A 144,179-nucleotide genomic window follows, 5' to 3' on the forward strand; every position below is an offset into this window, starting at 1 on the left:
TCAGTGTTAGTGTTGGGAGTGGTGAGGAGGTCATTGCTGGGGCTGCAGGGATGAGTCAGTGTTAATGTTGGGGGTGGTGAGGAGGGTCAGGGCTGGGGTTGCAGGGATGGATTATTATTATTTTTATGCACGATTTATATAGCGCCAACAGTTTGCTCAGCACTTTACAATATAAAGGGAGACAATACAGCAACAATACCGTTCAAAGAGGGTTAGGGGGCCCTGCTCCAAGTAGGTTACAATCTATGATGGATCAGTGTTAGCGTTAGGAGTGGTAAGAAGGGTCAGTGCTGGGACTGCAGGATTTGGTCAGTGTTAGTGTTGGGGGCTGGTATGGGGAGTCTGTGCTAGTGTTGGGGTGGTAGTAATAGGTCAGTGTTATTATTGGGGATGCAGGAATGGGTCAGTGTTAATGTTGGGGGTGGTAAGGAGGGTCAGTACTGAAGCTATAGGAATGGATCAGTGCTAGTGTTGGGGGTGGTGAGGAGGGTCAAGGCTGGGATTACAGGAATGGGTTAGTGTTAGCATTGGGGGTGGTAAGGAGGGTCAGTTCTGAAGCTCCAGGAATGGATCAGTGCTAGTGTTGGGGGTGGTGAGGAGGGTCAAGGCTGGGGCTGCAGGAATGGGTTAGTGTTAGCATTGGGGGTGGTAAGGAGGGTCAGTTCTGAAGCTACAGGAATGGATCAATGCTAGTGTTGGGGGTGGTGAGGAGGGTCAAGGCTGGGGCTACAGGAATGAGTTAGTGTTAGCGTTGGGAGTGGTAAGGATGTTCAATGCTGAGGCTGCAGGAATGGGACAGTGTTAGTGTTGGGAGTGGTAAGGAGGGTCAGTGTTGGGGTTGCAGGATTGGGTCAGTGTTAGTGTTAGGGGTGGTAAGGAGGGTCAGTGTTAGTGTTAGGGGTGGCGAGGAGGGTCAGTGCTAGTGTTGGTTATTGCTACCACTCTGACCCTGTCTGCCTCTCTTCCATTTTTTTCACCCTGTTATCACATTGAAATCTATATCTATCTATCTATCTATCTTTATTTTGTAACAAGTTTCATATGATTGAATATTCTGAGTTATGTTAAAATTTGTGTTGCAAGGAAAGTGTGTGAGCCATAGGGGAATTGATATCATTCATGCAATCAGACAGCAGTGTATTTATCTCTGTTCAATGATTTTGTTTTTCATAAAATGATGATTTTGATACATTCTATGTAGTGGTGTCCTTGTGCACTTGTGTACGACATGTTCTGCAATAATCAAGGTCCTTCAGAAGGAGTACATCAAGGTAATATTCTTTACTTAAACAGAACATCTCTCTCTTTTAATGTCTTGTAATTTATCGTATTCTCTTTTCAATGTCATTTTTAATTTGTGTGGACTAATGTCATAGTCATCACTAAAATTATGAGCAATAGTGTTTTCTTACATGTAAAAGACAATTATATTTTCAATGTCATAATAATTTTCTTTGTTGTAATGTAACCATAGATTTCTACAGCTCCGAAGGATTGGATGGAAACTGCAAATCAATTCAATGAAAAGTGGAACTTCCCAAATTGTGGTGGAGCCAGTGATGGGAAACATATTAGGATTGTACCTCCAGCACACTATGGATCCTTCTATTTCAATTATAAAGGACTCTTTAGCTTTATCCTTCTTGCAGTTGTCAACGCTAATTACGAATTCCTGTTTGTGGATATTGGTAAAAATGGTTGGAATTCAGATGGAGGGGTTATAGAAGAAACAGAGTTCTACCGACATCTTCAGAATGGATCACTGAACTTGCCCACATCTCAGGAAACAGTTGAAGGACTGAACTTTGTTTTCATCGCTGATGATGCCTTTGCTATGGGAGAGCATCTCTTGAAGCCTTTTCCTTTTAGATATATTACAAAGGAACAAAAAATTTACAATTATTGACTATCAAGGGCTTGTCGAGTCATTGAAAATGCCTTTGGAATTATGGCTAACAGATTCCGCATCTTCCTTACCACAAACAATTTGTCTGTACATAAAATTGATCAAGTAGTTCTTTGTTGTTGCATCCTCCACAATTTTCTTCATCGCAATGCATCAAAATATTTATTTTCAGGAGCACATGATAAAGATACAGAAAGAGTTGAATCTCTTCCCAGTTCTTCTACCCAGACTGATTGGCATAATACTGAAGATATCCTGACAATAGTCAGAAATGCCCACCCAAGATTAGCATCCCAAACAGCAAGGCAAAACAGGATTAATTACATTAATTACTTTCTTGGTAGTGGTGCAGTAGAATGGCAGGATGACATTTAGCTGTTGAACAATATGTGTTCTTTAAGTTATTAATCTGTAAAAGAATGGTTTCCATCAGCTAATTAGCTATTTTGCTTTAATTTGCTATGATACACATTTCATAATCAATAAAAATTGCTCATTGTACATTGGTAGACTCTTGTTATCTAATTATAATTGAAACTGTACATAAATTGGTTATCGCTACCACTCTGACCCTGTCTGCCTCTCTTCTTTCATTTTTTTACTGTTATCACATTCAAATCTATATCTACTGTATACATATATATATTGTAATAAGTTTCATATGACTGAATATTCTGAGTTATGTTAAAATTTGGGTTACAAGGAAAGTTTGTGAGCCATAGGGGAATTGGTATCAATTATGCAATCAGACAGCAGTGTATTTATCTATGTTCATTGATTTTATGTTTTTCATAAAATGATGATATTGATACATTATATGTAGTGGTGTCCTTTTGCACCATACAAAGTCCTTTTGCCATAACAATATATATTTGCTTAGGGATACAGAATACAGTATCATGGACATCTATACTAAGAGAGGATAGCAGAAGGGTCGGATGCCAAATCGTCCCTAGACTGACAGACCCCCCCTCCATCTCTAGATTGACAGACGTCACCCCAACCCAGACTGACAGACCCCCATGCCCAGACCTCAGGCCATTGAAGGGTTAACTGTGAGCCTCCCGCTCGGCTCCCTTTCCAGAAGCTGTGGGGTTAATTTTGCATCTGGTCTTTGGGCTCCCACTTCTCTCTCTTGGTAGGGATATCCATGATATTCTGGACCCCCGCTCGGCTGTAATGGTGACCTTGAAGTGCACTGCTCAGCTTCTTACGTAAAGCGTGCAGGTCACCTAGCAACCGAACATAAACATGCATCCTAGGTCATACCTGCAGGTTCCTTGGCTCCGCCTCCTTACTGCTCGGCTAATATCCAACTGCGTGACACGACGCTCTGCTCAGAGTAGAGAGACACTTCGGAGAGGATGGACATGGGTAAGAAATAGGGAGTCTGCGCCATGTTATGTCATCGAGGAGGTGAAGAATTTCCATCAAATATTCCCGGAAGTATTCTGTGCCATTAATATGAAGTGTGATCAATGTACAGGAGGACTTATAATGAAAAAAAAATTAACATTCAAAGTACTGTACAGCCAGATCGGGGAAGGGGCGGGAGGCTGTGTTCTACCCAGGTCTCTGAGAATGCAGCCAATGGGCTTTGAGCCAGAATAATGGGGACCCCTGATTAAGGGGGCATTCTGATGGGACACATAATATAGGGGAGCACTCTGATGGGGACACATACTATAAGGGGGCACTCTGATGGGGACACATAATATAGGGGGGCACTCTGATGGGGGACACAATATAAGGGGGCACTCTGATGGGGGACACATAATATAGGGGGCACTCTGATGGGGACACACAATATAAGGGGACACTCTGATGGGGACACATAATATAGGGGGCACTCTGATGGGGACACACAATATAAGGGGGCACTCTGATGGGGACATAAAATATAATAGGGCACTCTGATGGGGACACAATATAAGGGGGCACTCTGATGGAGACATACAATATAAGGGGGCACTCTGATGTGGACACACAATATAAGGGGGAACTCTGCTGGGGACACAATATAAGGGGGAACACTGATGTGGACACACAATATAAGGGGGAACTCTGATGGGGGACACACAATATAAGGGGGCACTCTGATGAGGGACACACAATATAAGGGGGCACTCTGATGTGGACACACAATATAAGGGGGAACTCTGATGGGGACACACAATATAAGGGGGAACACTGATGGGGACACACAATATAAGGGGGAACTCTGATGGGGACACATAATATAAGAGGGCACTCTGATGGGGAAACACAATAAAAGGAGGAACTCTGATGGGGACACATAATATAAGAGGGCACTCTGATGGGGACCCACAATATAAGGGGGGCACTCTGATGGGACACACAATATAAAGGGGCACTCTGATGTGGAAACATAATATAAGGGGGCACTTTGATGGGAACACATAAGGGGCACTCTGATGGGTGATAGAAAACACCTGGTTTAAACTGGTAGTAAACTCGTTTTTTATACTTTTACCTGCAGGTATACTTATAATAAAGCTTACCTTTAGATACAATGAATATCTCCTAAGCATGTACCATTTAGGACCACAGTCCAAGAACAGCCTGAGCAGCACTCTCCCCCCCCGGACCGCCAGACTAGAATGCTCTGAAGGGCGGTCATCCTGGCAACCGATGACAGCATGCATGCGCCCCGCCCCTTGCAGCTCACTGTCTCTCCTGGCTCCTGCTCCCTATCCTGTCCACAAGCATGCACCCCATACCCTTCAGCAAAGATCCCAGCAAGCTCCTGCCTCCCGCTCCTGTCTGTCCTCAAGGTAGGGTGGGTTCTTTCTGGGGGACTTTGATGGGCACATTTATTATTAGAGAGTAATGCTGATGGGCACATTTAATGTTAAAGGGCACTCTGATGGGCACAACATAGAATGTGCCCATCAGAGTGCCCCTTAGCATAAAATGTGCCCATCAGAGTGTCCCTTAACATAAAATATGCCCATCAGAGTGCCCCTTAATATAAATGTGCTCATCAGAGTTCCCCTTAACATAAAATGTGCCCATCAGCATGCCGCTTATTTTATGTTAAGGGGCACACTGATGGGCACATTTTATGTTAAGGGGCACTCTGATGGCCATCTTTTATGTTAAAGGAACACTCTGATGGGCACATTTATGTTAATGGACACTCTGATGGGCATCTTTTATGTTAAAGGAGCATTCTGATGGTCATATGTTATGTTAAGGGGGCACATATGGGCACATACTGTTGAAAGGGGCACTCTGATGGGCAAATGTGATGTAAAGGGGCACTCTGATGGGGAATATGATGTAAAGGGGCACTCTGATGGGGAAATATAATGGAAAGGGGTAATTTGAGTGTAAGGGGGCACTCTAACGGAAATACCTGATGTAAGGTGGCAATGTGATGGGGACAACTGATGTAAAGGAGTACTCTGATGACGTTACCTGATGTAAGGGGGCACTCTGATGGAAATGTCTGATGTATGGCGGCACTCTGATGGGAACACATTACTTAAGGGGGAACTCTGATGGGAACGCCTGATATAGGGGGATAATCTGATGGTGGCAACTGATTTATGGGGGAATTCTGATGGTGGCCTATAATGTAATATATTACTCTGGAGGGGAAAACTGATGTAAGAGGGAACACTAATGAGGACATTTATTTTCAGACCTCGGCTAGAAGAATATTTTAGTGACTCGACCTACTTGAATTATAATTCAATACCCATGATTTAGGAGATATTCTAGTGAGCTGCAGCTGGTTACATCACTGGTGCAAGCGCTCCGAAGGAACAGCATACCTGTGCCATTCCTTCAGAGCTGTGTGCCATGCATGCATGGAAGTGAGGTTATCACGGCTTTGGCCATTCAAGTAGCCAGAACCTGGAAGGAAGATCGGGTGAAGATGGAAGCCTTTGCAGCAGTGACAGTGTGCTGCTGGAGGGCTTCGTTCTAAGGTAAGCCTTTCATAATGTGCTAGTGTGAGATGTATACTAGCACATTATGACAATACCTTGCAGGAGAAAATCCTTTTTGTTTTCTAGTTTTGTTTTACTACCGTTTTAAGGGGGCACTCTGATGGGGACACCTGATTTAAGGGGGCACTCTGATGTGCACATTCATCTAAGGGGGCACTGTGATAGGAACACTGGATTTAAGAGGGCACTCTGATGGGAACACCTGATTTAATGTGGTAGTAAACTCCCAATCCACACTTTTCCCCATAATAATCAATGTGCTATTCCTTACTTGTCACTGCCCTTTATCCTGTCCTTACTTGTGGCGTTTTGTTGATCTAGTCACAATTTTGTTGATCATTTGTCTGTGATCTACGGCATGCTCTGTGTGCCGTCATTGAAGACATCCTCCTGCCATAGCTCTGTCATCGGCATTCATGGCACAGCATTGCAAATCTCAAGAATGTTGACCCTCGGTTATTTTTTTAAAATGCCCCATGTGACTTGCCATGTTCTGTTTACCATTCTACAAAATATATACTGTAGTGCAGGGCATATATATACAAACGTGTATGAAAATCATAGCGGTATTAAAACACAGTAAGCCAGTAAAACTCTCAATAAGTAGATGAAACAGTCACTCCAAAAATAGATAAAGTTCCAGAGGGTGATTAATCCAGGAGTAGGTAATTAGCCAGGAAAGACATGTCTCCACACTGTGTAAACTTACCTGTCCATAGGTTTGGGTGAAGACAGGAAAGGACACTGCCTTTTAATAGGTAGGTCAGTAAGGGACAAATGTATGTGCATCCATCTGTATATATATTCTTACCTACTGATCCTCTAATGCAGTTAGATCCATATATATTTGGACACAGGCACAATTTTAGTTGTTCAGGTATTTACCACAACATATTCAAGCTATAGTTATATAATGAATATGGGCTGAAAGTGCACACTCTCAGGTTTAATTTGAGGGTATGTACATCCAAATTGGAGGAAGGGTTTAGGAATTACAGCTCTTAAGAGTAGCCATCCCCCTTTTTTAAGGGACCAAAAGTAATTGGACAGTTGAATCAAAAGGTGTTTCATGGCCAGGTGTGGGCTACTCCTTTGTTATTTCTTCATCCATTATGCAGGTAAAAGGTCTGGAGTTGATTCTAAGTGTGATATTTGCATTTGGAATCTATTGCTGTGAACCTACATCATGCATTTAAAGGAGCTGTCCATGCAAGTGAAACAGGCCATTGTAAGGCTTCAAAAACAAAACAAATCCATCAGAGAGATAGTAGCAACATTAGGATTGGCCAAATCAACAGTATGGTACATTCTGAGGAAAGAAGCACTCATTGGTGAGCTCAGCAACATAAAAAGGCATGGACGTCCACGGAAGACAACAGTGGTGGATGATCGCAGGATCCTCTCTATGGTAAACAAAAACCCATTCACAACATCCAGACATGTGAAGGACACTCTCCAGGAGGTGATAGTATCATTGTCAAAGTCTACAATCAAGAGAAGACTTCATGAGAGCAAATACAGAGGGTTCACCACAAGGTGTAAACCATTCAAAAGCCTGAAGAATAGAAAAGCCAGATTAGACTTTAGCAAAAAAAAAAAAATCTAAAAAAGCCAGACCTTTCTGGAAAAGCATTCTTTGGATGGATGAAACTAAGATTAATCTGTACCAGAATGACGGGAAGAAAAAAGTGTGGCGAAGGCTTGGAAGAGCTCATGATTCAAAGCACAACGTCATCTGTAAAACATGGTGGAGGCAGTGTGATGGCATGGGCATGCATGGCTTTCAGTGGCACTAGGTCCTTGGTGCTTATTGATGATGTGACAGAAGACAGAAGCAGTTGGATGAATTCTGCAGTGTTTAGAGATATACTGTCAGCCCAGATTCAGACAAATGCAGCAAAGTTGATTGGACGGCGCTTCACAGTACACATAGACAATGATCCAAAACACACTGCAAAAGCAACCCAGGAGCTTTTGAAGGAAAAGAAGTGGAATATTCTGCAATGGCCGAGTCTATCACCTGATCTCAACCCCATTGAGCATGCATTTCACTTGCTGAAGCCAAAAGTAAAGGCAGAAAGACCCACAAAAAACAACTGAAGACAGCTGCAGTTAGAGCCTGGCAAATCTTCAGAAAGGAGGAAACCCAGTCCTTGGTAATGTCCATGGCTTCCAGACTTCAGGCAGTCATTGCTAGTAAAGGATTCTCAAAAAAATATTGAAAATGAACATTTTACTTATAAATATATTCAATTATCCAATTAATTTTGATCCCTTGAAAAAGGGGGGATGGCTACTCTTAAGAGCTGTAATTCCTAAACCCTTTCTCCAATTTGGATGTACATACCCTCAAATTAAACCTGAGAGTGTGCACTTTCAGTCCATATCCATTATATAACTATAGCTTGACTATATTTGGTAAATACCTGAAAAAATCTAAAATTGTTCCCGTGTCCAGATATATATGGACCTAATTGTATGTAAGACAGGTGGTAATACCCCTAGTGTTGCTACAGATCTAATCAGGTAATAAGACACATCTTGGGGAGTCTCCCATCTTGTGCATTCCCGTGTTATTCCAGGCTAATGTAGATGGCTTTATGTGGAAGAGTGTTCAGCACTGATCATAGTGGGGTGGTGGAAATGTGTAGGGAAATGACAGGTGATCGGTGCTGACCACCCATCACCCACCATGGTGTAAGAGCATCAGCCATTTTAATCCTTTAAAAATCGTTTAAAAAAAGCGTTGCTCTGATAGAGATCTTGGTAAACAAATCTGGAAAGGAAGAAGGCAGGTTATAGGATAAGACCTATTACAAACAGACAGCCAACACTAAAGAAACGGCTAGGGTAATGTAATGTTTAGTGTAGATCCTGTCCTAAAAGAGTCTACCTTGTCGTGGTGGGCAGGCTTGTCATCTTTTGGTTAAAAATGTCAGAACTCTGGTTAGAGTGTGAGCTTTTGTATAGCTGGATAATTGTTTATAGGCTTTGTCCTATTCTTTTCCATTGCTGGTTGGGAAGATGTCTTCGATCTCTACATAAACTTATCTTTGAAGATCAATCAGAAAATAGACACATATTGGGGACTCTCCCATTTTGTACACTTCACCTGCGTTACTTCAGGCTATTGTGGATGGATTTATATGGAAGAGTGCTCAACAATGATCAAAGAAGGGGAAAATGTGTAGGGAAATTACAGATGATCATTGCTGACCACTACATCGCCTGCCATATTGTAACAGTACCAGCCATTTGAAACCTGTTCTCCATTTTGTATATAAAAAGTAGATGTAGATCTTGGTAAATAAGTCTGGAAAGGAAGAAGGCAGGTTATAGTATAGGACCTATTACAAACAGATATCCAACACTAAAGAAACGGTGACTAGCAGCGATTAGGGTAACATACTGTAGTTTGCTAAGGGACCAATGTATGTGCACCCATCTGCATTGAAGGATCAGTTAATTGTAATGAGCGACTTTGCCTAGTGGATGTAAGAGCCGCTGAGGATACTATTTGGTCGCAGTATTTTTTCAGGCCTGTCCTGGTGGCTGTGTCTCCCTCCCCTCATGAGCATTGCATTAGAATATCCTATCAAGTGAAAAGTAATATGGTTGCTCTGCTTCCTGTGATGCATGATATAGAAAACTGGATTTTTGTACTTGCCTGTAAAATACATTTCTTGGAGTACATCACAGGACACAGAAATCCCTCCCTTGTATGTTTGTTACGTATTGCTTCCCAAGTCATCTTCCAGGACAGCTTAACAAGAGACGGGCTCTTCCAAACTAGATCGAAAACCCATGAGCCACATTAGTATAAAAAAGACTAGTCATCCCACAGACCCTCAGTTTATGTGTTTCCATTGGCCAGACAAGACTGCAGTGGGTGTTTATTTTTGTTTCTGTAGGTAGTTGTGCTAGGTGGCAGGGGCCTGGTACCATATAGGACTATCCTCGTGGACCAAGTAGTACTCACATTAGATCTGGCTTTTCTGTCTAAGGTAGTGTCAGACTTTCAAAGATCACAAGATATCATAATACCCTCCTTTTGTGGGATCGCCAAGAGCCAGAATTCAACAAAATAGATGTATGGAGATGTCTTATTACATATTTAGAGCAGACTGAGGAATGGAGGAAGTCGTCCAATTTGTTTATACTTTTTAAGGGTCCCAAATAGGGGGATAAAAGCCAAAAAGAATACGATAGCTAGGTGGATGAAAGCAGTCATCGTGGGGGCTTACAAAAGCCACAAGTTAATCCCTCCTACAGGAATTAAGGCACACTCTACATGGGCTTTGTCCTCATCTTGGGCCGAAAGGGCTGGTACTTCACCAAGTCAGATCTGCAGGGTGGCCATGTGGTCCAGCTTCAAGATATTTGCTAGACACTACCGCTTGGACCTACTTTCTATTGCAGACCAGACCTTTGGGAGGAAGGTCCGGCAAGCAGTAGTCCCACCCTAACAGGTATTTCTAGCTTTACCTTTTGGGAAGCTCTCCTGGAAGATGGATTGGGAAAACAGTTATTTACCTTGAATTCCAGGAATCGTCCAGGACAGCACTAGTTCCCAAATCTGTGCTCTTAAAGTGGAAGGGAAGTAAAGTCCACTTTGTAAGTTGTACCTACAGGTAAGCCTATAATAAGACATACCTGTAGGTACAGTGAATATCTCCTAAACATGCACCGTTTAGGAGATACTCACACAGCATGCAGCTGGTGATGTCACTGGTGCATGTGCTCTGAAGGGACATCTCTGAGGGAGTAATATCATTGTGGCTCCGGCCATTGATAGCTGGTGGAGGTTGCTTTCCCCTAAAGCCTCTGTCGCATTTAAAATTAGTATGGCTCTGCAGGATCTGCCCACATAGCTGCGTCATTCATTGACAAGAGATCTGAAAATTAGTAATCTATAGTCCATCTGCCACTGTAGTTTCCAATAGATTATGAGCATACTAATTAGTGCACCCGCCGTAGTATGTTGACTCTTCCTCCAGCTTTTTTAGTTCAGTATCACCATAGTAACACTGCTACTTTTTTTTACACTTTGATTACTGTTACAGTGCTGATCACTGTAACAGCAATGTTTATGAACTGTTTGAGTGAGTTACATTCATAACAGCTGTGATTTACTATCGTGTGCTGTGATTGGCCCACAGCAATAACATGGTACAGGGTGCTGTGATTGACCCTGGTACCATGTGGTAGCTGTGGGCCAATCACAGCATCACTATAGGAATCACAGCTGTTATGAATGAAATTCATTCATAACAGCTTTGTTGGCATAGCGCTTACATGTTCCCCCAGCTGATTAAAGCAGCCAGGTACCAGGAGCCACAATACACTGTGTCCACTGTCGCACCGCGCACCCCTAACCCGGCAGAGGCTGGATCACATACATGTACATGATCCAGCCTGCCCATGCCATCTTGCAGCAGTAAATGTACTGTGGTCGAGTGGCAAGTGGTTGAAGATCATCTTTGTACACAGCGGTGTTGACATTTGAGCTGTTTTTTGTTTTTTTTTTACATTTGGTGTCACCACAGCTTAGAAGGTATGCTGGAGTCAGGACCTCTCTGATACATCTCTGCTTTTCTCTTTTCAACAGAGATGCTGACTGATATAATAATAAAACCATGTGTCATAACAATGTCTCTAACAGTACCAAGCTGAACTTTGGCAGCAATCCATCCTCCTACATTGCATCTTTTAAATAGGAAGAAGGAAAGCCATATCACGAGTAGGTATTAAAAAGGATGAACTTATTGTACATTTACTTTTTTTTATAACTAAAGATATTTAATGCATGCATCAGGGCATATAGTGGATCACCTCCCATGAAAGAAAGAAAATAACAATCAAATACAACAGAGAGATAAAAAAGCCAATTATAGAACACAGGTAAGGTAAGCCCAATGAGCTGTATGTGGAAAGGACTTTTCTAAGTAAATACAACATGAGTTAGCATTAAGATTTCCAGTTTTCATGGCATTGAAAGGAATTATCTGTGTATTTGCAGTACATATCCTAACCACTAGGGGTCATCAGAATACTAAAAACATTTTTAAAGTGTATGTATTTCCAAAACTTTTTTGGGGGTAAAATTTTTATAGAGCAGAGAAAGGTTATAATGCCTGTAAGTTTATTTTTCAGTGACTGTCACATTGGAGAGATTGACTTTCACTTCTTATCTCAGAGATGCAATAGGAAGAGGAAATCTAGAACGTGGTGGAATTTACCTCCTAAACAGTTGTCACCTGAGCAGGACATTCTAAATGAACAAATTCCCCTCACCTTTTGTTCAGGTGACAACTTTAACATTTTTGATTCCCCATCATTTTCTGTCTTGGTGAAAACGGCAACCAGGACAAAAAGAGAAGATGAATCTCTCCAGCAGGACACAAAACGGAAAATTGAATGACAGATACTGTAATTTTCCTTTCCTGACGAGCTCCATGTCAGCACAGCTAGGTAAGGGCCCCACCCCCCATGCTTCCAGGACCTAACTCATAAATCTGAGCCCACGTGCAGCCTCAGCATTCTAGTCCTATCAAGCTGGGTGGGAATTGTGCTGAAATGGAGCCCATCAGGAAAGGAAAATTACGGTATTTGTCAATCAATTTTCAGTTTTCCTGACAGCTCCATGTCAGTACAGCTGGGCGCTAACTAGCCACACGGGTAAGGGATAATGCTTCACACGCCTCAATTCTAGCTAAAAAGCTGAAGCCAGAATGCCTCTGCCGAACACAACTGTCATTAAGACTGCTTCTATACAGTAATGAGCCATAAACGTATACATTGACCCCCTGTAGTTGCCTTGCAGATAGTTGTCTGGGAACACTCAGCCTGCTGCCGCTCACAAGGTCGAGACCCTTTGGATGGACAGTGAAGTGATCCCCCTGGCACAGCCAACCCTTTCACCTTGTAGGCCAAGGAGATGAGCTTCACCAACCAGGGGGCAATCGGATAAGAGGCATGGAGGAGCTCAGCTATGAGGAAAGATTAGAGAAACTGAATGTATTCCTTCTTGAGAAGAGGAGATTAAGGGGGATATGATCAACATGCATACATACATCAGTGGTTCATATAGTGAACTCGGTGTACAATTATTCACTCTGAGGTCATCACAGAGGACAAGGGGGCACTCTTTACATCTGGAAGAAAATAAATGTAATCTCCAAACACGGAAAGATTTCTGCACAGTGAAAGCTGTGAAAATGTGGAATAGACTCCCTCAAGAGTTGGTTCTGGCCAGCTCAGTGGATTTCTTAAAAAAAGGCCTGGATTGTTTCTTAGATACACAAAATATAACTGGATACTAACATTTATAGGTAAAGTTGATTCAGGGAATATATGATTGCCTCTCGGGGTATCAGGAAGGAATTTTTTTCCCTGCAAGAGCAAATTGGATTATGCTGTGCTGGGTTTTTTGCCTTCCTCTGGATCAACTGTGGGTATAGGATTATAACTTTTTTTTTTTTAATTGTTGAACTGGATGAACTTTTGTCTTTTTACAGCCAGACTAACTACGGTAGGTAACTCCCAGACAATTGTTTTTGAGATATGGACCTGTCAAGAGGACATTGTTTAGGGAGATAGCCTGGATTCTGACAGTAGAGACAAACACTACTCTGACCTGACTGGGTTTCCTGTGGTGTTATTCTCCAAATACCGGTAGGTACCAGCACTCCTCAGAATCTTTAAGAGTGGGAGCTACAGTGAAGGAAATAAGTATTTGATCCCCTGCTGATTTTGAATGTTTGCCCACTCACAAAGAAATTATCGGTCTAAAAATCGAATAGTAGCTGTATTGTAACACTGAGAGACAGAATAGCAACACAAAATTCAAAAGAAATACATGTCTAACAAATTATGCACGGATTTACATGTTCATGAGGGAAATATGTATTTAATCCCCTATCATTCAGCAGGATTTCTGGCTACCAGGTGTCTTTCATACAGCTGAGATTAGAAGCCGTCTCTTAAAGGAAGTGCTGCTAAACTCATTTTGTTACCTGTATAAAAGACACCTGTCCACAGGAGCAATCAAATAATCAGATTCAAAACTCTCCACCATGGCAAAGACCAAAGAGCTGTCCAAGGATGTCAGGGGCAAGATTGTAGACCTACACAAGGCTGGCCTGGGCTACCAAACTATTGCCAAGCAGCTTGGTGTGAAGGTGACAACAGTTGGTGCAATCATTCGCAAATGGAAGAAACACAAAACTGTCAGTCTCCCTAGGTCGAGTGCACCATGCAAGATCTCAACTTGTGGAGTGTCAATGATCATGAGAACAGTGAGGTATCATCCCAGAACTACACGTGAGGATCTTGTCAATGACCTCTAGGCAGCTGGGACCACAGTCACCAAGAAAACAACTGGTAACACTACGCCAACAAGGATTGAAATCCTGCAGTGCCCGCAAAGTTCCTCTGCTCAAGAAAGCACATGTCCAGGCCCGTCTGACGTTTGCCACTGAACATCTGAATGATGCAGAGGAGGACTGGTTGAAAGTGTTGTGGTCAGATGAGACCAAAATCGAGCTCTTTGGCATCAACTCAACTAGCAGTGTTTAGAGGAGGAGGAATGCTGCCTATGACCCCAAGAACACCATCCCACCTGTCAAACATGGTGGTGGAAACATTCTGCTTTGGGGGTGTTTTTCTGCTAAGGGGACAGGACAACTGCACCGCATCAAAGGGATGATGGACGGGGCAATGTACCGTCAAATCTTGGGCGAGAACCTTTTTCCCTCAGCCAAGGCATTGAAAATGGGTCATGAATGGGTGTTCCAGCATGACAATGACCCAAAACACACGGCCAAGGCAACAAAGGGGATCAAATACTTATTTTCCACATGGGCATGCAAATCAGTGCATAATTTGTTAGACATGCATTTCTTTTGAACTTTTTGTTGCTATTCTGTCTCTCAGTGTTACAATACACCTACCATTCGATTTTTAGATTGATCATTTCTTTGTGAGTGGGCAAACATTCAAAATCAGCAGGGGACCAAATACTTAGTTCCTGTACTGTATTTCTGCATGACCGTTCTCAAAGATTTTCTCCATGAAAGAAAAAAAGTGGTCTCTCACTTCTTTGAAAATTACTTTGAAGAGAAACACCTTTGTACTTTATTGTCATCTGTTATTAAGTACATGTTGCACTTTCTTGAGAAAGTAATTTATGGCATGGCTGGAGAAGGGAGGGACGTCCATTTTCTAATGTACTTGTAAGCATGCTGTTAATAGAGGAAAGTTTGTGCATGTTGCCTAGACAGACATCTCCTATAATGACCCATGGGCATAAACATTCCAATCCCCAGCCACATACTGGGAATTCTGATTTTAATATACCTGTCCATAGAGGGAAAGGGGGGGACACTGCTGGTGTGTGTGGGGGGGGGGGCAGAGGACATTGCGGGGGAAGGTGGCCAGAGTTCACTGCTATGGGGGAAGGGGGGAGGGGCAGAGGACACTACTGTGGGAGGGAGGAGGGTGATATGGAGTGTGGTAGAGGACACTGCCATGTGAGTGGCCCTGCACAGAGAAATGGAAAACAGCAGGGTTGAGGATGGAGGGTGGGAGGAGCTGGCCAAATGAACTTTTCATATTAACAAGCTGGTAATTGGTTGCTAGGACTGACTGTTAAAATGCCTGGAAAGATGACAGCACTCCACTGCACCCTCCAATCCCATATTTGTTTATCAGTCCTTCATCCAAGGCACCTGCAGTATACTCAGTGCTTTCACAGTCAACCAGCATTTCTGTATAGCTCCCTTGCTGGCTGTTGCTTTCATCTCCTAATGTGTCCCACATACTTGTTTGAAGGTGCTACTGAAGTTATTGGATTATCAAAGACATTAAATAAATGGATTTTCGGATCCCCATTTTTTTTTTTTGTTTAGGCAAGAGTGAAGAGGAAATAATTGTACAGCTACACCCAGGCCTCGCCTGTCTTCCACTCTTAGTTAGCGGGACCAGATGACACAGATTCTGAACACATATTTGATCAAAGGGATGCCATAAACCTGCTAGGTTTTTAACTTCAAAATTTTATAGCATTGTGTACTTTTGTATAGTGAGGAAAATCCAGAATATGCACTGCTCAAAAAAGTAACACTTTTTAACCAGAGTATAGCAACAAGTCAATTAAACTCCTGGGAGATTGATCTGGTCAGTTAAGTAGCAGAGGGGGTTATTAATCAGTTATATCCTCTTTGGTGTTAATGAAATTAACAGCAGGTGCACTAGATGGGCAACAAGACAACCCCCATAACAGGAATGGTTTTACAGGTGGAGGCCACTGACATTTTTTTTCCTTACTCATCTTTTCTGTTTTTCACTAGTTTTGCATTTGGCTAGGGTCAGTGTCACTGCTGGTAGCATGAGGCAATACCTGAACCCTACAGAGGTTGCACAGGCAATCCAACTCCTCCAGGATGGCACATCCATACATGCCATTGCCAGGTTTGCTGTGTCTCCCAGCAGTCTCAAGAGCATGGAGGAGATTCCAGGAGACTGGCAGTTACTCTAGGAGCGATGAAAAGGGCCATAGAAGGTCCTTAACCCATTGGCAGGACCGGTAGCTACTCCTTTGTGCAAGGAGGAACAGGTTAAGCACTACAAAATGGTCTCCAGCAGGCCCAAGGTGTAAATGTCTCTGACCAAACAATCAGAAACAGACTTCATAGAGGATGGCCTGAGGGCCCAACTTCCTCTAGTGGGCTCTCTGCTCACTGCCCGGCACCATAGAGCTCAATTGGCATCTGCCATTGAACACCAGAATTGGCAGGTCTGCCACTTGTGCCCTACGCTTTTCACAGATGAGAGCAGGTTCACCCTGACCACATGTGACAGACGTGAAAGGGTCTGGAGAGGCCGTGGAGAATGTTATGCTGTCTATAACATTGTGCAGCATGACCGTTTTGGTGGTGGGTCAGTGATGGTCTGGGGAGGCAGATCAGTGGGACCTCTACAGGCTAGATAATGGCACCCTGACTGCCATTAGGTATTGGGATGAAATTCCTGGACCCATTGTCAGACCCTACGCCGGTGCAGTGGGTCCTGAGTTCCTTCTGGTGCAGGACAATGCCCAGCCTGATGTGGTGAGAGTATACAGGCAGTTCCTGAAGCATGAAGGAATTGATAACATTGAATGGCTCCCACGCTCATCTGACCTAAATCCAATAGAACACCTCTGGGATATCATGTTTCAGTCCATCCGATGCCGCCAGGTTGCACCTCAGACTGTCCAGGAGCTCAGAAATTCCCTGGTCTAGATCTGGGAGGAAATATCTTAGGACACCATCCATCGTCTCATTAGGAGCATGGCCCGAAGTTGTCAGGCATGCATACAAGCACGTGGGGGCCATACAAACTACTAAATACCATTCTGAGTTTCTGCAATGAAATTTCAGCAAAGTGGACTACTCTGCTGCATCATTTTTTCACTTTGATTTTCAGGGTGTCTTTGGATTCAGTCCTCTGTAGGTTGAGAATTTTTATTTCCATGAAACGATGGGGAATCCTTACATTCCTAACACATTACCCAATCCAAAGCAGCATACATATCCAGCATGATATTTTTTCCCATTGAGATCTGATGTTTTTTTCAAAGTGTTACTTTCTTTTTTTGAGCAGTGTATTATGTTACTATACAATGATTTACATCTACAACACTTAAAACATATACAACACAATGTTTCTTTATTAATCATAAAGTTGTACATTGTTACAGTATGAAAAGATACAGGCATTTAGCAATCCATTGGAATAATAGCTATGGAAATGGAAGAAAAAAATGTTCATTGAGCAAGGAGTGCAGGTATCTAATATATTACAGCTGTAAACCACCATGTAGCACCTTATTTAAATGTGGCCAAAGGATGTAAAACATCTGCAACCTCATTCTGGGGATGTAGAACAAAATGTCAATCTCTGCTTGAGCCACAGTAAAATAGAGATTACCATTGCTTAAGCCAAATGGATCAATCTCATTTAGTGAATTCTTTAAACTGAGCAGGTAAGGGGAAAAAAAAAGAAAAAGTATACATTTCTTCATACAGTGCAGGGTTTAAAGAAGAAGAACTCCAAGGTCCTACTAAGTGTGCATTTTTAGATCCCTCTTCTTAGGCTTAGTTTAATAACTGGCAAAGTTATTAAATTAGTTTTTCTATCTCAACATCATCCTGTTCTTAGAAATAAATGTGGTTTGCATTCACAGGAAGGAGTTTCACTCTTGCTGCATGTCACATGTGATGGTAAATGGTACTACATTTCCCAAGATACAAAGAGAAATGCAGAGAGAGAGAAAAAAAAAAAAAAAGTGTGTGGGCGGAGCTATGCTAAGGTGTTCTATCTTGAATATACAATGTGAAGGGGGTGTATGTGTGGGTTTGGAGCTATGCTAAGGTGCTCTATTCTGCATATCTGTGTAGACGCCCACAATATCAACGGAATGACGTAGCTATAGTGGGCAATTCAGACTGGGAGATCACTGCTTGCTGAAAGAGAACTACAGTGGGGACCTTACAAGACTGGTGGCCAGGTCAACAGAGGGCATAGCAGCCACTAGTCTTACAAAACAGGAAATTACGGGGAATGCAAACTAATTTAAAAAGCGTACCTTCATATTATCTTACACTACAAACTGAGGAGAGAAATGGACTACATTTCTTCTTAAGGCAGGAAAGCACCATTAACGGGAAAAACAAAAAGTTTCTGCCCAGAGTTCAGCTTTAAATAACTTGATTGCCAAATAAACCAGTACCAGGCTTGGGCTTCACATTTCCACAGACAGTGAGGGAGAAAACCTGTCACCAATAGAAACATGTAATTATTGGATAGTAAATGCTCTAAAAGGATTCTTCCACATACGTTTGACCAGAAAGGCCTAGAAACCACATTCATTTTTAATTCAGGTTCTCAGTAAAGTTATGCTGACAAATCTCCCTCTCTCCTAAAGCATCTAATCACTACAATCAGATCACAAGGAACTGCACTGGACAATAGGCTAAATATACTAATATAGCGCAATACATTGACAGATTCTGTTTCAACATAAAACAGTATAATCTATACTGAGAAGAGAGACCCCCCCAAAGCCAGCCGATATGCAAAGCAGCATGTACTCCAGGTGGTCTCCAAGGCACTTTTTCTTTATAAATTTGTATGTTCAGACACTGTTCAGATCCTGTTATCAAAAGAGAAAATGTATTAATTTGAATGTTGGGTTTTCTTTAAATACTTGGCATCTTTGCAGTTAGCCTACTGTGGCATGCTAGCACTCAAGATTCCATTACATACAGACCTTCTCCATTACATCTGTTGGACAAACTGCCTAAAAAAAGATATTAATTCTGTTTTTCTGTAAAGGCTGCTTGTGGAACTTTTTACTTGGTTCATTTTCCTATTCAAACCGATGGAAAGATGTAATAAAAATATTTTGTCTTCTATATGGGTAAAGTTTTGAAAAATAAAGTGAAAAAAAAAAAAAACGCCTAACCTGCCCTGGGAAGCACATAGCTATACCAGTATTTACATATCAACCCAGCTTCCTGTGTTGTGGGAGGGCCCTTTCTAAACCTCACTATTAGCCAGTAAGACAACCCATCACAGTGATGGGCTAATATGAAGGCTTTGAAGGTGGGAGGTGGTAGAACCATGCTCTCAATACAGAAATCTGGATGGATCGGTGGACACTCAAGCACTGTGAGATTTGGGTCAACTATTGTGCCGATTTGGAATTAGGCCTGATAAGTATACTCTCATAAGTGGGTGCTATTCGTTGTCAAGCCTGGATTAGAAATGGATATATATATATATATATATATATATATATATATATATATATATATATATATTTTAGTAGATCAACTTTCTCTAAATGAAAAAAACCCACATATACAATGTGGGTAATACAATATGCTGGATGCCCAAGGCAGACCTTCACTGTTGGCCACATCTTAGAGGAAATCAGTGCTGTATGCGCATATTGCTCTTCAAAGGCCATTCCTTTCCAGCTGCTGCTGAACTGAAAGTCTCAGCAAGTCCTGCAAGCCGATAACAAGTACCACAACAGCTGCAAAACCACTGACCCTCTGCTTTAACACTGCATGTGTACCTTTCCATCTCATGGAAGAGACTTGCTCTGATGGACAGTTGGCTGAACCACAGACTTTGAGAGATGGAATATTGCTTCCCCTCAAAATAAACAAACAAAAAAAAAAAACACACACACACACACACTATATAAAATATTTCTTTTTATGCGTTTTTTTTTTTTTTTTTCTTTTTATAGGAAAGCACATTTTACACATTTTATCTCAACTCAATCACAAAACAAATGGCTCTTCAGTTTTGGGGTACTTTGCATTTAAGGTATAATTACGGTTCTTTTAACTACTTTTATGGAGTGGCTATATAGGATAAATAGCTTAAATTGAACTGTACAAATTTGAAAAAGGAAGCAAATAACTTGAGTCCTCGCTAATGCGAAGGGGCGCAATGCAAGGTGTTAGAAAGCATCACAATATCTTATATCACTATTAAAAACCCAAAATACAATGGTATTTGTGCGCTACAATATAATGGTAGGTGCAAAAAAAATGCTTGTGCAACCCAATACCAGAAGGTTATGAGAAGGCTACGCCTGATCAAGTTTCCTCCTTTTGCAAAATTTCACAGTATATAAATATTCTTCAATAAACAGGAAGCGTAGCATGACTTTCAGTACATAGGTAGAACAAGACTGGAATCAAGTATTTGGTGTGGCAGATTCTGATGTATTACATAACCTGAAAACCAAGATGGCCTTACTTTGGTCATGGGAAACAAGTGCACATACAAAGCCGATGAATAAACAGCAGCTTATTTATAAAAAAAAACAAACAAAAAAAACAAAACTGTACATCATTCAGGTACTTGTTAATATAACACACATCAAATAATGGGATCCTTCTACATTAATTTCAAGTTCAGCCAGAGACACAGCAGAAAGATGTGTAGAAAATATGATGTGTTGGATATGCTGTGTGTTTTACAGTATACAGAGGAAATACAGGATGGGTTGCACCATCTGTACACTGTGAAACAAAAAAGCACAGATTTGTGTTTGTCATCCCATTAGTGTCAAGCTTTTCAGAGTCTAATGGACCATACCATTTAAGAGGGAAATGGCAGCTGTGAAATGCATGATGTTGCCCATTCTGACACCCTCTCAATTCCATCTCATGAGTGGCCAAAAACCACATGCAATGAAGGTGGCAGGAGCACATTCAGCAGCAGCTATCCATACATTCTATGGTGGTTACACTGAGCCTTTCTGGTTGTCACCATCACTATTGTTCTTTAGGTGCTCCCTGGTCCACTTTCAATTCTTTGGTCACCCATCTTCATAGACAAGAATGCATGCTTGGCTGCTATCCATTTAGCAAATAGACAACCACTTCGTAGGTTGACATCATTATAGCTGTGTTGGGAATTTGTCTAACCAGGTGCGTTGTGAGGCCACGGTACAAGGAACCATAACCTTCTTCTCTCACCACCAGAGACAGTGTCTGAAAGAAGGATCTGTATTTTGTGCCCTCCTCGCGTAGCCTTGTCCGTACAACCTCTGAAAACAAAACAGAAAAAAAAATTAACATCACTAACAAAATACATAGACATTAGGACAAAAATAAATTATTATTATTATACAGGATTTATACCGCACCAACAGTTTACGCAGCGCTATTCAATATAAAGGGAGACAGTACAGGTACAATGCAGTAAAAAACAAGAGGATTAAAAGGGCTCTGCTTATGAAAGTTTATAATCTAATAGGGTGGGGCAAGTAGTACAAAAGGTTATAACTGTGGAGAATGAGCTGATGGAAATGATAAATGTCTAGTTAGATGCGTGATAGACTTCACTGAATGAGTTTTCAAGGATCGCCTAAAGTCAGCAAGAGTGGGGAATATTCAGACCGGTTGAGGTAGAGAGTTCCCAGAGGATGGGAGAAGCTCTGGCAAAGTCCTGGAGACTAGCATGGTAGGAAGAGACAAGGGAGCTTGAGAGCGGGAGGTCATGAGAGGAATGGAGAGGATGGTTTGGGTGATATTTGGAGACAACACTGGTGATGTAGCTAGGGGCAGAGTTGTGAACAGCTTTGTATGTTGTTGTAAGCATTTTGAATTTAATATGCTGGGCAATCGGAAGCCAGTGGAGGGATTGGCAGAGAGGTGGCAGACACTGAGCGGTTGGTAAAGTAGACTATTCTGGCAGCAGCATTCATGATAGACTGAAGAGGGGGTAGCCTACAGGAAAGTAAACCTATGGTAAGGGAGTTGCAATAGTCAAGGCGAGAAATAACAAGGGAGGGAATGGGTAGCTTGGTGGTTTTCGTTAGTTAAAAAGGGGAGAATTTTCAAGATGCTACAGAAGAGAAGTCTACAAGCTTTTGAGTGATTGGATCTGGGGCCAAAAGGATGGGTCATAGTCTAGGATTACATCTAGTACCCTGGCTTGAAGGGAGGGACTGATTATTGCATTATTGATCTTGATGGAAAAGTCATGCAGGAGGGCACGAGCTCGGTTTTAGAGATTTAATTTAAGGAAGTTGTGCGACATCCATGCTGATATGTCAGTAAGTTAGTAATGTGGGAGGAGACCGAATGAGTGAGGTGAGGAGTAGAGGGATAGATTTGGGTGTCATCGGCATAGTATCTTAGTAACAAATAAAGATTGAGTAGTTTAAAAAAAAATACCCACCACATTTAAGATTTTAATACTTAATCCATAATTTTTTTCTGATCCTCAACATAAATAATATTTTTAGGTTTTGCATATTTCCCTCCTCCCCACTCCTCTTACACCTTTTATCCACTTTCTTTTCTTCTATCCTTACCTCTTATTGTGTTTATGCCTGTCAATCTATCGCTCCCTCATTCTCTTGTTAACTCCTATCAGTTCTGCATATTTATTTGTAGTTTTAAAATGGACTCCATTTTCCCCAGGTTTTTATAAATTTTTCCATTTTATCTTCTCCACTATGACATAATTCCTATATGTATGCTCAACCCTCTTTATCCAGTCTTTTACTTTAGGAATCACTTGTACCTGCCAAAATTTAGGGATCAGCCATTTTGCTGCCTTTATTAAATTAGGTATCATTGTATTTTTATATTGTTTTACCGTAAACTCCGTGCTATGAAATAGACACCCATGGATCTTTTGGGATACTGACCCCCCAAAATCTCCTGTATCTGTTGTATTATTTGCTGCCAGAACTCTTGTATTTTGGGGCATTCCCATCATATATGTGCCATTGTTCCCTTTATTCCATACCCCCTCCAACTAAAAAGTGAATTCACTGGTTGTTTATGCGCTATCATAGGTGTAATATACCATCTTATCTTATTTTCCTTTTTTGTTCATTCAATTGTATTCCAAATTCACTTTCCTATTTCTCCATATACAGATGAAACTCGAAAAGTTAGAATATTGTGCAAATGTTCATTTATTTCAGTAATGCAACTTAAAAGGTGAAACTAATATATGAGATAGACTAATTACATGCAAAGCAAGATAGTTCAAGCCGTGATTTGTCATAATTGTGCCGATTATGGCTTACAGCTCATGAAAACCCCAAATCCACAATCTCAGAAAATTAGAATATTGTGAAAATGTGCAATATTCTAGGCTCAAAGTGTCCCACTCTAATCAGCTAATTAAGCCATAACACCTGCAAAGGGTTCCTGAGCCTTTAAATGGTCTCTCAGTCTGGTTCAGTAGGAATCACAATCATGGTAAAGACTGCTGACCTGATAGTTGTGCAGAAAACCATCATTGACACCCTCCATAAGGAGGGAAAGCCTCAAAAGGTAATTGCAAAAGACGTTGGATGTTCCCAAAGTGCTGTATCAAAGCACATTAATAGAAAGTTATGTGGAAGGGAAAAGGGTGGAAGAAAAAGGTGCACAAGCAGCAGGGATGACCGCAGCCTGGAGAGGATTGTCAGGAAAAGGCCATACAAAAGTGTTGGGGACTTTCACAAGGAGTGGACTGAGGCTGGAGTCGGTGCATCAAGAGCCACCACACACAGACGGATCCTGGACATGGGCTTCAAATGTCGTATTCCTCTTGTCAAGCTGCTCCTGAACAAACAACATCAGAAGCGTCTTACCTGGGCTAAAGAAAAACAGACCTGGTCTGTTGCTCAATGGTTCAAAGTCCTCTTTTCTGATGATAGCAACGTTTGGGTCCTTGGTTTCCAAATGAGTTGCAGAGTATGGAGGAAGAATGGAGAGGCACACACTGCAAGATGCTTGAAGTCCAGTGTGAAGTTTCCACAGTCTGTGCTGATTTGGGGAGCCATGTCATCTGCTGGTGTTGGTCCACTGTGCTTCATTAAGTCCAGGGTCAACGCAGCCGTCTACCAGGAGATTTTGGAGCACTTCATGCTTCCTTCCGCAGACGAGCTTTATGAGGATGCTGACTTCATTTTCCAGCAGGACTTGGCACCTGCCCACACTGCCAAAAGCACCAAAACCTGGTTCAATGACCGTGGGATTACTGTGCTTGATTGGCCAGCAAACTCACCTGACCTTAACCCCATAGAGAATCTATGGGGCATTGCCAAGAGAAAGATGAGAGACATGAGACCGAACAATGCAGAAGAGCTGAAGGCCGCTATTGAAGCATCCTGGTCTTCCATAGCACCTCAGCAGTGCCACAGGCTGATAGCTTCCATGCCACGCCACATTGAGGCAGTAATTGCTGCAAAAGGGGCCCAAACCAAGTACTGAGTACATATGCATGCTTATACTTTTCAGAGGTCCGATATTGTTCTATGTACAATCATTGTTTTATTGATTGCATGTAACATTCAAATTTTCTGAGATTGTGGATTTGGGGTTTTCATGAGCTGTAAGCCATAATCATCACAATTATGACAAATCATGGCTTGAGCTATCTTGCTTTGCATGTAATGAGTCTCTCTCATATATTAGTTTCACCTTTTAAGTTGTGTTACGGAAATAAATGAACTTTTGCACGATATTCTAATTTTTCGAGTTTCACTTGTACAGTGGGAAAAAAGAGGACTAGATATTATAGTAAGTATCTTACGGATACAAGCAATACCATGTTTTTGTATTATATCTGAACTAAACAACTATTCAAATGGGTATATATTTTCTACTGTTCTTAGTGGTTGTGGAAGTGTTGCCGAAAAAGGTCTTGACTGAAGGTATCGCCATTCAACCATTACAAAAACCAATTCCCTTTTGTGTTTCAATTCCTGAAAATAGCATATTTCCCCATTTTTCATAATATCCTTTCAACGTGCATTCTTATCTTTTATACATATACAATGGGGATCGAAAGTTTGGGCACCCCAGCTAAAAATTTGTATTAATGTGCATAAAGAAGCCAAGGAAAGATGGAAAAATCTCCAAAAGGCATCAAATTACAGATTAGACATTCTTATAATATGTCAACAAAAGTTAGATTTTCCATCATTTACACTTTCAAAATAACAGAAAACAAAAAAATGGTGTCTGCAAAAGTTTAGGCACCCTGCAGAGTTAATATCTTGTACTGCCCCCTTTGGCAAGTATCACAGCTTGTAAACGCTTTTTGTAGCCAGCCAAGAGTCTTTCAATTCTTGTTTGAGGTATCTTTGCCCATTCTTCCTTACAAAAGTCTTCCAGTTCTTTGAGATTTCTGGGCTGTCTGTCACGCACTGCTCTTTTAAGATCTATCCATAGATTTTCAATTATGTTGAGGTCAGGAGATTGTGAAGGCCATGGCAAAACCTTCAGTTTACGCCTCTTGATGTAATCCCCCGTGGATTTCGAGGTGTGTTTAGGATCATTATCCATTTGTAGAAGCCATCCTCTCTTTAACTTCAGCTTTTTCACAGATGGCATCAAGTTACCATCCAAAATTTGCTGAAATTTTATTGAATCCATTTTTCCTTCTACTCGTGAGATGTTCCCTGTGCCACTGGCTGCAACACAACCCCAAAGCATGATTGATCCAACCCCATGCTTTACAGTTGGACAGAGGTTCTTTTCATTAAATTCTGTGCCCCTTCTTCTCCAAACGTACCTTTTCTCATTCCGGCCAAAAAGTTACATTTTAACCTCATCGGTCCACAGAACTTGTTTCCAAAATGCATCAGGCTTGTCTATATGTTCATTTGCAAAGTTCAAACGATGATTTTTGTGGTGAGGACGTAGAAGAGGTTTTCTTCTGATGACTCTTCCATGAAGACCATATTTGTACAAGTATCTCTTTATAGTGGAATAGTGTACCAAAACTCCAGTGTCTGCCAGATCTTTCTGGAGGGATCGTGCAGTCAAACGTGGGTTTTGAATTGTTTTTCTCACAATCCTGCGAGCTGTTCTGTCTGATATTTTTCTTTTTCTTCCAGATCTTGCTTTAACTTCCACTGTTCATGATGACTGCCATTTCTTAATTACATTCCGAACAGAGGATATTGACATCTGAAAACGCTTTGCTATCTTCTTATAGCCTTCTCCAGCTTTGTGAGCGTCAACTATTTTCAGTTTCAGTTTTCTAGACAACTGCTTAGAAGAACCCATGGTGCTGATTGTTGGGGCAAGGTCAGATGAGTCTGGGCATTTAAAACCTTTGAGATTGACATCACCTGGTCTTTCCAGACGATGATTGAGAACAATCCATGACACTGGCAGGTCTCAGCTTTGCAAAGGGGGCAGTGCATGCTATAAATTCTGCAGGGTGCCCAAACTTTTGCAGACGCCATTTTTTTGTTTTCTGTTATTTTGAAAGTGTAAATGATGGAAATAAAATCTAACTTTTGTTGACATATTATAAGAATGTCTAATCTGTAATTTGATGCCTTTTGGAGATTTTTCCATCTTTCCTTGGCTTCTTTATGCACATTAATACAAATTTTTAGCTGGGGTGACCAAACTTTCGATCCCCACTGTACATGATATACTTCATTTCCCTGGTAGGAAGTAATTATTTCCAACCAGTGGTATTGAAGGTGAATTGTATTCCCACCCCATCTGTTTATGAATGAAATCCCATACCCTATAAACATGTTAAATTACTTGCGTGTTCCAAAAACGAGTGATACTGTTGTGGTACCCAAATAATTTTATCCAATTGTGCTTTACTTAGTGTTTTTTCAATCTGTGCCCAACTTTTCCCCCCTGAATTGTATACCCATTCTGTTAACCATGATAATAAAACTGCAAAATAATATATTTTAACCATTTGCCTACCGGTCACTATCACCCCCTTCCTGCCCAGACATTTTCAGCTTTCATGCAACACTGTTCCCAAATGAAAGTTTTTTTTTTTTTTTTTTTTTTTTAACACAAATAGAGCTTTCTTTTGGTGGTATTTAATCACCACTGGGGTTTTTATTTTTTGAGAAAGAAAAGAAAGGAAAAGGGGAAAGGGGAAAGAAAAAAAACAAAGCTTGATAAAAAAAGTTTTGTAAATAAGCGATTTTTCTCCTTCACTGATGGGCACAGACAGGCGGCACTGACAGGCATCACTGAGGAGGCACTGAAAGCCAGCACAGATGGGCACTATTGGGGCTACACTGATCATCTGATGGGGCACTGATGGGGTCACACTGACCATCAGATGGGATATTCATGGGACTACACTGATCATGAGGGCACTGATGATCAGTGTAGATGTGCCCATAAGAAATTACGCTTACTGGCTCTTCCTGTTTACACAGCTGGTCACATGTAAAAGGCGGCTCCGATTGGCCCCCTATTTGGACACGTGATCAGCTGTGTCCAAAGGACACAGCGATCACAGATCGCACACTGTGCGCGGTCCAGGGGGCGCGGTTCTGGCAGGGCGTCCATGGACGCCCTCCCAGAACTAGTAGACCGCAGTCTTTTGGCTATAGCGCGGTCAGAAAGATATTAAAATCCTATGCAGCTAAGCCCCCATGTGTTTTGTCTTTACTCAACACCTCATATTTTACTCTCGATTTATTATTCACCCATATAGTACAACCAAGGAGGCACAGTCTCTGCATGCTGATATCGTCTTTATCCAAGAGATGCACTTTGCTTCATCCGACACCCCTCTTTAAGATGAGGAACTTTTCTACAAAGTATCTAGCATCAAATCCCAAAAAGAAAAATGCCCAGACCCATGCTCTCTGTAGGCGCCATGATAAGGCCCCTCCCGTAAATTTCTAGGCCTTGTAATCCAGATTTCAAAAGCATCTTATGACCTGATCAATGTCTATCTGCAGGTTGGATAGGACAACCCCATAGATATTCATTTTTTTTTTTATAAATAGCTTGGGAGGACTTTACAGGGCAAGACTGGAAATAACCAACTTCAAATCTGTCATCAAGTATAGTTCCAAGAAAAATGTTACCAACAACAATATGATTTTAAGCACTGGGGTGGATGTTGTTCCTTATTTGTAGGTTTAATTTTCAAGTCTGACATAAATGTACTTAGTACTTCTAATATGGAAGCACTAAAAGCACAGTAAGTTTTTTCCTTTTGCTCAAAGCGGTCAGCTAAAAAGGTAGGGGAGTGAAGCAAAGGCAAATATATGAGGTTTGGGTGTTTGAAGTGTATATACAACCAAGACAGAAGACAAAGTCACTGGATGGAGTTTCAACCTGGCATTCATATCCTGTACAGCTGGTTGCCTTGGGAGCCATATCCCATGAATGCAGAAATATTTTTCAATGGCCTGTGAAAGGTAGTGTTTCATGGCTTTGCTCTCTCTACCCAGTGAATCCCTTCACCACCCACACATACTACAGTATGAAAGAAAGACCTCAACAAAGTGAATAAGCTTTCTGGTAGTGTTTCCTGGGTTGCATTATATAGTTCATGGATTAAAGAATATGCAAACCCAACATTTCATATGTACCTGCTGTACCATGTACTTGTATGAAAAAGTATTCTGTTTTCTTTGTGTTGCTTCTTGTGAGTGAAATCCCTGGTGTCCTACCAGTCCCTCTGCTCTCCTATTAAAAACTGACCATATTAGGAATGAGGGCACAGCATGGTCAGTTCTCTAGCTATGCTATGAACTCAGCCTGCTCTCATCCAATGATTAGACTTGTGCTGATACACCCCCCTGCACAGCCATTCACTGGGAAGATCAATGTTCTCTTGTTTTTCCTCCATGAGCGCCTTATAAGACTGAAAACAGAAGAAATGTGATCACTTATTAAAAAAAAAATTAAAAAAACATTTTTTCACAGCTATACACAACTGTTTTGCCTTTCGTTTCTAGTTGAAACTGAATGGGTTGTTTTACAAGATGAGGGTTTACATATACTAATTTTATTCAAGGCTGCTCTTTTAAACCGCCCATAAAAAAAAAAACTTAAAGGGAGTGGTATAATAAAAAAAAAAAAAAGCAACATTTTGTGTTCATAACCTGACCAGCAAAACAAAACAAAAAACAAAACAAAAAAACAATAGCAGCAACTGCAAACTTTTACCTAAAGCAAAGCCTATAACTACTTAAATTGCAGTGATTGCATTATGAATATTTGGTTTTGTTATCTGTGGCACATAAAATCCAGTGAATGGTCATGGCTGCAATCAGCCTCTAGGTGACAATATTTCAACAGACACAGCAGTCAGAAGTACAAAAACAACATATATACAAACTTGCGTACCGTGTGGGTATGCTATAGAGGTGGCGCATGTCTTGGATGTTGCTGCTGCCAACATTAGTCCAACAAAATCTGAAGCCTCTTTTACAGACTCATCCTCATCATCCATGGCTGTTGCAGTTTTATATTCCAGCAGTCTTCGTTTAATACTTTCATAAATAACAAAGTGGATAACAGTTTCAGAGATGCCGGCGTAGGAGGCAGACATGCCCCTGTAAAATCCTTTAAAGCCATCTGTGCTGTACACCTTACGGATGCATTCTAAAGCGCTCATTCGTCGTTCTCCTCGGTTTCTGGAAAGGGAAGAAAGATTTAAAGTGCATTTCTCATTAATGATCTGTTACAATAGCTGCACAACATCAAAATGACGCTACAGTAACATTACCAAAAGAAGACTGCACTGATGATTCAAGTGGAGAACCCAGTGATGTTAGCATATAAACAAATAGAAAAAAGTTGCTGCGGTGTATAAGTGATGCCTGACAATCCATTGTATGAATGGAGATTTTCCAGCAAAAACTCAGCTTAACCACCTCAATGCTGGCAATTTTCACTTCCTTCATTGCCAGGCCATTTTTCAGCACTGCAATAATTTTACAATTATTTGGTCAACACTGCAATACTGTAACCAAATGAATTTAAAAAAAAAAAAAAATCAAATTTATCAGTCAGAGCTTTCATTTGATTTTATATAGTAATTAGAGATGAGCGAAGAAATGAAAAATTCGATTCGACTGATTCGGCGAATTCGTGGACAATATTCGATTCGAGTCGAATAAATTCGCTGTGAATTTAACTTAAAAAAGGGTGTTTCTAGGCTTCAGAGAGACTTAATATTAGTGCAGAACACTGTACCTTTAATTTAAATGCCCTTGGAGTCTGCTGGGGAAGAGAAATAATACTGTCACTCAGTATGACATGCAGATGAGTGCCGTCGATCTTAGAATCACTGCACACTTCACTCCTTTGGCCAGTCACGGGGCCAAAACCAGTGTTTGGAGCCACAGTGTGGCGGTGGAGGCAGCAGCAATGGGAGGCCATACAGCAACCTATGACAAAATGGAAACCAGCAGGAGTGTGAGGAGACCTGAAAGTGGCACATGGCAGAGTGGGAGCAATGGGAGGCGGTACAGGGACCCAGGTCACACTGTGGGCCCAGCAGCAGCGTGACCAGGCGGTACGGGGGCCCATGGCAGATTTGGGGCCTGGCAGCACCTATGGGAGGCCTGTAATCTGCCAGCACCCTATGACAAAATGGAACCCTGGGCTGGGGCAGGCAGAACCGCCGTATCTTTATCACGGTTTTCCCAGGCCACCGAATGGCGACGCTGCATATGCTGACGCAACGCTGTAGTCCCAACATGGGCCCCCTGGCCACGCTTGACTTTCTGGCCACATAGTCGACATACGGCTACGTTTACTTCCTCGGGCGGCTTGACGAAAAATTGCCACACCGCAGAGTAGGAAACTTTGCCTCCGCTACTCCTCACTGGCTGACTGCTACTTCCTCCGTGCACACCGGCACCACTACTGGCCGTGGTGGTAGGCTGCAGTGGAGCTGGTGCTCTACTCCGTGGCCGTTTGCCTCCACTGACACTGCTGCGACCCTGCTGCCTCCTGGCAGCAGCAATGGGAGGCCGTACAGGGACCCATGAGAGACTCTGGACTTGGCAGCAGCATGAGGAGGCGGTATATAGGGGCCCATGGCAGATTAGGGGCCTGGCAGCAGCTATGGGAGGCCCGTAATCTGCCAGCACCCTATGTCAAAAAATTCAACACAACAGCAGTGTGTGAGGAGACCTGAAAGTGGCACATGGCAGAGTGTGGCGATAGAGACAGCAGCAATGGGAGGCCGTACAGGGACCCATGAGAGACTCTGGACATGGCAGCAGCATGAGGAGGCGGTATATAGGGGCCCATGGCAGATTAGGGGCCTGGCAGCAGCTATGGGAGGCCCGTAATCTGCCAGCACCCTATGTCAAAAAATTCAACACACCAGCAGTGTGAAGAGACCTGAATGTGGCACATGGCAGAGTGTGGCGATGGAAACAGCAGCAATGGGAGGCCGTACAGGGACCCATGAGAGACTCTGGACTTGGCAGCAGCATGAGGAGGCGGTATATAGGGGCCCATGGCAGATTAGGGGCCTGGCAGCAGCTATGGGAGGCCCGTAATCTGCCAGCACCCTATGTCAAAAAATTCAACACACCAGCAGTGTGAAGAGACCTGAATGTGGCACATGGCAGAGTGTGGCGATGGAAACAGCAGCAATGGGAGGCCGTACAGGGACCCATGAGAGACTCTGGACTTGGCAGCAGCATGAGGAGGCGGTATATAGGGGCCCATGGCAGATTAGGGGCCTGGCAGCAGCTATGGGAGGCCCGTAATCTGCCAGCACCCTATGTCAAAAAATTCAACACAACAGCAGTGTGAAGAGACCTGAATGTGGCACATGGCAGAGTGTGGCGATGGAAACAGCAGCAATGGGAGGCCGTACAGGGACCCATGAGAGACTCTGGACTTGGCAGCAGCATGAGGAGGCAGTATATAGGGGCCCATGGCAGATTAGGGGCCTGGCAGCAGCTATGGGAGGCCCGTAATCTGCCAGCACCCTATGTCAAAAAATTCAACACAACAGCAGTGTGTGAGGAGACCTGAAAGTGGCACATGGCAGAGTGTGGCGATGGAGACAGCAGCAATGGGAGGCCGTACAAGGACCCATGAGAGACTCTGGACTTGGCAGCAGCATGAGGAGGCGGTATATAGGGGCCCATGGCAGATTAGGGGCCTGGCAGCAGCTATGGGAGGCCCGTAATCTGCCAGCACCCTATGTCAAAAAATTCAACACACCAGCAGTGTGAAGAGACCTGAATGTGGCACATGGCAGAGTGTGGCGATGGAGACAGCAGCAATGGGAGGCTGTACAGGGACCCATGAGAGACTCTGGACTTGGCAGCAGCATGAGGAGGCGGTATATAGGGGCCCATGGCAGATTAGGGGCCTGGCAGCAGCTATAGGAGGCCCGTAATCTGCCAGCACCCTATGTCAAAAAATTCAACACACCAGCAGTGTGTGAGGAGACCTGAAAGTGGCACATGTTTGAGGCATAAATTCATGGCGGATTTAGTCAGTTGTGTCAGGAACTGGTGGTTTGAAATCCAGACTAATCCACGCCTGATTCATTTTCACAAACGTGAGTCTCTCCACACTTTGGGTGGACAGTCGTGTCCTCCGCGGAGTTACAATACCTCCTGCCGCACTAAACACGCGCTCCGATGCCACGCTACTGGCCGGGCATGACAGCCTTTCAAGGGCAAATTCAGCTAGTTGGGGCCAAAGGTCAAGTTTCGTTGCCCAGTAGTCAAGGGGATTGTCTACCTCGGTTGGCAGGGTGCTGTCCAAGTAGGCCCAAGCCTGTTGTTTGAGCTCCTGCTCCAGGTCCACTTGATGATGCTGCTGCTGCTGCGGCTGGTTAGTAGTTTCCTCACTGCGCTGGTGAAGAAAGCTACTCATCATCGACTGCAGACTGAGGCAGCCGCTGCTGGTGGAGCTGCCACTGCTCCTACCGCCCCACCCCTCCCCTGCTGCCATGCCAGCGGAACGCGAGCGCACAGGGCCCAGAGTGTCTGAGGATGGACGTTGGCGCACAAAGGCAGAGACCAACTGACTACATAGGTGGTTTTTATAGTACGTTATTTTGGCCTCCCTCTCAGCAGGTGTGAAAAAGGCCACCATTTTGGAACGGTAGCGAGGGTCCAACAAGGTGGACAGCCAAAAGTCATCCCTCTGTCTGATGGTTATTATTCGGCTGTCGCTACGCAAGCAACCGAGCATGCTATGGGCCATTTGTGCCAAGGAATGCGAGGGACTCCCTGCCTCCATCTCCACAGCATACTGCCACGGTGCGTCTGGGTCCTCTGTCTCCTCCTCCTCCTCCTCTACCAGATGCTCCTGCTCCTCCACTCCTGTCCGCTGAGTGGAAAAACCACCCATTTCACTCAATAATTCCTGAGCACAAATGTCCTCCTCTACCTCCTCCTCTTCTTCCTGTCCTGCCCCCACAGGGGTCATGTGGCGTTGAGATCTGTGCGCCACGTCTACCGCACCCTGACCAGCCATTGTTAACAGCATTTGTTCCAGGACGTGCAACAGAGGAATGACGTCGTTCATCCCATAGTCCTGCCGACTCACGAATAGCGTGGCCTCCTCAAAGGGCCTGAGCAAGCGGCAGGTGTCACGCATGAGCTGCCAATGGCTGACATCTAAGTTACACAGGGGAGTACCTTTATCCGCTTGTAACATAAGGAAATCGGTGATGGCCTTTCGCTGCTCGTAAAGGCGGTCTAACATGTGTAGGGTTGAATTCCACCTTGTTGCAACGTCGCAGATCAGGCGATGCTGTGGAATTCCGTTCTGCCGCTGCAGCTCAATGAGGGTGTTCTTTGCGGTGTAGGAATGGCTGAAATGCATGCACAGTTTACGTGACATTTTAAGGATGTCTTGCAGTGGGATGGTGGATTTTAGGAACCGCTTGACAACCAGATTAAACACGTGAGCCATGCATGGCGCATGGCACAACCTTCCTTGACGCAGAGCAGACACCATGTTCTTTCCGTTGTCGGTCAACATGGTTCCGATTTTCAGTTTGCGCGGAGACAGCCATCTGTCGATTTCTCTGTTCATTACACTCAGCAGTTCCTCCCCTGTGTGACTACGTTCGCCAAGGCATACCAGGTGCAGCACAGCGTGACACCGTTGCGCCCTGCACATGTGATATGCCGGTCGGGTAATGGGACTTGGCACGGGGGTGGCGGCTGAGGACACGGCGGAAAAAGAGGTGGTAGAGGCGGACATGTTTGCTGGACCAAGGACGTGCAAACGTGGAGGCAAAAGCGTCGTGACCTGTCCAAGTTGCTGGTGCGGCTGTGCCGGCACCACGTTCACCCAGTGGGCCGTAAATGACATGTACTGTCCCTGACCGTAGTTACAGCTCCACACGTCGGCGCTGCCGTGCACTTTGGCAGAGACCGACATGCTCAAAGACTGGCCCACCATCTCTTCTACATGTGAATGCAGGGCTGGCACTGCCTTTTGGGCAAAGAAATGACGGCTTGGCACTCTCCACCGCGGCGCGGCACAAGCCATCATTTCTCGGAAAGGTGCTGAGTCCACCAGTTGGAAAGGGAGGGACTGCAGCACCAGCAACTTGGACAGGAGGACGTTCAGCTTTTGCACCGTCGGGTGCGTGCTCGCAAACTGTTGTCTCTTGGAAACGGATTCCAAGAAAGACTGTTGACGGAATCCGAGAAGAGGAGTAGCAGGAGAAGGAGCATCTGAACGAGCGGAAGATGCCAACGAGCGACAACTCCCCTCAGCAGAGGTGTTGGAGCCTTGACTGGCTGATAGAGGGTGATTGACGACGTCGGGTGACGGAGCAAGTAACGGAGCGGGTGATGGAGCGGGGGCTGGGGCAGGCAGAACCGCCGTATCTTTATCACGGTTTTCCCAGGCCAACGAATGGTGACGCTGCATATGCTGACGCAATGCTGTAGTCCCAACATGGGCCCCCTGGCCACGCTTGCATTTCTGGCCACATAGTCGACATACGGCTACGTTTACTTCCTCGGGCGGCTTGACGAAAAATTGCCACACTACCGAGTAGGAAACTTTGCCCCCGCTACTCCTCACTGGCTGACTGCTACTTCCTCCGTGCGCACCGGCACCACTACTGGCCGTGGTGGTAGGCTGCAGTGGAGCTGGTGCTCTACTCCGTGGCCGTTTGGCTCCACTGACACTGATGCGACCCTGCTGCCTCCTGGGCAACCCACCGACTGTTTCGCTCGCTGCCAAGCTGGCACCCTCTTCTCCTGATGATGCGGAAGAAATTGCCTGATGACGACGAGGCAGCCAAGTGCGATCAACCTCCTCATCATCAGGTACGGTCTCCGCCTCATTACTAGCCCCCTCGGCTGCGTCTGGGTCAGGAGACAGACCTGTCTCTAGACCGGCTACAGAGCCACTCTCCTCGCCAGTACTTCTTCGCCTGGCTGCTGAAAAGGCCGATGTCTCCCCCCGTTCCTGACCGCCCTCTGTTAGCTCTTCCTCACTGTACAGTGGGGCTGAGCCCACAGCATGCGATACTTCGCTTGGTGAGGGAACAGCAAAGGACAGGGGCAGGTAGAGGACATGTGATTTCAGTGGGCTTGCTCCCGGGCCATGCCAACTAACGGTTGTTTCTGACGTACCCACCGACCGTTGGCTGTAGGTGTCAGAGGTGACCTGGGAAGAGGAAGACGACCGAGCCAACCAATCAATGACGGCAGGGTTGTCGGTGGAGACACGACCGCTGGATGACACCGGGAGCACTGGCCTCTGGCTGCGAATAGTGCTCCCTCGACCCCTTCCTCTGCTGCCACGTCTGCTCGCTCCTAAAAAATTGCCTCCTCTGCCACTCCTCTGTATGTTGTCTGACATACTCTTTAATTCAACGATTATGTGTCCCTGAGTAACAATTCTCTGGCACTCAGTAACAATTCTGTCTGTCCCTGAGTAAAAATTCTGTGGCCCTAAGTAAAGTTTCTGTGGCCCTGAGTAACAATTCTCTGGCACTCCGTAACAATTCTGTCTGTCCCTGAGTAACAATTCTCTGGCACTCAGTAACAATTCTGTCTGTCCCTGAGTAAAAATTCTGTGGCCCTAAGTAAAGTTTCTGTGGCCCTGAGTAACAATTCTCTGGCACTCCGTAACAATTCTGTCTGTCCCTGAATAACAATTCTCTGGCACTCAGTAACAATTCTGTCTGTCCCTGAGTAACAATTCTCTGGCACTCAGTAACAATTCTGTCTGTCCCTGAGTAAAAATTCTGTGGCCCTAAGTAAAGTTTCTGTGGCCCTGAGTAACAATTCTCTGGCACTCAGTAACAATTCTGTCTGTCCCTGAGTAACAATTCTCTGGCACTCAGTAACAATTCTGTCTGTCCCTGAGTAAAAATTCTGTGGCCCTAAGTAAAGTTTCTGTGGCCCTGAGTAACAATTCTCTGGCACTCAGTAACAATTCTGTCTGTCCCTGAGTAACAATTCTCTGGCACTCCGTAACAATTCTGTCTGTCCCTGCGTAAAAATTCTGTGGCCCTAAGTAAAGTTTCTGTGGCCCTGAGTAACAATTCTCTGGCACTCAGTAACAATTCTGTCTGTCCCTGAGTAACAATTCTCTGGCACTCCGTAACAATTCTGTCTGTCCCTGAGTAACAATTCTCTGGCACTCAGTAACAATTCTGTCTGTCCCTGAGTAACAATTCTGTCTGTCCCTGAGTAAAAATTCTGTGGCCCTAAGTAAAGTTTCTGTGGCCCTGAGTAACAATTCTCTGGCACTCCGTAACAATTCTGTCTGTCCCTGAGTAACAATTCTCTGGCACTCCGTAACAATTCTGTCTGTCCCTGAGTAACAATTCTCTGGCACTCAGTAACAATTCTGTCTGTCCCTGAGTAACAATTCTGTCTGTCCCTGAGTAAAAATTCTGTGGCCCTAAGTAAAGTTTCTGTGGCCCTGAGTAACAATTCTCTGGCACTCCGTAACAATTCTGTCTGTCCCTGAGTAACAATTCTCTGGCACTCAGTAACAATTCTGTCTGTCCCCGAGTAACAATTCTCTGGCACTCAGTAACAATTCTGTCTGTCCCTGAGTAAAAATTCTGTGGCCCTAAGTAAAGTTTCTGTGGCCCTGAGTAACAATTCTCTGGCACTCCGTAACAATTCTGTCTGTCCCTGAGTAACAATTCTCTGGCACTCAGTAACAATTCTGTCTGTCCCTGAGTAAAAATTCTCTGGCACTCAGTAACAATTCTGTCTGTCCCTGAGTAAAAATTCTGTGGCCCTAAGTAAAGTTTCTGTGGCCCTGAGTAACAATTCTCTAGCACTCCGTAACAATTCTGTCTGTCCCTGAGTAAAAATTCTGTGGCCCTAATTAAAGTTTCTGTGGCCCTAAGTAACAATTCTCTGGCACTCCGTAACAATTCTGTCTGTCCCTGAATAACAATTCTCTGGCACTCAGTAACAATTCTGTCTGTCCCTGAGTAACAATTCTCTGGCACTCAGTAACAATTCTGTCTGTCCCTGAGTAAAAATTCTGTGGCCCTAAGTAAAGTTTCTGTGGCCCTGAGTAACAATTCTCTGGCACTCAGTAACAATTCTGTCTGTCCCTGAGTAACAATTCTCTGGCACTCAGTAACAATTCTGTCTGTCCCTGAGTAAAAATTCTGTGGCCCTAAGTAAAGTTTCTGTGGCCCTAAGTAACAATTCTCTGGCACTCAGTAACAATTCTGTCTGTCCCTGAGTAACAATTCTCTGGCACTCCGTAACAATTCTGTCTGTCCCTGAGTAACAATTCTCTGGCACTCAGTAACAATTCTGTCTGTCCCTGAGTAAAAATTCTGTGGCCCTAAGTAAAGTTTCTGTGGCCCTGAGTAACAATTCTCTGGCACTCCGTAACAATTCTGTCTGTCCCTGAGTATGAATTCTGTGGCCCTAACTAGCGTTTCTTTGTCCCTAAGTAACAGTTCTGTGGCCCTGAGTAACAATTCTCTGGCACTCAGTAACAATTCTGTCTGTCCCTGAGTAACAATTCTCTGGCACTCAGTAACAATTCTGTCTGTCCCTGAGTAAAAATTCTGTGGCCCTAATAACGTTTCTGTGGCCCTAAGTAACAATTCTCTGGCACTGAGTAACAATTCTGTCTGTCCCTGAGTATGAATTCTGTGGCCCTAACTAGCGTTTCTTTGTCCCTAAATAACGATTCTGTGGCCCTCATTAACAAGTCTGTGTCCCTGAGTAATGGTTCTCTGTCCCTAAGTAACTTTTCTCTGTCCCCAATTATCGTTTCTGTGGCCCTAACTCTGTCCCTGTCCCTAGTACAGAGCGGTCTGCCTCTGTTCAATAACTGCAGGCAAATGAAGAATTCCAAAATGGCCGCTATTTATAGCTCGACCATTACACAGTGCTGGCTGGCTGGCTGCTGATTGGCTGATGCGATCACATGTAGTTGAGGAATGCATTATGGGTCAGCGCGCCTTGTCTGCGCGCCTTCCCAGACATCCCCGCTCCGTCGCCGCACATGTCAGCCGCCATTTTCTGAAAAATTTCGATTCGCGCGTCCGAATTAGGCTATTTTTCGGATTCGGCACGAATCGAAATTTTTCCGATATTCGACTCGAATTCCACTTCGGATACTTCGATTCGCTCATCTCTAATAGTAATCACTGGGATTTCTATTCTGTACTTTATAAAAAGGAAAAAAAGGCTAAAAAACATCTCCCCCCCCCCCCAAAAAAAAAAAACCTCCAACCTGTTTTACTCTTACGGTTTTAAAACAGAGCAAATAAAAATGTCTGGACAGTAATAAAACCCCAGAAATGACCCATTTTTGGAAATTATACACTCCAAGGTGATCTAATTTTTTGGCACAGCTTTTTTTTCTTTTTTTTTTAAATTACTAAACATGCTGGCATTGAAAGGTTTACAACTTGGAGCTTGGTACTGGTGCAGTAGATGAAATAAATTGGTGAAGGTGTGCTCAAACATGCTTTAGAAAGGAACAGAGCCTTGATTAGTTTAGATTAAGGCCTGTAAACAGAATGACACCTGCTGCAGCTCCAGATGGACCGTAAACACAACTGTAAACACTGTCTGGCACTGTGGGGTAGTGGACAGAGGGTAGGTTCTGCATCTGAGTTCCATTGTGGACTTTTTTTTTTTTTTAAATCTCTACGTCTGCAACAGAAAGGTGCATTAGGATAGGATTCCTGACCATTGTGGACAATTTAAAATATTGTATCCACACACGGAATATTTGGTTGAAATCTAGGAACAACCTATATACAGAACAACAGGAGAGAAACCTTATACTTTGTAAGTGAACTGCAGCACTTCCATGGACTTTTGCTTACAATTCTCCAATGTTTGGAAGCTTTTGTTTTTAGGCAAAATAAATTTGAAGTTCCATAACCAATCTTACCTTGCATCTAACTGTAGTCGTGTTTTAACAAGCCAGATGGGATTAGTGGCCGTTATTGCAGTGAAACCTAAATAAAGTGACAAAAACCCTATTATATAGCATAACAACAAGGTAGTAAGAGAATGTCATGCTCTAGACTGCATGAGAATATTGCTTCTTTTCAGGAAAATATATGGTACATGTGAGGAATTAAATATAGCTAATACAAAATTCTACTAAATCCTATTTCACAACCCCACCACCCCTATGTTAGGGCACATGCCAAATCATTAATGCTAACAAAACCAGGGTAAATGTATTCTCTACTGAATTAACACAACATATAAGGGTTAGTTCCTGTACATGACATGGCATAAAAATGCTGCTTGACAATTTAATGCCATTTAAGGCACTAAAACAAAATAAAAATCAATACTCTTATTCAGACTAAATTATCTGCTGACAAGTAAAAGACATTTAGGGTTAAAAAAAAATCTAATCTAGATGTATTAATTTCTAAAGGAAAATATATTAAATGCAGATAAAGAATCTAAGAGGTCTAGTACATACTAGAAAGTTGGTCCTATATCTGTTTGCAGAGCACTCATGCTTTGGCTGTCAAATACAGTATTAAGAAGAAGTACACCAGCATAAAAAGATGGAACAGCAAATGGTTTGTATATGGGTACCTTCTGAAATGAGGATAGAGAAATGCAGGATGCCCAATTCTCAAAAGAATATGGTGTTTTACATGCAGTGTTTGGAGGGATGAAGAAAGAGATCAGACAAACTGACAAAGCAATTGGTAGATTCTCTTCAAACTTGGAAGAAATAAATAAAATACACACACACGCGAAAATGTGTTGCAAGCCAGATGACTTGGCCCAGCAAGATGTTCATGCAAGCTTGTGTTCGTTACTGTTCATCACGTTTGTTATTGTTACAACAGTTCTCAACGTGAACCTGAACTCAAAATTTAAGATTTGTCATGTGATAGGGAACATCTAAAAAAATTTACTACAATGTACTATGACCGAGTAGTAACAAAAAAAAAAAAAAATATAATATCATATATATATATATATATCTCTATATCTATCTATCTTCTCTAATTCCCCCTGAGAAATCCCAGTGCTACCTGACATGTGGTAGGCACTCCTGTGTCTGAAGCCCCATAACCTCACCTGAGTGATGGCCCAAAGCTGACTGGTCACTAGGTGTTCCCAGAGATGAAAAGTCCATAGGCTTCCCTTGCTAGGGCTATCACAGCCAATTCCGCATGTAGCAGGGGACTGTATGCGCATGATGGCTGGAACTGGGAAGACTACCAGGATCTATATTATCCAGCCTATCACCCAGTCAGCAGCTTAAAACATCTTAAATGCTAGAGATTAATAAAAAGGGTTTCTTCCTAGGTAGAAAAAAACCAACACACAAAACTAAATCCCGGCAGGGGACATTAGGTTCTAACTCTTACACTAGGACAAAAATTCCATGAAGTGAGAGGGTGTTTGGCCACCAGCAGGGGCCCCTCCTAGGCTTAGCTTTTGTTTTGATTTGTTACTAGCCAACTCCTTCAGTTGGCAGTATAACCCAATCATGAAGAACAGTGACAGCCATGTCCATCAGTGATGTAAAGAGAAAGTGCCTCCATTTAAATGTTTTTAATGTTAAATACACATTGTTTAGATTTAAAATAAAAACATTTTCTTTTTACATGGATTAGTAAAAATAATTTAAAAAAAAGGACAATAAATACACTATATTGCCAAAGGTATTGGGGCACCTACCTTTACACTCACATGAACTTTAATGGCATACCAGTCTTAATCCGTAGGGTTCAATATTAAGTTGGCCCACCCTTTGTAGCTATAACAGTTTGAACTCTTCTGGGAAGGCTATCCACAAAATTTAGTAGTGTGTCTCTGGGGATGTTTGACCATTCTTCCAGAAGCGCATTTGTGAGGTCTGGCACAGATGTCGGACAAGAAGGCCTGGCTCGCAGTCTCTGCTCTAATTCATCCCAAAGGTCTTCTATCGGGTTGAGGTCAGGACAGTCAAGTTTCTACACCTCACACTCGCTCATCCATGTCTTTATGGACCTTGCTTTGTGCACTGGTGCACAGTCATATTGGAACAGGAAGATGCCATCCCCAAACTGTTCCCACAAGTTGGAAGCAAGAAATTGGCAAAAATGTCTTGGTATGCTGACACCCTTAAGAGAGTTCCCTTCACTGGAACCAAGCCCAACCCAACTGAAAAACAACCCCACACCATAATCCCCCCTCCACCAAACTTTACACTTGGCACAATGCAGTCAGGCAAGTACCATTCTCCTGGCAACCACCAAACCCAGGCACATCCATTGGATTGCCAAACAGAGAAGTGCTTTACACCACTGCATCAGATGCTTTGCATTGCACTTGGTGATATAAGGTTTGGATGAAGCTGCTCAGCCATGGAAACCCATTCCATGAAGCTCTCTATGCACTGTTCTTGTTCTAATCTGAAGGCCACATGAAGTTTGGAGGTCTTTAGCTATTGACTCTGCAGACAGTTGGCGACTTCTGCTTACTGTGCGCTTCAGCATGCGCTGACATCGCTCTGTCATTTTACGTGGCCTACCACTTCATGGCTGAGTTGCTGTTGTTCCCAGTTGCTTCCACTTTGTTATAATACCACTAACAGTTGACTGTGGAATATTTAGTAGCAAGGAAATTTCACGGATGTACTTATTGCACAGGTGGCAACCTAACAGTACCACGCTTGAATTCACTGAGCTCCTGAGAGAGTGACCCATTCTTTTCACAAATGTTTGTAGAAGCAGTCTGCATGCTTAGGTGCTTGATTTTACACACCTGTGGCCATGGAGGTGATTCGAACACCTGAATCCAATGATTTGGAGGGCTGGCCCAATACTTTTGGCGATATAGTGTATATTGCCTTTAAACCACAACACGACACAGCAAAAAAAAACAAACAAAAAAAAAAAACAGCATAGGAGCCTCATTGAGGATGTTATCCAAAGAACGATTTCAAAATCAACCTTCTCAGATTCTCCCCTTGGGAACTGTGTTACTAAATCCAAAATAGTAAAATCAGTCTGTATATGCAGTAAAGCATGCGTGTTATTCTCACTGAACCTAAGGGGTTAATACTCTGCCTTGTGTAAAAAGGATGTTTGATCTTTTCTTCTCTGCGCCTCCTCTTGTTCAAATGCCCACACGGATAAGATAGACTGAACCGTGCCCTTCTGCACGTGCTCGGTTTAGTGTGTATTGCTAGAGGTTTTTTTTTTTTCCTTCGGAGAGTGCATGTGATCTGCACAGGGCCAATCAACACTGTCCAGACAGGTCAGGGGATTTCCATCCTCCTAGAGAAAACTCCTCCTACAACCTTTAACAAGTACTCTGCTGGACACTGACAGAAGTCACAAGACTGCTCTAACTGCTGATGAGAAAAGGTATTTAGCAGTTTATATTTACTAAAATAATTGCACTTCCATGTTGTGTGTACTGTGGGAGACCAGATATAATGAATGCAGGGTCCTGGGTTTAGTAACACTTAAGGGATGAACAGGAAAGGCTGATTGGTGCTGTACAGCAAAACAGACAAAGCACTCATTTTTCTGGCACTACCATAACAAGGGTCCCCAGTGTGCAGTGATGCCTAGAAGATGATTATCATGAATCACCTTTCATTAGTCTAACTTCACTATACCAGAATACTTGTGTAAGGATAATCTATGGTCAGTCAGAGTGCAGATCAATGTTATTAAATAGTCTACCGGGAACATTTACATCATCAGCCTAAGGCCTCATTAACAAGGGGCAATTACATACATGCCCCTTGCAGGGTCGTGTTTTACTGGCATGGGGATGCACAGGTTCTGTGTGCATTCTTGGTGCCAGCAGTTCCATTTTTGTGTATTCGGGCGGAATGGCTGCATGGGCACTGTCATTGCTCCCAATATGACATCCATGTGGGTATTGGGAACATTAGCTGTGTCTGTGCAGTTGCTGAATCCAAAATGACAGCCAAGGGACTGCTGGATTGGGGATACACGTAACACATTTACATCCCCGTGTTGGTAAACCCAGCCCTGTAAAGATGTAATCGCCCCATGCTATCAAGGCCTAACAGGATACAATAATAATAAAACATCTTTCAGGAAAAGCACTAAAATATAACTGCTGAATGTAAGTCTTTAAATGGATACAAGTAAGAGATTCAAGCACAGCATATTCTCACTATGTTTACTTTGATGTGTTGTCTGATTTCATTCAAGATGCGAGAGTTGCAAAATGACTGTTATAAAGCACTAGGCAGAGATTCTATGTTTGTGGACTTGGCTTGGGTTCCAGCAGGCTTGTGCCCAGAACACACAAACATTATCTCGATAACATTCTATGTTGGCAGACTGAATGACAGTGACACTGTACCTGACCAACTTAGAGGAAATCTATCAACCAGATATAAATGACAAACATTTTTAAATGCATTCCTCATCAAAAGAAGGCCTTATGCACACTGGGTGTTAAAAACACCACTTTTGAGAGCATTTGATTTTCTTCCCCTCTAAACGCCCCTCAATGTTTGCCTATTTGTCTATGCACACAGACATTTACAGGCATTTAAAGGCAGAAAAAAAACAAAACAAAACAATGCCAGAGCAGCAGTGTTTGGGGGGAAAAAAAAACCCCAACCCCCCCCCCAAAAAAAACAAAAAGCTTGGTGTCTAAAAACGCATGTAAATGCTAGGTGCACTTAGCGCTTCAGCGTTATTTAATTTCAATAGCCAGAATAAATTATTATTTTAGCCAATGAAATTAAAGTCCAAGTGTTTGACAAGCCTAAATGCGTCTAATGTATTTGAAAAAAAAGCTTTACAAAAACGCAGCTTTAGGTGCATTTTCAGAGCTTTTCTTTGGACACTCCCCCACCTGCTGGTAGTCGATGCTGAACGGAGGAAAGTCAGTTCAGGGTAAGCAGCACACCATCTTGGAGCTTTCATATTCCCATATTCCTTTTTAGACAACCAGAATGTTTGTCAATATTATGTAATTATTTCCCTTTCAAATAAATGTTTTTGTTTTTAAAATTGAAGAAAAAAAAATTCTCAAAAAGGGAAAGTTGACATGGCAGTAGTATTTAAATATCATGCAATTCCCCCCCCCCTCCCCCGATACTGAAGCTGAAGTGTCAGGGTCACAGAGTAATGCAGGCCATACATGGTTCGAATTCCGAACGATTTTTAGTCCAAAAATCAAAAACGTTGTTCGCTCAGTAATCCGATGGTGCCATCAATGATTTCGAAAATCGTCTGACCAAGTCATAATGTTCACCCCATATAAAGGGCGAAACGTCTGTTCCTTCCAGGTCACGGCTCATGCGCATATTCTTTTCTGAAAAGAAGATCGTATGATTTGACCATCATGGAGTCGAAAATCGGTCGTTCACAAATTTTCCAACATGCCCGATCATCGAAAAGGGGAGGAACCACAAAATCGGCCGATGTCACTGACCCACTAACATTACCATTGGATTACCGAGCGAACAAAGTTTTTGACTTTCAGATGAAGAATCGTTTGGAATTCGACCCATGTATGGCCTGTATAAGTGAACTTATATAAGGTGGCAAAATACAAATCCTTCATAAGCAAGACTACATTTTTATATTCATTTAAGTCTGAATATCAAGATTTGTGCATAATTCCAGCCATGACAGGTTCCTTTTGAACGAGCCAAGAACCTCATTTGGAAAATAGTTTGCACATCTTCACATGGGCACAAAACATGAGGCTTGAGAAATTAGTGATAAAAGAAAAAAAAAAACAAAACAAAAATCAATGAATTAAAAGAAAGTCCAGTCAGGTAAATTCATAGAGTGAAGGAAAAGTGAAGCCAAATAAAAGGACACTTTAATGAATGCAGCCAGTGATGAAGCACACCCTACTATACAGATAGTCTAGTGACATGCTGTGTATAAATGAAGTGTGCACACATTCACGCACACATACACAACACAACTCAAAGTCCACATATCTGTAGAGAGTTTGTAGAAAAAAAATCTGTTATCTCCTAAACACAGCAGAGTACAGCACACCACTCCTGGTTTGTTCCCCAAAAAAAAAAAAAAAATTACAATTCCAATGTGCGGTTCTTACGCTTTTGGCTGCAGAGAGAAGCTGGGTCAAGTACTCACGAGGTTTAACTTAGTCCATATTTCAGCAGGACGAGACCTGCAGGAGGCGAGCATGAGATGACACAATCTCGCGCCTTTCACAGTGGAAATGTACAGTAAACGCCTAAAATAGACACAGGCTTTTCTGTATCGCAACAACAAGCAGTGGTCCACAACATTGCGTACCAATGAAACCCACGGAAAGGATTTCACAAAATAAAATGTAATACTTACAGATGAAAACAAATTACTGCACATTGCTAAAAATAACAAAATAGATTTAAAATACAAAGAAATGTATACTCAGATTAAGTGGGATTACATAAATACAAGCAAACATATGAACAAATAAAGTGCTCAAAAAAAATAAAATAAATAAAAATAATAAAACTTGTAGCATTCTATGTGAATACTTTGTATTGTATAATTATTTTAAAGAAACATGCTAAACATGTGCAAACTTCAATATTTAAAAATTAACAAAACAACAAAAAAAAATGCACAGTAAAGAATACTTACCAAATGCAAAATGTAAGTTTTATTCTACTGAATGTATGCATTGCCACTAAAACAGAAGCTATGTCAATTATCGTATAAAATTGCAAGATATGAAATGGTTCTAAGGTAATGAAAAATTTCACAGTCACTACTGACCACTCCATGCATTACTTTCCTCCCCTATTCCCATATACAGTACTTAAAATCAGCACCTAAATAAGGGTCCTGCTGCTGTGTTCAATATGCTTGCAAGACTGAAGTCTTACAGAATGATGTAACAGCTCATAGAGCTCCATCCAATCTAAGTTCATGAGCTGCAATATCAGGTTTTACCTAAAGGCTGTCTATCCCAGCAAAACAAAGTTGATGCATGTGGAATACTCCTCAGTTTTATTACACAGATAGGTAAGAAGCAGCTGTGAAACTGTCCATTAGTTAAACACTGACAACTTTGACTGAACAAACTATCAGCCTACAAGGTTTGGCTTAGCATCATGACCAACTTAGAAAAATACCTGGAAAATGTTGTAGGAGGCCTGCACGTTTACAGTGGATCCTCTGGTTATTGGTAATACATATTCACACTTAAGAATATCCAGTTCTCAAAATTGGACATAAGGGCTAGGTAATGATAATGTCAGTAAAATCTTAATTAAAAACTTGCAGCATGCAAAATTCTCAATGAGCTAATGTCAGCATCAATTCATTGTGGAAGTCAGTAAGAAACACGGCATTGTTTTTTTTTTTTTTAAAGAAATCCTCTTTTTGCAGCTCTTGCCTAATGCTGGCCATACACATAATAGTCATCTCTATAAAATAATTGTTTATTGTTTGACACATAAATACCGTTGGCTGCTGAAAGATACAATATTTTCACTGAAAAAAACAAAAATCATTGTTGGTTAAAACCCAGGTGAATGTAATGATTTGAAAGACTGAAGGGCTTGAATGTATCATCAGTCAAATCGATCAGTAAAAGCTTTTGGCCCACACTATGCTGTATTGCAAACACAGGCAGATTAGTCATTCATAAATAACCAGGTTAGCCCAGGCTTAGGTAGCAAATCATTTGCAATCCATATTCTGGAAAAAAAAAAAAAAAAAAGTGGTAGTTTTTTTTTTTTTTTACTGTATAGCCAATTCATCTGAGAATCAAATGTTATTATTCCACCTGTGCTTCCATTTGGCCATCGACTTTGGAAGTTTGCTATACTAAAAACTGTAACGTTACCTAAGGAGGTTTGGAAATAAAAGGTTTATAAACTGAACTATCAATATTAAGAAAAAAAAAAAAAAAAAAAGTCCTACACTCACTGATCACACAATTCACACATGTAAATAGTAAAAAGCCAGTGCACAGAAAATAAAGGATTCTGGATAAAAAAAAAAGTGAACATTCAAAAGGCTGGCTGATATAAAAAGTTTTGCTTAAGGAAACAATAGTTTTAAAATGGTAGCCCCAGCCCCAACTACAGAAAAAGTGAATTCAAAGGCTTTTGCAGTCCTTTATAAGGCTGCTTGAAAAGCAATGGTGTGCACCCCGTCACATTTCTAAGAAATTCAAGAACCTTGGAGGCAGGCTCAGTGATTGGCTGATATGAGTTACTACAGCTACTGCACTTTCAACACAGTAATTAATATACTGCTCAAGGCAGAATGGCTGAAACAAGTACTGTGCGTACATTGTAGACCTAAAGAATGTAAATATGACATGAATAGAGAAAGCGATCACAACTCTATCTAAAATGAAGTGCAGTAGTAAGACTGTACTGGCCACCTATGCTGCATTTAGTGTAGGATTTTCTTTGGATGGAGAGTTGGATAGACTATACTAAACTGGCTCTATGAATAAGAGAAAGGGTTGCATTAAACAAATATTTCAGAAGGGTGAAATTCTTCACAGTAAGCAAATCTTGATAATGCACAAGCATGTACTTCACTGGCATCCACAAGAGCTGCTGATAATTACCTGCTGTCCCAGCAGAGATCATGTGCACCTGCGTAGAATCCGCAGCAAATACATGGTTCAACCTTTCCTTGCAGGTCGAGTATGCTGCAAAATAGATGGCCCTGCAATAAGGAAAAAAGAAATGTGATCAGGCCTCGGCTCATCAGGTATTCATTTAGCTCATCTTTAAATGTCTGCTAAAAACTAACAAATAGATTAAGAACTGGAACGAAACTGGAGTTGCTGTACTGCTGGAACATCCAAATGACTTGTTTTATTTTCCTGCAGAAAGAAGATGGAACCTTGACTGGCTGCTTTGAGCTTTACTTCTGCTACAGTTTTCATCTTTCACCCCTACAGCTCTATGTAGCATAGCAAAAAGCAATTATGTGTTCACATAAAAAATAAGAAAAGAGAATTCTTTATCTTGCTAAAACAGTGACAATTTAAATACTAAAGCATGGAAAATGTTTGCTTTTTATTCTCTTGTAGAGTTGTGGTGGGCAAATGATTCCAATGTCAAAAGGTTAGTTCTACCTCTTAGAAGAACACTAGAATAAAGTGATTTTAAAGTCGAATGTGTTTTACCTTAAAGTGGTAGTAAAGCAAAAAAACATCTTCTCCGTACAGGTTAAGAGCATAATGTGTTAGTATGCATCGCATACTAGCTCATTATGAAAGACTTACCCGAAAACGAAGCCCTTCAGCGGAGCGCTGTCATGGCTCCCCGAGGTTGCATCTTCACCCCGATCTTCCTACTGGGTTTGCGAGCTGCAGCCATCGGATTGGCAGAGTTGCAATGTAGTCACTCCCGTGGCATGGCTCCCTCAGTAGACGGCACGCCACATGTGACATCAGCACTTCTACAGTAAACATCCCCTAAACGGTGCATGTTTAGGAGATATTTACAATACCTACAAGTAAGCCTTATTAAAAGGTAGGTAAAATATATACATTGGAGTTTACTTCCACTTTAATGAAAAAAAAAAAATTAAAAAAAATGTCACCCCACTATTTGACCTAGTCCCCCTGTCCCTAAACACTTATCTGGCTCCAACTCCCACATCACTAATCTCATTTCCTGTTTCCACAGGCAAAACAGAGGACAGAGGAGCCATAGGCTCCTGCTGCTGTCAGTCAAACTCCTATGAGAAGGGAGTGGGGTCGTAGCTTACTGGTGCTGTGTGTGCCTCTATGAATGCACACAGCTTGGCTAAGGATCACACATGCATGAATGCTTTTTTAGTCTTTGGCACTGGTGTGGGATCTCCAGAAGAGGATGCTTAGCAAGCAAGTATAACTCTTCATTTACAAAAACTGACTTTTGAACCACTAAGGCCTAAAAGACAAGACTGTGTGATAGTTTTGCAAAATTATAGTATGCACTACTGTGTTTGGGATTAACCTACAGGACGACAATGAAAGGGGAATTCATCCCAAAGGTTTTCTGCAGTGACAATAGGTTGGTGAAATGATAAAAATGTCCCAGGATCTTCGCTACTCTCAGAAACTCCGCACATTGTATTGTTATTCTAAGGGCTCATGCACATGGACATAGGAGGGCCAAAGAACTGTTGAAAATCTGATGTATTTCTGTGCCTGGGACTCACAGATGTTGCTTACAGCTGCCTGTCCAAATAAATGAGAGGATGCACTGTATGCTAGTAAACACAGATCAGCACATATACACACATACAGGTAGAGATGTATGACCTTGGATACAGAAGTCTGCATCCAGGGGTGTACATCAGTACCAGTATGCATGTACTATATTTGCTGTAACTTGTGGTTACCAGCATATAGTTGCATCCTATTATTGATTTGAATAAATGGCTGTACAAAATACCTGCGACGACCCGGTACAGAATTACAGATTTTTTTTTTTTTTTTTTTTTAAGGCTGTATGGTCCTCTGGGCCAGAGTGCATGAGCCCTAAGCTTTCAGATTTGAACATTTTCTCCCGCAATATCCGTTATTACCCCAGTTTTAGCCATGACCTCTTCTTTTCTGTAAGCAGTGTACCAGAACTGATGAGCATCTATCTAGCAAGAAAGTGTCCACTGAAATAATTTTAGAATGATGCCAACTATGCTGCCTGTTCATACAGCATCTAATTTTGGATTCTCTATAAACAGAGTATAGCATTCTATCTGCATAAAGAGGGGTTAATATTTTCATCACAGGTCTGTTACGCTTTGGTTGAACATGTTCAAAAGTATTTTATTATTTGCTCTTGTGTGAACTCTAGTGCTATATTTAGAGAAGAACATTTAGAGCAAAGTTCTTTAACATGAAGTCAATGCCATTATCATACAGAATGACTTCACAGTTCTTTGAATGGTAAGAACTCTAGGGTGTAAAGGACTATACAGGTGAAACTCGAAAAATTAGAATATCGTGCAAAAGTTCATTTATTTCAGTAATGCAACTTAAAAGGTGAAACTAATATATGAGAGAGACTCATTACATGCAAAGCAAGATAGTTCAAGCCGTGATTTGTCATAATTGTGATGATTCTGGCTTACAGCTCATGAAAACCCCAAATCCACAATCTCAGAAAATTAGAATATTACATGCAATCAATAAAACAAGGATTGTACATAGAACAATAAATCGGACCTCTGAAAAGTATAAGCATGCATATGTACTCAGTACTTGGTTTGGGCCCCTTTTGCAGCAATTACTGCCTCAATGCGGCGTGGCATGGAAGCTATCAGCCTGTGGCACTGCTGAGGTGTTATGGAAGACCAGGATGCTTCAATAGCGGCCTTCAGCTCTTCTGCATTGTTCGGTCTCATGTCTCATCTTTCTCTTGGCAATGCCACATAGATTCTCTATGGGGTTCAGGTCAGGCGAGTTTGCTGGCCAATCAAGCACAGTAATCCCACTGTCATTGAACCAGGTTTTGGTGCTTTTGGCAGTGTGGACAGGTGCCAAGTCCTGCTGGAAAATGAAGTCAGCATCCCCATAAAGCTCGTTTGTGGAAGGAAGCATGAAGTATTCCAAAATCTCCTGGTAGACGGCTGCATTGACCCTGTACTTAATGAAGCACAGTGGACCAACACCAGCAGATGACATGGCTCCCCAAATCAGCACAGACTGTGGAAACTTTACACTAGACTTCAAGCATCTTGCAGTGTGTGCCTCTCCATTCTTCCTCCATACTCTGGGTCCTTGGTTTCCAAATGAGATGCAAAAGCTGCTCTCATCAGAGAAGAGGACTTTGGACCACTGAGCAACAGACCAGGTCAGTTTTTCTTTAGCCCAGGCAAGACGCTTCTGACGTTGGTTGTTGTTCAGGAGCGGCTTGACAAAAGGAATACGACATTTGAAGCCCATGTCCAGGAACCGTCTGTGTGTGGTGGCTCTTGATGCACTGACTCCAGCCTCAGTTCACTCCTTGTGAAAGTCCCCAACACTTTTGTATGGCCTTTTCCTGACAATCCTCTCCAGGCTGCAGTCATCCCTGCTGCTTGTGCACCTTTTTCTTCCACCCTTTTCCCTTCCACATAACTTTCTATTAATGTGCTTTGATACAGCACTTGGGGAACATCCACTTCTTTTGCAATTACCTTTTGAGGCTTCCCCTCCTTATGGAGGGTGTCAATGATGGTTTTCTGCACAACTGTCAGGGCAGCAGTCTTTCCCATGATTGTGGATTCCTACTGAACCAGACTGAGAGACCATTTAAAGGCTCAGGAACCCTTTGCAGGTGTTATATCTTAATTAGCTGATTAGAGTGGGACACTTTGAACCTAAAATATTGCACCTTTTCACAATATTCTAATTTTCTGAGCTTGTGGATTTGGGGTTTTCATGAGCTGTAAGCCATAATCATCACAATTATGACAAATCATGGCTTGAACTATCTTGCTTTGCATGTAGAGTCTCGCATATATTAGTTTCACCTTTTAAGTTGCATTACTGAAATAAATGAACTTTTGCACGATATTCTAATTTTTTTGAGTTTCACCTGTAGATCAGGGTGAGGTAGGTAGGTAGGAGCATCTGCTCCCACTAGCATTGCAGCCTGCCAGTTTGCAGTAAAATCCTATAGGTTTCTATACAGCTGACAACTATTTTTGAAAAGATTCATCTCAATCCTACTAGATTGGAGAAATGAAATTTAGTCCTGAGGCTGCCTGACTTCATTGTTCCAGAGAGCAGCCGTGACCCATATGACAAGAAAACGTTATTCTGGCTGTCCAGCATACATATTGATGACTTGGGCAGATCTCAGCTGGTACACTTTGATTATACTACAATATATCTGCATATATAAACACTACTCAAAAAATTAAAGGAATGCTTTTTAATCAGAGTATAGCAGCAAGTCAATTAAACTCCTGGGATATTGATCTGGTCAGTTAAGTAGCAGAGGGGGTTGTTAATTTAATTTACACCAAAGCAGCTGAAACTGATTAACAGGTGCCCTAGATGGGCAACAATGAGATGACCCCCAAAGCAGGAATGGTTTTACAGGTGGAGGCCACTGCCTTTTTTTTTCTCTGCACATCTTTTCCGACTGTTTTTTACTAGTTTTGCATTTAGCTAGGGTCATTGTCACTACTGGTAGCATGAGGAGGCACCTGGACCTAACAGAGGTTGCACAGGCAATCCTGCTGCTGTCAATAAAATCCTGTGAGGAGAGAGTGTGTGTGTGTGTGGGGGGGTGGCCAAGCTGCGCTGTGTGTTTCTATAGATCCAAGGCTCGGAAGTACGCACACATGGGTACCCTCTTAGCAACCAGAATACTGAGGGGGCACTCAGAGGAGAGGAGGAGCAGACAGTGCCAGCGGGGGATTCTAGAAGTGCATCTATCGGACTGCTCTGTGCAATATCGTTGCACAGAGCATGTAAGTATAAACAAAAAAAAAAAAACCCTTTGCCCTTAATTTTAAACAGAAAACCTTTTGCCTTTAGGATCAGAAAAGCTGCTGTTGCTGACTACCTAGCTAGTCATAGGAATTTAGACTTAATTGCATGCCTTTTCTAGTCACCATGTAGTGAAATCCAGATCAGGAGGACAATGGACCCCCTCATGTCTGCTGCATAGGGTTACTTTAAAGAAGAACTTTATTCTAAACCAATATAATTAATTACCTTGCTTCTCAAATCTGCAAACCCAGGAGTGCTTGCTGTCTTCACCCGCTCTTTAAGAGGCACTTGCCACCTTGCATACTATGCTTCATTTTATACTGATACCCTGCAACCCACTACCTTCACAGCACTTAAACGGATTTACAGGGTTCTTCTCCCTACACATAACTTTTTTTTTTTTGCAATTATATTTTTATTGAGTTTCAAATAAAAAATTAAAAAAAAACACAAGAAAAAAAAAAAAAAAAAGTCAATAGTAATCATGACATATTATAAAAAGGGAGAATAAAATCTCCTTAGGCATTACAGAATCATATGGTCCAGAGTCTATGACATAAGCCAAAGAACAACACTAACAAGTAGAATTAGCAATCAGACAGTAAAACCAGTGTTGGATAAATTGACAAAAAAATCCTAACATACATAAATGAGGGGGCCTATGATGAAAGTATACACACCAGGGTCTCAATGAAACATTTCATCAGGAATCAAGATGTCCAAAAATGACAGAAATCAAGGCAACGAGTCACCATATTCAGACTGGTCCCAGATTTCCCAAACTCTATTAAAGGAGGAGAAGTACAGCCAAAGCTCTTTTTGGCTGTACTTTTCCTGTGGATCACAGGAGTGCAGTTCACTCTGCTCTCCTGTGATTGCTGTTGGCTGACATCACTCAGCTGGTCCAGGCTGGGAAAAGATCCTGACTTCAAAGTTGGATCCACCCCAGAGTCTGGAGTGGCACTTGGCTCAGCCTTTCAGTGATACGCTGAGAGCCTGAGCCAGCTTCCTCCATCTCCACAGCCCAGTGCTTCAGTGAGCACGGGGTGTTTGTAGGAACATCCAGTCTGTACGAGCAGACATTTAGTGCACCAGTGGATGGGTCTGCCTGCTCAACCATGTAATCCATTCACAGGTATCTGTGAATAAACAGATTCAAATTCCTACCTTCCACTGTGGCAGAGGGACTCGCAGATTCTGCTGGAAGCTGGGTGGTGAAGTCCCTGAACTTCCTCCAGACCCATAAAAGAAGGTCCATACCTCTGCACGGACCTGGGGCTGGAGGGATAGTCTGCAGGAGCCTATACATTGCACCCTCAATCATGGCTGAAATGCTCTGCAGGCTTGAATGAAAAAAAAAAAAAAAAAAAAAATGAACATTTTTATTTTATTAATGTGGGTGCATTTATTATATTTTTGCAAAAGGTAGACTATGCCTTTAAGACAGACAAAAGTCATTAGGTGGTACACATCCACACCACCGACAGCTATGAAATATCAATTTTTAGAAACCCTCTGCATAACTAACACTGTTAGAATGAATGGGGACCTCAGCCCGGGTTCACATATATGTGGTGCAGTACATCGCATGTGATTTGCACACAAACCGCACCGCATTCCTGTGCAAATCACAAGAAATTTGTGTGCGGTGCAATTGGAGCCATACGTTTTGTATGGCTCTAATCGCACCGCACCAAAAAGGTGCAGGATCCTTTTTTGGGTGCGCACTAGAATCGGATCAAAAAAGGTAAAAGTGAGCGCTAAGAAAGTAAGCAGCTGTACACCGAAAAGGCACCAAAAAACCTTATTAAACCAAACAAAGGCGCAGCGCTGTTCTAATAACAATCCTCAGATATTGAATGCAGATATAACAAGAAATTGTTCTGTAATTACAACAGCATGTTCTAAATAAGCATAAAATCCCACTGATAATGTGAAGATGGTTGAAAGTGACAGTAGTGCATATACATAAAGGACCACTTAAAATGCCAAAGTCTATGTATATAAATATATGAAATATATCATCCACTGTGCGTCTTCTGGTGATTAAATATTCAAATTACACACTCACCAGATGCATAATTCCAATATGTATATAGAAACATATATCATCTCCATGGTTCAGTGAAATCGTCATAAGGGTACGTCTGCCATCTCTGGGCTGCCCCCTGGGCACTTCTATCCTTTTGGGGGACCCTCTGGATCACCGGTTGGATACAGCACCTCTGGACTCCCTTCCCTGAGGACTCTGTGGGTGGTGGACTCAGCAAGAGTCCCAAAAAAGGTGCCAGAATGGTGTGATATCGTTTTAAAAGGTAATTTATTGATCCAAAGTAGACAAAGACATAGTAGGTAAACTAAAAACGGACCATGAAAGGGTTAAAGATGGCCGCCGGCCCATGTAGGGACACAGCGGCGTGACGTCTGGACTCCGCAGCTCTTTATCTTACGCGTTTCATGCTAAATGCACATATTCATAGGGGGTGTGCTTCCCTATGCAAGGATTGTTATTAGAACAGCGATGCGCCTTTGTTGTTAGTTTACTAGAAACGGATCACATGGGTATTCACACCTATGCTATCAGATTCTGCACATTGCACCACGTTTTGTGGACCGCTTTTGGGGTGTTGTTAACTTAACATACACACCCACAGCAGTTCACATGAACGGGGTGCAATTATGATGCAGTGTGGAATTCACACAGAAACCGCTGTGAATCCTGCACCTCATCAGTGTGAACCAGGGCTAACAGACCAATAGATTAATGTATGAAAATATATCTACTAAAAAATATATTGGTCTTAGCAAACAATCATCTTCCATCTGTCATTTTTGCAATACAAGTCTGAAGGCAAGCATTCCAGAGTGACTGCTATGGACTAGATTACTTTCCTTAAACACCTGAGGGAAAAACAAAAAAAAGCAAAAAAAACACTAAAATGACATTTCTGCATGACATGACAATACCTTGAAGGTGCCACACCCACTAAGTTGGGGCCCAGACCTCTGAAGAGTGAACGAGGACCTTCCTTTTGCAAGATCATCCTGACAAATATACAAGAAAGAACAAATGTGAACACAACATAACACATCAGACCAATGTCAAATCTGCCCAGAACAAATTATATAAGTGTTTAATATTAATGTTAAAAGTGAACTTCCTGTACAAATATAGTATCGGAACATAGAAGGAGCACTATCAGCATGCTTCTATAGAACCTTCAAACTGTATCATTGAGCTATGATAGGCGACCCCACAGAAATATTTATGCATTAAAAGTAGGCCTAAACCCCAACTGGACATTTATCATATACAACTGCCATCTTGTTATTTTTGAATACTATTGTCAATCCTTTTTGCACCTTAGTGGTCTATTTATCATTGTTTTCATCCATGATTCACCCATTAAAAAAAGTGTGAAATCTTCGATAAACCCATTAGTGGTGCTGATCTCCTCCAGCTTTTTCAGCTACTTCTTGTTGTATACATGCACTCACTATGCCAGGCATCACTAAATGGCGGACCTAGCCACTGTTTCATCTGGACCCGGTTACGCCATTTAGGAGCCGCTTCTTTCCCCCCATCCTCCGATGCTGTTATAATGGCAGAGTGGACAGCAGGAGACTGAACATTTCTGGAGAGAGTGTGGAATAACCACACAGTATTTAACAGATCGCATGAGCGCAAGCTGTCATAACATTTCTGGATCAGATGTGGGAAGCACAGCACAGCATTTAATAGAGCGCAGGAGCTGCTGGGGTTAACTTTTTAAGTTAACCAGCAGCTGATTGGAAGCAGGGCAGTCCTAGCTGTCAACCACCTGCTGGTTATTACAAAAAGTTAACCCCCGCAGAAATGTTATGACAGCTCCTGGTACTGCGCTCTGTTCAACACTGCGCTGTTATTACACACTCGCTCCAGAAACGTTCCGTTTCCTGCTGTCCGCTCTGCTGGTGGAGGATGGGGGGAAAGACGCAGCTCTGTTCAATGATGTACTGTGCTTCACACACCTGATCCAGAAATGCCCTGCCTCCCACTCTCTTCTCTAAGGTAGGAGAGTGAAGTGTGTGTGTGTGTGTGTGTGTGTGTGTGTGTGTGTGTGTGTGTGTGTGTGTGTGTGTGTGTGTGTGTGTGTGTGTGTGTGTGTGTGTGTGTGTGTGTGTGTGTGTGTGTGTGTGTGTGTGTGTGTGTGTGTGTGTGTGTGTGTGTGTGTGTGTGTGTGTGTGTGTGTGTGTGTGTGTGTGTGTGTGTGTGTGTGTGTGTGTGTGTGTGTGTGTGTTGGGGGGTGGGGGGGGGGCACAGTTCTGCTGGGGGTTATGTGTAGGGGCAGAGGACAATACTGTGGTGGGGAGATGTAAAGGGGGCAGTAGTGTGGGGCGGGGGTGATCATTTGAAGAGGGCGTGAAGGTGAAACTGATGTGAAGGGGGGGGCTGAGACGTGGGGGTGGGGGGAGAGAGACTGAGGACAATGAAGTATAGGGACCGTGATATACAGTAGGAGAGGGCTTGGAGAAAAAGAAAAAAAAGGCATACATGACTTAATTCAATACCCCTGCTCTACACAATTAGCTGCATATAATTTTTCAAAACAGAAATCATGATAGTTACATCATTGGACAATGCCTGTGCAATACATGTTGGTACAACCACTCATTCAGTCTCCATCAGGGAAGCATGAGATGGTGACAAACACAGGAATACAATAGGGAGACTTATCCATAATAGAAAGTACTTTGAGGACCTTCATGGTGGGAAGACCAGGTATTTTAATAATACCTGCAAATTGAAAAATATCAATCTCTGCAGATATGAGAGTTTAGCGACCGAATTTAAATCTTCTTTAACCGCAAATTGCTGCAGACAGCTTAACTTTTTCAAAAGTATATGGACTAATGCAAGGAAGCTTTAGCAGGGTCACACAATTTATATATCTCTAATGGCTATAGTGTTTACCGCCGTAAGTAAAGCTGAACTTCACCCTTACTCACCACTTTCCATCATTTTACTATATCCCTTTTCCATAACTGCATACTCATTTAAAAAAAAAAAAAAAATCTATCTATCTATCTATCTATCTACTTTTTTTTTGCAATCCTCTTCAAACTTCTGTGGACATCACCTAGGCAAGATTGATGTACCCCAGGTCCAGCTGCCCCAGGCCTTGGGGCAATGTACAATGGACGTCACCTTACATCATCAAGAGGCAAATTGTCTCATCCTGGTTCCTGCAGCCAGACACCCAATGATGCTCATGCACTGCATCATTAGGCGGCTGGCTGCAAGAATCAGGATGAGACAGGCAGCTCTCAGATGATCAAAGAAAAGAAGAAGGTGGTGTTGGACTGGGTGAGCAGAAGCAAAACTAAGGGGGCATGACTGCAGATTAACTGGGTGTGCGACAATGTTTTATGAAGGACAAACCAGCAAAAAAGGTTGGCAGGAGTCTAAGGTTTAAAAAGGAAAATAAAAAGGGGGTGGGGGTTGTGTGCGGGAGTTTGAAAAAAGGGTAAAAGTTGTCTCTTTAAAATTACTCCAAATCTGGGAATACAGCAAGAAGGCTGTGGTATACTACTAGACATGGCTACAAGTTTCTGGTACACCTGACATCATTACATAAATAGTGGCCCACTGTACAGTTCAGAAATAAGAACATGAGGTCACAATGCCATGGAAAAAGAAGAACAGCTAGGCAAATGCTGGCATTTGACCATACATAATGGATAACAAGAAAAAGAAAAACCTTTTGAAGCTGGCCATACACTAGAAAATGTTTTAATAAACATTCGTACAAAAATTCTGAGTACATTCAATGACTGGAATAAATAGACTTTCATTAACAAAAACCACATTAATTGCTAGAAATCCATATGTTTGAGGAAAAAAGTCCATCCTGCTCCATCCATTTTTTCTCGTCTTAAAGCATTGAATGGAACTGTAGTAGCATACGGCCAGCTTACATAGCAAGCAATACTGATGTTAAGAGAATTCTTTTTTTTTACACCAAACCAGAAAGGGTTACAGGAACACAGCAAATAATTATTCTTCCAAACAATGTCATATGAACACGCAAGTTCAAATGCTTCTCAGGGTTGGTTCACACCAGAATCACACAGAACACAGTCTGCGTTCCTGTGCATTCTCCTGCATACTTTTTGGCAGCACATATATTTGCATATGTAAATGCAAGAAGGGAAGCAAAAAAAAAAAAAAAAAAAAAAAAGAAGGGGAGGACATAAGAACCACAGCAAATCACAAAAGATTTCAGGTTTTTTTTTTCAACTGAGTTGTACAGTTTTTAGGTCACATTAAAAGGTGAAAAAAGTTCTGAAATGATTTATCTTTGTCTCATTTTTCTTTTACATCACAGAAACCTGACATTTTAAACAGGGGTGTGTAGACTTTTTATATCCACTGTACACTGCTCAAAAGCAATTAAAGGAACACTTTGAAAACACAGCAGATCCCCAATGGGGAAAAATATCATGCTGGATATCTATACGGATATGGACTGGGTAATGTGTTAGGAACGCAAGGATGCCCCATCGTTTGATGGAAATAAAAATGATCAACCTACAGAGGACTGAATTCAAAAGACACCCCGAAAATGAAAGTGATAAAATAATGCAGCAGGCTAATCCATTTTACTGAAATTTCATTGCAGCAACTCAAAATGGTACTCAGTAGTTTGTATGGCCCCCATGTGCTTGTATGTATGCCTGACAATGTCGGGGCATGCTCCTAATGAGACAATGGACCGTATCCTGGGGTATTTCCTTCCAGATCTGGACCAGGGCATCACTGAGCTCCTGGACAGTCTGAGCTGCAACCTGGCAGCAGCGGATGGACCAAAACATGATATCTCAGAGGTGTTCTATTGGATTTAGGTCAGGCGAGCATGGGCGCCATTCAATGGTATCAATTTCTTCATCCTCCAGGCACTGTCTGCATACTCTTGCCACATGAGACTGGGCATTGTCATGCATCAGAAGGAACTCAGGACCCACTGCATCAGCATAGGGTCTGACAATGGATGCAAGGATTTCATCCCAATACCAAATGGCAATCAGGGTGCCATTATCTAGCCTGTAGAGGTCTGTGTGTCCCTCCATGGATATGTCTCCCCATACCAGCACTGACCCACCACCAAAAAACGGTCATGCTGAACGATCTTACAGGCAGCATAACGTTCTCCAGGGCTCTCCAGACCCTTTCACATCTGTCACATGTGCTCAGGGTGAACCTACTCTCATCTGTGAAAAGGCACAGGGTTCCAGTGTCAGACCTGCCAATTCAATGTTCAATGGCAAATGCCAATTGAGTTCTATGGTGCCGGGCAGTAAGCACAGAGCACACTAGAGGATGTCGGGCCCTCAGGCCACCCTCATGAAGTCTGTTTTTGACTGTTTGCTCAGAGACATTCACGCCAGTGGCCTGCTAGAGGTCATTTTGTAGGGCTCTGGCAGTGCTCATCCTATTCCTTCTTGTACAAAAGGAGCAGATACCAGCCTGCTGATGGGTTAAGGACCTTCTACAGCCCTGTCCAGCTCTCCTAGAGTAACTGCCTGTCTCCTGGAATCTCCTCCATGCTCTTCAGACTATGCTGGGAGACAGAGCAAACCTTCTGCAAATAGCACGTATTGAAGTCCCATCCTGGAGGAGTTGGACTGCCTGTACAACCTCTGTAGGGTCCAGGGTCCTCATGCTACCAGTAGTGACACTGACCCTAGCCAAATGCAAAACTAGTGAAAAACAGTCATAAAAGAGGAGTATGGAAAAAAAGGTCAGTGGCTCCCACCTGTAAAACCATTCCTGTTTTGGGGGTAGTCTCATTGCCCATCTAGTGCACCGATTTAATTAACACCAAAGCAGCTAAAAGTGATTAACAACCCCCTCTGCTACTTAACTGATCAGATCAATATCCAAAGAGTTTAATTTACTTGATGCTATACTCTGATTAAAGTGTTCCTTTAATTTTTTGGAGCAATGTATTTTCTTAGACAGCTCCGCAAAAATGGTTTAGGGCAAAAGATATTAACATTTTTTTATCGCTCTTCAATACAAAAGCGTATTGGTCTACTGTATCTTAGTATGGTATCCAAACTGCACTGTAGTGGGCAAATGCTTTGCAGAAAATAATTTTACTGCACAGAAAATTGTGCGTTTTAGATTTCCATCCTTGGCACAAATTCCTGTGGTCTTGGAAGAGCTGAGAAAATAAAGGAATGACTCATTTCATCCAGGTTATCACTTATTTGAGTTGTTGCCCTCTGGTAGACAATAAAGGAACATTAAAGCCAGAACAAACAGATATAAATGGGCAATAAATGGGAATTTAATTTCAGGTAAGGAAATAGCAATTTTTCCTGCTATTTTAAGGGAAGTTTTTTGTTGCAAAATGAGTATGTAGTTGGATGTGATTTTATTTTTGTCAGAGTTCTTCTTATGGTTTTTGTAATTTTGTTGTGGAATATATTCACAAGGACAATAAATTAATCGAAAATAAATATATGTATGCATAAAATATATGTATACATGTATGGGAGAAATGTCTGAATTGGCTCAGGCTGGACATAGTTAAAGTAGAATTAAAAGCAAAACTTTTCTTCATTTTCGATAAAGAAAAAGGAAGGTTATAACCACTCAAGTTTTCTTGCAGTTTCCCATTGAGGAAAATTTCCATTTCAATTCCTATCCAATAACCAACACAGGAAGTAGGTAGAAATTCCTTCAAAGTGTAGGAATCTGTTTGTCACAGGGAAATTTAGATCTGGTGACCATGGTGATAGACTCCTGACACCCCAACAAGGTATCTCCAGCAAGAAGCTGCTTCCCAAGCTCTGGAACACGAAGCAAGTGACTAGAGCCGTAGCTATCCCAAAGAACTAGACAACAGCTTTTGGAGTAAACAAGAAGAACTGCTTTATTAGAGAGAGACACTGAATTTATTCAGAAAACCAACAGAAAAGTGCTAATCACATTATCATAGACAATGCCCACCCCAGACAGTCTGGCACCCACATAGGAATACATTATACATTGGGAGCCATATTTAACAATGATACTTCTTTCTGGATAACTTGAAAATACAACACAGTTCTCCAGGCAATGGTTCCCCTGCAGCCCAACTCTGACACTGGAAGATTTCACCTCTATTACTGTTCTGAGGGACAACTAAAACATTTGGAGTTTTTTTTTTTTTAACTTTCACTTTCAATAATAATTGGTAAACATGACAAATAGAAAGGGGTAATCTCCCCAATAAGGCACAGAAAGCAATAAAAACCAAAAACCTGGCAGGTGTTCTAATCTCCCTCCACTATATCCAAATCTAAAAAAAAAAAAAAAAAAAAAAAAAAAAAGGTTTTGCATTTAGGCCAAGGAAATTAGTTGTCTGATACACCTGGCAATGATGGAGCGGGAAGCAGGGTATCCTCTGTGAGGACATCCAAGTAGAACAAAAAGGACTTGGTTTTGTAAAAAAGATCATGGCTGTCACGTAGAAGGCCTTAACCACATTGAAACCATGCAAGACAAGTCTCATGTCATGTTTTGGGGCAGGACAAATGGAAGGTAGGACGTCTCCAATGAGGTGAAAGGAAGAAACCACCTTAGTCAAAAGGAAGGCATGGGTCTCACCTTGCTCTTGTGCAAAACAAAACAAAAAATGGCTTTAGCCAGTTGCCCTCCGCCCTATAGCAGAAATACTGCTACAGGGCGGCAGGGCTGCGACCAAAGTCACGTATATATACACATGTGATTTGCATTTCCGGGTAGAGGTGTGCGCAATTGGTGGCCACGGATGTCAGTCACCAGGTCCTGGCCGGGAGACTCTCTGCCGGTATCCGGTGATCGCTGAGTAACACTGACAGGGGAGAGACCCATGTGTACACACAGGTCTCTCTCCTGCCAGCACAGATATGCCACTTTGTATTGCCCTGCACAGCAGAGAAACACACCGTAAAACAGCACGCAGTTAACCTTTCGATCACCCCAGATGTTAACCCCTTCCTGCCTGGCACCATTAGTAGTGTCAGTGCTTTTTATTAGCACTGATCGCTGTATAAATATCACTGGGAAGTCAGTGGCAGTTAGTTCCCCCCAGTGTCAGAATACCCACTGCAGTCCTGTTATAAGTTGCTGATCGCCGCCATTACTAGTGAAAAAAAAAAAAAAAAATTCCAGTATATACACACACAGTCATTTGTAGAAGCTATAACTTGCACGTAAACAAAGTAAGTTATATGTATTGGGATTTTTTTTAGTGAAGACGTAGCAGAATACATTTTGGCCTAAATTTATGAAGACATTTGATTTTTAAAATTTTTTTTACTGGGTATGTTTTACAACAAAAAGTCAAAAATGTGTTTTTTTTATAGCACAAAAAAAAAAAACAAACAAAAACAAACAAAAAGGTGATCAAATACCACCGACAGAAAGCTCTATTTGTGGGGGGGGGGAAAAAGGGACATACATTTTATTTATGTACAGTGTTGCATGACTGCACAATTGTCAGTTAAAGTAACGCAGCACTATCACAAAAAATGGCCTGGTCAGGAAGTAGGGTAATCCTCTGGAGGGCAAGTGGTTAAAAAGAAAGAGCTGAGAAACACATCTGTGAGATGTTATGGCAAAAAGAAGGCAACCTTACAGGTGAGGTTTCTAATCAGTTCAAAAAAAGAGGGTCTCTGAAGAGCAGAAGTGAATTGAGGAGTTTCGTAGTGACCCGAGGATTCAAAATTTTGGTACACAAATAAATCTGTTTAGAGATTTTATGTCCAGTATTGAGGCAGGTGGCCCTATTTGGTTTTGAGATAGTAAATAGGTTTGAAACAGTTTATCTGAAGGAATTGGTTCAACCATAACTTGTCTTGTGAAGAGAGCTACTGGGAAGGTTTGGTAGGCTGGGGCTTGCGACAAAGAATGTGTTAAGCCTGGTTTTTGAGCATAATGCCTAGGGAGAACAGAAATAACCCTTTGTTTGAGTAGAGGTAGAAGTCTAGGGAGACTTTTTCTTGTGGGGTGTACCATTCCATCGTTACCTCCTTGACAAATCAGTCAAAGGGATTCACGAACAAGGCATTCTCCAAATGTGATGCATAGATGAAGTTTCTTAAAAGCATGTTCAGCAGACCAAGCTTTTAACCACAAAATCTTAAAGCACAAGTACTGAGGTAAGGGGACTCTTGAGACTTGCAAACTACATTCTCAGGAACATCAGGACAAAATTATAGGGCTGAATGAATCAGCTGTAATTGTTTAAAGAAAAACAAAAAACAAAACAAAGCCTTCAAAAGACAGGTTCCTGGTCTCTTTTAAATTTGTCTCGACCAGTTAGTGATAGCCTGGCAAATAGACATGACAGCAAATTGCTCTTACAGGTCCAACTCTTCAGCTGTCAAATAGGGCCTTTAACCACTTGCCCTCCTGAGGATTTACCCCCCTTCCTGACCAGGCCTCTTTTTGCTACTCGGCGCTACACTAATTAAACTGGTAATTGCGCGGTCATGCAATGCTGCACCCAAACAAAATTTATGTCCTTTTTTTCACACAAATAGAGCTTTCTTTCAGTGGTATTTGATCACCTGTGCGCTTTTTATTTTTCACACTGTAAACAAAAAAAGACCAAAAATTTTGAAGAAAAACAATATTTTTTACTTTCAACTATAAAAAATATATAGTAAACTCAAAGTTAGTTATAAATTTAGGCCAAAATATATTCTGCTACATGTTTTTGGTAGAAAAAAATCCCAATAAGTGTATATTGATTGCTTTGTGTGGAAGTTATAGCGTCTACAAACTATGGTATAGATACTGCAATTTACAGCATTTTTTGCTATACAGCGCTGCGCTAGTTTAACAGGCAATTGCGCGGTCATGCAATACGGTACATATATGAAATTTACATCCTTTTTTTCCCACAAATTGAGCTTTCTTTTGGTGGTATTTGATTGCATGTGCGCTTTTTATTTTTTGCTCTATAAAAAAAAAAAAAAAAAAAAAAACACAATATTTTGGACTTTTTGCTACAAAACATGTCCAGTAAAAAAAGTGTAAAAATCAAATTTAGCCATAAATTTCTGCCAAAATGTATTCTGCGACATGTCTTTGCTAAAACAAAAAATCCCAATACGTGTAAATTAATTGGTTTACGTGAAAGTTCTAGCATCTACAAATGGCGGGAAAGATACTGGTATTTTTTTTTTCTATTATACTGATAATGGCGGCAATCAGAGACTTATGGCGGTGATCAGCGACTTATGGCGGGAATGCGGCGGACATTTTGACACGGGGGGGGGGGGGGGGGGTTGGACTGACTTTGGGTCACTGACATCCCCAGTGACACCAATACAGTGATCAGTGCAAAAAAAAAAAAACACAACACACTGACACTGTACTAATGGCACTGGGGAGGAAAGGGTTAACTTTTATTAGGTAATGAAAGGGTTAACTGTGTGAGGGGAGTGTTTTACTAGGGGGTGGGGGTGTGTACTTTACAGGAACATGCTGATCTCGAGAGATGAAGCCTTCTCTCAGGTTCAGCGTGCTCTGAACTGACAGATAGCAGAGCCAACTGTCAGTGATTACTTTTAATCGCCGGCAGCTGGCGGGAAATTACCCGCCGGGAGCCAGTGATGGACACCCGCTGCCACGATCGGCAGGACGGGCAGGGCAGGCGCGCGCCCCTACCTATTTTGCACAGCGATGTTAAAAGACGGCGCTGTGTGTACAGGTGCCGCCCTGCCGCAGTAAAAACACTGCGGCGGGTCGGAAAGCGGTTAAAAGGGCTTCAAAATGCCCATCAATAGAATCCTTTAAAAAGGTGGAAACTTGCTCAATAGAAATTGTAGGGTGTTTATTGAGAAGTGAAATAGTTTCCACTACTGGAATAGTTCCTTTTTATAATCCTTTTCCATGGGATAGACTGCCTCTTCAAGCAAATAAGATTCCACTTATGATTACTGAATGGGGTCAATGAGAAAAAAAGGGATGCATAGTGTTTCTGGCATTTGGAACCTGAAGATTCTAGAAGACACAGGGGCAGAGAAATCTGCTTGTATCAGACAAGCTGTGCCACTAGTGAAGGAATCTCCAATGGGGTAGAACTGTTAGTAAGCAAAACAGTTCGCCTCCCTCTCAGCTCGTGCACACTGTGTTGAATGGCTGTGCACAGCACAGCCATGCAAAGAAGTGTGCTTACAGCAAAGCACACAGACACAGCCCCCTAGTAAAACACACCCAGTACACAGTTAACCCTTTGAATGCTTTAGATGTTAACCCCTTCCTGCCCAGTGCCATTAGTACAGTGTCAGTGCTTTTTTATTAGCACTGATCACTGTACTGTTTTCCCCCCAGTGTCAGAATGCCCGCCGCAGTCCTGCTATAAGTCGCTGATCCCCGCCATTACTGGTAAAAAAAAATCCTAGTATATAGGTTGCCATTTGTAAACGCTATAACTTCCACGTAAACCAATTAATTTACATGTATTGGGATTTTTCTTTTTTAGCGAAGACATGTAACAGAATACATGTTGGCCTACATTTATAATGAAATTTGATTTTTTTTTACTGGACATGTTGAATAGCAAAAAGTCAAATATATTGTTTTTTTTTTCCCCTCATAATTGACAGTCTTTTTTTCTTTTTTTTAATAGCGCAAAAGAAAAAACACAAAAAAAACCAAAAACAAAAAAAACACAGGCGATCAAACACCACCGAAAGAAAGCTCAATAGCTCAATTTGTGGGGAAAACAAGGACGTAAATTTAATTTGGGTGCAGCGCCGCATGACCGTGCAATTGTCAGTTAAATTAACGCAGCACCGTAACGCAAAAAATTGCCTGGTCAGGAAGGGAGATAAATCCTCTGGAAAGCAGGTGGTTGAAGCAAAGAGTTACATTCTAATTTAATCCAGGTGATGATGGAGACGTTGTAGTACTTGCCTTAAGACTCACTTACCTGACAGCTGGCGATCTCCTCTCGGACCCTTTGTGCCCTCAAACAAGGACTGCTGGCCCTGCATTGCACAGAATATCAGAAAGCCTGCAATTGGTGGATCAATGAAGGAAAGGGGCATAGCGTAATGAAAGCCTATGGGAGTGAGGAATAAAGCAGGTATTACAGCTTATTCATCTACCCAGATATCAGTACAGGGAGGCTGTTTGGCTTTGGTGGGAAGCCTTTGAAGGAGGTTTACAATCTCTAAATCCAGGTCTCTGTGTTGTTGGGGTACTCTCATCACCCACAGTAATTTTTCAATAGGTGCTTCACTAGCTGAAACATAGTGTGTATGAAAATCAGACACTGACTGCTGCCATAAAAGGATATTTAGCTTGAATACATAGTATAGTAGGAGAAGTAAACCAGTATGTATACTACTTTTAATCTATTATACTGAAAATTCCATTTCACACAAAGCATTTCAATTCACTGATATTTTGAGGTGGAAGATATTCTTGGCATTGCTTGGTCCATGTGGCCAGCTAAGACTAGGTAGAATGCAGCCATATTCTTAAATGAGATTTTATTGTATATGCTGAAATCGAGCTTTAAGTAATACATTTTATTTTTACTGTAATGGGCTCCTAACACTTTAGTTTATGTACAGTTTACTTACTTCAATAACCACTACATTGTCCTCGAAGTGTACTATACTCCTGCAAAATCTAAAATTTACAAAAACAGGATTGCACATTTTAAATAAAAGGCTTAAATAACTCTTCTCAATTGTCTCACACTGTTGACTTATGTGCCAGCTATTACTTTTCACTCCCAAACTAAATATACATCTGTCGTAAAAAGAAATTCATGGAATCTCCCGATTACTTAACTAATGACTAAACTGACATGTGTTTGGCCTAATTTAGGAATGTCACCATTCTAGCTTAAACCCGTCTCCAATATGATGAAGTGGATGGAAATAAAAAATGATTACAGCTTTCTGTGAGGAGTTGCATTAGCTGCATGTCCTTTATTAATAAAAGTTCTTATTACCTGAAATAGATTGCAAGGAATTACTTCCTACAATTCATGTGAATGCTTCAATGTTTGCTTGTTTGAATTTTGGCCACTACATCATAAAGTAAACCATGAAGAAGTTACTTAAGGGGGTTTCCACAATAACCCAGTAAGCAAAAACCCCCTTGAGGCAGCCAAGATAAAAGGAGGACGATAGGTTTTCAAAGCCAGGGCTGTGAAGTGCCAGAAAAAGTAAAAAAAGCCACCCAAATTGCAAACCTTGTGGGGTAGAGGGACTTTATTCTCTATTTATTGCACTTTTCAAAAATCAAGTCTCTCTCCCTGACAACCAAAACCACCCACACACACTTTCTTAAGATTTAAAGCGGAATAATAAAATTATTAGAGACCCTGCTATTATCCTAAAGATCCTGGCCACCATGTTCCTGCAACAGAAGACAGCATTGTTCTGGTTCAGCACTGAAGCTTCAGAAATCTTCTTCAGCATTCAGCACTTATTGGATGCTTGTGTACTCCTGACCAGCTAGTTACGTCCTTAGTACTGCAGGACTAAGCAGTACTGTTTAGCAAATCTAGATTTTTTTTTTTAGAAACAAAATACTTTTTTTTTTTTGCACGAAAATAAATTTTGAAATGCAACACAATTCCCACATTTTGGTAAAATATAAAAGAGGATTGTGGTGAGTAAATGGATATTAAGTAAGCAAATCACCAAAATTGCAAGAGCCCATGAAAAAACAGCAGCACTCAAAATTGTTCATTGGGACACTATAAAAGAATTTACAGATCAGTTTAGAGTTACTTACTGGCATTTAAAAAATTGGTTTAAGTTTTTTTTTTAATGATAATAAACTTTATTGCTGTCACAAAATGGCTGAAAGAGGACACTACTACACCTTATTCCCTAAACTAGATCTATAGTCAGTATTTTTATTTTAGTCGAGTAGGGTAGGATTAGAAAGCCCATCAGGTATTTGGGGGACGGACACACACACACGCACGCACACACACCACACACACGCACGTTAAAATGGCAGGTTTCTATGATGTAAACAAAAAGAGACAAAGATTAATCATTTCAGAACTTAAAAAACTGTTTCTCTCTTGGGGGCAGTAAACATAAAAAAACTAAAATAAATGTGGTTGCATAAGTGTGCACACCCTCTTATAACTGGGGATGTAGCTCTGTTCAAAATTAAGCAATCACATTCAAAATCTTATTAAATAGGAGTCAGTACATACCTTCCATCAATTAAAGTGCCTCTGATTAACCCCAAATAAAAGTTTAGCTGTTCTAGTAGGTCTTTCCTGACATTTTCTTAGTTACTTCCTACAGCAAAAGCCATGGTCCCCAGACAGCAGCTTCCAAAGCATCAGATGAATCTCACTGATAAAAAGGTATCACAGTCAGGGAAGGGTACAAAAGAATGTCCAAGGCATTAGATATACCATGGAACACAGTGAAGACAGTCATCATCAAGTGGAGAAAATATGGCACAACAGTGACATTACCAAGAACTGGACGTCCCTCCAAAATTGATGAAAAGACGAGAAGAAAACTGGTCTGGAAGGCTCCCAAGAGGCCTACAGCAACATTAAAGGAGCTGCAGGAATATCTGACAAGTACTGGCTGTGTGGTACATGTGACAACAATCTCCCGTATTCTTCATATGTCTGGGCTATGGGGTAGAGTGGCAAAACTGAAGCCTTTTCTTAAGAAAAACATCCAAACCCGGCTAAATTTTGCAAAAACACATTTGAAGTCTCCCAAAAGCATGTGGGAAAATGTGTTAAGGTCTGATGAAACCAAGGTTGACCTTTTTGGCTACAAATTCCAAAAGATATGCTTGGTGCAGAAACAACACTGTACATCACCAAAAGAAAACCATACCCACAGTGAAGCCTTTGAGGTGGCAGCATCATGCTTTGGGGTTGTTTTTCTTCAGCTGGAACTGGGGTCTTAGTCAAGGTAGAAGGAATTATGAACAGTTCCAAATACCAGTCAATATTGGCACAAAACCTTTAGGCTTCTGCTAGAAAGCTGAACATGAAGAGGAACTTCATCTTTCAGCAGGACAACGACCCAAAGCGTACATCCAAATCAACAAAGAAATGGCTTCACCAGAGCCCAGAAGAAGATTAAAGTTTTAGAATGGCCCAACCAGAGCCCAGACCTGAATCCGATAAAAAATCTGTGGGGTGACTGAAGAGGGCTGTGCACAGGAGATGCCCTCACAATCTGACAGATTTGGAGTGTTTTTGCAAGGAAGAGTGGGCAAATATTGCCAAGTCAAGATGTGCCATGCTGATAGACTCATACCCAAAAAGACTGAGTGCTGGAATAAAATTAAAAAAGGTGCCTCAACAAAAATATTAGTTTAAGGGTGTGCACACTCATGCAACCATATTATTTTAGTTTTTTTAATTTTACTTATCTCCACCTAAAACATTTTAGTTTTTTGTTCAACTGAGTTGTACAGATTTATAGGTTACATTAAAAAGGTGGAAAAAGTTCTGAAAATGTGCCCAATTTGCATATTTTTTCAGGCTGAGTGGTCAAAGAAAAATTTAAATGCGACTGCCTATTAAACTCTTGCCCTGTTTGCCCCTCCTTTTCCCTATAACCTCAGCTCTTCAGAATACTAGTACTAATGAATATCTACTTCACCATACAACCTATCCTCCCAGTAATGTCATGGTGACATGCATAAAACATTGAGGCTTTAATGAGACAGAAATCAAAACTGACAAGCACTGGTAACAGCCCAAATACTATTTAAAATACACTAAATAGCTAATGATAGGAAAATGACAGTGCCTATATTATAGTGCACCTGCCAAATGACAATAATACGGCTGCCATTGCTGACCTCAACTTCTAATAAGGTTAGTTTCCTGGCTGCCATGCTGATGCTTTGGTTTCAATATTTTCCTTGTCCCTGACTCAGGAGAGATAAAGAATTCAAAACCATTGACACATTTTGCAGCATACTTATTCAGAGTCTTTAGCCTAAAATTAATGAACATATAAAGCCAGGCATCTAGCAATTTCAGGAGGTATACAGCAATGCAGCCAATGCTTCTTTCATGACAGCTGCACTTTTAAAATTATTTTTAAAAGAGGTTGAAAATATTTTTAAAAGAAAAAAAGAGCAAGCTCACCTTAAAAGGCAAATGGTCACCATATCAAAAAAAGTATACAATAAATATAAAACAATAAAAGTAGTTCCTATGCTACAGTCAGCACAATATCACATACCACCCACACATTGTGATCTAGATTTATCCAGCATTACTCTTACACGTCATACTCATTCCCTAATGAGCTCTAATCAGGCTGAAAGACAAACAGTTTAGCAAAACAGACCAAACCGTTCACAGGTGATTTAACTATATGGGACACGTTCTAAATGAGGCACAGCTTAAAATGCTTCATTGGCAACTCAGGAAGCACTTTAGTGCATCTCTCAAAGAAAAAAAAAAAAGTGGAGGTGGGGTTGCACACGTCAACATACTGTATTTGCCGGCGTATAAGACAACTTTTACCCCTTGAAAATCTTCTCAAAAGTCGGGGCTCGTCTTATACGCCGGTATACGGCATACTGACACTTTTTAGGGGGGCGGCGCGGTGCCGCCGCCGCCCCCCCCTTCCAACGGAAGGGACACTAAGTACAGGTGTGGGCAGGGGCTGCTGTCTCTTACCTGGATCCAGTCCCACGACGATCCGGTCCAGGAAGCGCGGCTGCTCCTTCAGTTCGGCCACTGGATGTTCGTGCGGCTGCTCGGCTCCGCCTCCTCACCGGTGATTGGCCGCCAGAACTGTAGCTCAGGAAAGGGACACAGGCGGCCAATCACCGGTGAGGGGGCGGAGTCTAGCGGCCCCACGAAAATCGAGTGCCGGAGCAGCAGGTAAGTGTTCAGTGTAGAGGTGCTGCTGCAACCACATATGCTGGCTGCAGCAGCACCATACTAGAACAGGGTCGGCAAGTGTAATTGGTGTCAGTGGGAGGAATAGTGCCCCATCATTGGTGTCACTGATACCAATGATGGAGCACTATTCCTCCCACTGACACCAATGATGGGGCACTATTCCTCCCACTGACACCAACGATGGGGCACTATTCCTCCCACTGACACCAACGATGGGGTCTATCACCCCCCCCCCCCACTGACACCAATGATGGGGCACTATTCCACCCCCCACTGACACCATGATGGGGCACTATTCCACCCCCCACTGACACCAATGATGGGGCACCATTCCTCCCACTGACACCGATGTTGGGACACTATTCCTGCCACTGATACTAATGATGGGGCACTATTTCTGCCACTGATACTAATGATGGGGCACTATTCCTCCCACTGATACTAATGATGGGGCACTATTCCTGCCACTGATACCAATGATGGGGCACCTATTCCCCCCACTGATACCAATGATGGGGCACTATTCCTCCCACTGATACCAATGATGGGGCACTATTCCTCCCACTGATACCAATGATGGGGCACTATTCCTCCCACTGATACCAATGATGGGGCACTATTCCTGCCACTGATACCAATGATGAGGCACTATTCCTGCCACTGATACCAATGATGGGGCACTATTCCTGCCACTAATGCCAATGATGGGGCACTATTCCTACCACTAATACCAATGATGGGGCACTATTCCTCCCACTGACACCGATGATGGGGTACTATTCCTCCCACTGGTGTGCATTGGAAGAGGGGTAGTCTTATACGGCGAGTATAGCCCAAACACTACATTTTAGCAGGAAAAGTAGGGGGTCGTCTTATACGCCGGCAAATACGGTAAATATTACATCTCTGAAATTACAGATTCCAAATAACTGACACTGTCGGAAACCTCTCCTCAGCAGGCCTGATGTCAAATGCCACTTTCTGTTCTCTATCCATTCTAAATGCAAAAGTCACCAACATGCTGTGTTTAAACTGTGCTGGAAATCTATATGCAAAAAAAAAAAAAAAAAAAAATGCTGCTTATAATAGCAGTGTTTCTCAAAATATGTGAGAAATGTTTGCCATAAAGGCAGAACTCTAGGACAAAAACAACCAAACAAAAAAAAACCCTTTACTGTCCTTGTTCCTACCTTCGCTGAATATGTCATCCATCTTCTGGTTCTCTTAGTAGTTGCTCTGAAATAGCCTATATATTTTCAAAACAAGTCGTAATCTCTATGGTTTCCTGTTTGTAAGATCAGAGGCTGTTATGCCTCCTATTCCCCCAGCCACTGTTCTGTAACGCTTTCTGCAGGATGCAGTTATGTGCCAAGAAGTGATGTAATTCAGCCACACTTGCAGTGGTGGGCTGACCGAAACTCTCAGACACATTCAACACGTACAGGCCTAGTGTACCCGCCCATATTCATTACAATTCCTTGTGGTTGATAGGAGCTGTAGTTTCCTTTTACTGCAGAGAGGAAAAGATACGATGTAATCCCTACAGTTACACCTCCTCTTTGGCACAGAAAATGTGGTAATCTTCTGAATTACAGAGATTAGGAGAAAAAAGTTTAAATTAATTTTCATGACCTTAACAGTAAGGATTTTCAAAATTGTAGTGTTTTAGTGTTTTGTGTAGAGGAGTGTACTAGTGGGTGATTTTTGTTTTCCTATCCCGGAGTTCATCTTTAACATTCAAATTGTTTTTTAGTTCTGTCATATAGAGCATGATGAGTTAAAAGAATGATCAAAGCTATTTTGGCCCTACTTTTCCTGTAGGCCATAGTAGTGCATTTTGTTCTGCACTCCTGTGACTCGTATTCAGCCGACAGTGGACTTTTGCAGCTGAGCTGGTCCAGACTCTGGAGATATACTGCATTTAAAGTTGGGATCCACCCAGATTCCTGACTATTAGTTGGCTCAGCCTCTCACTGCAGAGAGCCATTCCTGCCCCCTCACTGCGCTCCAGTGAGTGCTGGAGAGGCAAAGCAGACAGAAGGTGATAGACAGTTAGGCTGGCCATACACTATACAATTTTCTGTCCAATTTCCTTTAGATTTACCTTCAACTATGTAATACAAGGGCCTGCCTAATTGGATACAATTGAAAGTGTTGTTTAGGTTTGACCTCCTATTATATAGTTTTTGGTAAATCTAAACCAAAAATCTCAAGAAAATTGTATAATGTATGGCCAGTCTTATCGGCTCTCTGATCGCTGGAGACTGAGAACTGAGAGATCAGTCTTTGATCACTCGGCTCCTGGTCTTAGGCAGTACAGGACATATGCAGCATCGTACCAATGCTGCATTCACCTAGGCATGTAAACTTATTTTTTTTAAATTCTTGAACATTTCTTTTAAAAGTATGTGTGTTCAAAAATCAAAAAACTCTACCTAGCATTGATCATAGTCAATTTATATGTGAAACTGCTATTAGTAGTATATGATATTGGCGATACTGCCAGAAACATAGGCTGTACTCAATTCCCTTTCATTGAAGACAATGCTGCTTTGAAATGGCAATCAGTTGTTGCTGGTCCTGTATGTAAAGTCTGAACTGGAAAGCACCTATAAATTAACAAGCTTTTGCTCGTGTCAAACAGGTTTTGCATCTACATACAAGTATAGGGGATTTAAAAGAAGCTGACGGCAGGTCAAAGGCAGGACAGAGGCACCTGTCAGTGAACTCTTAATAACCTCAGAAGTGTATCAAACTAATGTGAAGCTGATGCCATCAACACAAGCTCAAAGCCCGTGAGCACAGGCCCTAAATGTTCTGTAGTCAGATGACCATGGGTGCCAAGTCCTCTGGACTAAAGGAGGACAGAAACCTTCTGGCTTGTTCTCAGCACTCACTTTAAAAGCCTGCAACTCTGATGGTATGGGGTGCATTATTGTGAATGGAATGGGCAGCTTGCACATCTGGATAGGCACCATCAATGCTGAAAGATACTGTATATTCAGGTTTTAGAGCAGCATGTGTGTCAATCCAGACAATGTCTTTTTTTCAGTGAAGGCCTTGCATAGTTCAGAAGGACAATGCTAAACTGCATACCGCATCTATGACAACATAGCTTCGTAGTAGAAGAGTCCAAGTGTTTAACTGGCCTGTCTGCAGTGCAGACTTTTCAGCAACTGAACATTTTTGGTGCATCTTGAAATGAAAAATGCAACAGACAACCCAGGATTGTTAGAATCCTATATCGGGCAGGAATGGGACGCCATTCTTCTCCTAAAAATCCAGCACCTGGCCTACTCAGTTCCCAGATGTTTACAGAGTGTCGATAAAAGAGGATGCTACACCATTTTTTCAGATGTGTTGCTGCCATCAATTTCAAAATTACCTTATTTTTTTTCTTAAAATGGTACATTTTCCAAGTTTAAACATTTGAGATAATTTCTATTTTCTATTGTGAATAAAATATGGGTTTATAAGATTTGCAAATCATTGCATTCTGTTTTTTAGATTTTACACAGCGTTCCAACTTTTTTTGGAATTGGAGTTGTAAATTACTGTAGCAATATGTGAAAGGTGAGCAGATAAGTAATTTTAGACCTTTAGCCACACCCTCTCAAGAAGCCCACTAAGCGTCAGGTGAATTGTGTCCGGATGATTGTGACATAGTAATGGCATGAGGCCTTTTCGCTTCTACTGCTTGTGTTGCCACCTGTCACTTCATGATTTGATACCAGTACCACCTGGAACAGCACTGTATCATGTTGCTCCTTTGTCATCACCACTGGGCAATTGCTATATTTATTGGATCACTGACATTTTGTTGTCCTGTTCTCCCACTTTATTTAGATTATTTCCTGTGCTTCTGAATTACTTATGGGACCATGGTGCTTTTGGCTCTCCAATGCTTTAAATCGGGGAAGCAACTGATATTTGTTGTATGCATACAGTATCTATAATTTTTGTGGTCTACATGAATAAGTTCTCTTTTCTAGTATTAAATATATCCACGGTTTGTTCAATCCCTAGGTTTTCGGGGTTAATTTTCATGGCCAGAATTATTACTTGAAAAGTAATTGTATCCATTTTACGAATGGAAATGCATAGACCAAATGCAGCCTTGGGGACACAAAGGCTGGTATTGTGGTCTAACTATATCATTAACCACTTGCCCCTTCTGAGGATTTAGCCCCCTTCCTGAGCAGGCCATTTTTTGCGTTAGGGCACTGCATTACTTTGTCAATTGTACAGTTATGCAACGCTGCACCCAAATGAAATTTACGTCCTTTTTTTAACCACGAATTGAGTTTTCTTTTGGTGGTATTTGATTGCCTGTGTGGTATTTATTGCGCTGTGAAAAAAAAAAAAAAAAGAAGACCGACAATTTTGATGAAAAAACTCCCAATATTTTTGACTTTTTGCAATTAAACATGTCTATAAAAAAAAATAAAATAAAAATCAAATTTCATCAAAAATGTAGGCGAAAATGTATTCTGCTACATGTCTTTGCTAGAATTCTGACACGGGGGGGTGAACTGACTTGGTGTCACTGACATCCCCAGTGACACCAATACAGTAATCAGTGGGGGAAAAAGAAGGACACTGTACTAATGGCATTGGGCAGGAAGGGGTTAACATGGGAGGCGATCAAAAGGGTTAACTGTGTGCGTTTTACTAGGGGGCAGTGTCTGTGTACTTCTGTGTAAGCACACTGCTTTGGATGGATGTATTGTGCAAAGCCATTCAAAGCAATATACCCAAGCGGACAGGGAGAACGGTTAGTAAACAAAACAGTTCTCCTCCCCGTTGGAGATCCTCGGTAATCACCAGGAGCTGGCGAGTAATCACGGGCCAGGACCCAGTGATTGACGGCCGTGAATGGCGGCATGGGTAGGGCGCACGCCCCCTACCTGGAAATGCAAAATAATGTATTTTGCGCTCCTGTGCCACCCTGTAGCAGTGTTTCGGTTAACTAAACCAGCTCAGATGCGTCATTGCGCTTGGGGGTTACAATTATGATGGCAAACTGAACATATTGCATACTACAAAACTAAAAGCGAAGTTCCGGCCCCATCCACCTCCCAAAAAAAATAAATACTGTGGCTGCAGACTTTTAAATAGTAGGGCACTTACCTGTCCATATATCCATCTTGTCTAAGAGAAACCGGCAGTGAAGCCTTGCAGCTTCACCAACTGTTTCCAACTGCGCATGCACGATTCGCTTTGTGAGTGGGCTGAAGTCCTCTGGGACCCTGGAAGTGTCCCAAAGGGAGGCGGGGGGATGCCAAGCTTTTGGATTTGTTCGCCGCAGCAAACTCAGCTGGAGGTGATAGCGAGTACCGGTCAAAACCAGGTAACCGCTCCCCCCTCCCCACAAAAAGTGCCAAAATGTAGCAGCGGAGGGGAGGAGGAGGCAGAAAAGTGGAGCCAATTTAAATAAAATATTTGCTTTGTTGGGAACAAGTCTGGTGGTAATTAGGCATTAACCTACAGAATAAATACAGTATCTAGTATTGCTCTTACATAGATTTTGTTCTAAGGAAGTTTTAGGATCGGTTTTTGATAAGCGAATACACAGGGAATTGGTTGTCCTTGTGGATAACCGTGGGCACAATTCACTAAAAGGATAAAATAATTCACTACAGATCTATGCGGTTTACCACAAAAATAATAAACGGTTGGTAAATATCGCATGCACCCACTTAAGACTTCATTCACACTTGTGCGACTCCAAAAGGTGCACAAACTTCAGTGCAACTATGACGTGACTTTACACTCTGTGGATCAAAGTTGCAGCAAAGTAGTGCAGGCAGCTTTTCTAAATTGCACCAATTGGAACGACTGCCATTGAAAAGAATGGGCTGCAACTTTTTGCAACTTTGATGACAAGTTGCAAAAGTCTGAATGGAGCCTAGAAGTCAATCCATCAAAAATAAACAAATACATTTGTTTAACCAGTTCAGCTCTTTAGACTTAGTATGTACATCCAGAGGGAACTGCGAATCAGAAGCTGATGGCTGCTACTACAGCCCAGTATAGTCGCTGATCACCTTCACAGAGCAGACGGCATGGAATGCACACAAAGATATGTCTTTCATTTCTATTTTAAACTGAATGGGTTGTTTTACAAGGTAAGGGTTCACATACACTTTAATAACCACTTACTTTAGACAGTGCAGTGGTCCAGGCGACACCACTCTGTTAACACTGGCACCATTCATAGTGTTCAGCTGTACTTCAGATATGTATAGTGTCACTGAAGAGGACTGTAGCCTGGTCTTCACAACTTCTAATGGACAAGTCAATATGGCGCCTACAGTGCCCCCACATCTGTAAAGAAGCAGAGAAAACAAAAAAATTTATAATTACTAGTTTCAGAATAAGTTCTTAATTCATCAGGGGAGAGCTAGATGCACAGCCTGAAATCTGGAACATTTTCACAGATTAGACCACTTGCACTCCTGAGGATTTACCCCCCCGTCCTAACCAGGCCATTTTTTGTGAAACAGCGCTACATTACTTTAACTGACAAATTGCGCGGTCATGCAACGCTGCACCCAAATGAAATTTATGCCCTTTTTTCCCAACAAATAGAGCTTTCTTTTGGTGGTATTTGAGCGACTGTGCATTTAATTTTTTGCATTATAAAAAAAAGCCAAAAAAAACAAAACAAAAAACAAACAATTGAGGAAAAAAAAAAAAAACACAATATTTTTTACTTTTTGCTATTAAACATTTCCAGTAAAAATTAAAATTTCATCATAAATTCAGGCCAAAATGTATTCTGCTACGTCTTTGCTAAGAAAAAAAAAAAAAAAAAATCCCAATATGTGTAAATTAATAGCGTTTACAAATGGCAGTATATATACTGTGGGATTTTTTATTTTTGCTAATAATGGTGATCAACGACTTATGGCGGGATTGCAATGGACATTCTGACACTGGGGGGAACTGACTTGTTTTCAATGACATCCCCAATAACACCAATACAGTGATCAGTGCTTAAAAAAACCAGACACTGTACTAATAGCACTGGGCAGGAAGGGGTTAACATGAGGCGAACAAAGGGTTAACTGTGAGCAGGGAGTGTTTTACAATGGGGTGGTGTCTCTGTGCTTCACTATAAGCACACTACTGGCTGTGCACAGTCATCCAAAGCAGTGTGCCCGAGCTGACAGGGAGGAGAACTGTTAGTAAACAAAATAGTTCTCCTCTACGTCGAAGATCCGCAGAAATCACCGGGCGCCGGTGAGTAATCACCAGCTGGGACTCGGTGATCGACAGCCGTGGCTGCGAATGGCTGCACTGGTAGGGCGCGCGCCCCCTACCTGGAAATGCAAATATATACATGTGATTTTACGCACCGTGCCACACTGCAGCAGTATTTCTGCTATAGGGCAGTCGCGAAGCAGTTAAAGGAGAAGTTCACCTTTTGTAACATGTTACATCCATATTCAGGGTTATGAACAGAGCTGCCCCTGCTCCCCGTTGTGACAGCTAGCAGTGTATCTTCTCCCCTTGCTAGCTGTCCCAATTTTTAAAAATGTGGCCGGGCGGGGCTACGCCTGCCAGGCCGTGCAGCTCATTCATGTCGATTTGTAGTTCTCAACAAATTACCAAAAGTGCTGTGCAGTGCCATGGTAGTTCATTGAGCCTTCCTGTCAGTAAGTATCTGCTTACCCATACAGGATGTACATGCAAACAGATACACTGACAGGTCTGCAGGAGACCTGCATTGCACCAGTGATCCGATCACTGGTGCAATGCTTTAGGCTCCAGAAACAAAAAAATACATGCACATTTTTTACCAGCAAAAAAATTTGCATGTATTATTTTTTGTTAAAAAAGGTGAACTTATCCTTTAACCAGGTTAAAAAACTACTTAGGACACCAGTATATTCTATCACTAGGACAATACAGAGCATTTAACATTCTCGATTAACTACAGGCTATGCTACAATTTGCACACAATTCTAAATTTTGTGCACAATTTCAATTACGCAGCATATTCTCCTTTAAATGGTCAGGAATTGCATACAAAATCTTCACTGCCTAACTTGTACAACACAAAAATGCAAACCAAATGTGGACCGGGAACACAGTTTTTCTATTTATTTTTTTAAGTTCTCAATGCAGTACATTTTGTTGCTAAGTGCAGCTATGTGAATGGGCCCAGGTGCTCTATACTACTGCATACAAAACTATAAGCTGTATGAAAACTGTATGCAGCACTCTGATGCCGTGTGAATGAGCCCTTAAAAAGTTCACCTTTGGGAATATAGGTTACATATTCCACCCATTTTTTTTCTAGGGTGAAATATGTAACATGTTCCCACCGCTGCACGATACATACATACACATATATACATACAATGTGATTGTCTAGATTTTTTTTTCTCATTTTGTCTCTCATAGTTGAGGTCTACCTATGATGTCAATTACAGGCCTCTCTCATCTTTTTAAGTGGGAGAACTTGCACAATTGGTGGCTGACTAAATACTTTTTTGCCCCACTGTATACACACACACACACACACACACACACACACACACACACACACACACACACACACACACACAAAACCCGAAAAATTACAAAATCGTGCAAAAGTTAATTTATTGCAGTGATGCAACAGTGGTGAAACTAATATATGAGATAGACTCATTACATGCAAAGCAAGATAGTTCAAGCCGTGATTTGTCATAATTGTGACGATTATGGCTTACAGCTCATGAAAACCCCAAATCCACAATCTCAGAAAATTAGAATATTACATGCAATCAATAAAACAAAGATTGTACATAGAAAAATAAATCGGACCTCTGAAAAGTATAAGCATGCATATGTACTCAGCAATTACTGCCTCAATGCGGCGTGGCATGGAAGCTATCAGCCTGTAGCACTGCTGAGGTGTTATGGAAGACCAGGATGCTTCAATAGCGGCCTTCAGCTCTTCTGCATTGTTCAGTCTCATGTCTCATCTTTCTCTTGGCAATGCCCCATAGCTTCTCTCTGAGGTTCAGGTCAGGCGAGTTTGCTGGCCAATGAAGCACAGTAATCCCACAGTCATTGAACCAGGTTTTGGTGCTTTCGGCAGTGTGGGCAGGTGCCAAGTCCTGCTGGAAAATGAAGTCAGCATCCCCATAAAGCTTGTCTGCGGAAGGAAGCATGAAGTGCTCCAAAATCTCCTGGTAGACAGCTGCGTTGACCCTGGACTTAATGAAGGACAGTGGACCAACACCAGCAGATGACATGGCTCCCCAAATCAGCACAGACTGTGGAAACTTCACACTGGACTTCAAGCATCTTGCAGTGTGTGCCTCTCCGTTCTTCCTCCATACTCTGGGTCCTTGGTTTCCAAATGAGATTCAAAAGTTGCTCTCATCAGAAAAGAGAACTTTGGACCACTGAGCAACAGACCAGGTCTCTTTTTTTCTTTTGCCCAGGTAAGACGCTTCTGACGTTGTTTGTTGTTCAGGAGCGGCTTGACAAGAGGAATACAACATTTGAAGCCCATGTCCAGGATCCGTCTGTGTGGTGGTTCTTGATGCACTGACTCCAGTCTCAGTCCACTCCTTGTGAAAGTCCCCAAACACTTTTGAATGGCCTTTTCCTGACAATCCTCTTCAGGCTGTGGTCATCCCTGCTGCTTGTGCACCTTTTTCTTCCACACAACTTTCTATTAATGTGCTTTGATACAGCACTTTGGGAACATCCAACTTCTTTTGCAATTACCTTTTGAGGCTTTTGCTCCTTATGGAGTGTGTCAATGATGGTTTTCAGCACAACTGTCAGGTCAGCAGTCTTTCCCATGATTTTGATTCCTACTGAACCAGACTGGGAGACCATTTTTAAAGGCTCAGGAACCCTTTGCAGGTGTTATGGCTTAATTAGCTGATTAGAGTGGGACACTTTGTGCCTAGAATATTGCACCTTCTCACAATATTCTAATTGTCTGAGATTGTGGATTTGGGGTTTTCCTGAGCTGTAAGCCATAATCATCACAATTATGACAAATCATGGCTTGACCTATCTTGCTTTGCATGTAATGAGTCTCATATTAATTTCACCATTTAAGTTGCATTACTGAAATAAAACCTTTTGCACGATATTCTAATTTTTCGAGTTTCACATATACATATATAAAATTAATTGCACTTGTTAGACACAAAAAAATAAATATATTTATTATTATATATTTTTTTGTGTGTCTAACAAGTGCAATTAATTTTATATATAAAAATATATCATATTCTTAAAAGTAAACTCCTTTAAAACTCCGCTTCAGAGCCTTTCCATGGCTGATATGCACATTTTATGTGTGAGAGCTGCATGGCTGAATGATCAATAATGCATGCAAGAACTCAGAACTGCAACTACCTCAGAAGTTCATTAGGTTAAAAATGACAGGAAAAGAAATAAAAGAAATAAGCAAGCTTGCCAGTTAAATGGTCCAGCAAAGAGCACAATCTGTACATCAAGAACTTGATCCCATTAGTAAAGCAACATACAAATAATGCCATAAAAAGTAACAGCTTACTTGAAGAGAAACATGTGGAGGAAAATCTAAAGGAATAAGTAATTTGTTTTTGTAAAAACCGTTAATCAATAAGTCAGCTGATTCATACTTGCATTGTAATAAGTATCAAGCCTCTTTCCAACAGGTAGCTGGGGGGTGGCAAAAACAGGTGACCACCTGCCTACTATGCAGCTGGAGGGGGATGTTCACAAATGCCACAGCAGTTTGTGTCACGGCAAATTTCTTGCAGCATGTTGAGTCGATATGGCCTGCCAAACTCACCAAATTGGGACACACCACAAGCCAAATGCTTAGCTCGTGGTTGCGGCACATTAGTCCTTTTAAAAACCACCATTATGATCTTTCTCTCCCTGTATGGAGCATATATGGAACACATAGAAAAAATATTTTAAAGCATTGCAAAGTGCAGTAGTGCCTTGTCACACTGAAATCAGTGTGGACTGTAGTGATGGAATACACCGAGTACATGTGATGCTCCACTTCTATTGTTCCCCTACGTGGCGCCCTTAGGTGGGCATCCAAACAATGAGCACAGAACACTGGCCCTGTCGTATTCACTGCACAGTCATATGATTTTATGATATTTAGTATTATTGTACTTTAGAACATTAAACCATTCTGTCTTTTTTTGGCTAAGAATACAACAGTTGGTTTTTATGCATCTTGACAGAAACCATTTAGCAGTGTAAAAAGAAAAAAAAAAAAAGAATTTAAAGAAAAATAAAATGATTGTTTAACAGCTCGTATTTTATAGCCAAGAAAGGAAATAAGTAAATAGTTTCTTCAAAACCAAATGCCCATAGAGATCTTTTTCACAACATCCACCTCTTAAAGCCCATTGGTAGAACTGGTAGGAGGAAAATGAAAAACTTCATACAAGTCTAATTTCAACCGCCTGACTAGAACAGCGCTGTCTTTGTGTTAGTCCAACATTCCAAAACACAGTCTGAGCATCTCCTCGAAGAAATTCTCAACAGGGAAAAGAAAAAAAAAAAAAGAAGTGTAAGATACACACAAACACCAAAAGTATGGTGTAGTGATCACCTTTTTATTTTTCATTTGATCACTTGGTTATATTGTCTATTTATGCTTGGCATTTTATTGTTATTTGTCTGCACAGCTAGACTAGGTTGGCCAGAGGTTAACTTCACTGATATACCTAATTTGTTTATATTTAATCAGTTTTTTTACAGTGTTATTTATCACCTATACACCTACACAGATATTGTGTTTATAGCCTTTTGGAGGTAAGCTCTGCCGGGTGTTTACCTTTTACATATTTACGTTGGTTTGTCAGCACCTCTTTATAGTTTTTTCCCAGATACGGGCATTATTTAGGATTTTGGCACGGGTTAGTTTATAGTACAGCACATTTTCTTTTGTTATTTAAGTCATCATATCAGCATACTGCATTCTATAGATGAAAGAAGGAGTTAGGCCTCATGCACGTGGACAGGAAAAAAAAAAAAAAAAAAGGGTGGGTCAGGGCTTATACTTATCAATTTCGCTGCCAGAGCCATTTTTTGCACACGTTTAACCGCCTCCCGCCCGCCATATAAGGTAATGACGGGCGCAAGGCGGTTCTCTCGTTCTGGGTGGAGGTCATATGATGTCTTCCTACTCTAACCACGCATGCGGCTCCGGGAGCGCGCAGCGATCGGTGGTGCGCTGTCTCCCTCGGACACAGCGGATCACAAATCAAAGGAAAGAGCCAACGATGTCGGCTCGGTCATGTGATCAGCGGTGTTCAATCACAGCTGATCACCTGTAAAATAGGGAAATGCCGGTTACCGGCATTTCTCTCCTCACGAGAGGAGAGCCGGTAATCGGTATTCCTCGGAGGGGACATCTACACTGATCATCAGGGCACTGATGATCAGTGTGCCCTGATGATCAGTGTAGCCCCAGCAGTGCCCATCAATGCCAGCTGTCATTGCCCATCAATGCCACCTGCCAGTGCCTCATCAATGCCACATATCAGTGCCTACCAGTGCACATTAATGCCACATCAGTGCCCATCTGAGCTGCCTTTCAGTGTCACCCATCAGTGCCACCTATCAGTGCCAGTCAGTGCCGCCTATCAGTGCCATATATGAGTGATGACTTTCAGTGCCCAGTGATGCCTGTCAATGCCCATCAGTGCCACCTACTAGTGCCTCCTCCTCAGTGCCCATCAGTGCAGCCTCATTAGCACACATCAGTGAAGGAGAAAAATCACTTACTTACAAAATTTTATAACAAAAACTAGGAAAAAAAAGTTTTCAAAATTTTCAGTTTTTGGTTTGTTTAGCAAAAAATAAATAAAAAACCCAGAGGTGATTAAATACCACCAAAAGAAAGCTCATTCTTACAAAAATAAAAATTTCATATGGGTACAGTGTTGCATGACCGTGCAATTGTCATTCAAAATGCAACAGCATTGAAAGCTGAAAACTGGCCTGTGCAGGAAGGGGGTATAAGTGCCCTGTAGGCAAGTGGTTAAAACATAATTTTAGGCCTGAAGATGACATAAACCCCCCAAACATAATACATTTTCTGAAAGCAAAGACCCTAGAGAATAAAATAGTGGTAGTTCCAGTTTTTTATGTTGCATTATTTTACCGCAACATTTTAGTAAAAAAATACAAGCAAGTTAATTTTAGGGCACAAAAAAGCAATACATTACCCTATTTTTTGTAAAATATAAACTATGAGGTTGCAGCGAGTAAACGGATATCCAACTTGTCAAACCTTAAAATTTGTGCATGCATGTCAAATGGCGACGAACTTCAGTACCCTATATTTTCTATAGGTCGGCACTTTTAAAGCCCCTCATAGGTCACCAGTTTAGTGTTATAGGAGATCTGGTGCTAGAATTATTGCTCTCATTCTGGCGTGCATGTCGATATGTGACCTGTATCGCAATTGACGGTTTCATGCGTAGGCACCCCAGCGTGTGCTTTTACATTTGTACGTGCATATATGTAAGGGTGGGGGCCTCAATATTTTTTGGGAGGGATGGTATGTGCTTGGGTGTAACTTTTGGTGACAGGTTCTCTTTGAAACATCCAAGTTCTAAAAGACCTTGCATGTCTCCCCTCCGCTCCACTGATTGTAATGTAGTGCACATCGCACCATTACATTCTTTTCCGGGGATTGCATTACAATCTCTCAATGGGGACCCGGAAGTGACATCGTAACGTCACTTCCGGGTCAGAACAAGGGGAGGGGAGCACTTCTCCCTTCCCTCTAGCTAAAAGCAAGCCAGGCAAGCGGAACCCAGAAAAAAAACAAAAAAACAAAACTACCTGTACTCCTTACATTAACGCGTTAGTATATGCCAGACCAAACTTTTTTTTTTTTTTACTCTGGATTTTTCTTCTAGCTCCTGGCAGAAAGACACAGTGTAAATATGACTGCCTGTGTGCAAGCAGCTTAAAAGAAAAATAGTAAGATGTAGGGATGGTAGGGATAAGGAGCACTTTTTCTCAAGTTTTTATTGCTGTGTTCTTGATAGGATGAGTCTCCTAGTTGTCCTTGGAGAAATCCAAAAATTGTGCATGGTCTTTAGATCAAGAGGTGAGGGAAAAATACTCCAAAAAGGGACACTGGCTCCTGTGACAACTCTTTAAGGCTGGCCATAGACTGCTCAAGTGTCATGGTTCCTGTTAAATTGGTTGAAATTTGAGCTGTGGGGTGGCCCTGAAAGCACCACCCAGCTTAACAAATGTTCATTCAAAAATTAACAGCTGGGTAGAAAGTTATAATCCAAGCAGTCAATACAGCTTATCAGATGTTAGCATGGATGGGGGAAACAATTGGTATTCTTTTGCTCGCTCAGCCTGCAAACTGAGCAAAAGAAAATCAGGCTGTGTATGACTGTCTTAAGATGGGAATTCCGGTCACTTTGGTAAGAGCTGCCTGTTGCGTCTCCAGGACAAAAAAAAAAAAAAAAATCTCTGCAGTCAGGCAGCAGTAAATAACCTGATAGGGATTTTAATTCTTCTCTGCTAAAATTAAAAATAAAAAAAAAGTTTATACTTTACATGCACTTTAAAGAGGTTCTATGGTCACAGCATAGACTATCATTTAGAACATTAGCATTCCAACAGCAAAACAAGCAACAGTTATTTTTGACAATGCAATATAAACTTAAACTCCTTCCTGTTGTGATTACTGCCTGTCTGCTGGCCATCTCTTATTTTATACTTTTGATTTTGTAGAACTATATATTCCATTGTAACTTGCTGCCTGCAAGCTGCGATTCCTGTACTTACTCCACCTCTTGAAACTCCTCCTTTCAGCACTCTGTAGTGCAGAAGGCAGGCTCTGTAAAATGCGTGACACAGCAGTGCCTAATTACAGGGCATAAGCAAGATCGGTCACATACTTCAAGAAAGTAAATGAATAGGATGCGTAGGATTATACAAAAAGTAATTTTACAAAGCTTAGTTTGTTCAGATTTAGGAGTAAGCTAAAATTAATTGAATATATGCTTTTAAATTTTGACCATATAAATGCTTCATATCCTCCCCAGCAGAAAATACTGACCTTCTCTTTCATCCTTGTGTAGCTCCAGCTTGCACTTACATACAGATATAGAAGGGTGTTAAATAGCATGCTCCTCAATAGCCTGGTGTACCAGGTCAGAGGTTTGAAGAAGGAGCCTATTGAGCATGCTCCGAAATGCATTACCGCCCCCTTCACCTCCTACATCTGACTCTGCTCTCCTAGCTTCATTTTGATGCACAGGCACATTCTGGACTCTACTTCCTGATCCTATAGACAGAGTTTGCTGCTGGACGGCTGAATTTCCCACCTGGATCTAATTACCACATGATGAGTCTTTAACCATTTATTTTGTAAGTCCAATTTATCCATTGTCAATACTGCACTTAGAGGTGCCTTCCTCTCCTTTTCTTGTTACTGCATTAGAGCCTTGCTTCCACTCTAAGAAGAGCTGCCTCAGTGTTACTGCTCCCATCAATCCATCCCTGATATCCATCTGGCACCTTTACCTTACAGCTACAGAGGTTGTGCTCCAACAAGCGCGCCCTATATAGTATACATTTTCATTCTGCATGTAGTGCTGCCCCTGCAGGAGCCACTAGTAGTATTGGGTCTTCTGTTCGTGCCTCGACACTGAAAAAGGCCTCACCCCCTTCCCTGACACCTCGGTTTACCCAACTTTAGGCAGACAGGGATCAGCAACGTCACAATACCCTAGGGCCACCTTGAAATTAGACGAGACTTTGCAGCAGACAACTGTATATAGTGTCACATGAACAATTAGATAAGGCAGGATACAATGATACAGAATTTAAACAGCCCAAAGCACTACGTCAAGTCTTTTTTTTTACGAATATCAAAAAGGTACTGAACTGGACTTCAACCCAATCAACATATACTGCAGCTCTCCCCACTGACTATGCAGCAAAAAGAAATTGGTATCAAAACACAGATGTGATAGGGAGTAGGTGAACTGTGGGCACTTGTAAAGAGGGAGCCAAGCTTAGTCCTCCTACAAATATGCAGTGTAAGGATAGCTACGCTGAACAGCAGTTAGACTATATATAGTTCTCAAAATTGCTCTTCTGACGGCTGCGTAGGGGCCCTTGAAGATGTTGGTGCACTTATTGGTGAGAAAATATCTTGCACCCAATGAGACAGTCTAGGAAAGTAATGGGTTCTTTAGTGTACAGAAATAGGAGAGGGCCAGGTAACAAGATAGGGCTTGTGATGTAAAACCTGGCCAGGCATGACAGGCAGTGCTCATTAGCAATTAAATAAACACTTGGAAGACAAATGAAGCCTGGGCTTCTTGAAGGATATGCTCAGTGTCAATAACAGAACAATGGTAGGTCAAGACTTTACCACCAACCCTGATCTATGTCATCAGCCTGCACACCGACCTCTTGCAGCAATCTGGTGGATCACAGACCAAGCTGGCTCAAAGAACAGAATGTTGGCTTCCCTGGAGCAGACCCAAGTGGTTGTAGAACTGGATCGCTGTACAATGCAGTATGCCCAAGACCCCCTGCAGCAAATGGACGCCTGCTGCCTCCCACGTGTGTTGGGACTTGTAGTTTCTCACCCAACCATTTCAGTGTCACTGTTCACAGCCCAGACTACATCTCCGTGTTCTGTATTATGCACAGTATGCTCAACATACCCATCTTGTGGAAGAAAGAAAGGACTGCGTTCATGGATGCGCTTCACTTGAGTTTAATGTGCGTTAAAAATGCTTCCCAAATGCCCCATGTGCATTTCTGGAGCACTTGACGTGCATTAAAACCAAACCACAAAAGCCTATAATAAACTGTAATGTTATTAACGCCCCACAACCACCTGCCAGCGCAGTTGCCGAGCATCACCATAAACGGGAGGTGTTAAAAGGCTACAAACTCCTTCAGACTTCACACGAGTCTTCAATCTTGAAGAGCAGGGATGCGAATGCTTAATGTTTTGGTAAGGTGAATAGCACTGAATGCGGCCCATATCATTTGCATAGGCTTTTGAGAAGCAGTAAAAATGCCTGCTTTCAATGCCTGTGTGAACTAGCCCTTAACATCCTGCATAATTCAATAACAACATGCCTGGTTACATGTATAAGGACTATTAGGAAGCTACTGTGTGTAATTTATCAAAACTGGAGCCGCCAAAATCTGGAGAAGTTTTTGCAGGTGTGGCTACCAGCATTGTCACTGCAGATTTACAAAATCACCACCTGGCCACACCCAGTCCTGTCAACACACCTAACCCTGCACACTGCCTTTGTTAAAAAAACACTACCACTGCAGATTCTGGGAGGGGAAACATGTGAGACACAAATTAAGGGTTTGCTTGAAGCAGGAAATGTAAATTAAAGTAGTAGGCGTGTATTAACACACACACAAAAAAAAAAAAAACACACACACACACACCTATGTTGCAACTGTCCCATGTCAGCACTAAGACCGAGAACTGAGAGATCATATGAAAGCGGATTGCTCAGTTCTCTGTCTTCTCAGAGTAGAGAGCAGGGACTGTCAGTCACCACTCTGCTCCTCCATTGCTCACTGGAGGGTTAGATCGGAGAGTGGGTGAGCGCAGCTGGCTTCAGCTCTCAGCTGCGAGCAGAGATCCAGAGCCAGCTGTGAATCAGGCAGCTGGGTTGATCCCGACAATATTGTTAAGATCTTTCCAGAGCCTGGAGGGACTCTTGACATGTCGGCCGACAGCAGGCAACAGCCTATAATAATCTGACTCTGAGTCATAGGAGAGCAAAACTAGTGCGTTTCTGTGACTTGCAAGCTTTGGCCATACTTCTCGTGTGTGTATATATATATCTATATCTCTCTCTATCTATCTCTCGCTCTCTAGTGGATCCCATATTAGCTGGATTCGGTACTGTTCTACAAGAACCTTGTACTTTACATAGGGGCAGTGCAGAAAGTTTAGTTTGTCTTTTTTTTTTTTCCCCAGCAAATTTGGCAAAAAGCTACATGCACTTGGCAAGCATACATAAACTAGCACGCGGCCATTAACAAGCAGCAAAAGGACACACAAAAGGATTTACAATGGCCATGGCATCCAGACGGACTCTTCTAAATTCATTCTTTTTCAGAGTTGCTGCACACAATAAAAGGGTAAACAGGGCAACATGGCCTAATTAAAAAAAACAAACAAGCTTTTTGTTAAAGAGTTCTTGGCAGTAAGAACTAGTGTGATGAGGAAAGAAAAGAAGAAGTATAATCCCCGCCTGAACGAGTGACCAAGGCCTAGAGTTCAAAGATAATTAAAATACTTTATTCACTGACACGGGCTACATTTTTCTGCAGTAAACCAGCTAATAAAGTTCTCCTAAACATCTTAGGCTTTGTTCTGGGTTAAATTAATAAAAACTAGACCTATGTATTTTTACTGTTCACCATCATAGCAAAAAAAAAAATAAAAAATTAAAATACAGTAGGTCTTTAATCAGAGCTAACACTTCATATCTATGAGTCAGTAAGAATGTCATGCAGGAAAACATTCATAGCCATGTCCTGCAGTACATTTTGTTTTTTATATTACAGAAGCATGGAACATGTCTGGGTGAAGTAATGCATAAATGGTAAAGCTCAAAAAATGGATGCAACCTGTGCCTTTGCAAGTTTCTAGCAAATCTGCATCATGCAAAGCCTTATTCTTGTCACCACCCTACGGACACAGCTGATCACGTGATGTGGTAAAAGGCCAATCACAGCGGCCTTTTACCACGTGACCAGCGGTGTCCAATGACACGCTGATCACAGGGAAATGCAAGTGCCGGTTCTCGGCTGCACTTTCCTCACGCTGTCAGATCGTGAGGAAAGTACTGCCGAGAACCGGCAGTTGTCAGAGCGAGGATCGGCAACGATCATCAGGGCACTGATGATCAGTGCCCTGATGATCGGTGCCCAGCAGTGCCACCCGCAAGTTCCGCCCAGCAGTGCGCCCACTAGCTCCGCCCACCCATGCCCAGCAGTGCACCCACCTGTGCCACTCTGCAGTGCCACCTACATGTGCCCAGCAGTGCCACCCACCTGTGCCCACCCACCAGTGCTGCCAGTCAGTGCCACCCACCAGTGCCCAGGGGTTGTGCCAGTCAGTGCTGCCAGTCAGTGCCCAGCAGTGATGCCAGTCAGTGCCGTCTATCAGTACCCATAATCAGTGTCACCTATCAGTGCTGCATATTAGTGCCGCCTATCCGTGCCACCTCATTAGTACTGCCTATCAGTGCCCTTTAGTGCTGCCTATCAGTGCCCATCAGTGCCGCCTATCAGTGCCCATCAGTGCTGCCTCATCAACGCACATCAGTGAAGGAGAAAAAATACCTGTTTGAAAAATTTTATAAAAGAAACAAACTTTTTTTTTTTTCTCAAATTTTTTGCACTTTTTTTATTTATAGCGCAAAAAGTAAAGCGCCCAGTGGCGATTAAATACCACCAAAAGAAAGCTCTATTTGTGAGAAAAAAATGATTAAAATTTCATATGGGTACAATGTTGCATGACCGCGCAATTGTCAAAGTGCGGCAGCGCTGAAAGCTGAAAATTGGCCTGGTAAGGAAGGGGGTATAAGTGCCTGGTAGGCAAGTGGTTAAAGGCCTCATTTCTGAAAACAGTAGAATGATGGGCTTTACCAAAAAACTGTAAATTTTGTTTCATCGGTCCACAGCACATTTTCCTCAAAAGGATTTTGGCTTTCTCGGATAAGTTTTGGCAAACTCCAATCTGACTTTATGTTTCTGTGTCAACAGTGGGGTCTCTCCTACCATAGCATCCCTTTTCATGAAGATGGCGACGTATAGTGGGAGCATACACAGTTGTACCCTGTGCCTGAAGGTCAGGTTGAATTTCTCTGGAAGTTGATTGAGGTTTTTTAGGTCACCATTCGAACAATCTTTCATTGCAATCTTTGATCAGCTTTTCTCTTTTGTCCATGTCCAGGGAGATTAGCTACCAGTGCCATGGGCTGTAAACTTCTTGACAATGTTGCATACAGTGGACACAGAAACATTAGGATCTCTGGAGATGGACTTGTAACCTTGCGATTGTTCATGCTTTTCCACAATTTTTGTTCTCAAATCCTCAGGCAACTATTTGCTGTGCTTTCTCTTATCTATGCTGCACAGAGACACACAACAGAAAGGTTGAGCCAATTTTTTACCATTTTATACTGGTTGCCGGGGTGATTTCTATATTGTCAGCACCTCCTAATTGATACAGGCGAGTTTAATTACAAATTACAGGAGAATCACAAACTTTGAATGCAATTATTTCTTACAATTTTGAGAAGGGGCAAATTATTTTGTCCAGTTCATTTTTGGAGTTTTGCATGGAATGTGTCAGTGGCTTTTTGTTTGTCCACTGTTTTGTGTCATACCAATACAAACAAAAAAAAAAAAAAAATGTAAACATGAGAATGCATAAACATTTGTAATTGCAACAGTTTTCTGGGCAAAGTGGTGCATTATCTCACAGAAATGCAGGGGTGCCAATATTTTTGGCCATGACTGTATATCTCTGCGATTCCAATAGATTGCTATTCTTAAGTTTCTAACCCAACTAGCCACCTTGCTTTTACACTCTGATGTCCTGAATTATTTTTATCCTTGTACTCTCAATGGACTGTTAACCTGAACATTTTGTCTTGCTCAATCACCTTACTTTTAGACCCTGATGTCCTGAGGTAATCTGTTTCAATAATTCCTTTTATACACACACCATACATTTTTGATAGCAAAAAAAAAAAAAAAAAAAAAAAAAAAAGGAAGAAGGATAATTAAAAGTAAACATGTATGTATTAATAGTAATAGAAGAGATGCCAGCGCTGGCTTGTTTTTAAAGAGAACAAGCATGTATGAGAGAGGTTCTGACTTTTCAGACTTCACTGGCGGCTGCTGCTTGTTGCAGGTCAGTGACTTTTTAGGTAGTGCTGCAAAGATCAGGATGACATCTTTGGAGCGCGTACATTTTAAAAACAAGGTGACAATTACATACTTTATTACTCTGCTCACAGGTTTTCTTTGAACACATTAAGGGTTCATTCACACTAAAATCTTGCGGTAACATTTGTGTTACACCACATGAAGAAAAGAGGTTTCTTGCATCTCCACTCTTCTTCCTTTAGGAAAAAATGAATTTTGCTGAGAAGTAAAAGGTAACTTCTATATTATCTGAAACATCTGCTTGTATACTGATGTGACATCATTAAAGATGCTTAATTAAATACATGAATTCATCCCCAGGTTATGCCTCAGGAACAGCAGATGAAATCTGAGAATAGTTTTTTTTTTTTACTAGGATAGCTTCATACTATATAGGCCAACCAGAATAAACATGGTACACTGCATAATTGACTAGGCCCTAGTCAAGCACTTCACAGTAAGACAGCATATACTTTCACAGTAATAAGTTCAACAATAAAGAAGACCCACCCTGAAACAGCAGCCCCTCACTAGCTGATGAGACCTATGAGAGCTGCCTTTGGTTTTGAAAGTGCAGGATGCAGGACTGTCCCAATTCTTTCTTCAATGCTCAGCAAGTTATTGACCTGAAACTAGCATGTGCATATCAGGTGCCAGCAAATCATATCATGCTTGTTCCAAGCATTTTTACCCCTTTTTTACTGACAGCCCAGAGCATGCACTTTCCAAGACAAATCTACAATGGAAACATCCTTGAATATATCCTGAAAAGTTCATTTTAAATGCATAACTGGTAGCAAAAAACACTGAAATACATCTATAAACTAGTGTGCTAAAATCCTGCTAGGCTGGACTTAATTCCAAATAATTGCCATGTAATCCTTGCTGCTGTCAATGCACATCAAGACATCACAGCATATGGATATACACTTGATGCAATTCAACGGGTTTCAACAAAAAAACACCAGGGGAAAAAACCCATAAAAAGGTGCGAAAAGGCTCCAATGCACCTCAATACATTGTGCATGGTGTTTTTTTTTTAACCAATAGAAGAAGTATCTTTCTGTAGTGTACCACACAGTAATGCACATCATGTCTTGTGGTGTTCTGCAGGACACTGCAGCCCAGTTGAGTTGGGGTGTCATTCAAAATAAATTGCACCATAGCATACATAAAAAGGTATGCAAGGTTCACTTCCAATTTGTTCATAATACCTGCAAGTTTCCAGACTATTCATGCTAAAGTATATTTTGAACAAACAGCTGGGCCTCATTCACACAGGCGGCCACCCATGTTTGCTGGCTAAGGGACAGCTGCTTGCAGAGTGTGTGCGTGAACAGCCACAGTACAACTACCTGTTCAAAAGGAATGGCTGGTCCCACAGCTATTTGCATGTAACCAAGTGGTTACATCTGAACAGATCCTCTGATTGGACACACACACACACACACACACACACACACACACACACACACACACACACACACACACACACACACACACACACACTTTTTTTCAAAGTTTACGTTAGAAGCTGATTGTCTACCATACAGAGCTGACAGGGACAGCATTAGTGGCCACCCACAAACTGGCAGCAGCTATTTGCCGTTTGAACAAAGCAGTATTGCCAAACAGAGCAGTTGTGGGTAGACCATGAAAACAAAAAAACAAAAAGGATTTTTAATAAACATCTGTTTTACATTGTGGAGGGTTAAAAGTACTGCACGGTGTTATTTTGATGTCAAGGTTTACTTTAAAAAAGAAAGAAAAAACAAAACAAAAACCTTCACAAACATTAAAAGCAGCTAGAGAGCGCCTGACATCATGACACTTAAGGCATAACACACAGCAAGTAGATGGGAGTGTGATACAACTTTGCTTCATTTAGTAAGTTTTTCAAAGGTGATTTGTTATGGTTTCACATGTGAGTGCATTATATTTAATAAATCTTTAAAAAAAAAAAAAAAAAGAAGGATAAGGCACTATATAATTTCTTTCAATTACATGGAACACACATATATGGAGGAAAAAGTTTGAAAGGAGCCAAGAGACCCTCTAGTAGGAAGAGGGATAACTCCATCCATCCTGAGGAAAAGGATCTTTTGATAACAGCGAGATCCCCTGCTGGAAAAAAGGAAAAAAAAACTCCATTCATCCATCTGGGATGCAGGGATTTATCCATATGTAGTAACTGTGGGGGATGGACTAGTAGGAGTAGAAGATTCCATTATTAGCTGAGGGCAGGATAGGCTTCCCTGAAGAGATAGGTTTTCAGAGATCACCTAAAAGTGAGCAGAGTAGGCAATAGTCTGATAAATTGGGGTAGAGAGCTCCAGAGCATGGGGGAAGCTCTGGAGAAGTCCTGGAGACGAGCATGGGAGGAGGAGACAAGGGAGCTAGAGAGCAGGAGGTTGTGCGAGGAGCGGAGAGTACGGTTAGGGTGATATTTGGAGACAAGATCGGTGATGTAAATTTGGGGCAGAGTTATAAATGGCTTTATAGGTTATTTTTGAATTTTATCCATTGGGCAATGGGAAGCCAGTGGAGGGATTGGCAGAGAGGGAAGGCAGATACAGAACGGTTAGTAAGGTGGATGAGTCTGGCAGCAGCATTCATGACAGACTGAAGAGGGGATAGCCTGCAATGAGGTAGGCCAATGAGGAGGGAGTTACAATAGTCAAGCCGAGAGATAACCAGAGAGTGAATAAGTTGCTAAAGTAGATTCCGAGGTTAAGAATGGGCATATCTATACTTATTGGTTTGTGTATATTGTTAGTGGAGTGCGACACAGTTTTTTATTTTGATGTCCATAGTCTGGGCACTGGTACACTTTAAAAAACAAATCCCTCCAATGCAACTTACAAATATCTAATAAATTGATATGCTTTTTAACAATCAAACCAGTGGCAAAAATACCCAATTAATACAAAATATCCAAATATCTGAAAAAATGTTCTCCAGAAGGTAAATATAGTCACTCAAAAATCAAAGTCATTCATAAATTCAAAGAAAAACTTCCATGTTGAAAACAGCCTCCAAAGTGACTTCTGAGACCAAAAAAAAAACAAAAAAAAGAAAACTCACATAGCGCGTTATCCTTAGCAATTTAAACATAATCCACTATATAAAAACACATGATTCATATGCAAAAAACACACGTGATAACTAATAGTGGCAAAAGTGGACAAATTGTGTAAAACGTGTCAGTGAAACAATCTCGTGAAAAATCAGTATAATAGCAAAATAGTGAAAAAAACTGCGTCCACTTCTATAGTGTGCAAATAAATACCCTTACCGAATGCAAAAAACCACAGGGCTTGTAATCATCAAGGCAGGGTGATGACATAATATGCTCCACCAAAGAGATCCTCACAGCCACATAGATATACTCCTCTCTAAACACCAGTCTCCATACTCCAAGCGATGCCCAATATATATATATATATATATATATATATATATATATATATATATATAATAAATGATAGTGTAAATCCGCATATAACCATCAGAAAATACTTTATTTATATGCTTACATTATATTTCATCTTTGAAATTGCCATCAAACAAATCCTTAGCAGCCAGATCTCTGGAGATCCTCTGAAACACTTCTCCTGTGTATTGGATAGGAATTTCCAGGATTCAAAATGGCCGCTCTGTCACTTCCGGTTCTGCTGTGTGTCTGACGTCACTTCCCTTGATGCGTTTCATCATTGGACCATTTAATTTCATTGTGGTTACCAAATCACTTAAGTGGCCCTCGCTCTTCAAAAGGTTGAGCACTCCTGATTTTTAATAGGACTTTACACAGCTAACGTTACCAGATTTCTCAAAATGCCCAGTGTGCATGGAGCCGTACACTAAATGCCATGAGCTCCAGATCAGTGAGTTTTCTTTTTTTGGTCTCAGAAGTCACTTTGGAGGCTGTTTTCAACATGGAGGTTTTTCTTTGAATTTATGAATGACTTTAATTTTTGAGTGACTATATTTACCTTAAAGGACATTTTTTCAGATATTGGGATTTAGATATTTTGTATTAATTGGGTATTTTTGGCACTGTTCTGATTTAGTTAAAAAGCATATCAATTTATTAGATTATCACACTTTTTGGGGTGAAAGTGTTTACATGCGTTTTGGGGATTTTGTAGTATATTGTTTAAGGGGATACCGTATATTAATTTTATTGTTTAACTTACAAACATGTCACAACTTCCTTAACCACTTGCCTACCAGGCACTTATACCCCCTTCCTTACCAGGCCAATTTTCAGCTTTCAGCGCTGCCGCACTTTGATTGACAATTGCGCGGTCATGCAACATTGTACCCATATGAAATTTTGATCATTTTTTTCTCACAAATAGAGCTTTCTTTTGGTGGTATTTAATCGCCACTGGGCGCTTTACTTTTTGCGCTATAAATTAAAAAAAGTGCAAAAAATTTGAAAAAAAAAAAAAAGTTTATTTGTTTCTTTTATAAAATTTTTCAAACAGGTATTTTTTCTCCTTCACTGATTTGCGTTGATGAGGCGGCACTGATGGGCACTGATAGGCGGCACTGATGGGCACTGATAGGCAGCACTAAAGGGCACTGATAGGCAGTACTAATGAGGTGGCACGGATAGGCGGCACTGATAGACAGCACTAATTAGGGGTCACGGATAGGCGGCACTGATATGCAGCACTGATAGGCGGCACTGATAGGTGACACTGATGATGGGTACTGATAGACGGCACTGACTGGCATCACTTCTGGGCACTGACTGGCGGCACTGACTGGCACAACCCCTGGGCACTGACTGGTGGCACTGACTGGCAGCACTGGTGGGTGGCACTGGTGGGTGGCACTGGTGGGTGGCACTGGTGGGTGGCACTGGTGGGTGGCACTGGTGGGTGGCACTGCTGGGCACAGGTAGGTGGCACTGCAGAGTGGCACAGGTGGGGGCACTGCTGGGCACAGGTGGGGCACTGCTGGGAATGGGTGGGCGGGGCTAGTGGGCGCACAGCTGATCGGAACTTGCGGGGGTCACTGCTGGGCACCGATCATCAGGGCACTGATCATCAGTGCCCTGATGATCGGTGCCGATCCCCGCTCTGACAACTGCCGGTTCTCGGCAGTACTTTCCTCACGATCTGACAGCGTGAGGAAAGTGCAGCCGAGAACCGGCACTTGCATTTTCCTGTGATCAGCGTGTCATTGGACACCGCTGATCACGTGGTAAAAGGCCGGTGGGATCGGCCTTTCACCACATCTCGTGATCAGCTGTGTCCGTAGGACACAGCGATCACGGAGATCGCCGGGTGCGCGCCCCCTGGGGCGCGCAGGAGAGCGCGTTCTGGGAGGACGTCATATGACGTCCACTCAGAACTGGCCGGCCGCGGTGAAGCCGTCATTCGGCTATGCGCGGTCGGCAAGTGGTTAAATTAAAAATAGCAGTTTCAGCAAACAGCACAAGCTGACATAGCAAAGGTATTTAATAAAACATACACATCCCCATTACAAAACTGGTCAAGCATGTTTTTATTGGCTAAACCTATCATGACAAAGGCTTGGTCAAAGTTACCTCTGACATAACAATCCGGAAAGGTTCTCATGAGAGGCCCTGCCTTCACAGCAGAATCCTTACATGACCCATGTGTAGAGACAGTGACAAGATGCAATCACTATAAATGATCCTGTTCTTAATCATGGTTATGAAACAAGCCAAACGTGTGAACAGTTTAATCGAACTCTATATATGTACAGTTTTGATGAAGATATTGAACCCTTAGCAACTTTCTGGATTTCGCTGTGGATGATACCTACAATGTAGCCATAATAATGATCTTAGCCACTTGCCCTTCGGGAGATTTACCCAAGTTCACGACCAGGCCATTTTTTGTGATATGGAGCTGCGATACTTTGCCATTTGCGCAGTCATGCAACATTGTACATAAATTAACTTTATGTAAATTGTTTTGGTGGCATTTGATCACCTTTGCGGTTTTTACCATTTGCTATAAAACATATCCAGTTATAACATCTACAAATGGCGGTTTATATACTGGAATTTGATTTTTTTATAGTATTAATGGATTTTTTTTTTATAGTGGTAATGGCGGCGACCAGAAACTTCTAGCGGGACTGCGGCGGGCAGTCTGACACTAACTGCCACTGGGTGGGAACTGACTAACTGCCACTGACATCTCCAGTGATCAGTGCTAATAAAAAAAAAAAAAAAGCACTGACTGTACTAATGACACTGGGCAGGAAGTGGTTAACATCTGGAGAGATCAAGGGGTAAATTGTGTACTGCTTTGTGATTACTGTGTATTGTTTTAGTAGGGGATGTGCTGCTTTCTATCGCTCTGATTTGCAGAGCTAGAAAGCAGCACATCCCCACTGACAGGTGAGAGATCTGTGTTGTCTACATAGATTTCCCTCCTGTCAACTGCTCTGTTGATCACAGAGTCCCACGCCCCCTACCACAGCCACCCTGAAGCAGTACATCTGCCCTGGGGGGTGAGCAAGTGGTTACGTATATGGCATGGAATGGCTGACACCTGCTCCCTAAAATGGACACTGGGGGTTGTATACTTAGCTGCTTTAAGTCTGCCCTATAGCAGAAATACTGCAACAGGGTGGACTCCCTGCACAAAATCAAGAACACACACACACACACACGATTTGTGCTCCCGCCGATACCGTCATTTGGTGCCTGCCAGATCAAACATGAGATTCAGGCCAGTGGATCTGATTATTGATCCCTGCCCTATCACAGATCTTCCTGTACCCGTGTTTAAATTTATAAAAAAGGTACAGGAAATGATGAAATCTCTCTCTGGGGACATTCCGTACCAGAGACAGAAGAAAGCAGATCCACGTGAGTAAAAGCACCACACACACACTTAAAAACACATTTACCCCCTGATCGCCCATTTATTCTCTTCACTGCCCTGTCACCAGTGTCATTACAACAGTGTAGATTTTTTTTTTTTACTGATCATTGTATTAGTGTCACCAGCACCTTCAGATAGCATTAATGTCTGATAGCATCATACCCAGATAGAGTTAGATTGCCCGTTGCTACATCAGTCATCACTTTTAACCCCTTGATTGCCAGGAACACGCTCACATACACAATAATAATACACAATAGGAATAAGCCTCCATTGCTAGTATAGTGTCTGAATGGATCAATATCTGATCGGATGAGAACTATACTAGCGTTCACATTAGTATAGTGTCCCCAAAAACGCAGCGTTAGCGGGATCAGCACCGGCACCTGACAGCACCTGCTTTTAGCCCCTACGCTTAACCCCCTCCCCCAGCAAGTGCAGTGTCAGTAGATCACTGTCACTTGATACATTGCACACAAAACCGCAGTGTTTACAGAATAAGGCCTGATCTCTGTTAGCACTTGCAGTTAAATTTTTTGTAGTGGTTCAAGCAGTCCCTGACAGCCAAGTGCTCTTTTTCCCCCATGAGTTGCACCAGTTACCTATAAATTTAATGACCAAAATGACCAACAAAAGGTACTCCAGTGAAGAGGCCTACAGGATTCTGAGTATGTCAGATGAGAGTGAAGGGGAAGACTCACTGACAGAATCTGCCTCAGAATATGAACCTGTAGACAGCAGCGGCACCTTGATAGATGGCTCAGACGATGGAGAAGAGGTCCCTGCTAAGGTCAGGCGTACCCGACCCCGTTTCCCAGGTTGCTGAGATGTTATAATTGCATGATAATTCTCATATGCCGCAGAATGCCAGTACTAGTGCCGCTCTACCTTTTGGTGAACTAACGACCACCAGCAGCCTAGTACATCCTGGTGTTTCACATACTAGCATTGCAATATCACTTGGTGACGTGGCAAATCCACAAGTGCAGTACAAGCTGGTGCAGTGGCTAGCACAAGTAGTGTCCCACAGCCATCAAGAATTTGCACAAAGCCCCTAGTGTCCTTCCAGATGTGCTTGAAAATCCTGATTGGCAGCCCACAAATTCTGCAGCAGCTGTACTTCCCCCAGTCACTGCCCAACCCGGAATTCAGGTGGAAACAGCAAATTTAACTACTCCCCTTGATTTTTTGGAGCCGTTTTTTCACGGAAGATCTGTATGCATCGATTGTGGATCAAAGCAGTTTATATGCACAACAGTTTATTGCCTCCAACCCAAATTCCAACCTTGACAGACCTATTATGGTTTCTGAATTTAAAGTTTTTTTTGGGCCTAACCCTCAAAAAGAAAAAAAAAAAAAAAAAAAAAAAAAAAAAAAAGGATTTCTTCCTCCACATTGATCCTCTGAAGGGAAAGTGGTTAAACTGGAGAGTGCAAAATCTGGTGTAACTTTGCATGGAAACAAATCAGCTTCCAAGTTTTATTGTCAAAGTGTAATCGAACAAGCTGAAGTTAGAAGCCGATTGGCTACCATGCACAGCTGTACCAGATTCTGAGTGCACCGGTTTTAGTAGTTTTTCTCCACCCACTGTCACCTTGTTTATTCAGTGGGAGAAGAGGGTATACTGACCCAATCCAATGCAACTTCACAGAGCAGACTCTTACCCCTCTTCCAGAGTCCCCCCACTGATGCTCTTCACTTCTTCTGAGTGCCCCCTCAGCAAGCGTGGTGCTAAGGGGGCAGGAGCAGTAGCAGGAGCCTAATGTTGCATGTGTCTTCTGTGTGACCAGGAAGTGGAGGAGAGGAGCAGATGGGACATTGCTGGATTGGCGAGAGTAGCCAAGTAAGTGTTTAGGCAAGGGGAGCTAGGACGGGTAGTGGAGCATGTTTTACTTTACTGCATAGAATACATTAAAAGGATAAGTTCACCTTTTGACCAAATATAATTAATGCACATTTTTTTGAAGGGGAAAAAAAAAAAAAAAAAATGTGAGATTATTTTGGTGGCAGGAGGCTGTAAAGCACTGCATCAGCGATCAGCAGATTGCTGGTGCCATGCAGGTCTGTCAGTATATCTGCTTGCCCATAGCTGATATACTGACATGGAGATTCAATGAACTACCATGGTGCTCCAAAGAGCTGTGGTACTTCTAGAGAAATAAAAGCAGACAGCCGCTATGGCTGTTGGGACTTGTAGTTTATTCATTCACTAAACACTGTGAATGAATGATGCGATCATATAGACGGAGGCCCACATGGTGGTGCGGTTTTTAAAAAGTGACAATAAGTACGGGGGAACTTCTCCCTGTACAGCTGTCAAGGGGGGGGGGGGGGGGGTTGTGTCAGCAGGCAACAGCTGCAGCATAGGGAACATGTTACATGTTCCAGCTCCTTCCTCCCCATGACAGCAGATGGGGGGGAAATCATCTCCCAATGAAAACAGTGCAGGGTTCTATAAAATAAAATAAAGTGAGCGCTCATTAAATAAAAAGAAAATATCAATGAAAAGTAAGCAGCTAATGGCACAAGAGGGGATCACAACCTCCTCTGACTGTATAAATAGATGAATAAAGTGCAGCGCTAAAGCATATCAAAAAAGTTCGTTCTTAGAAGTTCGTTGTCAAAAGTTCATAAGATATCTCGATCAATACTATGGTGTACACAGCTAGAAGGATCCAGTAGAAATGACAGAAATGCGCACTCACCGACCGCGCATAGGAAATGCGCATTTGTGTGTTAAAAACACAAGTGTCGAACTCCCTCAGGACGAGGTATCATCAGGCGGTGATCTGCTAGGCTCACAGGACCTCCTTAAGATCAGGATTAAAGACGGCCAGGTGAGGGCTTCCTCCTCCAGATATAGCTGTGTCTGCCAGTCTGATAACCCCTCAATAAGGGGTAAAAAACGGGAGAATGCCCATAGTGTAGTATATCAAAAGTTTATTTAAATAACATATATAACAGGACAGGTCAGTATTCAAACTGGCAAACAGCCAGAAAGTGTATAGTAAAAATACTGGTACTGACCTAGAGTAAAATGGCCGCCAGACCTCCTCGTGGTCTGGGCGGCGATGAGGCGTCACAAGCTGTCAGTTCCTCCTGAGGCCTTTCGTGCTAGAGCACATCTTCAGAGGGGAGGCTGACGTCAGTACACCATAGTATTGATCGAGATATCTTATGAACTTTTGACAACGAACTTCTAAGAACGAACTTTTTTGATATGCTTTAGCGCTGCACTTTATTCATCTATTTATACAGTGCAGGGTTCTGCCCACACAGCCACAGTTCTCAAACTTCGAGCGTGCTGGTCAGTGATCATGTAGTCCATTGTCATTCAGTAACAGTTACAGGCAGACAGCTGACAAAGTGTCTGCAGGTTCTAGGAATTGCACCCGCGATCTGCTAAAAGTGGGTGCAATGACTTACAGATTGCAGTGTAAAAAATAATAAAATGGACATTTTGTACCTGCAAGGAGATGTGCATTTATTATTTTTTTGTAAAAAGTGCACTTCTCCTTTACTACCTCCAGCACTACTGCCAGAGAAAAAAAACACTGCAAATTAAGGCCTACCAAACACTAATTATATTTGTATTACACCCAAACTGAAAACCTCTATATCAGATGAAGGATTATTGCCTCAGCAATATGTCCTAAGTATTATGTGATAGTGAATCATGAGCCCCATGGTACATGTGAAAGAGTCAGAAGTCATGAGTTACAGCATTGTTCACAGTATTTTATGCGTGCCCTTGAGCACCTTCAAATGAGTAAAGCTGGCCTCAAATGTTAACACTTTGTCCAGGTACAGCTCACTTAGTGACGTGGAAAAGCTGTATTTACAAAATTCCTCTTCCTATACTGAAAACACTCCAGCTATGCGCCTTACAGACTCAATGTTATGACCTTTGGCCTACTCTTCAGCAACATGACCAAGCAGTGTATGGCAGCTCTGGAGACATTTACTCTCAAACACTGACACAATGATATCGTGCGGTGTGCTGAACAGGAAAACTGTAACCCTCGCCTACTCTAGTGAACATTCGAATATGTATCTTACTTACTAGAAAATCATTATTTGGTTGCTTTTGCGTTTTATTATACTTTCACTTTTTAAAGACACATATTGAATAAAAAAAACAAAACAAAAAAAAAAAAAAAACAACAGACAACTTGAGAGAGATCCCTTCTACCAGTCAGTCACCAGCAAAAGGGGAGCTAGAACTTTTATGTGACCATCCCAAAAAAACAGCGGGAGGGATTTTGAACTTATTTCAGCCTTTCCTTCTACTGTTGCCTTGAGTTGTGATTACATAGTCTGGCCGAAAAAACGAAAAAAGACACAAGTCCATCTAGTTCAAAAAAAAAAAAAAAAAAAAAAAAAAGGAGGAACACCCTCCAGAAAAAAAAAAAATAATTATAAAACAAATTATACATTATACATTATAATTATTCAAACCTATATATTGATCAAGAGAAAGGCAAAAAAAAAAAAATCCAATTTGCTCCGGTAGGTGGAAAAAAATCCTTCCTGATCCCCCCAAAGGCAATCGGGTATTCCCTGGATCATCTTTACCTATACATATTAGTATCTAGTTACATTAAAATACATTTAGGAAAGAATCCAGGCCTTTTCAAAAACAATCTACTGAGCTGGCTAGAATCACCTCTTGAGGGTGTCTATTCCACAACTTTTACTGGAGGAAGCCTTTCCAAATTTGGAGATTAAATCTCTTTTCCTCCAGATGTAAAGAGTGCCCACTTGTGTCCTCTTATGACCTTAAAGTGAATAACTCTACACCAAATTCACTATATGGCCCACTTATGCATTTATACATGTTGATCATATGCCCCCTTAATCTCCTTTTCTCAAGAGAGAATACATTAATTTTCTCTAATCTTTCCTCATAGCTGAGCTCCTCCATGTCTCTTATCAGTTTGGTTGTCCTTCTCTGCACTGTCTCCATTTCCCCAAAATCCTTTTATTGTGAACTTGTGCCCAAAACTGGAGTCTATACCTTTCAAAGGATAAGTTCAGCTTTGGGAACATGTAACATGTTCCCAATCCTGCAGCCGCTGCCCCCCCCCTTCCCTGTGACTGACGTATGGGGAGAAGTACCTCATACTAGCTGTCACTTTTCAAAAACAGTGTGGCCGAGTCATTCAAGTCCCAACGGTCTTAGCCTCTGTCGGCTTGTACGCCAACTACCACAGTGCTGTGGTAGATAATGGAGTCTTCCTTTCAGCAAGTATCGGCTTACCTGTACGGGATGTACGAGGATGCAGATACATTGACAGTGTGCAGGAGACCCACATGGCATCAGAGATCTGCTTTACAGACTCCAAACACAAAAAAAATATTAAAATGCACATTTACCTGGAAAAAAAAAAAGTGCATTTATTATTTTTTGTGGAAAGGCAAACTTTATCCTTTAACACAAGAAAGAATTTTGCTTGCTTTGGAAACCGCAGTTTGGCATTGCATGCGATTATTAAGCTTATGATCATGCCATTGTGTTTTACAAGCTGCACTCTGTCCCCTTCATCAGGGCTGAAACCATAAAAAAAATTGCACTATTAAAACTTTTGTACACATCAAAGTTATGATAAAGAACAGAAGTCTCCAAACTGTGGCCCTTTGCTTGCCTTCATTTGACCCTTGGAATATTATTATTTCTCCCACCAACACCACAATGTTCGATCATTCCTTCCACGGACACCAACAATGGGGAATAATTCCTCCCACGGACACCAACAATAGGGCACTACTCCATCCACTAATGCCAACAGTGGGGTATAATTCAACCCATCAATTTAAATGATGGAACACTATTCCTCCCACTGAGACCAATGATTGGACGCTATTCCTTCTCCTACCGACCTCTAGAGCTGTGTAATACTTTTACTCCCACTGACTACAACACCTGAGGCATCGTTACTCCCACTGACGCTGGGGCAATTTCTACTCCCACTGGCCACCCTAAAGTCATAAGGGCAGTAAACTAGCCCTTTGCTTAGAAGGTTTGAAGACACCTGATATAAAAGGCACAGTAGAGCATAATAAAGGATATAGTAGAAGAGGCTGCCTTTACCAGACCCCCAAAAGCGGTGCTTGTTCCGAGCAGAGCAGATGTATTCAGGATCATGCACAGTAACCTGCCCTCCAAATCATCTGGAAATGGCAACCCCAGCACTGGCTAGCAGTTTTGGCTGTGGGCAGAAAACTGTTGAGATAGATTAGAACAAATGAAGTCTGATAGGCTGCACTCCAAACAATACACTTTATTGAACCAAGATAAAACCAATACAGACAGTGGAAATACAGTGGGGGACAGACAGGCAAACACATTTCACACAAAAGACAGTGCTTATTCATTACCATTGGGGTAATGAATAAGTACTGTCTTTAGTGTGAAACGCATTTACCTGCCAGTCCCCCACTGTATTTCCACTGTCTGTATTGGTTTTATCTTGGTTCAATAAAGTGTATTGTTTGGAGTGCAGCCTATCAGACTTCCTTTGTTCTAATCTATGCAGCACACCAGCTGGCCTAGCACCTACAGGAGGAGTTGTGCTTGGGAGATTGCCAGTCTCTCTACCCTGAGCAGTGGTAAACATATGTGTTGAGATAGGTTACTTTTGCACATGAAATGGTGATCACTGAAGCCAAAATGCTGCTATGGCCTAATATAGTGCACAAGTGCCAATCTATGAAAACTGGAGGGGGAAAAAAAAAAAAAAAAAAAGGAAGACTCACAACAATGGATTGAAGTTGCTGATGAAATCTGCATTACACACAACCTATCCCTAGCATGTAAGAAAACAATGTAATTTTAATTTGCATGACCAAGATGAAAATATACAAAATTTGGATCCTACTCATCTTTGAGCCTGCTGAGATCTGCCTAAATTCTGAATATACAAATAAGGTATATCACCGTTACTGGTCATACTGGTTATATGCACTGCACCATCTAATGGCTGATGCGCATTGTGTAATTTCTACATAGGCCTATTTCACACAGGCTTTAGCTTGTATAACAGCAGTGTGAACGGCAAGCTTTTGCAGTGCAGTGCATTCAGCAAGCTTTTTTGAAACTTTTAAAGCACCCCTCAGATCCAGTTTGTAAATGTTGAACACAGATCCAAATCGGAGTGCTGATTGCACCTTTAAACAAGCTAGCAGGCTTCAGCACTACTTGAAGCTAGTTACATGCATGCTAGCAGCATGTTTAAAGTGACAATCAGCACTTCTATTAAGATCAGTATGTACAGGATCTTAAGGGCATGTCAAATGCTTTGAGAAAACGGCTTGAAATTTGCCAAAAGCTTTGCAAAACCTTCTGAAAGTTTCATAAAAAAGTTTTCTGTACACCCTAAAGCCCATGTGAAACAGACCTAACCTAAGGGTCATGGGATATGCAGTCCTGCTGTGGGCTTTTTTGGTGATGTTTACAGTTTGATTGGAAATTCGGGAAAGTGGTACTAGAGAATATGGAACAATGGGTTTAAAATATTTAAAAAAGTGACTAAGAATATATTTCTATTAAAAAAAAAACAACAAAAAAACAAAAAAAACCAACACATTCTGGTAGAGGTTCACAGGATGGACAGGAATACTTCAAAGTTAAAAAATTGGAAGATTTGATACTACATTAATGGATAAGCAATAGAGCACACAAAACTGCAGAGAAAAAAAACAAAAAACAAAAAAAAAAAATACAAAAAAAAAAAACTTTCCCACTGGTATACTTTAGTTTAGATTGAAAAAAAAACATGAACACATCTATGGAAAACAGTCCACAAGATAAATATTAGTTTACTGACAACTAACAGCAATGCCAAATTAGACTTTTCACTCGCCAGTTTACTTAAACCTTAACACCAGTAAGATTTGAATATTTCACAATGAATGCCAAAGTTCCTAAGCCTCACCGCCATACCTGATCCATCATTATTTAGCTGACAGCATTTTGTATCCAATATAAATACTCCTAAAATAAGTCAGGACAATGCATCTAAAAAGGTATTGTTCAAATATAAAATTTCTGCTTTTGAGAAACAGTAGGTAGCTATGACAAACTCTCATAGTTCAAAAATAAAATGCAGCCTGCTGTTAACACTGAGCAGTATTTATTTAATGTGGTGCCAAAAGACAGAGCTAGGGAAACCTGCAGTGAAAAACTTTTTCTAGCGATCTTATTTGATTTTCCTTCTAGCTCAATTTCTCAGAAAAGATGATTCAACAAAAAGTCATATGTATGGCACAGTTAGGAATTTAATGTATGCTACACAAATTGTTGCCATACTTTTAAGAGATATTGGGTCAGAGCCATGGGAAGAAAAACAATCGATACCATCCTGTGCGCCCAATCATGTTTGGATTTGACATTGTATTCCATCTGGCTCACGCTGGACAACATTCTGTAATCTGCAACAATGTGATTTGATTCCTGGCCATCACAATACTTGATAGGACATTGCCCTTGTGCCGCTGTATGCCTGCCAAGATTTTCACCAATGTGTCAGAGTCATCAGAGCCTGAAGTATTCATTGCTTTCCTTATTGCCAGAATCTCATGCAACTTCTAAACCCTGTGCAAGCTAAAGTTCGCATAAACAAACTTGTAACCTGTATAAATATACTGTAAAATTAAAAAAAATATATATATATCCATACACACACACAAATTTTGATTACCCCTAGAGATTACATGGAATGCTTCTATCACCTGATATTTTCAAGATTTAATCGGTTACCAGAAAATATGGACATCTCTGAAGTAATGCAAAGGTAAAATCAATGAACCCATTTTTCCTGATTGGTCCACTAAAATGCTTGCACTGTCTGCAGTGCAAAAGTGCATACTACACTGTTACCCATAATGCAGTGCTCTGCTCTTGAGCAATCCTTAACATCTTGCTTTATGCAATTACCAAATTTCAGAATGTTAATATTTGCCCAGAAATTGCAGGAAACTCCAGCAGCAGCGCTGTAAAGGTAGTGGCAGGCAGTTATTCAGTGTCAGTGCTTTTGTTTGCTTTTTTATAAACTTAATCACAGTTTTACTTAAATTAGAAGTAAAGTCTACTTTTTCCAGACTGCAAGCAGGTCAACTCTTTATTGAAGAGACAAGAAATGTCTCTTCTACAATAAAATAAACCAACCTGCCTGCTCGAAGTCTCCTTTAGAATGTACTGCTTGTGTAAGCAGTTAAAATTGTGGCACAACCCTGTGTGCCGGGTGACTTAACTCCTGCGCATGCACAGGAATGATGTCATCCAATGCTGACCCAAGATGGCAGCAGCCCAGAACTCTGAAGAAGTCAGGTGGAAGATACCAGAAAAGAAAGTTGGACTGTTGAAAGAGGCATGTATTGCAGACTTTATTTCTGCTTTAGGCTCCATGTACACTGGAATGTTTTTCTACTGGCAGCAGAAAAACGCTGGTACTGCGTTTAGTGCTTGGACGTTTATTCATATCATTGGCCAGAGTACTTGCCATTGAAATGAATAAACACCCAAGTGCTAAACACTGTTAGTGATTAGGTGCGTTTAGCTTTTTTTTTTTTTTTTTTTTGGCCAAACCGTTCCTCCCCTGAATAGGATTCTCCTAAGTTCAGGAGAGGGACGTTTGACTGGCCCTAAACTCTGCTGCTGTTATACTAAAAGTCTACGTGTACATGGGCACATAGGCTTTTAGTGAGTTGCGTTCAGGGGCTATGCCAAAAAAAAAAAAAAAAAAAAAAACCACCAAAATCTCCCAAACTCACGTTTAGGAGCAGCAGTGTGCATGAGGCCTTAGAAAGAACTCCAGGAAAAAACTGTAAAAAGAAAAAAAAAAAAAATCTGCTGTATTACAGGTAAATCTCAAGTGCTATATGCCACCTCCTGGATCACTGCCCGTTATGTACAATTACACTTTCAAGGACTGCCAATAATAAAGGTCACACTTTACTTCCAGTGGTTTGACAAGAGACTTGAAGCTCTCATACACAGCAACTGTCCTGTCTTTGCTTACCCCTCCTCTTATACAAATCACACATTTTGTATTCTGTGAACTGCTCACAAAAAACACAAAGCATTCTGTGATTGGACAATGAAAGAGGAAGGGTAAACAGGCAAGATTGTGTGCAGGAGAGTCGCAAGCCTAAAATAACTTATACTATTGGGACTCATTGAACATGTAATTCATAAACAGATAGTGATTCACGAAGTGGCATACACCTTGTAACATCCTCCATGAACTCTTAATCCTCTCCTATTCCTCTCTCCGCGTCTATCTGTCTGGAACAAGCAGTGCACATTAGTTGTGGTCATGTGTACTGTTCTATGAAAACTTCAAATCCCACAGTCCCTAGTCCACCTCAGGAGCAAGCAAGAGAGGGTGTCTACATTCCACATATAGTGGGACCATGAAGAACAAGCATAGCCACCCTCTTACTAAATATCAAATTACTGAAGTGAAAACAAAAAGGCAGTAGCAGGCAGTGTGTGTTTTATTGTGTCAGTGCTAGTTTGTCTTTTATAAACGTACCACAGTTTTACTTTAATTAATTCTATGATACCATCTGCTCACTGTATGGCAATTCCTGCTGCACTGAACTGTAGGTGATTGGACTCCTCTGCATGCCAATATTGACTGTAAATAAAACGTGAAATATAAACAAGCAAAAGCAGACATTAATTTACTCAAGATAACCAGTGATTCTTTTAGATGGAAGAAACATACAATGACACTTATCCTTGTACGAGTAACCAAAATCTCCTCCCCTTACTCACCAGTAATGTAGCAGCAAGCTGAATACCAAGGAGATCTGTCATTAAACTACTATTCCTGTCGAAATAATGATGGCTTAACATGAAGGGCTATTTGACCAGAAAACTACACAATGAGGTGGATTTACTAAAGGCAAATAGGCTGTGCACTTTCAAGTGCAGTTGCTCCAAAGCTTAGTAAATGAGGTAAAGAATCCCCCTGCAAAGTATACCCAATCACATGAAAGGAAAATAAAAAAACATGCATTTTTGCTTGCACATGATTGAATGACAGAAATCAGCAGAGCTACCCTTGAGGTTTAGAGCAACTGCACTTGAATTACACTTGCATTGCACAGACTATTTGCCTTTAAAAGAGAAGTTCACCTTTTGCACAAAAATAATAAATGCACTTTTTTTTTTTTTGCAGGTAAAAAAAAATGTCCATTTATTATTTTTCTCTGCAAAGCCTGTAAAGCATTGCACCAGCAATCAGCAGATCACTGGTGCCATGCAGGTCTCCTACAGATCTTCAGGTATATCTTCTTGCCCGTATGGGCAAGCAGATATACTTTCAGGAAGATTCAATGAACTACCATGGAACACCACAGCGCCATAATAGTTAATGAAAACTACAAGCAGACAAGCCACTAAGGCTGTTGGGACTTGCAGTTCATTCATTCACAGAACACTGTGAATGAATGATGTGGCGGCGTGGGGGGGGAGCTGTGCACAGCTTTCAAATCTGACAGCTAGTACGGGGAGCTTCTCCCCATACTTCTGTCGGGGGGGTTGGGGGTGTCAGCAGGCATCTGTAACATGTTACACATTCCATCCAAAAAAACATGTGAACATGCAGCATGTTCCCAAAGGTGACCTCATACTTTAATAAATCAACTCTGCTTGTCTTAACAAAAGTTATTAGATTTGACAGCTGGTCTTCTCTAGGTATGTTTATGAGAGGGAATTCTGCCTGTCCTTGGAACAGGCTTACTCTGAACATGCTCAGAGAGCTTTGCATTCAGACATGACACCTCCTGATAAAAGCTTAATAGGTAAGAAATAATAAATGATTATTATTATACAGGACTTATATAGCACCGACAGTTTGCTCAGTGCTTTACATTATGGAGATAGACAGTACAGTAACAATACAGTTCAATAAAATACATATTAGATATGCTGTGTGAATGAGAACACATAAGAAACAGATTCCAACTTGAACACTACCTGCATGGAGTTTGGTGCTTATATAGTTTCCTCTCCCACTACAAAGACATGCTGGTAGGTTAATTGGCTCCTGTCTAGATTAAACCCAGTATGTGCATGTATGAATGTGAGATAGGGACCTTGGACTGTAAGCTCCTAGAGGGCAGGGACTGATGTGAAGGTATAATATTTGTAACGTGCTGCATACATTGTCAGTGCTATACAAATTAAGAGTACACAGGTGGAAATACACTGCACAAGAATACGGTTTGGCTTTAGCTGAACATAGTATAAAGACAGGTACTAGCCACACACAGCAACCATGGATCGTCAACAGCAAAGGCCCATTCACACCAGCAGGCACACACAGAGCTCTGTATGACAGACACCTGTTGGTGTGCACTGTGTAGAGGTGGTGTGATAAAGTCTTGCAACACATCACACTGTTTACTTTTTATTTTTGTTAACTTTATTGAACTGTCACAAAATTACATTTCATTCAAAGAGCAGTATGGCCAAAGTTTTGTTGGTCATACTTCTCCTTTGGGTCACAGTACACTTCGTTTTGTTCTCCTATGACCCAGAATCAGCCGACAACGTGCTAAAGCCTGCAGTAAGCTGAAGTCACAGAGCCACTCAAGGATTTGAAAAGACCCTGACTATATTTTTGGGATCCACATAGTGCCCCGATAGCCAGCTAGTTGCAGCTCTTAGCCGCTAAGAGCTGCAACTAGCTGGCCATCAGGGCACTATGTGGATCCCAACAATATAGTCAGGGTCCTTTCAAATCCTAAGACTTAGCGCATAGGTGAAAGCCAAAGGCAGCTGCACCCACCCCCTCTCCATACCGATGCTTCAGTGAGCATTGGAAGCGCAGAGCAGGAGGGAGCAGTAACTGGCAGTCACTTCTCCAAGAGGACTGAGAACTGAGCGATCAGCAGTCATGTGATAGCTCAATATTCAGGCTTAAAGCCAATGCACATCAGCTACAGCACAGAGCTGAAAATTTGTGTTTTTTTTTTTTTTTTTTAAGTACACCCCAAACTTTCAGCAGTACATAGCACAGTAGCTGTGCACTAATGTCACCCGTCCTGTTTCTTGGCACACAATAGTATAGGCCGCAAGGTACATTGCCCTGTCTATGTGTTAGTACTGGTGTCACCCGTCCTATGTTTCTTGACACACAATATAGGCCGCAAGGTACATTGCCCTGTCTATGTGTTAGCACTGGTGTCACCCATCCTACATTTCTTGGCACACAATAGTATAGGCCGCAAGGTACATTGCCCTGTCTATGTGTTATCACTGGTGTCACCCGTCCTATGTTTCTTGACACACAATATAGGCCGCAAGGTACATTGCCCTGTCTATGTGTTAGCACTGGTGTCACCCATCCTACATTTCTTGGCACACAATATTATAGGCCACAAGGTACATTGCCCTGTCTATGTGTTAGCACTGGTGTCACCCGTCCTATGTTTCTTGGCACACAGTAGTATATGCCGCAAGGTACATTGCCCTCTCTATGTTAGCACTGGTGTCACCCGTCCTACGTTTCTTGACACACAATAGTGTAGGCCACAAGGTACATTGCCCTGTCTATGTGTTAGCACTGGTGTCACCCATCCTACGTTTCTTGACACACAATATAGGCCACAAGGTACATTGCCCTGTCTATGTGTTAGCACTGGTGTCACCCGTCTTACGTTTCTTGACACACAATAGTATAGGCCACAAGGTACATTGCCCTATCTATGTGTTAGCACTGGTGTCACCCGTCCTACATTTCTTGGCACACAGTAGTATAGGCCGCAAGGTACATTGCCCTGTGCATGTGTTAGCACTGGTGTCACCAAGTCCAAGTTTTACAACACACACGATGAATCAGTTCAGACTGCCTCTGGTAAGAGGATCACACAGTGTAGGGCCCCGATGTCTCTGTTCTCATGGAATGTCATCACTATGGACAATGACACACACTGGAGAACAGTGAGGGGACATCTGAAGCCATCAGTGGCAGAGCCCAGAGCAGTGTGCACCCCACAGGAAGGGTCACCTCACACACTGATCAGCACAGCTCCCTGTATAATGAAGGATCACACCCCCTTCCCCATGGACACTGGGTCCCCTTCCCTCCCTCCACAAGGTGACATGCAGCTACCTACCCTCCAGCAAACAGATGTACCAGGGTGTCTCTCTGGCTCATTCTCTCTCATTCTTCTCCCCTGCACACTATGAGAGGAGGGCAGGGGAGGTGTCGCCGGTCCCGGTGAGAAGATCCCTCCTGAGCACACACACACTCAGGGTGCTAGGCCCGCTGACAAGCTCCCCAAAGCCTGCACCCAACTGCGCTCTTCCAGCAGGATAGGAATCAGCCGTTATATATAGGTCTAGGTGTATAGCGCCGACACAAGCCGTGGAGAAGCCTCTGCCCTTCGTCCCTCCTCACACACCCCGGCTGCCCAGTGTGGCCGTCTCCTCCGTTCCCCCGCTACTGCCGCCTATCAGTCTCCCTCATGAATATTCAGCAGCCCGACATCAACACAAGCCCAATTGGCTGGTGGCCCGAGCCGGACGTGACGACACTGGGCAGCTGTCTTCCACGTGACTCACACGGAGTTGGTTCATGTTGGCGTGCGGCTCTAAGGAGGGTTGTAGGGCAGTGGTGTGTAGGAGCTATGAGTGGGGGGCTGGGGGACTACGAATCCCAGCATGCCTCTGTGTAGAGAAGGGGCATGGAGGGATAGTTCATATCTCCCTGGGCGCTGCATGATGTAAGCAGCAGCTTGTTCAGTGTAAGGCCTGGTTCACACCTATGTGGTTTTTAGTGCGTTTTGCAGAAACACACTACAGTCCATTTATCATGGCATCCTATGGGACACGTTCACCTCTAGGCGTTTTTCAGATGCTTCATTTTCGGAAAGGGTCAGAGGCTTTTTTCAAACAACACTGCGTTTTTAGCTCAATGGACAGGCAGCAGAAACACCTGTACTTCTGGCTGCATTTTTAATGCGTTTTGCTTTTTTTTTTACTACGTAACAAAAATAAAAGTGCAAAACGTAAAAAAAACCCCTGAAAAATACATGTACAAAACCACACTGCAGACACAGTTACTGCATAGGTGTGAACCAGGTGCATTCACATTATTTGTGGTGACTTGTGGCTTTCTGTGCTTGATAAACACAGGTGTTTAACCACTTCACCCCCTGGTCACACCGATCTGACTGAAATCGTGTGACTTCCAGTGAAGTTGCACAATTTTGAAGTCGGTTGTCTTTCCAACTTGAGGTGTTGATTTGTAAGACATCTGCCTAGATGTCTATGCAAGTCGCACCTGAAGTAGTGCATGCACTGCTTTAGACATTGGTGCAGCTCCAACCAAGTCAGAATCGCACTGATATGACTGCTTAACACCCCGGTCACACTGATCCAACTTTGAAATCATGCAACTTCCAGTGAAGTCACACAGTTTCAAAGTTGGATGGTATTCCGACTTAAGGTGTGACTCGCAAGACATCTGCGGCTTGCAAGACACAGATTGGCAGCACAGTGGCTAAATGGTTAGCACCTCCGCCTGGCAGTACTAGGGTCGTTGGTTCAAATGCCAGCCACGGCACCTCCTGCCTGGAGTTTGCATGTTCTCCCTGTGCCTGCATGGGTTGCCTCTGGGTACTCTGATTTCCTCCCACACTCCAAAAGACATGCTGGTAGGTTAATTGGCTCCTGTCTAAATTGGCCCTTGTATATGAATGTAAGTTAGGGACCTTAGATTGTGTGCCCCTTGAGGGTTAGGGACTGATGTGAATGTACAATATATATGTAAAATTGACAGCGCTATATAAGTACCTGAAATAAATAAGTTGCACCTAAAGTAGTGCATGCACTACTTTAGAAATTGGTGCAACTCCGACCAAGTTGGAATTGCACCAATAACACTGCATGAAGGTAAAAAACCTTCTGTATGCTGCGCCCCCCACAGCCCCCCTAATACTCACCTGAGCCCCCTCTCGATTCAGCAATGTGCACAGGAGCCTTGGCTGTCCTGGGACTCCCTGTCCTCATAGGCTGAGACAGCCATTGGCTCCCACTTCTGTCAATCACAACCAGTGAGCCAATGAAGAGAGAGTGGGACTAAGCTGCAGCTCTATGTGTCTTATGGGTGCATAGAGCAGGACTCGGGAGTGAGCACGCACCAGTGCCCCCATAGAAAGTGGCTTGCTATTGGGAGCACTGGTCAAGAAGGAGGAGCCAGGAGAGTGAACCCAAGGAGAAGAGGATCAGCGCTGCTCTTGTGTAAAACCACTGCACAGAGCAGGTAAGTATTACATTTACATTCTTTTTTTTCCCACGAATTGAGCTTTCTTTCGAGGGTATTTGATCGCCTGTGCATTTTTTATTTTTTGCGCTATAAAAAAAAAGACCAACAATTTTGAGAAAAAAAATATATTTTTGACATTTTGCTATTAAACATATCCAATAAAAAAGTTTTAAAAATCAAATTTCATCATAAATTTAGGCCAAAATCTATTCTGCTACATGTCTTTGTTAAAAAATCCCAATATGTGTAAATTAATTGGTTTATGTGAAAGTTATAGCGTTTACAAATAGCGGTATATATACTGGGATTTTAAAAAAAAAATGTATTAGTAATGGCGGTGATCAGAAACTTATAGCATTCTAACACTGACGGGAACTAAGTTAGTGTCCCTGACATCCCCAGTGACACCAATACAGTGATCAGTGCTAAAAAAAAAGCACTGACACTGTACTAATGGCACTGAGCAGGAAGGGGTTAACATAAGGGGCGATCAGTGGAATAACTGTGTGCTGTTTTACCAAGTGCTTTGTCCGTGTGCTTCACTGTAAGCACACTGCTTTGCATGGCTCTGCAGAGCGAATCCAAAGCAGTGTGCAAGAGCTGACGGGGGAGAACTGTTTTGTTTACAAACAGTTCTCCTCCCTGTTGGAGTTGCTCAGCAGTCACCGGGTGCCGGTGAGTAATCACCAGCCGGGACTCAGCCGTGGCCGCAAATGGTGGCGAGGGTTGGGGGCTTGTGCCCCCTACCCAGAAATGCAATATCACGTACATATACATGATTTTGTGCACCCGTGTTGCCCTGTAGCAGTATTTCTGCTATAGGGTGGTCGGGAAGTGGTTAATATCACTTTAAACCTCTTAAAACTTGTCTAATAATCCCTGTTTCTTGTCTGGATCAGCAGCAGCTACTCCATAGGAGGAAATATGGTCCCAGCTCTCCCTCTCCACTTCCTCCCTCTGGGGTTTCTAACATGGTCACCTAGAGCCAGGAAGTGCTTGTATATAATTAACTCTGTGATATTTAGCAGCACAGTTATTTACAAATACAGTAATACCTCGGTTTATAAACGTCTCGATTAACGTAATTTTCGGTTTACGAATGAGAATCCATTGAAAATAATGCCTCAGTTTACAAGTTTTTTACAAATTTTTTTCGCAATATGAAGTGTATGTCAGTGCTGGCACGCCCACATACTAGGAAGTTATCTATTATTTTTCAGGAGGAATTCAAGACAGAAGGTACATTTTTTCAGGGTACTTCTTGGGTGAAGTCAGCATGTATGCATTTTTCCTTATAACATAAAAAATCTTCACTTTTCACATTCCACAAGTATACAGGAACTTGTGTCTTTATGTAAGATTACATAAAGTGTCTTTATGTAAGATTCCAGTTATTTATGTACAGTACATGTGTATCACATTAAATATTTACCAAGTGACCCCCCCAAAGTGTCTTTATGTATAGATAATACCCTTAGCCTGTGTATTAATGTTTTTGCAGCAATCCCATACACTTGCACATAGCTCAAAACTCATTGGATTGTTCTTGATATAGTTTATCATCGCCAAACTTTCTATTGGATTTACCTAAAGATTTTATAAGTTATAGGGAACATTTACAAATGTTAACCATGCCTAATCAGTACCCTGAAAAATTTACTTTTTATCTGGAAATGCACTGGAATAATACTGGAGCATTTCCTGGTATGTGAGGGTGCCCAGGCACTCCTGCACCTACAGCCTCAAAACCTTGCAATTGTAGTGTGACTTTTAGCTTTTAAGTTGAAAGAAACTAACCAATTCCTCCATCCATGCTACTAAGAATAGATGGATGAATCTATCACTGTCCTTATTGTATTTTGACAACTATTTTCCACCCAGGGTGTTGACAGGACCACCCACCGAGCAAATTTCTGCTGATTCCTCAGAAATCATCCAAAATCCATACAGCCTATGGCCAGCTTAACCACTTCAATACTGAGCACTTTTACCCCCTTCCTGCCCAGGCCAGTTTTCAGTGCTGTCGCACTTTGATTACAGTGTTGCATGACTGCACAATTCATTCAAACAAAAATGTTATCTTTTTTTTTTTTAAACAAATGAAAAAAGGCACAAAAAAACTTTTTTCTTAGTTTCTGTAGTTTTTGCAAATAAGTCATTTTTCTTCTTCACTGATGTTCGCTGATGAGGCAGCGCTGATGGGCACTGATGTGGCTGCACTGATTTGTGGCACTGGTAGGCAGCACTGATGGGCACTGATTGGCACTGTCAGGGCTGCACTGATGATCGGGGCACTGTTTACACTTGCCGGTTACCGTCTCCCCTCTCTTCAAGCTGTGACAGCGCTGAGCAAAAGAAAAGCCCATAACCAGCAGGTGTGTTTACACTTTGATCAGCTGTGATTGAACACAGCTGATCACATGGTAAAGGGCCGCTGTGATTCAATCTTTACTATGATGTGTGATCAGCTGTGTCCGAAGGACACAGCGATCACAAAGCACGCTACAGTGGGGGTGTAGTTCTGGGAGGACGTCCATAGACGACAGCACTGTAGCCATCTTTTGGCTATACTGTGGGCAGGAAGAGGTTAAAGTGTAAATTCATGTTTTCACAAAAAATGAAAAGGTGAAGTAACACACTACATCCTCCTCACCTTTCCCCTGGTCCCCTCTGTACTTACCTCTGTGGATGATTAGCTTTCACTGCTCACGCAGCCGGTAAAGCGGCCAAGGGATTTGAAAGCCACAGTCTTCTTCTACCCTTCCATGAGGACGCAGGCATGGATCAGAGCAATTCTGACTGTTGAAAGATGCCATGTGCCAATGAGCAGTGAAAGCTAATTATCCACAGTGGTAAGTGCAGTGGGGAGTGGGAAGGGTGTACTGTGTTAGTTCACCTTTTAATTTTTTGTTCAAAGGTGAACTTACAGTACATTTTAAGGCAGTTTCAGAAGATTTGAAGTGAGATTTAGTGATGACACTATTGTTCTGCCTAAAGTGGTTCTAAAGGTTGAAGTTTTTTTGATCTTATTCTCTACATTAATGTAGAAAACCTTCTGAGTGCAGCTTCCTCCCAGACCCCCTCTTATACTTACCCGAGCCTGATCTTGATCAATCAGTGTGCACGAGAGCAGCGTCTCTCTCAGCTCTTTCTCTCCTCATTGGCTCAAAGACATCATTGTCAATCACAGCCAGTGAGGAGGGAGTGGGGGACAAGGCCGAGCCGGCTCAGGAGTGAGCTTGTTATGGTTGGCACTAGGCTGGGGGGAGGAGCCAGGAGTGTCAGCAGGGCCTCAAGAAGAGGAGGATTGGGGCTGCAAAACCATTGCATAGAGCAGGTAAATATGATATGTTTGTTATTTTAAAGGAAAAAAAGTCTATTTATAATCACTTTACTGTTATCCTTGCTGGAGGCTCTGAAATGGGGACGCAAAGCCCTACCTCTGCCACCAGATGGCCTTCTTCACACAAGGACGGAGCATCCAATTTCCGGGGGGGAGGGGGGGGTGCAAGGGCATTCATAGGGGTAGTTGGCGATGTACAGTGCCCCTTTACAGTGCAGTCCCCTTTATATCACAGTGCCCTTTACATTGCAGGGCCTCTAGAGATCTGATCACAGTGCTCCCTATATATTCAAAGAGACAGTCCCCAGTCCAGCAAAGAGACATCTTAATCCACAAACAGACAGGATGTCTCTTTGCTGGATGGGGATGTCCCTTCTTGAACTGGGCTCCTTCTTTGGTGGTTTGGGATGTTTCTTTGCTGGACCCAACTGAGCAAGGAGACAGCCCAATCCACCACCGCTACAGAGCTGTCACAGTGTGCCAGCAGGTGAAGGCGAGAGGCCACCGTTGTCCCTTCAGTGCAGCTGTGTGTGCAGCAGCTGGCCGAGGAGGTGTCTGTGTGTCCTCAGCTGCGCTTCCTGCTTGTCATCTGGAGCTGTTACTGCCGGTCCTGCTTTGGGCATAGCCACATAGCGGTAGGTGAGCGGCGGTCGTGGTCTGTGTTAGCTCTGTCCAGACTGAGGCCGCCGCTTACCTCCCGCTGTGCAGCCCGGTCATCTACAGTCTGCTCTTCTTAAACCCGAGGGCCCTGGCCCACCGGGCAAATTCCCGGTGTGCCCTATGGCCAGTCTGGGCCTGGTCACAGGCAATACTGGTGACTAGTCCTTTGCCCTTTGCCTGCCTTTATTTTAGGCACAGCTTCCAGAGTAATGTTTTCTTCTAAAGTTACCTCTTCAATTTAGTTGAATGGCTGTTCCCACCAATTCACACTGGTTCTTCCCATTGGATCATACAATACATGCAGCCTCCAAGGAACAGCATCACAGCAGAATTTAAACACAGTGACAACCGAAATGTCTAGTATAGATCCTCTACTACATTACAGGTAGTTCTTTTTTTTTTTACTCTGTAGTGACCAGGTCAGTTTATTACATGTTAGTTTATTGAATGGTAAATTTTCAAACACAACAATTTCAACATTAGTTTTAATAAATCTTTTGTATGCAGCAACTTTGTAGAGTTTACATGAATTATGCATTTTAAAGTGGCCATAGCTAATGTTAGTGGCCTTTGAAGCTCTAAGTCCTTCCTCTGCTGTCATTCTGGATTCCAGATAATAATAAATAGGCAGGGAAGATAAAAAAGGGAGTTGTTCTGTCATGCAAGATTAGGTAGGTGAAATAATGGAATAGTGGTGTAAAATGTTGGGAAATTGGCTGTGCTCAAAGACTGCTAACAGATGACAAAAGGTCAACTTCCAGCTGTATGTTTTGACATGCAATATTCAGGGCTTCACAACTGTCAGGAGCCGGATAGCCTTTTTTGCTGTTCTTTGGAGGATTATGTTCCCTGGCACCCTATACAGTAATTGCTTTCTGGCCTCTGGCTCCTAGTTCATACTGACTGACTTCTGTTACATGAATTTGGCCAACCTGCCATTTACTTGTAAATGTTTAAATTGCTTATAAATATATTGGTCTTTTACAAGCAGAAATAGTGTTATGTAGCCTACGATTATGTGATCTTAAGGCCCTGTTCACATGATCACATAGCGGAAACGAGCGTTCCCACTACGTGTTCTTGACATTCGATTTTCACGTGATTCTGTGTTTTGCATAGGGCAACCCAAAACAGAAGCTCCTGCTCCTTTTTGGGTGACAAGCTTTGCGCCATTTTTAACCACTTTAGGACTGCCCACGGTCAATGTACTGCAGATGGGCAGCTCCTACAGGCACAGCGACGTGCCTGTATGTCGCTCCTTGCTTCCAGGTTCAGGGTATGCTCGCAGATCACTCCCTCCCCAGCGACTCTCACTGTGAGACATTAGACACAGCGGGATTTTTTCAGCAGTTGATTTATGGCTGGAACCTGCTGTGATCGCCTGTGTCAAATCATAGCCCAGAGCCCTGTGTTGACAAACAACATAGGGCTCTGTACAGTGCAAATGGCAGGGAGAAGGAACAAATAGATTTTTAGTAAAAAGCAGCACATAATACCCACAATAACACTTGTTAGGCACATACTTAACCCCTTGGTTACCCTGAGATGTTAACCCCTTCCCAGTCAGTCTGTGTAATTAGTACAGTGAAAGTGTATAGTATTCTCACTGATCACTACATTGGTGTCACTGGTGATGTCAGTTCCCACCAGTGTCAGTTAGTGTCAGATTGCCCCGCCACACTATCACAATCCCACTATAAGGCGCTGATCGCCAACATTACTAATATAAAAAAATTATAAATAGAAATTCTAGTATATGTAACATAGTGTTTAGATGCTATAACTTTCATGCAAACCAATCAATATACACTTATTGGGATTTTGTTTTATCAAAGACATGTAGCAGAATACATTTTGCCCTAAATTTATGAAGACATTTGATTTTTTATTGAATATGTTTTATAGCAGAAAGTTAAATGTTTTTTCAAAATGTTCTCTTTTTTCATTTATAATTAATAAAAAAACCCAGTGGTGATCAAATACCACCAAAAGAAAGTTCTATTTGTGTGAAAAAAAAAAGATCTAAATGTCATTTGGGTACAGTGTTGCATGACCGTGAAATTACCAGTTAAAGTAGCCCAGTGCAGAATAGCAAAAATGGCCTGGTCATGAAGGCGGTAAAACCTTCCGGAGCTGAAGTAGTTAAAGGAGCGCTGTGCAATCCTGTTATGCAACAATCGCAGCACAATCGCATCCTGTTTGGGGTGCCATTAAAGGATAATGGTACCCTAACGTGCATAGTGCTTTGTATTGCAATTGCCAAGCAATTTGGGATCAAGAGAAGAATTGCAACGATTCTGCCCGCAATCCCAAATCGTGAAGTGTGAATGAAAGTATATATACCTAATGATAATGGGTGCTTAGTAGTCTTGGATATAGGAGGGAATGCAACAATTCTTCTTTATAGACACTCTGAAGTGGGACTCCTTTCTCTGCATAGGCTGTAGAATGCAGAAGACACATTTTTAACCTAGATTCTTACTAGTGCTGCTGTGTAATTATTTCTTTTCAGTGCATTCTGGGCATTTTTACACAGATTTTCTTTCGTAGGACTGGTTGTTAAGCACAAAACTTTGCCAAAAATGCACTAATACAATGTATACAAAAGGGCAAAAATGTAGTATATTACATCAAAAGTAGCACATGCGCCTTTTCAAAAATAACTCTGTAGCATATTGCATTGATGTAAAAGTGCACCATAGAGAATACTGTGATTTTCAATGTTGTGCACTGCAGTAAGACAGCAAACCCAAGAGAAATCGCACTAGTGTGAACAGAGTTCCATTCAGATATGTTTTAGCATTTTCGTACATGTTGTGGGTGCGATAGTCCATTCATTTCAATGGGCTGCCGTACTCATGAGAAATGTCTGGAAACAAGTCATGACTCTTTTTTAAAAAAAACATCACAATGCACAGAGCCACGTGGTGCAGCGGCATCATGCAGTTTGGCACATGCAAAAACGTGCGGAGGGTGCTGATGCATGGGAGTGCCATTTAGAATGCTTTGAATAGTGGCTACATATGATTGGATGCAGCCTCTGTTCAGCCAATACTTTTCTGGTTGGTTTCTTCGATTTCCAAGTCAAAGTATTCCGGCAGGAGGGCATCGACAGGGCCACCCACAGCTTGAATTTCATCTAGTTTATCAGGAATCTACTGAAATTGGCTTTGTGTATGGCAAGTTTTCTTTTTGTATATTCAGGGTGCCAACATTTCCTGCAAGCACCCGAAATAAGGTGAGGGCCACAGTGAGAACAGGCCCATAGTATGTCTAGCTTCTCTTTCCTCTTACTACCTCCTATTTATTGAAGAAAAAGATTCTGGCATTGTTTCTTTCTCCTGCCATTCCTCAATATATTACTATTTGATGGTAATTTTATTAAAATAGATGGCAATTACTAATAAAACAAATAATTTTGTCAGGGAAAATTAATTTTGGAAACATTTCATTATTGTAGACATTTATTAACTGCACATCTGATGTATATTTAAAAATTGCTAAAATCACGTTCAGATCAGTTCAGATGTGCTATGTTTCCTTAGCAACTACAGTTGTGAGACCTCTTTCTGTTCATTATGCCAGAGGATGCCTAGAGTTTCTGAGTCAAACATATGCAAGCAAAAGTATTTGTGGCAAAGAGCAAACCTATGCTGATATATGCATTATTTGACTTAAAACTGAATTCCTGGCAGATATAAAAGACACAAATGAAAGCTCCTTTGTAATCAATACATCAAGCTGTTTAACCTCCCTGGCGGTATGATCATGTCAGGAATTTTGTGCTGAAAGCGGTACCATTTTTTTGCATGGAAATATGTAGTTTTTAATTGTAGGCTGTAATTTTTAGGAATAACTCACTGAAATCTATCCGAAAAAGAGTCTATTAAACATTCCGGATATGATAAAACTTGAAACACGAAATCATAAATTATAATTTAATAAATAATCATAAAAAATAATAATATAATAATAATAAATTTAATTCAATAATATAATCAAACCAAAAACACTGAAATTTGAAATACAGAGGCAAATTCGCACATCGCTGAGCAAAGTCGCAAAATCGTTTTCAGTGTCTGATGACGAATTTCCCCACAAATCATTATCGCTCAATTCTGCAAGTGGTTCTGATTTACTATCACTGTTCTAAAACCGCTTTTGACGTAAAGGGATGCTTTTTGGACGCCATGGACTTTTCTAAGTTTCCAGGCAGAAAGAACAGTCAAAATGCAGGCAGGGCACAGGACAAAGCAGTGGGGACAAAATGTATGTGAAATGCAGTGAAACAGCAATGACAGCAAAAATGTCATTTTTTAAAAATTTCAAATTTCCCGCCGGTTCCGCCGCCCGAACGTACCGACGTCACGGGGACCGGAACACGGAAGCCAGATGCCGGCATCCGCCGGAGGAGATGGACGGGGACGCTGCAGGGGACCCATCGTGGGAGCGAAGGACAAGGTAAGTGCTGCAGGGACCCCCAGAGAACGCTGCATGGTAAGCCCGAGTGTAGCTCGGGGTTACCGTTCTTGGTATAGAAATTCTCCCCCGAGCTACACTCGGGAAAACCGCCAAGGAGGTTAATTACCTGGATCTGACTTTGCATCAGTCTCTTCCTGTTCTTGGTACAGTTGAGATCACATGAGGAGAGAGAGAGGAAAGACAGGGAGGCAATCAGCTGTGCTACATGTGTTTATGTGCTAGCAAGGAGCATGCGGAAAGGAGGAGAGTGCAGAGTATCAGAGCAATAAGCACATCAGTGTGTTGCTCCAATTTTTACCATCCATTTACAGGCTGGGAATTGGACAAGACCTGTAAGTGTTACCTAAAGGATAAGATCACCCGTTTTTAGGGTGGAACATGTAACGTGTTCCCAAAGCTGCAGCCTGCTGCCTGATCCCCCCCTCGGTGACAGATGCAAGGGGATAAGTTCCCCATAAAAGATTTTTAAAAACAGTCCTGTGAATGAATGAATGAATGAATGAACTACAAGTACCGACAACCTTAGCAGCTGTCAGCTTGTAGTTCTCAGTCAACCAGCACGGTGCTGGGGAGCGCCATGGTAGTTTATTGGATCTTCATGTCAGTATATCTGCTTGCCCCGTACATCCCATACTGGCAAGTGGATATACTGAGAGGTCTGCAGGAGACCTACATGGCACCAGTGATCTGCTGATTGCTGGTGCAATGCTTTACAGGCTCCTGCAACCAAAAATAATAAATGCTAATTTTTTTACTTGCAGAAAATGTGCATTTATTAGTTTTGGTCAAAAGGTGAACTTATCCTTTAACTGCCGCAGAGAAAGTCAGGTCTCCCGGCCTACCAGATAGGGATGTACTATGTGGCAAAGGTGTATAAATCTCTATAAATAAATAAATACAAACCTTTTGAAAGGTGAAACAGCTCCCTTATATTCACAATACTTGATCTTTGTTTTTAGCGATTTTCCTGGATTTCAATTTTGGTATTTCAAGTCCATCAAATTTATACAGGTGAAATTTAAAGAATATGCAAACCCAACATTTCATATTATTGATATATGCCTTTTGTACCATGTACTTGTATGAAAAAGTGTCCTATTCTCTTTGTATTGCTTGTGTGTAATCACTGGCGTTTCTGCCAGTCCCTCTGCTTTCCTCTCAAAAACTGACCATACTAGGCATGACAGCACAGTGTGGTCAGTCCTCTAGCTGTGCTGTTTCTCTACTCCCAACTCTCTGAGCCCCTTATGCAGCTAAGTACAGAGGGTATGTGATCTCTTCTAAAACAGGAAAAAAGGTATATAGATTGTTATTTTATATCTATACACAAATATTTTGCCTTTCATTTCTATTTTAAATAGAATAGGTTGTTTTACAAGGTGAGGGTTTACATGTACTGCAAAATGATGATAAAGGCAATTATTTTTTTTTAAAATGTCATATTACCTGCTCTGTACAATGGTTTTGCACAGAGCAGCCACACTCCTCCTGCCTAGTGCAATCAGATTGCTATGGGGGCACTTGAACAGGCTCGCTCCCAAGCCACTGCTCTGCGTGTCCGTTCACATACAGAGCAGTGGCTCACCCCTCCTTCCCGCCCCCTCTCTCTCTTCATTGGCTCACTGGCTGTGCTTGACAGCAGGGGGAGGCAATAGCTAATGAGGAAGCTTTCATGCGCATTGCTGGATCACAATGTTGCTCAGGTAAATTTATGGGGGGGGGGGGGGTTGTGGGGGGTGCTGCACACAGAATGTTTTCTTGCCTTCATGCATAGAATGAAGGTGGCAGAACAGGCAACCTATAGGGCCAAATCACACTGTTGCATTACTGCATTGTATGTAAACATATATCTATTAGCACATTCTGGTGTAATTCATTTTGAATGGCACTCCAGCTCACTAAGGCAATGGAGTGCAAAAATTGCACACACACTGGGTGTGGTTTTGCACTGAATTGTAAAAAATGCTGCATGTAATTTATAGTTCATTCTTGTATGGTGGCAGCCCATTCAAAATACATAGCAGGATTGAAACACTATGGGGTTGATTTACTAAAACAGGAGAGTGAAAAAGCTGGTGTAGTTGTTCATGGTATTCAATCCTCTAACTTCAGCTTGTTCAATTAATTGTTGACATAAAAACCTGGAAGCTGATTGATTTCTATGAAAAGCTGCACCACATTTTTCACTCTCCCAATTTAGTAAATCAACTCCTATCTTTCTAAGGCTGGCTGTATATGGCTGAAATTTCAGCTGGTTTCTGTAAAACAAGCAAAACATAAACCCTGGGTGGTCCTGCCAGCACCACTCAACTCAGCTTGACTAACTTAGACTAAGAAATCGAAGAAGCCAGGTGGAAAAAGTCATCTGAACAATGACTGTGGCCAATCAGGTCCATTCGCTGTTTGGGGTATTCTGAGAGCCGCAGAAAATTTGTCTATCATCGTTGTGTAACGAGAATGGGAGAGTTTGTGGATTTCTCTCGTTCAGCCTGCTTGCTTATGAGAATCATCAAGGAATTGTAAAAACAAATTTACTGATGATCAGGTATGAATGTGGTAAGTATTAGGCCCCAGTTCACATATATGCGGCCGTGCGGGTCGCGTTTTGCGTGGGCACGAGAGGCCATTCATTTGAATGCACTCTTGTGCTCCGTGACACGCAGGGAAGAAGTCCCTGCACTTCTTCCGAAAACTAAGCCCGCACGGGAACCTCGGTTCCCAGTACGATTGCATTTTCCAGTGCGGGCAGCATGCCATTAGAATTAAGGGCACTCGCCCACGGGTCCGCATTTCTCGGTGTGGGCGGTGCGACTGCATGGATTTTCATGCAGATCCGCAGCGGCACCACCCGCACAGATGTGAACCTAGCATAACTGCCATTCAATCTTGCATTATTTGCCAGAGTCATGACTGATATCACACAAACTCCACTACTCCAGCCATTTCATTTTTACTGTGTATACAGAATATGCCTCCAAACAAATTGAGAGATTCAACAGAAGCCTTAAGGGCCTGTTCACACCACAGAAACGCATTCTGGATGTGTTTCTGCATGCGTGTTTTTCGATGCCTTCCAGTGTGTTTTTGTTACGTTCCGTAGTGTTTTTTTCCCTTTTTTTTCTTCATCTTACATAGGGTCATGTGTGTTCCAGTGCATTTTTGATGTGTTTAGGTGCTTTCTGGTGCATTTTTTATACATTTTGCTAGGTTCCAGTACTTTTCTGTGCAGAAAAAATGCTGCATGTTCTACTATTTTTTTCTGCACTGGAACACACTGGAACTGGCTGCACTGTTGTGAACTATGCCATATGACCTACTGTCCATGCATTTTTGATGCAGAAAAAAAACCACACTTGACTGCATCTGGTGTGAACCAGCCTGTAAGGAGCTCTTCACACTATCAATCTTACAGGGAAATCTACAGAGTTCTTGCATGTCTACAGAGTGACTAGACATGTCACTAGACAACCACACAAGCATCACCAATCTGAACTACTACTTACCAACTTGCAGACATATAACCCCTACAATGTCCAGTACCTTTAAAGGATAAGTTCACCTTTTAACAAAAAATAATAAATAATAAAAAATATTTGCAGATAAAAAAAAATGTGCATTTAAAATTTTTTGTTTCTGGAGCCTCTAAAGCATTGCACCAGCGATCAGCAGATCGCTGGTGTCAAGTAGGCTTCCTATCAGTGTATCCTGATATCCCGTACGGGCAAGCAGATACCTACTGACAGAAAGACTCAATGAACTACTACGGCACTCCACACCGCATGGTAGTTCATTGAGGACCACAAACCAGCAGCCACAAAGACTATCGGAACTTGTGGTGTTCCCTTGCTGGCTGTCACAATGGGGAGCAAAGAGGAGCGGGGACCATTTTTTACATGTTACATTTTACACCCTGAATATGGATGTAACATGTTACAAAAGGTGAACTTATCCTTTAAGTTCATCAGCTGCTAAGGCAGCTTAAGGTCAACAAGATAAAAGTAATGCATATACTGTTTAGAAAGTGGTTCATGAAAAGTAGACTGGATCTCTAGTTAACCGGGAAAATCCAAGTTTTGCAAAATGCTTAGAATGAGTAGCCAAAGAGGACCTTACACCTATGAACTGTTTGAGGAATTGAGTATGCATAGGGAAAGCCATTCATCTTGTGCCCATTAGGAAGGACTTTCGAGAAGTTTCATTTGATGAAAGACATTTTCCTATTTCTACTGATAACAATCAAACTGGAGACCAGGAACCCTAATCTCCTAGATATAGTCAAAAAATCTGAAGGCCTCCTGTGTGGACCAAGGATTATGTGACATCATTAAAATGCATAGTGGCACTATGCATTATTAAACTTTTTATTTCTGTTATTTTCCTACATTCAGAAAACAAAAACCTCTTTTATACTATGAGGGGAGTATATGGCGTTCATACCTCTGGTCTGTAGATGTCACGATTTACAATTGTCATATACTTTCTATACTCTGACAAGTTAGTTTCAGTTCCTGTTCCTGTTGTGGGGTATATGGATGGCTGAACTTGTTAATAAAAGGACCCTATAACTACTATCTCCAAAACTGCAGTATACAACCGAGCTGGAGTTCCACATTAAGTCCCCAGAGTGGTGCGACTTGTCATATGATTTCATAGTTACAAATCGCACACCCTATTGTATGCAGCGGAAGCGGTCATGTCGGTGCAATTCTGGCTCTGTCAGAGGAACAATGATTTTGAAAGTACTTCATGCACTGCTTTTTGCAAATTCAGGTGCGACTTGCATGATTCAGGTGCGACATCTGTGCATGAAGTCGCAACTGAAGTTGGACTGACATCCGACTTTGAAATCATGTGAATTCAAGTCAAGTCGCACAGTTTCAAAGTCAGATATGGCGTGACCAAAGACGTAAACTAAGATTATTCTCACTTATACACAATGTAGTAGTAGTCTCAAATTAACTACTCACCAATTACAGTAGTAAAACATTAGAAACTTCATTCAGTCTCATGTTAGAACACTGAATTTATTATTTGGCTTGCAACTGAACTTTAGAAACTCAAGATTTATATTTTGAAAATAAAAGAATCTTTCTTTTTGTATTCTCACAAGACACACACTAATTATAATACTTTTTCTATTCATTTGCAGCATATCAAACTGTGTAATTACATTAATATTATGAGACGCAGCATGCTGCATGTGTTTCACATAAGACACAATAAAGTTTGTTCTGATTGTTTTTTTCTATGCATATTACAATTATATTAAATCATGTTTCAATGTACTGTACTTGGTGAATGAAATAATACAATCTATTCACATGCAGTGCTTAACCTTTGTGAGTACTTCCTGTACCTGTATACTAGTCTACATTCTATACGCTCTATTTTAGGTCACCCAGGTGATCTTTGTTGTATACACTTTATTCCAGACAATTCGTGTTCATTAAAATCACACCGTGCAGCTTTCTAGTGATCAAAGGCCTGCATATATTGTGGAACATACAGCAAAATGCAATAATGCTTTTAGAATTGAGTCATATACAGTTCATTCACATTTACTTTATGTCCTTGCCTATGGTGTAAAACTCAATGGGGGGGGGGGATTTACTAAAACTGGAGAGTGCAAAATCTGGTCCAGCTGTACATGGTAGCCAATCAACTTCTAACTTCAGCTTGTTCAATTAAAGTGTTACTAAACCCACAACCGTAAAATCAGTCTGTATATGCAGTAAAGCATGTTTGTTATACTTGCTGTGGAATTTAAGGGGTTAATCCTCTGCACTGTGTAAAAACACTGTTTGATCCTGTCTTCTCTGATCCTCCCCTTCTTCCAGTGTCCCCCTCTTATCTCCTGTTAAGACATATTGTGTGGAGACAATCTGCACATGCTCAGTTTGGTGTGTATTGCTAGAGAGGTTTTGCTTTCTTGGGAGAGTGTATGTGATCAGCATAGGGCAATCAGCACTGTGCAGACAGAGGTCAGGAGTCCTGCATCCTCCTAGAGCAGAATGAAAACTCCTCCTACAAGATTAACCAGTGCAATGCTGGACAATGATATAATTCACAAGACTGCTATATACTGCTGATGAGAAAAGGTATTTAGCAGTTTATATTTACTAAAATAATTGCATTTCCATGTTCTGTGTACTGGGGGAGACCAAATATAATGAATACAGGGTCCTGGGTAGCTCCACAAGATTTTGAACTCTCAATTTTTAGTAAATCAATCTTAATGTGTTTTATACTGCAGGTTAGGTCAGGGACAGTCTATTCAATTCACCATGCTGTGTTGCAATCTGTTAAAAAAATGTTCCTTCACACTCTTGTCTGCTGTAAGGTGAATTACAGTGGTCAGTAGAAAAGGAGGTAACGCATGGTTCCTCTATCAATGTGTGATGTTGCATATGCATACATGACTATCAACCCGTAAAAGTATAAATAATTGTATGTTACTACATGTAAATAGATAAGTCACGACTTAGGAAAAATGTGCATTACCAAATAGGTGCACTGTGGAAACATTTATTTTGTTTTGTTCCGGGTTCATTTGTTACCTAAATCATTTTGTTTCATCATAATTGTTATGTTACACATTGTTTTAAGGACAATTTGTTTTTCTGGGAGAGTATATATTCGTTTATACAAAAAAACAAAAAACAAAACTGAGCTAGATATATGTGAAACAATGTCCTAAAAAATTAAAATAAATGAATAAAACTCAAAATTGTTGCCACTCCCAATAAATCAATGTAACACATAAATGAACCCTCACAAGTGATTCAGTAGTCAAATAACGTGAATAAATGTGAATGTGAAAACTCAACATAGGTGAAAAAAAAAAGTCCAAAGAAAGTCCTTATCCACCAAATAATTCTTCAAGAATCACTTAATAATTTCTCCAGATTTACCACGTGTAAAAGAAACTAGTGTCCCCCCTTTCGGGTATACACTCACCAAATGGTGATGCCTCCCATTCTCATGGTTGGCTAAAATCGCTCAATGAATACCTCCCGGTGGGATAAAGGATCAATTAGTATTGATGTGCTTCCTCTCCTCCAATCTCCATATCCGCGTTTCCCCAAATTAGTGGATTCCTAATACAGAGGCACTTATGATAGCATAAAGGATAACCTCCTTCTTCTTAATACTTCACTCTCAGGTGTAGTGGTCATGTAAAACAAAGCAAGAAAAGCCCCAATGGTGCAGTACAAAACAGCTCCTTTATTCACTAAAAATAGACAGCCACTTAAAAACTCAAAGTAAGTAAAAAGCCCAAAGATGTTGCAATACGTGTAAACACTGATGGGAACCAAGACAGTGCTCTCACCACTGGCCCAGTCACTGGCTCTCCTGCGTTACTTCCGGTTCCGGGCACGTCAGTTCCGGTCGCCACACAGCCTCGCTCTGACGTGTTTTGTCATATCCAACTTACTCATAGGGGTGGCTGCGCGGTGTGCTTCATCTTTATACCCTCCCTCCTCAATCTTGTTAACAGATCTGGCAATAGGCTAACATTGGTGATCCCCCGTTCTTTCCCAAATGACAACTCCACCCAACGACTGGCAGAACACTTCCTCCATACCAATGGGATGAAAGGGCAAACTATATATAAATATCCATGTTGCTCACCAGAACGGAAGGAGGATTAACCCACAAAATCCTAAACTCTGCATCATCGTTGGGCATAACAAATGCTTGTAATGTAATCATAATGGTAACAAATTGGACATCAGTACATACAAATAGCAATGCTTTTCTATCAATACAATAGAAATACATAAAATAAATAATGTAAAAATTAAAATAATGTAAATACAATACAATATATATTTGTTATTCCGAATCGATTTGTAATTTCAGAAGTTCTGTTTGGTTGCGCCTCTCATTCAAATAAAACAAATTAATCTGAATAATATGTATTAATTTATTATGTTTTAAATTGATTTCATAATTTCCCCATTCCAAACTGACTTTGTTGGGCCGCGCACATACAGATTAAACAAATGGTCTCTCAAATTCAACCCCAATACAAAAAAAATTGCATTAGAATATTCATGCCACGTTTACAAAAAGGCCCAAACTATTGCATTCTGTCATCTGAATGAAACAAATGAATACAAATGAATTTGTTGTTTTTCACTAATTTATTTTGGATACGTTGAAATTTGTGATTTGGAGATTCAGATACATCCAAACTTCCGAGTCACTCAAATTTTGTCCAAATTTTGATTCACTTACCCAACTGGCCCTTATTAGGAAATACTCTCTTTTTGACTCAGATCCCCCTGTCCCTATTTCATCCTCAGATGTCTTTCTTTTTGATCTGATGTATAAACTTCTATGAAATAAAATCTACTGTATAAAACTACTAAATCTGTTTTACTACAATATACCTTTTTCCAACTATCAAGTTATTGCATGGGTATTTTTAAAAGACAATATAATGAAAATGTAGCCACCCAGCCCTAAGGAGTGTCTGTCTAGATTTCGTGGTGCTAAACTGCAGTCAGCTTAGCTGACGTGGTTACAGTATGTGTCCTGTTGTCAGTAGGTGGCACTGTTGCCTCTGGTAATACCTTAAGAGCTACACTACCCAGAGCTATGAATATTCATCTCTCCCTGGCCAAGCAGTTGGAGCTTCCTTGCCACTTGTACATGTTGGAAGAAGGTATAAATATTCAAAATGTGACCTTGGGAAGTCAGCCTGTTCTCCCCTGTGCCTCCTGTCAGGGGAAGGGGTGTGTTGTGCTTCTGAAACCTTAGGCCTGCTGCTTGAAAGGGTGACCATATTGCTGGACAGAGGCCTGATCTGGCTCCTAGCCTATGGATCCTGGGGACTGAGGAGCCATGGAGGATCTCCAGATGTCTTGAGGGGCCGGAAGAAGCTTGGATCTCACTGGAGTACAGTGTCTTCTACCCAAGGTGCTGACCACTGATCTTTCAAGTGCTTTAAAGTCAGGCGGTACAATCACAGAATGCTGCTTCAGCTTCAAGGTTCTTATCTGTGAGGACTGTGAGGACTTTTGTCCCTTTTTGTGGAGTGTGCTGGTTCATGGGTGCCCTGTGCCCTATTCCTTTCTCTCTGGAGTTTTAGTGTGACCTAATGAAGTCCTTTCTGGTTTGCACATTAAAAGAGAAGTTCTGGAAAAAAAATAAACTTACATACTCACCTAGGTGGACACAGCATCGGTTCGATCCTGCATCTGTCCTGCACCGCCTCTAAGACAAAGAGCCCAGTGATCAAAGACCGCTGACTGCTCAGTTTTACATTTACAAACAAAAATACTGCAGTAAGGGGGCTCGGCTGATGCATAGCAACACATTGTTTGAACGCCAACTCACGTGTTGCTTCGCAATTTAAATCTGTGCCAATTAAGAAAGCTTTCTCCTGATTTCAGGTAGCGTTGATTAGGAGAGCTGTCTAGTGATTGGCAACGGTGTCAGCTGTCTGGGTAAAAACTGCTGACTACACACTGGAGAGGAAACCTGGCATTGGATTCTGGAGGAAGTGAATGCAATAGTATTTCCCCCACTTTTACGGGGCCTCCGCACTCACTGAGGCCATGGTTTCAATGGAAAATGTAAATTGAAGTTTTTTTCACCAGGCAGGGAGTCGACCCATGAGATGTCGGGACCAAGGATATTTATTCAGGGCTGAAGCCCTTCCAGTCATATAGGTACAGATTTATTCCATGAGACATCTTGGAGTCCAGGATTTTGGTGCACTTCGACTTCTTGAGATGGATTGGCAGAAGAAATAGCTACAGAAGAACACGAGATTTCAAAGATTTGGCCACCAGTACTGGTGGGGAACAAAACGTGAGTTTCCTTTGGACCCTGGGATCTTCAGAGGGCTTGGAGTTGTGGGCTTAACGCATGAGTTTAGTTTTTAGCTCTGGGACACTAGAGTCTTTCCTAGGGCAATAGCAAACTCCTGGAGACAGGTCAGGGCCAAGATGTGTCGTTAAAATAACAACTCTGGCCCAGAAATGGCTTTAGAATGTTGGGAATCAAATGAGTGACAGAGTGCATCAGCTCTGGAGTTGACAGACCCAGGTGTAAAGGTAATCACAAGGTCAGACCGAGAGAAGAACAAGGACCAACGAGCTTGCTTGGAAAATTAGAGATAGGCAGTTTGTGAGTACTGTAAGTTCTTTTGGTCCAGGTAAATGGTAATCCAATCAAGCAATTTGTCCAGATAATATCGCTACTCCTCAAGGACCAGGTGGATTACAAGCAATTCTCAGTCCCCAATGGAATAGTTATTCTCTACTGGGGAGACTTTTTTTTAGAGGCGAAGGTGCAGGGCCATCTAGCCCCACTGCAGGACTGAAAAAAAGGATTGTTTTGAATCCAGTGAAAGCATGCTAATCTTGAAAAAGAAGAGTTTGTAATGTCCAGTCTCCTTAGAGGTAGGACTGGAAAGGAAGGCTTGTTTCAGGGTGTGAAAGGCTTCAAATGCCACAGAAGGGCAGTGCTTGGAGTTGACATCTCTGTGGGTGAGACAATAATACAGTATGTGCAGCAAGAACTGAGTAGTTGTTAATGAACTTCCAGTAGTAGTTTATGAACCCCAGAAAGTGCTGCATAGTTTTGAGATTGCTGAACAGAAGCCAGTTGTAGAAAGTAGGAAGTATCTCAGGATCCATGGAAAGACCACGCTTAGAGGCTAAATAGCCAAGGAACGATTCATGAGGAAGTTCAAAGAGACTTTCCTCAACTTTAACATAGAGTTCATTTTTATGGATTTGCTGCAAGATGGCGCAGACATGGTGTCTGTGTTTGGGCATATTCAGGGAGAAAATAAATATGTAATTCAGGCAGACAAAAACACACTCATAGATGAGATCTCCTTTTGTTATCAAAATGCTGGAAGAGTGCAGGAACATTACAGAGGCCGAACTGCATTGGTAGGTATTCATAGTGACCGTTCCTGATATTAAATGCTGTCTTCAGCTTGTCTTCCCCTTTGATATTAATCCAGTTGCATGCACTGCGTAGGTCTTTTTTCCATGGAGGCAATTGACAAGCTCTGTGATAAGGGGATGAGGGTTGCAGTTCTTAATAGTGATGGTGTTTAGTCCATGGTAATTAATACAGGGCAGAAAGTACCATTGTCCTTTTCTACAAAGAAGAATTCTGCCCTAGCAGAAGAAGAAGATACTATACGTGGATAATGCTGCATTGGAGATTCTTGAAGATGTATTCTGATGTGGCCTTGGTCTCTGGGGAACTGAGAGGATATACTTGAGCCTGAAATTAGGCTAATGGCGTAATTATAGAAATTATGTGGCTGTAACCGATCTGCATTGCATTTGGGGAAGACATCTTGGTAATCCGCATAATGAGCTGTAATAGAGGGGGTAACCTCAGAGATAACCAAATGGGGAGGCTTGGTTGTCATGACCTTGGTGAGGTATATGTGATGACAGGAAGATCCCCAGGTGAGTAACCTGGGAGGAGAACCAATCCAACACTAAAGAGTGTAGTTGGAGCTGGAAAAGGTCAAGGATGAGCAAAAAGTGTTTTTTTTGGCAAATGAGGAAGGAGATGGCCTCCTGGTGTTGCAAACAGACATCTTAATGGGTATAGTTTAAGAGCTGATGGGTTCTTGGAAAAGGACAGTGCCTTCTGCTGCAAAAGAGAGGCCTATAGTTAATGGAATAGATAGAGATAGCATTGGATTTCTTGGATTTGACTGGCTTTCTGGGCATCGGGTCTTTGATTGTTAGGAACAGTAGGTGGCTGTGTTCTATCACAGAGATTCATGCTTCAACCAAACTGGTACAGGCAGGGACATATACACTGAAAGAAAGACAGTCCAGATGTTTTCAGGAGCATACCTAAGGGCAGGGAAACAGCAGTGGGTACAGTTAGTGGAGTATAGTAAGCCAGATGACTGCAGTGCATGCCAGTGACTGCATGAAGGCACAGATGTCATGGAAGCACACAGGACACAATAGGTGACACAGGATGCTCTGGGGTGCACTGGAGTCCCAGGGCACACTGGGGTCACTAGATGATGCTGGATTATCTGTGGTACACTAGAGTCAGAGGGTGCTCTGGAGTCATTGGGGGCTCACTGGATTCAGGCACACATGCTAAAGGATAAATAATGTATTGTTTGAACACCTAGCCATGCATAGCTTAGATACAGAAGCTATACACTAAGCTATGCATAACTTAGATACAGAAGCTATACTCTAGCTTCCTAAACTAAAAAATCTACCGTATATGCCCCAGAAATATAGACCTTCACCTCTGCTGCCTTCTAATACATCCATAGTCTCCACTGCATCCGCAGCCTCTGCTGCACCTCAGCTACATCCACAGCTTCTGTTGAGTCTGCATTGCACCGACAGATACTGTTGCACCCCTTATGCATCTACAGTCTACTGCACCCACCATCTCCACTGCACCTCAGCTGTGTCCACAATCTTTCCTGTACCCACAGTCTCTGCTGCTCCAGCAGTCTGTATAGTTCCCACAGCCTTAGGTTCCACTGAAGATTAGCTGTCCAAGGCATTAGCTGGACCACTTCTGCACCAGTAGTCTCCACTGTAGGTAGAGTTGGGGGCGATGATGGCCAAATGTTGGAGGAAATTTTAAACATAGGTGGTGGGAAAGGTATCAGAGAAAGCTTTAGCTGGCAGTGAGGGAAGGCCAGTGGGTGCTACTGAGGACAACACTGGTAGTGTAACTAGAGTACTTAAAATCAAGGCGCTTATGTTATCCTATTGCAACCTTATAACAAACAGGGGGGAAAACATATGAGCTTGTACAAAATTAAAAGGAATGTTAACATACTAGAATCTTGGCTAATAAAATGGAAGAACTGGAACTGCTGATTCATGAAGAGGATTTTGAGGAATACTGAGCTTTCAGTTATTAGTTTAAAGGGGAATTAAACTCAATTTGAAAAACCGATGACAGGTAAAATTTTTTAAACAGAAGAGACCCTAGTGGTCACTCCTGTCATAAATGCTTCTCCCTGCCTGTTAGTGTAAAGTGAGCTGCACATGTGCAGCTTGCAGTACATTTACTCCACCACTCTGTGCAGTGATGAAGTTACTCTTGCACACATGTGGCTATGCAGGACATTCAAGTCAAACAGACCAATCCTGGAAGGAAGACCAGATGGAAGTGCCCGGAACCAGCTAGAGCACTGACACTACAAATGCTAGATAACTTTGCTTGACAAGAAGGTCTGCCACAATGTTGTAATGTGTGCTGAATACTAGCACATTATGGCAAAACCTCCTGGGGACCCATTAAAAAAAAATTTGCAAAGTTAATTATGGTTTTATTTTAATTTGTAATTAATCTAATGACATAAGTGGCAACCAGGCATAAAATTATGAATCACACTTTCACCTTTTAATACCATTGATGATCATTGATACCATTCTTAAATAATGAAAACTGTATAATAAACTACCTACAGTCTATGCACTCAAAGTGCACACACACTTAGTATATTGTTCACATTACCAGTGGCTATTAATGTGAATGACTTCCATGACGAAACAGCTGAAATTAGTGTGTTACTGAAGCAAGGTAAATTACATAAGCCGTACTGTTTTATATAGGACTGCACTAGGGTTTTCTTGTTTTTATCTGAAATGGCTTTCCTTATCAATAATGGGTGTTATGCTTCCTTAGATTCACATTATCATGATTTATGCGCTAGTACTAGCTGATAAGGTGATGTGTTCTTTCAAAATACAGCCTTCATACTGCAGGACGTAATATTTTGTGCACCATGTTAAATTAATTGTGAATAATTAGAGCAATTCCTGACACAAATGTGACTTTACTAAGAAGTATTTTTCCACCATCCTGAACTGACAGGTAGAATTTTTTTCAAAAATATTTTTTTAAACATTTTCACTTAAGTTACTTAAGTCTCTTAGTTACTCATCATTCTCTAATTTTCCTGTCCTAACCCATACCCATGTATGGGCCAACACTGACTTTTGAGGCTAACCAGAATCTGCAGGGAATATTGATTGACTGGAACCAAAGTTTTTTTACCTTCATACATTATATGCATGAAGGTAAAAAACCTTCTGTGTGCAGCAGCCCCCCCAACACTTACCTGAGCCTCATTGCGATACAGCGATGTGAATGACAGCCTCGGCTGTCCCTGGTCTCTGCCTCCTCACTGGCTGAGACAGAAAGCGGGAGTCATTGGCTCCTGCTGCTGTCAATCACAGCCAATAAACCAATGAGCGGAGAGAGGGGGTGGGTTCAAGCCACAGCTCATGTGTGAATGGACACACAGAGCAGCGGGTGCCCCCATAGCAAGCTACTTGTTGTGGGGGCACCTGACAGGAGGGAGGGGCCAGGAGAGCCTGTGGGAACCGAGAAGAGGCTGCTCTGTGCAAAACCAATGCACACAGCAAGTAAGTATAGACATGTTTGTTATTTTGCAAAATAAAAAATGAACCTTTTAGAACTGCTTTAATTTTCTGAGCAATTATAAGCACCAGCTTGGCCCAAACAAACTAATAAAAGTCACAGTAAACCTGACATTGGGCTTTAAGGTGAAATATCAAAGAAACCCCTGCATCACTTAGCTGCCCATGTACAGATGCCACATATGCACACTTATCTCTGTGATTCATTAATATCTGGGGATCAGGTTGTAACATCCCTTCCAGCCGGGTTGTCTAAACTTTAGGCAGTTCATAGATTATATAAATTTCTTTCCTTCCACCATGGTTGGAAGGAAAGAAAATTACTTGATCAACACAGTAAGCAATGATGGCGGAATCCCTCCCACAGTGCTGTTCCATTCTGCTGACTGGGCGCCTTCCTTTCCAGTAGAACACAATGATCACTGCCGGTGGCTATAGCAACAGGCAGTGATGGCATGGAAAAAATCTGACAAGCTGGATGTACTGAAGTTGATTGATGGATCAATATCAGTATAACCAGTCTACCTATAGATTTGCTTGAATATCAGTCGATCCCTGCTGAACTTGCTTTAGTATCTAACAAAGGCTTTCCAGAAAGTTCCAGACATGGGAGGGGTAAGAGACCCAGAGGCCATGTTTCATGGCTCACTTATCACAACTTCTTAACACATTTTAACACAGACACTAGTTCAAAAAGTAAGCTTAATTCCCAACCTCAGCAGTACATAGGGTGGTTTCATGGTTCCCCCATATACAAACACACACACAGACTTATTGCTGTCCCAAAATCATTCCTGGGTTTCCACACAGAGCAATATTTCAATCCAGTCTGTCCCCAAACGTCTCTCTAATACCAGTTACAATGTGGATAGTCACAGTTACTATCCTATTCCATTATAGGGTTTTCCAGTACCCCTTAAAAGGGATTCCTCCATGACTAAATGCCTGTGCATTATATGTGTACTGTACTCCCTCTCCTCATCCCTGAAGGACCCTTACTTTAGGGAGCTGTTCCACTCCCTAAAAGAGATAGCCACATGTATCTCTACACATTTATATATCATGTTTGCTCTAAACTAGCCATCCAACTCTTGCAGGAATTCGGCAGCCTGGAGCCTATTGTAGAGGTCAAGTCAGTCCCCTGTGTGTGTAGAGTACAGCAGCACTCATGTGACCACTTTGCTACTGTTTTCAGAATGACCACTGAAACACGGTACATCTGGTGGCACTCAGTAGCACACTATGGGGAGTCAGGTGCTGGTAAAGGCTCGCACCTAACCTACCTTGTAACAACCTGTTACAGGGAGGAATTTTCTATTATTTTATATAACATTTAAAGAAGGCTGATGAGAAAGTAAATTTGAGCAGTGCATTCCATTTAAAATGTAATTATCATAAAAGTAAGAAGAGAGACTTCAGATCATGTGGAACTTGCTGTTTGACATTATGCACCAGAGAAATTGAACATGCCTAGTATTCATGAAAAGATCCATTTATTTTTTATAATGGTAGGAACATTACTATGGTACGCCTTGTGCTGAAGATTAAAGACACTGTCCTTCCTTAATAGATAATGCAGTGCAAACAATTATTGTAAGCCTGAATATTTTGTTTCTAAAATAATCTCTTCCGAAGTACTGTACAATGTTTTAGTGTGATACATTGATCCAGACACAACACAAATGTTGTTTGTTTGGGGATTTGTTCTTTTCTGTAGGGTATAAGACTGCATTTAAAGCAAAACTCTATGCAATGAAAAACACAGTGCATTTATTAAAGGTGCCATGAATATCTGTTTCACCTTTAAGTAATGTGGACCAATCATTAAACCAAACTACCATGCCCTCCTTTGCACCATCAAACTCTTATACAGTTACCTAAAGCATTAACTACTTACACCTTGCTAAGAAAAATTGCTGTTCTGGAAGCCACCATTTGGTCAAATTGCACATCAGTGTTTGTGCTCTCTGTCAAGATAGGATTGGTGGTTTGATAAATATTTGATGGGTTCTCTTCTACTCACAGATCAACTTCTCAGTCCAACAGGATTTCTCTCCCTGTCAATAAGGAAGACAAGATTGGCAGTTTGGTAAGTATTTGATGGCTTCTCTTCTACTCATAGATCAACTTCCCAGTTCAACAGGGTTTCCGCAATGGAGGCACTCTTGAGTACAGTGCTGGTGACTGAGTATCTCCCTGGAATTTCTTCCAACTATGTTTCACTGACACTGACCCTCTTTTACGGGAGGAGTAAGTCAGATGGCACATGGAGATTCTGTATCTAGACTGGGTGTAAGATACAGAGGTAATATTGACTTGCTGCACATATTACTAGTTATTGGGAAATTTATACTGACTCTGTTCCAGATGAAGACATATGGGATGCCTTCAATGTGACTATCAGAGGAAAATATGTCTCTGCTAAAAAAGCTCATTGAGTAAACCATAATAGCAAGCTCCTTGACCTAGAGGCTATTGAAATGGTAAGGCTAGGGAGCATGCAGATGCACTGAGTGATGATACCTTTCATGAACATAGGTGAGAAGGAAACTCCAGTTGCACATGAAAGACTTGATGCATTCTGACTGAACCCAATGCAGGGCCTCTCCTTTTGACAAAACTGACAAGAACGCAAAGGTACTGGAACTTATATCAGTTAGGGAATCAAAGAGCACTCCTGGGCCATGCATTTAAGCAGATAGTGCCTCCATCATGCCTAAATAGTATGAAATTATGCAAACATTTATCTATCAAAAGTTGTGCTTTCCCATTGCACCATATGGCAGCTCTGCACTCAAACAGTCACTACATGATCTGCCACTGCCCACTCTTGAAAATACTGATTGCCTGTCCATGGCTGCCAACATCACTGAAAAGGGGGTCCTTTCCAAATAAAAAGTGGCATTCCAGTAGAGTAATACAAGCAGTACAAATACATCATAGTCCCAAATCTACAAAACTTTAGAGCGCTTCCACAGACACATATAGATTTCCCTCTATGAACTATGATGCTATCCTCCCGATGATCCAAAAACCCAATAACGATTCCCTACTATGTTCTTCTTATAGCCCAATCTCCTTCCTTAACATGGATCTGAAAATACTGACTAATGTCCACTAGGCTTGTGAGAGTCATACACACACTGGTCAATACAGGTTAAACTAGCTCTATGCCCACAAAGCCACAAATATTAACATCTGTAGACTATACACTTATATGCAATTGACACACAATCAGGTAGCAGTAGCATTAGATCTGGAAACAGCTTTCAACACCATAGATTTGGCTTCATGCGATGCGACAGGTGTTATTGAATGATTGTACAGTCAACAATACATTTGCAGTAGGATGCATTTTAGAAGGACACATCCCGTATGGGCAAGCAAATATACTGACAGATCTGCAGGAGACCTGCATGGCACCAGCAATCTGCTGATTGTTGGTGCAAAACTTCCCAGGCTCCCGCAGCAAAAAATAATAAATACACATTTTTTTACTTTCAACAAAATGTGCATTTATTATTATTAAAAGGGGAACTTATCCTTTAAGTAAAAAAAAATACTTTTTGACTACACTTTTTCAGAGTGAGAATAACCGCAAATATTCTGGACTAAGAGAGCACATGAATAGGCTGAAAAATGGGAGACAATGAGCATGATTTAACCTTTATCAAGCACTATAAATGTTTCAGCCAAAGAGCAGCTGCGTACCCATTAGGCATGGCACTTTGACATTGCCAGACTAGCATAATACTCCGCAAACATTTAGGTGGTAAGCATGAATGACCCAGAATCAAAAATTCTCCAAATGTTGCAGCTAAGGGGCAACTGCAGAAGCATTAAGTGTGGCACTCTGACCTGGCTAGGGCAGCACAATACTCCACAAACATTAAGGCACAATGCACATAAAAATTCCAAATGCAGAAACATCAGCTGTAGCACCCTTCGCAGTAAAAATGTAATAGAGCTGTAGAGACAGCACAAGATTATTATGCTGACAGACCTGCAGCAGTGGCAGTAGATGACAATGGTGGCAGGAAATGATAATGATGAAAGCCTCACTTAGGCAGCCACCATGATCGCTGCTCCTTCTTTCACTGCCATGAGTGTCCAAAGCACTTGGCCATGAAAGGGGATGCTGCCTCTCTGGGAAAGCTGTTAAGAGATTCCACTGCAACAGCTCCTACAGATAAAATATGTTTTGCTCCCTTTGCGATGATGGGATGTGTTCTGGAACTTTTATCTAACATAGATTCAAAAGGGTGGCCAAACACTAATGGTCCCTCTCCTTGATGGCCCAAATTCTGGTGTCCTTGCATAGGCACTGCAGAATGAATCAGCCTATCTACAACAAATTATCAGTGCTTAATCCAGGATGTAGCTGAAGATGGATTGCCAGTCTTTGGCTGCCAACTGGTATCATTCATGTGCTGCTCCCACTAAGCTTTGTGGTGAGCATTTATGTGGTTCCTCATGTAAGTTGTGCCAAAATAGCTCGTAGATTTACCATGCTTGATAAACTGCACTGGGAGGCTACAAAGTACTACTGTGCTGTCTGAAGCATACTATATTTAAACAAGATATAAAACACAAAACCTGCACTTAGATATAACCACACTCCAAATTTAAAAAAAAAGGGGGAATAAAGCAAAAAAGCAGTTAGCATACAAAAGGCAATATTACAAAAGTGAACAGAAGAAATGCAGCTCTAACTGTAATACATATAAATGTCAGAAATGAAAATCCATATAAGTCCTCAAGTAAATAAAACAGGTTGCTGGAGAAGATTCTGATGTCAAAAACCGTCACCATACACCTGAAAAAATGAGCCCCTTACCATACATTTGGACCGTATAACACCAGTGTGATAAGGAATCAGTATGTCAGGTAATCTTCAGTAGAAATGCTCTCCCAAGTATAGGATGATTCCTCCTTTTTAAAGGTCTCCAAACCTTGAAGAAACTCTCATCTGATAATCAAATAAGGAATTTAAGAAAAAAAGCAACTCATGGTGCAGTATTTCATTAAAGTTTTGGCAAGTTTATTAAAAGATTCACGTACAGCAAGAATTAAAATAACCAGCATTGAATATGAATTGCTTCAAACCAAAATTATGGACGCCATCCCTCCAGAACGTGGTGACGTCACACGCCGAAGCTCCAGCCAACGTGTTTTGTCATCAGAAAGACGTTGTCATGCTGGTTATTTTAATAAGAACCCCAGCTAT

The 144,179-nt window shown here is 41.9% G+C and overlaps 1 protein-coding gene across 1 annotated transcript; it reads right to left on the reverse strand.

Moving 5' to 3' along the window:
• Positions 1 to 17,565: 17,565 nt before the first annotated feature.
• SLC25A36 (solute carrier family 25 member 36) lies at positions 17,566 to 114,292 on the reverse strand. The gene is made up of 7 exons (XM_089669512.1): positions 113,892 to 114,292; positions 78,103 to 78,267; positions 56,003 to 56,080; positions 48,179 to 48,279; positions 39,549 to 39,615; positions 29,544 to 29,833; positions 17,566 to 21,499 (listed from the first exon to the last, which is right to left on the reverse strand). Exons 1-7 carry the CDS (start codon positions 113,930 to 113,932, stop codon positions 21,306 to 21,308), a joined length of 936 nt encoding a protein of 311 aa, XP_089525638.1. The 5' UTR covers positions 113,933 to 114,292; the 3' UTR covers positions 17,566 to 21,305.
• Positions 114,293 to 144,179: the final 29,887 nt, after the last annotated feature.

Source organism: Staurois parvus, unplaced genomic scaffold (genome assembly GCF_062004578.1).
Source record: "Staurois parvus isolate SC_StPar_1 unplaced genomic scaffold, SC_StPar_1.0 ptg000078l, whole genome shotgun sequence".
Taxonomy (NCBI): domain Eukaryota; kingdom Metazoa; phylum Chordata; class Amphibia; order Anura; family Ranidae; genus Staurois; species Staurois parvus.

Bases quoted from the DNA above. Each gene is read 5' to 3' on its own strand.
- SLC25A36 (XM_089669512.1), bottom strand. From the start codon at position 113,932: ATGAGCCAGAGAGACACCCTGGTACATCTGTTTGCTGGAGG. The intron at 48,280-56,002 runs GTATTGTCATGT...TCCTTATTGCAG, and splicing joins GTGGGTGTGGCACCTTCAAG to GGCCATCTATTTTGCAGCAT. The intron at 21,500-29,543 runs GTACGCAAGTTT...TTTTGTTTTCAG, and splicing joins CTCTATAGCATACCCACACG to AGGTTGTACGGACAAGGCTA.